At 45.1% G+C, this 143,407-nt stretch overlaps 3 protein-coding genes and 1 long non-coding RNA gene across 6 annotated transcripts; 2 read left to right on the top strand and 2 right to left on the bottom strand.

The window, feature by feature from the left end:
* Positions 1 to 30,821: 30,821 nt before the first annotated feature.
* On the top strand, positions 30,822 to 36,420 carry LOC122944125 (IgGFc-binding protein-like). The gene is made up of 5 exons (XM_044302355.1): positions 30,822 to 31,995; positions 32,483 to 32,706; positions 34,618 to 34,985; positions 35,336 to 35,592; positions 36,148 to 36,420. The coding sequence occupies exons 1-5, from the start codon at positions 30,822 to 30,824 to the stop codon at positions 36,294 to 36,296; spliced, it is 2,172 nt and encodes a 723-aa protein (XP_044158290.1). The 3' UTR covers positions 36,297 to 36,420.
* An 8,375-nt stretch (positions 36,421 to 44,795) lies between these two features.
* Positions 44,796 to 50,934, bottom strand: LOC122943542. Its single transcript, XR_006390876.1, has 3 exons — positions 50,879 to 50,934; positions 50,629 to 50,680; positions 44,796 to 44,909 (listed from the first exon to the last, which is right to left on the bottom strand). It is a non-coding gene; the product is annotated as an uncharacterized LOC122943542 (long non-coding RNA).
* Positions 50,935 to 81,216: 30,282 nt separating this feature from the next.
* Positions 81,217 to 143,101, top strand: PRRT3 (proline rich transmembrane protein 3). 3 transcript variants are annotated; one of them, XM_044301683.1, is made up of 5 exons: positions 81,217 to 81,352; positions 99,500 to 99,703; positions 118,533 to 119,962; positions 120,689 to 120,835; positions 138,919 to 143,101. In XM_044301683.1, the coding sequence occupies exons 3-5, from the start codon at positions 118,621 to 118,623 to the stop codon at positions 140,970 to 140,972; spliced, it is 3,543 nt and encodes a 1,180-aa protein (XP_044157618.1). In that variant the 5' UTR covers positions 81,217 to 81,352; positions 99,500 to 99,703; positions 118,533 to 118,620; the 3' UTR covers positions 140,973 to 143,101. The 3 variants fall into 3 exon arrangements, with proteins under 3 accessions (XP_044157618.1, XP_044157617.1, XP_044157619.1); XM_044301682.1 differs by lacking the exon at positions 99,500 to 99,703; XM_044301684.1 differs by lacking the exons at positions 81,217 to 81,352; positions 99,500 to 99,703 and adding an exon at positions 94,556 to 94,659.
* On the bottom strand, positions 89,383 to 90,918 carry LOC122944124 (spidroin-1-like). Its single transcript, XM_044302354.1, has one exon. It carries the CDS (start codon positions 90,916 to 90,918, stop codon positions 89,383 to 89,385), a length of 1,536 nt encoding a protein of 511 aa, XP_044158289.1.
* Positions 143,102 to 143,407: the final 306 nt, after the last annotated feature.

The raw sequence follows: 143,407 nt of genomic DNA, 5'->3' as shown, positions 1-143,407 counted from the left end.
TAATACAGGATGTAACTGAGTATCAGTACAGGAAAGGTAATGTATGCACACAGTGACTGCACCAGCAGAATAGCGAGTGCAGCTCTGGAGTATAATACAGGATGTAACTCAGGATCAGTGCAGGATAAATAATGTAATGTAGGTACACAGTGACTGCACCAGCAGAATAGTGAGTGCAGCTCTGGAGTATAATACAGGATGTAACTCAGGATCAGTACAGGATAAGTAATGTATGTACACAGTGACTGCACCAGCAGAATAGCGAGTGCAGCTCTGGAGTATAATACAGGATGTAACTCAGGATCAGTACAGGATAAGTAATGTAATGTACACAGTGATCCCACCAACAGAACAGTGAGTGCAGCTCTGGAGTATAAAACAGGAGGTAACTCAGGATCAGTACAGGATAAGTAATGTAATGTGTGTACACAGTGATCCCACCAACAGAACAGTGAGTGCAGCTCTGGAGTATAAAACAGGATGTAACTCAGGATCAATACATGATAAGTAAAGTTATTACTAATTGACATTAGTTTCCAGTCTTGACTTCAGTGTCAGATTACTGTATATTAGATAAGTGTTGCAGACCACATAGCTGACTTTATACCGTTATCTATACAGATCTGCTGACTCTCATGGGATATATTTACAGTGGGTAGATGCCGGTAGTTACATATTCCGAATGTTAATACATTTCTGATAGATTTGCAGCATTGTCTTCAACCATATTCCTGTTAAAGGGCTCTGGCAGCAGCAGACATTTTTCGACATGTCGACCAGTCATTAACTGCTGGGGACGGTGCCTAAACACGCTCCAGTCTGGATGTTTCAGTGCAGCTGTCAAACCTCCTCGTCACCATGTAATACACAAGGCAGGAATCTGCGCAGGGCTTTTATGGAACCCGCATAGTTATTGGCATTTTTCTTTCACACATATTTTTTAAGTAAAAGCTTCATCTTCTAAGGCAAAATTCAAAGAATGTGCCAACGTTTTCTTAAAGGAGCCTCAACACTTGTGGAATGTCGGAGAACTAAACCCACATATTCAGTGAAAGTGACTCAGGAGCTCGGAGAACAGTAATTGCTGAAATAATCATATAATTATACTCGTGGGATTACTGACGGATTAGGAGGAGAAGAGACAATACTATTTGTGTAGGTTCTGTTAACAGGATATACTGGCCATGTATCAAGTGTCACAATGTATACCGCCATATATATGAATACAGATTCTCTGCTGATTCTTTTCCTAATAGATCTTTATAAGAATGGGAGCTCCGCTTTTCTTCCACAGAGCTCCAAATTCTTAAAATGATCACATTTTCTACCACCACTAGAGGGAGCTTCCTGTACACAGATATATTATTGAATCCAATGGGATCCGTATACATGAGCTCCCTCTGGTGGTGGCTACAGATAGATACAATTTTACCATTTATTCCTCTGTGTCAAGAGAGGCAGGAGATTCAATGAGTAACGGCATTTACTACCTAAACGTGATGTCTGGTTTCATATTGAAGGCTTCCAGGTGACAAGATGTGAGCAGTGCCAGGCTGCGGCCTTCATTCTAGATTTTATTATCATCAGCCACATATCCAAGAGATTGGTACATTAAATGCCTCTGGCTGAGGCCTATAATGTTCTGCATAAGTCATATGGAGGGAGGTGACCATGGTGGGTTCACCCTTTTATATCTGCCGCCCTGCTGCAATGCATTGTGGTCCTATGTCCATGAAGAATGGTCCTTAAAGGGTTTCTCCATCTGTCTCTCACTTTCATCTTGTTTACTTAACCACACGTCACTTATTCATGAAGTCCTAGATCTACATAGATAATGAAATCCTCCTCAAGGACTCCTCCTGGTAATGCTGGGGAGGTAACAGCATAGAGATTAGATGTTTAATATCTAGAATAATTATACAGAGCCAGTAATTATAATAATTAGCAGTCGTCAGTCTTCTTCTCCACAACTTCTTACATTTTTATCAATATTATCTACTGTTCACAGAGAAAGTGACACAAGAAACGGTATCAATGTAATGTATATCTATCGCCTATCTATCTATCTATTATCTGTCTGTCTATTAATCTCATATCTACCTATATACACTCACCTAAAGAATTATTAGGAACACCTGTTCTATTTCTCATTAATGCGATTATCTAGTCAACCAATCACATGGCAGTTGCTTCGCTGCATGTAGGGTTGTGGTCCTGGTCAAGACAATCTCCTGAACTCCAAACTGAATGTCAGAATGGGAAAGAAAGGTGGGCTACAACAGCAGAAGACCCCACCGGGTACCACTCATCTCCACTACAAATAGGAAAAAGAGGCTACAATTTGCACAAGCTCACCAAAATTGGACTGTTGAAGACTGGAAAAATGTTGCCTGGTCTGATGAGTCTCGATTTCTGTTGAGACATTCAAATGGTAGAGTCCGAATTTGGCGTAAACAGAATGAGAACATGTATCCATCATGCCTTGTTACCACTGTGCAGGCTGGTGGTGGTGGTGTAATGGTGTGGGGGATGTTTTCTGGGCACACTTTAGGCCCCTTAGTACCAATTGGCCATCGTTTAAATGCCACGGGCTACCTGAGCATTGTTTCTGACCATGTCCATCCCTTCATGACCACCATGTACCCATCCTCTGATGGCTACTTCCAGCAGGATAATGCACCATGTCACAAAGCTCCAATCATTTCAAATTGGTTTCTTGAACATGACAATGAGTTCACTGCACTAAAATGGCCCCACAGTCACCAGATCTCAACCCAATAGAGCATCTTTGGGATGTGGTGGAACAGGAGCTTCGTGCCCTGGATGTGCATCCCTCAAATCTCCATCAACTGCAAGATGCTATCCTATCAATATGGGCCAACATTTCTAAAGAATGCTATCAGCACCTTGCGGAATCAATGCCACATATAATTAAGGCAGTTCTGAAGGCAAAAGGGGGTCAAACACCGTATTAGTATGGTGGTCCTAATAATTCTTTAGGTGAATGTATCTGCATCTATCTATCTATCTATCTATCTATCTATCTATCTATCTATCCATCTATCTATTGATCTCCTATCTATCTATCTATCTCATATCTAACTATATATCTATCTCATATCTATCTATCTATCTATCTATCTATCTATCTCTCTCATTCATTTCTGGCCCTGGTGGTCTTCCCCTTCTGCTTCCAATTACTCGGTGCTGTAGTCAGTGATGTCTCGCTCACATCCCGCTTACAATACGATTATCTACAGACAAAACTATCACTTAACCCCAATTGTCTCGGTTTCTGTGTTTGATGTGGTCATCTCCGTGCTGACAGATGCGCTCAGTTGTCAGACCACTGCCGTAAGGTGTCAGTAACATTCTCTGTACCTTCCATTCCCACCTACCTGGATGTCAAACACTTCCCTGAGAGCCGACATGAGAAGCCTCGCCCCTAGATGAGATGTTGGGGATTGTGGGAAAGATTAATCCTATTATAATTAATATTTAAGGGTTCATCTGTTTTCCCCACAATGAAGAGATACGCTAAGGCTGTGTCTTAAAGGGGAAATACATTGAGAGCTAATATAAGGGTACCCCGTCTTAAAAAAAAAAAATCTTCAATTTTGATGCAATAAATTAATCTTTATGGCTCTTTTGAAATAAATTTACTACCTGTGGACGTGCATGGTCCCATACCAAACTTTTGAATGGCAATAAAGCTAACATACAAACTGCAAACAAAATATGGCAGCACAATGTTATACATGCAAACAATAGAACCAGGGATTAGGGATTATTCTGGATTACAGGGGTACTATACCTACTATGCATGGAAAATTTAAGCTCTAATGGAGGTACTATTAATTCTGGGGGGCGCTAATGGGGGCATTACTATTACTGGGGGGGCACAAATGGGGGAATTATTAATTCTGGGGGTCACTAATTGGGCATGAATATTACTGAGGGGCACTAATAGAGACATTATTCTTTCTGGGGGCACTAATGGAGGCATTAATATTACTGGGGGACACTAATAGGGGCATTATTAATTTGGGGGGGCACAAATGGGGCATTGTTAATTCTGGGGGTCACAAGTTTGGCATTAATATTACTGAGGGGCACTAATAGAGATATTATTCTTTCTGGGGGGCACTAATGGAGGCATTAATATTACTGGGGGGACACTAATGGGGGCATTATTAATTCTGGGGGGGGCACAAATGGGGCATTGTTAATTCTGGGGGGCAGAAATTGGGGATTAATATTACTGAGGGGCACTAATAGAGATATTATTCATTCTGGGGGGCAGCAATGGAGGCATTAATATTACTAGGGGGCACTAAAGTGGGCACTATTAATACTAGGAGCCACATTATAGCTATTTAACACCCTGTGTTAAGCCACGCCCCCAAACCACACCTCTTTTAGGGTGTTGCTTAACTTGGCCAGTATTTTTTGTTGGGAAAGGTGGCAACATTATGCAGAAGCCACCTTGACATTGGTAGATAGACCCGACACACGTGTGATCAAACATGTGCGCAAAAAGCTTCCATTTTCCATGCATAGTAGGTATAGTACCCCTGTAATCTAGAATAATCCCTAATCCCTGGTTCTATAGTTTGTATATATAACAGTGTGCTGCCATATTTTGTTTTGCTGGTTGTTTCTGTTTAGGCTGTGTTTCTCCACTTCACCCCTCCTACTAGAAGGTTCGAGTTCAGATACAAACAAGGAGAGTGCAACAGAGGCGCGGTGTGCATTGGGGTCCCTTTAAGATGAGATAAGTGTTTTATGACGCCAGTTGCAATGAAGCAACAACGGGACAGATTTCTTTTAAGGAATGGTGTTGGTACCCAGGTGTAGGAATGGCCGAGTGGTATAGGGTGGCCTATAATGTTCCTTAATGTTTTGTGCACATGTCACGGTGCTCCTACCTGGATACGCTGGAACCCCAGGCATTGGCTCTGAAGCAGACAAAGAGGGTAGTTGAATTGTGGGATGAAAAAATAAATTGAGTCCAGACCTTGTATATAGTTGAACAGCACCTTTACTTGAATAAACGTTCGTCAGAAACAGTGTTCAAACTTTGTCTTGGTTCCAGCAGGCTTTAGCTTTAAAACTGGCAGGCAAATTCATCTCTGCTACATTTGTTGCTCTCTCGCTCTGCTGTACTGACAGGCTGGCTATATAACTCAGCTTTTGCTGTATGCTGCACTTTTCTTCTGTAGTCTGTCTCTTAAGTTATAACAGGGAACTTTCTTCCTGGCTTCTGAGGCTTCAAGCTTCTGCCTCCATGTCCAGATGAGCTGAAGGCGCTCCAGCTGGCCCGGGCAACGCACGCCCAACCGGGACGTGCAACTGCTTCCTTCTCCTAGCAGGGGGTAAGCTAGACCTTCTCCTAGCAGGGGGTAAGCTAGACCTTCTCCTAGCAGGGGGTAAGCTAGACCTTCTCCTAGCAGGGGGTAAGCTAGACCTTCTCCTAGCAGGGGGTAAGCTAGACCTTCTCCTAGCAGGGGGTAAGCTAGACTGACTCTCACTAACTAGTCTCCTCCCTTCCCTAGAGAGAGGGTTAGAATGGAAAGAAGGGTTCCATTCTCCCTAAGATAGCTCTGCCATCTTTGCTGCCACCTACTGGTGAACCAGGCATATTACATGTAAATATAACAGTTACCATAAATATATATGCAATAAATACACAGCATGACAGTAGGTTAACTGCATGAATGACCAGAAGAAGACGCTGAGATGGGGTACTCTGCCACAGACCCTGGGCCACCAACCTTTGGCCAGGGTACCAACCTTCTGAGACACAGGGACATGCATGCATGACTGTCATTTAGTCGGGGGACCTCAGAACCCCATTTTTGTGGGGGTCCTAGTGGTCGGGTTAGATAATTATCACTTATTTTTTGGAAGACATCTTCAAATTGCAATAAAATGGAGTCCATGCACATAGTTCTACATATAAGAAACAGTCCCTGTAAATTCAGGACTGTTGGCCTCTATGCATTACATTGGAGTGTGATGGTTTTCTTCACCCAGGCTCTACACTTTTATAAACCATTGTCCTAAAGCTCTCATAGATATGTTTGGGTTATTCTGAAACAATGCGAGGAATGTAATGTTTAGGTTGTGCGCCCGTCTCAGGGGGGAAACTACAGCATTAGGAAACTATTAAGAGTGAGATCAACCTCATCACTTCTCCGATCACAAGAATTGATGTTCAAATGGGAACTAGCGCCACCTGCTGGTATAATGTATGGGATACAATAAGCCTCTTATGTGATTTATAACATTAGCTTCACCAGAGACATTCAAGACCATAAACAGAAGTCCTCGTGCTGTGTATATTTTTACAAGGAGGGGGTACATTATTCCATATAATACAAACCTCAGCTGCTGCATATCTTCTTTTTGAAAAGTAAGAACAACATTAAACAGAAGTTCTGCAGCAGCTGAGGTGTGTATTATGAGGTTGGGCAGCAGCTGATGTGTGTATTATGATGTTCTGCAGCTGCTGAGGTGTGCATTATGAGGTTCTGCAGCTGCTGAGGTGTGCATTATGAGGTTCTGCAGCTGCTGAGGTGTGTATTATGAGGTTCTGAAGCAGCTGAGGTGTGCATTATAAGGTTCTGCAGCAGCTGAGGTGTGTATTATAAGGTTCTGAAGCAGCTGAGGTGTGTATTATGAGGTTCTGCAGCAGCTGAGGTGTGTATTATGAGGTTCTGAAGCAGCTGAGGTGTGTATTATGAGGTTCTGCAGCAGCTGAGGTGTGTATTATGAGGTTCTGAAGCAGCTGAGGTGTGTATTATGAGGTTCTGAAGCAGCTGAGGTGTGTATTTTGATGTTCTGCAGCAGCTGAGGTGTGTGAGGTTCTGCAGCAGCTGAGGTGTGTATTTTGATGTTCTGCAGCAGCTGAGGTGTGTGAGGTTCTGCAGCAGCTGGGGGATATATCTGTAAAATACACAGTAGATAATTAGATCGATCGATAGATAGATAGAAGATAGAGAGATAGATAATATACAGAATATACATATTGTGTATCAAATATATGTATTCCCAGCACAGCACAGTATATACCCTGCTACTAGAGAGTCCAGTCTGTATAGAACTGGATAGGTTTCCCGTTGACCCCCTAGTGGTGGATGTAAGCTCTTGCCATATGTAAGCTTCTTGGATCTCAGCTGCCAAAAACTCTAAATTTGGGATTTCACTTTATGGACCTGACACATTTTTGGCACAATTACGGAAGACCTGAACGTATCAACCAGACCTAATGAATTATCCACAGCAATACCTGATGAATGACCTATTCTAGTGTCACTCGTTAATTATTAGTGCGGTTTAATTATGTACCATCTACAACAGATGTGTCTCATTAAACATTTACATCTATTGCTTTGATCATTTCATTCAATTAGTAAAGGCGCTAAATACAGACAGACGCACACAGAGATTTTCTATGAGTGGGACGGCGCCATTATCATCATCATCGTCATCTCCAGTAGCTCAGATGAATCATTCATCACCTCGTCTTATATAATTTTACAGCATAATCATTCTCAGAGAAGATACATTTAACACATTCAGTTCTCTTAAAGTGATTGTCTATTTCTGTATCTAAATAGAATTCATTTTTTACTCTATCTTCATGGTCGTTAAAGCTTTATTAGGCCTCATTCACACGACGGTATTTTCAGTCCGCCTCTGATCCGCATTCTTTGCGGGTTGCACGCAGGCCTATTTATTTCTGTGGGTCTGCAAATGGATTTTCAGCCATGGTGTAAATTATAGGTGTGTCCTATTCATGTCTATTTTGTGGACAAGAATAGACATTCTGACAATGGGGCCCACAAGAAGTGGCTGTTTGCAGACCACAAAACGGATACAGCCATATGAATATAGCGTTATTCTAGAGCTCCAAATCATAGACATACTGTAATTACATGATACAATTCTCTCTCCTCCTAGTCACCACTAGAGGGAGCTCAGGAGCTGACTGTATACAGTTTATACATTGAACCCTATGATAGCACTGTATGCAGTGAGCTTCCTTTGGTAGAGTCAACATTTTATTATTTACATCAATGCAGGAAATTAGAAAAATAAACCTCTGACCAGTATGAGGATACATACGCATGGAACGATCAAGTTACGGATGATGGTATGTGACTCCTGGAATCCTTATTAAGCAAGAAAACGATCATAAGGGTCCTAGAGGTTAGACCCCACCTTTTACTCTCTGTTGGCCATCAAGATTTATTCCTGGTTTCCAAAAATTTTATATTGATGGTCTATCCTCAGGACAAGCCCTCAATATCAAATAAGCAGGGTCCCACACCACCTACCACCCCCACAATCAGCCATTTCGTTGTATCGGACAGAGCGACTCCCTTGGAAATTACGTTGTCTTTGAATAGAGAAACAGCGCAGAATGCAGCGCTATTCTTCCAGCCATGACGGAAATCAGACAGACCCTTTCTGAGTCATCATAGGATGGATCCAGGTCAGCAGTGTGAATGCAGCTGAAGATGAGTGGAAGGAAAGGTTTATATTACTCAAAAAATAAACTATGCAGGAGCCTGGGGAATCCTCGCTGAATGCCTTTGGTGATGCCTCGAGGTGTTTTTGTTGCAGAACACACAAACATGAGCACAGAGGTTACAAAAACAAAGGCACAATTACTGATTGTCTGAACATCCTCTGAACACAAGGCACCATATGGCGGTATAAACTCCTCAGCCAGTTTTCAGGATCTCTAGACACAACTTTCTCAGGGATCCTAACAAGAAGCGAATAATGGATTCTCTGAGCTACAGGTGAGTTGCAGAGGTTGGAATGTGTCTGAATCAGCGGGGTCAGCCGTTTGGGTCACATAGGCCGGGCCCTAATACAATTACACCTCACAAGTGCCTGCAGCAAGAAGCTCTCCATCACCCTGACCAGGTGGCATGTTAATGGGCCAGACATTCCTCGCTGATCGCTGCTTCATCAAGTGGAATTGTTATTTTGGTATTTCTACTCTACCACTAGAATCTCTGCAAATGACTACAACAACAACAACCCTCATCATCCTCTAACAAGTAGTCAGAAGTAACAGTGGCTCCAGATAACATCTTCAGCCCAACCTCAATTTATGGACCTGATGTCTATCAGACCCTTCTATACTGACTATTGATCTATACCCCCTATCGTAATGTCTTGCCCACATCCACCTCTGACAACCTTCAATGGTGCACCAACTTCCATGTTGACTTGTCTATGACATTTCCTCATCTGGCTTCCCATATGATGGAGCAGGGCTGGAGTCAGTCAAAACCTGGGCAAATTACAGGGCCCACTGGGGTCCATGGTGATCATGTGGGTAAATATTCTCTACACTAAGTCAAAGGTGGGGGACCATGTTTACCATGTTGTCCAAGGGCCACAAACCTTGTGGGGGTCACATGTCTGTGTAAGAAGCAAATTGGAGTAAGGTTATTTTAGAAAGGGGAGACAAGTCAAAATCCATTGAAAGGTTCTCCTGAGGAAGGTCAGATTCTGGAATAAGACTGTAGGAGTGGGGCCAAAATATTGGGATGAGGTTGTCAGGGCAGTGACTGAGAATTTTGGAACCCCTGGAGGTTGTATAGTCCAAGATTGTCCAAAATTTACTATGTACCTCTGTTAGGTCTGCAGTTCGAGCTCACGCCCTTGTGGGCACAGGTGCCGCGCCACTCACCGTGCCATCCGGCGTCCTGGTCGCCACCATCCTCTCCATGTTGTAGCTTCTATCATCTTCTCTAGTGTTCCTTTAAGGCTCGTGTTCCCATCTAGGTTTTTAAAGGACCAGTGCACACGCTCACTAAATCTGTGTTACTGCCGTGTACCCATCCTGTGCGCTCCTGTCTTCACAGTTCTAGTCTGTGGTTTAGTTCTCCCAGTCTCTCTGCCCTGTCTGTGATACAGTCTTGGTTCATGCCTGCCGTGTTCCTGCATCCACCATTAGGCTCCATGCAAGCTCTCCTAGTTTCTCCTGTTCTGTCCAGACTGCCTCTGCAATTATGGTGTGGTTTCCTTGCATTTCAGCCTACAGTCAAGTCAACTACATGATCAGTATAAGTAACTGTTCACACTGTATCTGTGGTTTGGGTGTATTTTCTATGCATAGAGCCACTGGTGCTTGCACCAGTGTCCCTGACCCCAGTGTGTCAGCTGCCAGCCATATAGAGACTATTACAGGAGGTAGTGGTCTGGTTGCTCCCCTGAAGCGAAGTCTAGAAGGCTACCAGGGGATTGCTGGAATAACGCGCTTAGTGTTCAGCCCAAAGCCAAAACAGTTAGTTGGCACAGGGGTTCCACATTTGCTGATCCATATCAACCCCAGCAAATGAATCACAACCTTATTAACAAGACTGAGTAAGGATCTGATGGAGGATGTCTCATCTGCCCTGCAGGCACTTCTTGGTGGTCTTCACAACACCATATCTGATCGTACTATCTCTGACACCTATGCGGCTTCTGTCAGCTAGGTCAGAACAATATGGAGATTTAATTGATGTGTCTGAAGCAAAGACTGGATCACTCAATTTACATGACCAGCATTTGTCATACATTGGATTGGCTATGAACGTCGAAGAGCAACACTGCCCCCTAGCGTCAGAACTTGTGCTAATTCTCGCTAAATACCAGATGTTTGTCACACAGGGAAGATATTACCGTGAGGGCTGCAGGGAGTCCACCATGGGCCTGTCCAGTTTTGAACTGATAATCTTTTCCCTGACTCTCTGTTACTGCTCTGCCTGGACTGGAGCCATCGGCATTACATAACTTTAGGGAATTTACCAATGTGCTCAGAATTTCTGGAAAAGTTCTGCAAAATTTTGGTTTCCATTTGTACATTTATCAGATGACGATCATACTTTCATTTTCATCTGGTCCATCAGGGCTGGTGGCAGGGGTATTCAATTTCTTCGTGATGGGGCTTAACATAAAGCTTGCCCTTATTACTGTCATTTTTGAGTCTTAAAATTTGGCCAATACGTACATCAGAAACCGGGTTCATATTTCATGCTCTTCACAGTGCATTAATTAACACCCCAAACCAGACCCCTGAATTAATCAAGACCCCTAAATGCAATATCCTAGAACTGGGGTATCTGTAAATTGATTTATAGTTATGTAATGTTATGTATTTTTTGTATTTGGCCATAAAGTACCAGCAGGAAAGGTATGAATGGCAAATGGTTGGCAGGAACAGGGCTAACCTCTTGGTAGAAGTGGGTTGGTCCTGCTTCCTACCAGGAGGGGAAGTTGTTGCATAGACACAGAAGCGAGAGGAAGCACACTTCTGAGCTCCTGCTCATGATAGAGATTCCCCAGAGAGACAAACATGAATGAGCTTTAAGAAAAATACTTGAGAGACAAGACTGCAGAGTGAACAGCTGAGAACTGCATTACCAGCATTGCTGTACTGTGAGGGACCACGGTTCAGACACCCATCACCCAAACTACCACTAGGCCAGATAAAGTCTGAATCTGACAGTGGACACTTATACCTACAAGTGATCATCTGCGGCCACCATAACCTGCCTCCATAACCTTCTTAACTGTGTCCCAGAAACTGCACTTTGAGTCTGCTGCTATCGGATGGACCATAAGTTATATTTGCACTGTTATACACAGGGCCATAGCTATAGGGAAAGTGACTGCTTTGGAGCCCAAACTCAGAAGGGGCCCACCCAGGAGGAGGACTAAAATATTTTATCAGGGATCCCTTAACAGTATTATAAAATGACATTATGTAAAGACACTGTAGGAAACAGACTGAACTGCTGTCTGGCCTGGTCTGAGAGAGTGATCTTGGGGGTTGCAAATAATTTGCTGGGGGGGGGCATTCGAAAATTTCCTGTGGGGCCGAATCATTTCTAGTTACTCCACTGGTTATACGTTCACTTCTGGCCTCATCCTTTTATCCCTTCTCGACATATGACGTAATAGTACGTCACGGCGGCAGGTGCGTTCCCGCATTTTGATGTACTATTACGTCATGGTGATCGGGCAGGCACCGCCCGATCACTGCAGGGGTCCGACAGTCCCTGGTAGCCGGGCCCCTGCTGTATCCGCCGGCATCGCTGTACAAGCTGATGCCGGAGGAATAACCCCTTCTATGCCGCGACCAGCGCTGACCGCGGCATAGAGGGGATTTGCGGCGGGTGAGGGAGCCCATCGAGTCCCCGCGCTGCTGTGGCAGGGACCGATGGGTGAGAAGGCGGGCTGCGGTGCAGAGGCTGCCCAATGCCTTGCACGGCATTGGGACCTGCCTTCTACGGGTGCCCAGGAGATCCAGCCTCAGGCCCGGTCTCCTAGGCAACCTGTTAGTGTATGACTCAGATGTATTGTAATGCATTGCAGAGGGGATCAGACCCCCAAAAGTAAAGTCCCAGAGTGGGACAGAAATAAAGTTAAAACATAAGTAAAAACAAGAGTTTTTAATAAAAAAAGTTTCAAGTAAAAAAAAAAAACACCCCTTTCCAGTGATTTTAAAAAAAAATTGAAAAAAAAGAAAACACACACATATTAGGTATCGCCGCATCCATAACGACTGGCTCTATAAATATATCACATGATCCTTCCCGTCCGATAAACACCGTAAAATAAATAAAATAAAAACTGTTTAAAAAAAGCTATTTTTGTCACCTTACATCACAAAAAGTGCAACACCAAGCGATAAAAAAGGCATATGCCCCCCAAAATGGTACCAATAAAACCGTCACCTCATCCCGCAAAAACAAAAACCCTATATAAGACAATTACCCAAAAAAATAAAAAAACTATAGCTCTCAGAACAATTCGTTTAATAACGAATGATCAAAAAATCATATGTACCCAAAAATGGTACCAATAAAAACGTCAACTCTTCCTGCAAAAAATTTGGCCCTACACAAGACGATCGGCAGACAAATAAAAAAAATATGGCGTTTAGAAAATAGAGACACAAAAACATATTTTTTTTTCAAAAATGATTTATTATGTAAAACTGAAACAAATAAACAAAGAAAGTAGACATATTTGATATCATTGCGTCCGTAACAACCTGCTCTATAAAAATAGTGCATGATCTAAGCTGTCAGATGAACGTTGTAAAAAATAAAAACAGTGCCAAAACAGCCATTTTTTGGTTACCTTGACTCACAAAAAACTTAATATAGAGCAATTAAATATCATATGTACCCCAAAATAGTACCAATAAAACTATCTCCTAGTTTCCAAAATGGGGTCACTTTTGGGAGTTTCTACTGTAGGGGTGCCTCGGGGGGCTTCAAATGGGACATGGTGTCTAAAAACCAGTCCAGCAAAATCTGCCTTCCAAAAACCATGCGGCAGTCCCTTCATTCTGAGCCCTGCCGTGCGCCCTTACATCAGTTTACGACCACATGTGGGGTGTTTCTGTAAACCTCAGAATCAGGGTAATAAATGTTGAGTTTTGTTTGGTTGTTAACCCTCGATGTGTTAAAGAAAAAAATGGATTAAAATGGAAAATCTGCCCAAAAAATTTTCATTTAGAAATTGAATCTCCATTTTCTTTTAATTCTTGTGGAACAAGGGTTAACAAAGTTTGTAAAATCAGTTTTAAGTAACTTGAGGGGTGCAGTTTCTACAATGGGGTCATTTATGGGGGGTTTCTACTATGTAAGCCCCCCAAAGTGACTTCAGACCTGAACTGGTCCTTAAAAAGTGGGTTTTAGAAATTTTCTTAAAAATGTTTAGAATTGTTTCTAAAATTCTAAGCTTTCTAACGTCCTCAAAAAAAAAATGACATTTACAAAATGATGCCAACATAAAGTAGATTTATGGGGAATGTTAAGTAATAAATATTTTATGAGGTATCACTTTCTGTTTTAAAAGCTGAGAAATAGAAATTTTGAAAATTGAGAATTTTTTTATTTTTTGGGTCAATTTGGGATTTTTTTTATAAATACAGGTGAAATATATAGACTCAAATTTATGACTGTCATGAAGTACAATGTGTCACGAGAAAACAATCTCAGAATGGCCTGGATAAGTAAAAGCGTTCCAAAGCTATTACCACATAAAGTGACACATGTCAGATTTGCAAAAAATAGCCTGGGCAGGAAGGTGAAAACTGTCCCGGGGTAGAGGGGTTAAACTACATTTCCAATGCACCGATTCCCGGGGAACTATAGGCTAAGGGAGTACACCATGAAACAAGATTTTATCAGGGCCACTACCACTCCCGTTCTCTGCTCCGGCTCCTCAGGGGCTTGCTGCCCAAACAAGACGCTAAAGTTACTTCAGACCTCAAAGTAAATGCAGACTTCAGAATAAGTACAGACCACAGACTAGACCCCATCTAAACAAATACAGACCCAAGAACAGAACCCTAACCAGGCTCTAAATAGATACATTCCCAGGCCCTTATGCACAGTGGCTCACACTCCCCTCCTCTGTGGAGTATTCTCTGTCCTCTGGTTTCAGGACCTGCATACATGTGACCATATCTGTGCAGGTCCTCCATACATGTGACCATATCTGTGCAGGTCCTGCATACATGTGACCATATCTGTGCAGGTCCTGCATACATGTGACCATATCTGTGCAGGTCCTGCATACATGTGACCATATCTGTGCAGGTCCTCCATACATGTGACCATATCTGTGCAGGTCCTTCATACATGTGACCATATCTGTGCAGGTCCTGCATACATGTGACCATATCTGTGCAGGTCCTCCATACATGTGACCATATCTGTGCAGGTCCTCCATACATGTGACCATATCTGTGCAGGTCCTGCATACATGTGACCATATCTGTGCAGGTCCTGCATACATTTGTGCCTTCAGGGATCACTGCAGATTGCAGCCTTGTCAGGCGAGCACCAACCACATCAGAGAGCTAACTATGTATTTATGTAATTGCCATTCGGAATAACTCACTATAATGTCTTGTTGGCATTGAAGGGCTGGTAAGCCATGGCTGAGGTTCTATTACCAGTAGACTAATATTCACTCTGATCTGAATTCTCTAAACTTGAGAGACTAAAACGGACTGCCAGCTCACTGAAGCATCAGATTACAGGTGACCATAGAAGTCTATGGAGAGGGGGTGAGTTGCAGTGAAAGAGAGCAAGGAGAGCAATATTGTAATGACTGTGGTTGGGGGACCATGTGTGGTCCGCCCTCTGCTGGAAACTGGAGACAAGGAGCCCCCGTGCTCATGATTAGAGGGGGTCCTAGCAGCTGGATTCTTGCCAGTAAAACATTACTCTAAAGCTGGACAATGGGAAAGCATGTTTAATAGTGAGAATGATGTCCACATAAGAATTGGGTCAAAAACATTTACCTTTCTTCCTACACAGACAGTACATATTTCTATATACATGCTCTGTGCAAAATAGAGAATTGTATGTTCTTTAACATTATGTTAATCTAACAATTCACACAACTTTGCATAAATCAGATGAATATAAGAAACTTTGTAATATATCTTATCAGAGATTAAAAATACCTCTTTCTTCAGATATCAGCTCTCTACCTCCTTGCCCGTCTTCGTAAACTAACATTTACTCTGATTTCTCTGCTGAATCCATCTTGAGAGACCAAGACTGACTGTCAGCTCACTGAAGGACCAGATTACACCAGCTCATTGATCGGAGTCCGACACCCCGCACCCCACTTATCAGCTGTTTGGGGAAGTTATCAATGCCAGAGGTAAGACTGTAGTTCGAGGGGCCACAATATTGGGCTGAAGTTTTCTGGGCGGTTACAGAGAATTTTGCAACCACTGGAGGCTATATAATTCAAGAGTGTCTAAAATGTACTATGTACCCCTGCATAAGTCGCAAACTGAGCAACAAGACTGAATAATGATCTGATGGAGGATGTCTCATCTGCCCTGCAGGCACTTCTTGGTGGTCTTCAAAACACCATATCTGGTCATACTACTGCTGACACCTATGCGGCTTCTGTTGTCTAGGTTAGGACAAAATGGAGATGACTTGATGTGTCAGGACTTGATGTGTCTGGAGCAAAGACCGCATCATGCGAGTTACAAGACCAACTTTTGTACGAATGTCGAAGAGCAACACTGCTCCCTAGTGTCAGAACTTGTGCTGACAGTTGTAAGTCAGGCTGAATAGCAGTGGTTTCTCACACAGGGGAAATATTACTGTGAGGGCTGCATGGAGTCCACCCATGGGCCTTCAGAGATCTGGGGTTGTGCTCAATTTTGAATTGATAATCTTTTTCCCTGACTCTCTGTTACTGCTCTGTCTGGAGCCATCGGCATTGCATAACTTTAGAGAATTTACCAATGTGCTCAGAAGTTCTAGTAAAGTTCTGCAGAATTCTGGTTTTAATTTGTACATATCAGATGACAATCAGACTTTTCTTCTCATCTGGTCCATCAGGGCTGGTGGCAGGAGGTATTCAACAACTTTGTGATAGGGCTTAACAAAAAAAACTTACCCTTATTACTGGCATCTTTGAGTTTTGAAATTTGGCCAATATCATCTGTAGCTGGCCAGCTAAGACCTGTCCTAGGTTGCTAACATAGCTTATATGTTTATACAGCTAGACCTGCCAATAACCTTAATACAGTTCCTATGTTTGCGTGTTAAAGACAAGGGCAGCGTTATTTACAGTGACTTCATGTTTGGATGTCATATAACTGTTATTATATATTGTGTTCACAGAAGCAGAAAATATAGTATGCCTTTAAGATTCATTATATGGATGTGAGGTAAGCTCAATGACACAGCAAAAACAACAGAAATCATAGAGTTATACTGTTGTTGCTGGGCAGGAATCTAGACCAATCCTAGCTAGCCTCCTCACACACCCAAGGAGTTTTGACCAATTACAGGCAGCCTCACACACAGCTTGTGTGGGAAAGTCCCCTAGCAGGAGCTGCTAAAAATTATTATTCCCCAGAGAGAGAAGCTGAACAGACATTCACTCCACTAAGAGCTGTGTTTTATGGAAGCAGAGAGGCCAAAATAGGTATTTAAAAGTTATATAATGTTCCTACTGTTAATATAGTGATTAGAACTGTATACTGAACCAGTTATATGTGTGTTTACTTATAGTTCCAGCAAATTCAATTGAAAACTACAAAGTTCACAATCCAAATTCAAATTCCATATTGCAATCCAAAATGCATACAACCATACCAGATCATACTCAACCAATCTGCAAATAGTTACTGCTATAGTGGATAGGTGTAAAAGGTGGTTATATTAACCATAAGAGATAGTGGATAGGTGTAAAAGGTGGTAATGCACCTCTGGGGTGTTACAAAACCAGACCCCTAAAATAAGGGTCCTTTTACATGGACCAATGATCTGACAGTTCATCAGTAGAGATGAGCAAAGTTTTGAAAAATTCGATTTGGCCGATTTGCTGAAGTTCCCCAAGAAATTTCATTAGTTCTGAATTAATTTGTCACAAATCGCTATAAATCAGATATACCGAGGCCACTCTGCCTAATCATATTTTTCCCACTTGGTTGCCCAATCTCAGTGTGAAGGTTAGGAAGTTGACCCTTTCCCAACCACCGACAGTAAATTTACGTCGACAGCCCGGCATTTAAAAATGGTGCCTGCTGGCATGTGCAGCGGGCGGCATAGCCACCGGGTGTGTGCTGTTTTAAAGAGCAGACACCCAGCACTAGTGTCTACGATCATTGGTAATGCCGGTCATGGACTTTTAACCGTTCAGATGCTGTGATCATCCGGGTGTGCTCTGGCTCCACCTTACAGGGATCAGTGGAGCCAGAACAAGTATGCTGCAGCCCCTGTCCTCTTGTATGATGGTACCAGAGATGGTGCACAGCATTGAGGCGGGAAAACCTTTCTCAAAGCAATAAAATGGAGGGATCCACAACAGGGATGACCATAATCCTATGTGAATCACTCCATAAGGCCCGGGATCCTTCCCTGCTATAAACCTAGTGGTATTTTGCTTTTAAAATTATTAGGGTTAAGACCAGATAGCTGAACATGGTGGATGTGTAAAACATGGCCGCTGGATTATTGCAGCAACACTGTCCCTAGAGCATGAGCCCTTGTCACGTCCCTCCCTATGCTCTGCTCACAGTGAAATGGCGGAGACCGCATGGGATGAGGCTTTTATAGGACTGTGACATCACAGGGGGTGGCTACCTGCGGATTGGCTGGCTGCTCGGCATTATGGATCATATCATGTTCCTGGGCTTCTTACTTTCACTTTGTAACATGTGCAGCTGCCATTTTAGGAAAAACTGATACCATGAAGTGCAAGGAAATTTGGATTCATGTTAAATCAAATTTTTCCTAAACTTCGGACCGAATTCACTTTGGATGCTTCAATTCACATAACACTATTTATTAGGAAGGAAGCAGACGCTCCCGATCACATTTACCTGCTGCAATCACCTCCACTGTATGTGGACAAGCAAACAACCCAGCGATCACTTGTCCCCATAGGGAACCACTGTTCCAGGGCAGCAGATTGTTATTTATACACCATGATCTGCTGCACAGGAATGATGATTTTCTATGCTGGCAGAGCGACACAATCACCCGATGAACAAGCTCGTTCCTTGGTTCATTGCCGGCATTTTTCAAACTGGTGGATTATCGGGAATGGGCGTCTATACAAACATTCATCCCTGATAATTTGCCTGATAATCAGTCCATCTTGAAGGGCCTTTACTTAAACCCTATCAATACCCTAGATAAATTTAGACCCTAGACTCCTAAATTAATCAAGACCCCAAACCAGACCCTAAAGTTACTGCAGACCTAAGAGCAGAATAAATGCAGATGTAGAAGTGAATACAGACCCCAGACTAGACCCTCTAAACAAATACAGACCCCAGAACAGACCCGCTAAATAAATACCGACCCCCAAATAGGACCCCCTAAATAAATACAGAACAGTATAACCATAAGCCCAATTGGAGGTGCAGCCACATGCCCCTGCACTTACCTTGGGCCGGTGAAGCAACTATTCTACAGTCCTTCAGCCCACCTTCCTAAACTAAGATTCACTCTAATCTGAATTATCTGCTTTTGAGACACTAAGACAGACTGCCAGCTCACTGAAGGATCAGATTACAGGATTACAGGTGACCATAGAAATCTATGGAGAGGGTGTGAGTTGCAGTGAGAGAGAGAGCAATGGGATCAATACTGTAATGACTGTGGTTGGGGGACTATGTGTAGTCAGCACTCTGCTATAAACTGGGGACAAGGAGCCCCTGTGCTCAAGATCAGTAGGGGTCCCAGCAGCCACACTCCCGCCAATAAAACATTACTATATATCTGTACAATGGGAAAACACGTTTAATAATGAGAATGATGTCCACATAAGAATCAGGTCAAAAAAATTTACCTTCTACCTTTCTTCCTTCCTACATAGACAGTACATATCTCTGTATACATGCTCTGTACAAAATAGAGAATCGTATGTTCTTTAAACGGTCACTAACGTTTCACACAACGTTGTATACATCAGGTGACTATAAGAAACTTTACAATATATTTTATCAGAGGAAAAATGCTTTTCTCCAGATATCAGCTCTCTTCCAACTTGCCCACCTTTCTAAACTAACATTCACTGTGCGTTCTTTGCTAAATTCCTCTTGAGAGACGTACTGATCTCTCAAGACGGATTAAGCAGAGAGTGGGGGTGGGGATCCGACACCCCGCATCCCCATCAGTCTATCTGATATAGGTCATCAGTATCTCTAATGAATACAAAGCCAAACATTCTCCTTCCAGACCTCTAGCCCTTCAATTCAGTTACATTCTTCCAAATTTAACAGGAACGTGTCATCAGAAAATTACCTACTGTTTAAATCATGTTTTTATGTTAAACATTTTATTTTTTTAGAATTTTGGGTGTTTTTTATTTTAATTTTACATGTCACTATGTTTATAAAAAAATATGTATAATTTTGTAATTTTCACACTGGCCACTAGGCCTAATAATAGGTCATGATTCCCTGTTCTGTAGAGGTAATTTTTCAGTAGTCATTATCATTATCATCAGAGGCAGAATTACAATGACAAGTAATACCTCTGTATAGATAACACAGGATCCACCATTCACAATGGCTGATCTCACAGCTTTACATGCATCCATCCATGTGGTAGCAAACAAAGCCACAAGGCCGGTCACTATATCACCCCCAACTGAGTATTAGTCTGCTGTTATATTTAGAAATATTTTTTTCTTTAGTTTACCAGTTTGACCAAACATTTCCTTTTCCAATTTCCGTCCAAGAATTTTTTTACCCCAAATTTTGGGAAATGTTCAAAACTTTAAAGGGGTTTTCCAAGTCTTTAAAACTGATGAACTAGCCTCAGGGTAGGTCGCCGATGGGCTCCGACTCCTGTCAGCCCCACCGATCAGCTGTAGAGCTGTGTCTCGGGGAATGTGATGTCACTGGCCTATTTTTCTCTGGTAAATGCTATGGTGTCTGTTTAGCTAGCCCCCTGGGATTCCTGTCTGCCCAGTTCTCCCAGTTACCAGTGCAGCTTTTTTTATGAGCCTTGTAAAAAGTTCGGCAAATGGAAAACAACCTACAAGCAGAAGGTCTACATTTATCGATGATTTTGGTGAGTGAGAACCTGCAGGTGGTGGGTTCCCTTCCAGGTCTAATATATAATGGTGCCAGTTCCTCCCTGGCTCCTGCAACGTGTAAATGACCTTCTTATTCAGAAAGCGGTGAGAGTATCGGAACACTGACCACAGCTGCTGAGCTCACACGTGTCTACCTACGCTGTGTACCGGAAACATTAAAAAATAATATAACACTTATGTAATATGTGGATGCTAAAAACATGCATCAAATATCAATGAGATGTAGAGATGATGAGAGTAAAGGTCATGGACGGCCACAAATCATCAAAGAGCAAAATTCTACTTATTAGAATTAATGATTCTGGAAGGATCAACTAAAATGGATCTGGGCCAGGTAACACAGGTCATGGGTACTCTTCCCTTTAAGCTGCACAAGAATACCTAGGATGCAAGCACTGAACTCTCTCTGCCCTAGACCACCACCAGAGATGAACCATTTCTATTTCTATACAATGAGGAATGCAGATATCAACCTGCATCTCTGCCCCAGACCACCAGGGATGCAGGTATTAAGCACTTTCCTTGCCCTAGACCAGGCATGCTCAACCTGCGGCCCTCCAGCTGTTGCAAAACTACAACTCCCAGCATTCTTGTACAGCCTACAGCTATCAGCCTACAGCAGGGCATTGTGGGAGTTGTAGTTTTACAACAGCTGGAGGGCCGCAGGTTGAGGATGCCTGCCCTAGACCACAAGGATTAACCTCTTCTCTGCCCTAGACCACAAGGATTAACCTCTTCTCTGCTCTAGACCACAAGGTTTAATTTAATCTCTGTAATATACCACCAGGAATGCAGATTTTAAGCACCTTCCCTGCCCTAGACCACCAAGGATAAACCTCTTCTGTGCCCTATACCACAAAGGATGCAGATATTAAACACCTTCTCTGCCCAGACTACTAAGGATTAAAGGGGTTGTCTCATTATAGACAATGGGGGCATATCGCTAGGATATGCCCCCATTGTCTGATAGGTGCGGGTCCCACTGCTGGGACCCGCACCTATATAGAGAACGGAGCCCTGGTGGCTGGAGGACTCCGGTCCGGCCACCACCAAGCCGGCTCCCTATAGAAGTGAATGGGAGCGTACTGCGCATGTGCGGCCCTCGCTCCCATTCATTTCTATGGGGCCAACGGAAATAGTCGAGCCAGCACTCGGCTATTTTTGCTGGCCCCATAGAAAATCAATGGAGGGCAGCTGCGCATGCGCAGTATGCCCTCCTTCACTTGCAGGGCTCCGTTCTCGATATAGGTGCGGGTCCCAGCGGTGGGATCCGCACCTATAAGACAATGGGGGCATATCCTAGCGATATGCCCCCATTGTCTATGATGAGACAACCCCTTTAAGGTCTTCTCTGCCCCATACCACAGGAGATGCAGACATTAACCTCTTCTCTACCCTAGACCACCAGAGATTAACCTCCTCCCTGCACTTGATCACCAGGAACTAACTTCTTCTCTGCTCTATACCACCAGGGATGCAAACATTAACCCTCTGCTCTGCCCTAGAACTCAGTGTCGTTGGCATTGACCCATTTAATAGCCTACACTGGCAGGGACCTTGGCAAACTATTTACCCATACAACATGTAGCACTATGTATCTGGGTTTTGTATTGCTAATTTTTCGGGCACTATATAGCATAAGTCACTTGGCTTAGATGGGACAGTGCCATGTGCAACGAGCCCACTTACCTGGGGGATCCCTTACCCCTCCAAGAGGTATCTACGATTATATGTCCCTCTGTTAGAGTAAGTAGTCGTGACGCCAGCTGCAGTGAAGCAGCGGAAGCACCAGGCTCCCTTTGTAGTGATGGTATAGGTGGTACCCAGTGTAGGAAGGCTAGAATAGGGGGTTAAATAGGCCACAATATCCCTGGAAATGTTGTGTAGCACTTTGTCACGGTACTCCTACCTGAATACTGGTGGATCCCAGATGTAGTGTGGTCCGAAGCAGTGCAAAAGGGGTTAATAACTTGGATGGTGTAGAACAAAGTTGGGTCCAGACTTGGTAAATGGTTGAACAGTTGCTTTACTTGTAATAAACGGTAATCTATACAGTTTTCAGACTTTATCTTGGTTTCCAATAGGTTTCAGCAGGCGAATACTCTTTCTGCAAACAAACTCCTCTCTGCTGTATCCTTAGGGTAGCTCTCTCAGCTCAGCTATGTTAGCAATAGTAGTCTGTCTCTTACTGTAGGCAATCCTAGTAACTTCTTGTCCTGGCTTTGAGTACCTCAAGCTCTAACGTTAGCTTGGAATTGGGCAATGCAAGCCCAGGAGGGGACAAGCAACCCCCAGCAGAGCGGGCAGAGCTCCGCTGGCCACCACACAACCTCTCCCTTAGGAGGATAGACTAGACCTCACTCGCTAACACTAAACTCCTCCTCTCTCTGAGAGAGGGTTAAAGACTGGAAGCAAAGGTTCCAGACTCTGCTAATGCTCTGCCAAGTGTTTGCTTCCACCTGCTGGTGGACAAGGCACATTACAGGAACTATAACAGTTACATAGGAAAGAATATGCACATTATTCCGAGATAACATGAAATACATTTTGATGATGATAGTCAGCATATAGAAGATGGTAGCAAGTTGAAAAAGAGTGGTAATGGCACTCCCGACATTACACATGCACCTGTCACGGCTGAGGATGGGGGAAACCCTCAGCCGTGCGATGCCAGGTGGTGTAGTGGCTACTCGGCCATGAGAACAGGATAGGGAGCAGGTCACCTCCTCACGCATCCCTAACCTGACCCTAACTCCTAACCTGCATGGGCCGACCTTGATGGTAGGAGGACCCATGCGCAGGAACCTCGGAGCCCTGACTTACCCTCCGCAGGTCCCTGAGCTAGGAGCTGGGTAAGACGACCTACTCCTCCTTGGCACGGAGGAGCAGGAGTCTCAATGGCCAAGCTGTTGGGAAAAGGGGGACATAAACAGCCTCACGGGAATGGCAGGCGAACACCAAGTTCCACCAACCTGCCACAGCCTTGCTGACTGGATCCCTGAGCAGACAGGAATCCAGAACCGTGAGCTGCACCAAACATAAGAAGGTCCCAACAGAACAACATACAACATCACACACATAAAGACATCAACAACACGACAATACTTTATGACCACAGGGGTGGCTCTCACTAGCAAGGAAGATGGAGGTCACAGGAGGCTGCTCCAGCAAGCATGGCTGAAGCAACCCACTGAGCCATGCTAACACTCAGGCTATATAGGCCAAGAAGCCACACCCCACAGTCGGACACACCCAGTGACATCACACACACACTGGGAAGGGAGTTAACCCTTCCAGCACCACAGGAAAGGGAAACACACCTTAAAGGGAAAGTGTCCAAACTAATCACACTGTGGCTGTTGCCGCAGGCAACGACATGGGTGGCAGCCGTCCTTGGAGACAGCCCGAAGGCCGGGACACTGCCACCACATGTACAACATACCAAACGTTGCCACGGGCAGCCACAGTGAAAGGAAGATGTCCGTGCGCACCAAACAACACCAAGTGCACACCAGACATACAAACACAGTGCATCCACACACGCACACAACTCGAAGGGAACCGCACACATAGCTGTTGTCCGCGGCAACCGCACTTGAGGCAGACAACAACATGCCTCAAGCTGCGGTTGAAACAACTACCCAAACCGCGGGCAACTGTATGCCGCGAGTCACCACCATAACCGTGGTCGTGACAGCACCCTAAATTTCCTGCATGCTCACCTCAAAGGCTTATGATTATGGGCTTTTTAAAAGACCCCCTATGGCTATGGGCACTGCCCTAATCCCAGAATGGTCAACAGCCTCACCTCCCCCCAGTAAACCCATGGGGAGACATAGGCAATGAAGGCATTTTCTTTCCAGTGAGTTCAGTATTTTTTTTATTTTCCAGTTACTTATTCTTTGGCTCATGTCTGCACCCGCAATCCTCACATGTGATTTGTTATTGGCAAAAATGAGTCTATTTCCTGGTAACAATATTAGAAGGTTAATATGTATTAGTGAAGGGAAAGCTACAGCCAACTCTGCAAGACCAAAACATTTAACAAAGTGTAACACAACAATCCATATCTGCATGATTGGATGCTAGAAGTAACACACTAAAGACCGTGGATATTACCAAATTCAATTTTTTTGGTCTAGTGTGTCTAAAATAGAAAAATGAAATAATTTTAAAAATAGTCTACTATTCTGTGTATACAGTTCCTATGCTAACCTATGTGTCTCCATGGTTACAGACTACAAACAAACCTTATGTAGTCAGATTATATGTTTTATGTGTTACTCCACTTTCCCTTCTACTACTAGCTATGTTCATGTTCTTAGATATTGGGTACTGTACATTACAGAAGTAAGATTTACTTACAAGTTCCATTTAAGATATTTCAATAACAGATTACCATTTTTAGGCTGGGGCTACACAACGGCTTTGGCATCGACAAGTGTTGCATGGCCAAAGACTGCTGTGCAGTGGTGCAGCTACTGAACTGAATGGGGTCGCAACGCTACTTTGCAAGCTGCCGCAAACCCAAGGTTATGAGAGTTCCAGGGATTCTTGGGTCATGGTTACAGCAACTTGTGATTCGAGCTGTGACCCCATCCAGTTCAATGGCTTTGGTGGCGCTGCAGGAGAATTGAACACTTTCCTCCAGGTTCTCCAACAGATCACAGCTCACCAAACCCCCATTCTTCCAACAGTGGGGCCTTCACCTATCTCTCATTTATGCCCAATCTGGTGGATAAGTGGTAATATCCATTTAGTTCCGGCTGACACTTTGAGATCTAGAAATTTCCAAACAATAACAAGAAGGAATTTCATTCTTCATATTTGCTCAATCGTAACTCCGCCAATACACGTAGTCAGTCAAGGTTGAGCCACGTTTTGGCATTGACAAATTATTTTCCATATCAGTACCAAAGCCTAATTACCCATGAATGCTTAGAGTTATTACTCTACCAAGCCAATGAGATTCAGGATATAAGCGATAAGAGATACTATAAAAGTGTGGTAACTTCTGGGATATTAAGAATCTGGAAACGGGACCAGGGTAATGGAGCGGCCTGAAGGAACAGCGCTGGGAAGGTTTTCATTTTTCTTTATCCTTATGGGAATATGTGCGACTGGTAAAGCCTATTTTATTTTTAATATTGTTAGCTTAGGCCAGTGGTCTCAACACATGGCTATCCAGTTGTAGCAAAACTACAACTCCCATCATGTAGTGACAGCTGCAGGCTGTCTGGGCATCCTGGGAGTTGTGGTTTTGCAACAGCTGGAGACAGGGGCGGACTGGGAACTAAATGTGGCCCTGGAAAAAAAACTTAAAAGTGGCCCCATGTTGCAGGCAGGTCCAAATTGAAAGAAGGTAACAAAATTAGGCAGGGACAACAGAAGTAGGAGGTCCAGCGATACCATAGGGCAGAGCAATATACCTCCCAAGCTGAACCAAATACCACAGTGCAGCACAAAATACTGCCACCTGTGCCACAGTATTCAAATGTATAGCTGTCCAGTGGACGTCAATACAGTTGAATTCAGCAGGGCTGCTGGCCAGGTGAGTAGGAGAGAATCAGATTATGTACCCAGTTTGTGGCTGTGAGGAGGGCTTGGGTGGCCCTCCTAGGTACTGGCCCACTGGGAAATTTCCCTGTAGGGTCTATGGCCAATCCGCCCCTGGCTTGGAGACCATTGGCGTAGACAGTCTAGCTAGAACAACATTGATTGCTTGCATGTAGGTCTTTCAATAGACTTGTGGTCTACCCATGTGAATGTAGCCTGCCATTTTTTGAAAAATATCTGACTTCTTCCTGTTTTGGCCCCAACTTGGATCTAACATGGTTGGCATATGGAGACTACCCTTCTCCATATACCTTCCTGGGGTATATGGGTATCATACAGTGGAATAGAAACTTTGGACATCTCATAGAGAGCAAAAAGTCTCCCGCTATGCTGGATTCAGTCCATCAATGCATTACATTTTTGACTATTCATTTGAATAATGCCCTTGTAATGTCACATTTCCCCAACAGAGGCCGCTGCAGGATTAGGGTTTCCCCAAGGGTTAAAAAGGCCAGACCTACTGTCTTCTACTGTCTGGCAACCCCCATGACAGTGTGAAATTTCCTAAATAAGTCATACTCATCTTACAATCCCTGGCTAATAACCGGCTTCCCTCCAGTCTTTACTTCCCGATTCCACTTGACACACAGGAAATGACTGCTCAGCCAATCACTGGCTGAGTCAAGTCACAACTGCAGCCAGTGATTGGCTGGACATCATTTCCTGTGTGTCAAGTGGGCGGGGAGGGGGGGGGGGCTACTGAGAAGCATCACAACAGAACTGTCAGGGTATTGGTGATTATAAATATTTTTATTATTTTTCACCATTCTGTGCCCTTTTCTCAAAAAAATTTATCCACTGGCCATAAAGGTATAAAAGTTCTAAAAGTGGTAGAACATAGAGATGGCCTTGCGGTTCGCCTGGCGGTCGTTTCGCTGCAAACTTTGCTTGTTCGCGATTCACCGAACATGCCAACATATGGAGAAATTCGCGCCCGCCATATTCTTTTACATTGTGAAGAACTTTGACCCATGACACATCCATCAGGTGGTACAGGACAGCCAACTGAGACGTTTCAGCACATGGACATACCCCCTACCTTATAAATAAACCTGATCTGGCCGCCATTTTACATTCAGTGTTTTGCCAGTGTAGGGAGAGGTTGCTGTGTGGAGCAGGGACAGGCTGTTAGGGACACCAAACGCTAGCTAATAGGGCCACAAAAGTCCTTTTAAGGACTGGTATAGGTGTGCTATCGATAGGTGTGATACACAGAGGGGTGTGATATACTTATAATATACTTTTATAATGAGTCAAAAACACATAGATCTATATAGTGATCACCTGGAAGTCAGGGGCCTAGGGGCTTACTAGGCAAATTTTTATATAGGGTAAGGTTCAGGACGGGGTCACTCTTATCAGGGCGGGTGGTCTGTGGTTAGGCTATCAGGGCCAGAATAGCACCCCCTGTAGGGCAATATCAGGGACAGTTCTTTGCCCACCCTGTCCTTCATTACCACATCATCATCTGGCCCAGGGATGGATGTTTTTTGCTTTCCCTCCGGGATTCATGGATGTGCACTGGAACCCCCGGATTGTGGTAGGACATATGGGTTCTGATTTAGTGCCGCCGAGCACTTGTTATTGCCGACCACATCTATGCTTTTTGCTTAACTTTAATAATTTTATTTATTTTCATTTTGAAGGATATCTTTTCCATTCACACATCAAAATGGGTCCGCATCCGTTCCGCAATTTTGTGGAATGCGTGCAGACCCGTTCATTTTCAATTGGGTCGGAATGTGCTGTCCGCATCTGCATTTGCGGATCCGCACTTCCGCATCCGTGCTTCGGTTACCGCAAAAAAAAATTAAACATGTCCTATTCTTAGAACAAAAAGTGGTAGGGCACACCAATATTCGGAACTACACAGATGGTTATACCAATATTTTATTTATTTGTGATATACACTGTTGAATAAACTTACATAAAATATAACACTCTTAAAATTAATAAAATACTAAAATCATTGAATACATTAAACCCAATATGATGGTAATCGAATAATATTTAGATATTTCAATAATTTAACTGTATGGTGAATGATGTCCTTCCAGATGGGTGCTTTCACCCAATCAATACCCCAAAGGTGGAATTGGGGCTACACCTACTTCTAAAGTCTTTTAGGATGAGGGCTTTTTTAGATAGTCACTGCAGCTGTTGCGACTCAATAGTCGTTATATATATTATCGGTACACTCTTGCTGCTTGATAGTACAAAAGAGCCGAGGCAGTTATACTCACAGTTATAGTGTAGTATTGTCGGCTTTGGTCAATCACAGGTGGCGTCCCACGTGTGGTAAACGATAATTGCACAAGTTGCAGCAGAATAGGAGTGGTGCAGTTTTGGGATCCTTGATGTTGTTCATATAGCCGTACTGTGTTTGGGGATCAGTCGGTGATATGTTCCTTCTGTCTTTGGATAAATGCTCCGCAGAAGTGGACTCTGCCATGAGGCCGACTCTCCAAACAAACAGATATCCGGCTTGTCTTGAATTTTTCCAGCTGAGAAATCAGCGATCCCTTTTTTTTCCTTTATATTTCCTTTTTCTTTTTCTTTTAGCGCTTTAGGTCCTCCGGTATAGTACTTTATTCCATGGGGTAGTTACCAAACATGTTTCGGAGTTAACTACGACTCCTTCATGAGCCACTGATGAAGGAGTCGTAGTTAACTCCGAAACATGTTTGGTAACTACCCCATGGAATAAAGTACTATACCGGAGGACCTAAAGCGCTAAAAGAAAAAGAAAAAGGAAATATAAAGGAAAAAAAAGGGATCGCTGATTTCTCAGCTGGAAAAATTCAAGACAAGCCGGATATCTGTTTGTTTGGAGAGTCGGCCTCATGGCAGAGTCCACTTCTGCGGAGCATTTATCCAAAGACAGAAGGAACATATCACCGACTGATCCCCAAACACAGTACGGCTATATGAACAACATCAAGGATCCCAAAACTGCACCACTCCTATTCTGCTGCAACTTGTGCAATTATCGTTTACCACACGTGGGACGCCACCTGTGATTGACCAAAGCCGACAATACTACACTATAACTGTGAGTATAACTGCCTCGGCTCTTTTGTACTATCAAGCAGCAAGAGTGTACCGATAATATATATAACGACTATTGAGTCGCAACAGCTGCAGTGACTATCTAAAAAAGCCCTCATCCTAAAAGACTTTAGAAGTAGGTGTAGCCCCAATTCCACCTTTGGGGTATTGATTGGGTGAAAGCACCCATCTGGAAGGACATCATTCACCATACAGTTAAATTATTGAAATATCTAAATATTATTCGATTACCATCATATTGGGTTTAATGTATTCAATGATTTTAGTATTTTATTAATTTTAAGAGTGTTATATTTTATGTAAGTTTATTCAACAGTGTATATCACAAATAAATAAAATATTGGTATAACCATCTGTGTAGTTCCGAATATTGGTGTGCCCTACCACTTTTTGTTCTAATTTTATTACTGTTTTTTGAGGATTGGGTGAATCCTCTTGGTAGGTGCACCCATTTCCATTCTTGAGCTTATAGGTGAGCCCTCTCTAATTACTTGTATATTAATTATGTCCTATTCTTGTCCGCAATTGCAGACAAGATTAGGCATTTTCTATTATAGCGCCTGCGATGTGCGGTCCACAAATTGCAGAATTCACATTGCCGGTGTCCGTGTTTAGCGGATCCGCAAAACACTTACGGACGTGTGAATGGACCCTCATAGTAACATTAATAAAGGTTACGTTTTATCTTTATGTATATTCTAATGGATTGCCTTCCGTGTACAATGTTATAATATACTTTCTATGTTAGACGGTATATTATAGTGCATTTGTATTGTGCGGCAGTTGTGTGCGGTTCTGCTGCGATACCGCAGGTATATAGAGGGACAAGCGTTATTGAAACAAATAATTTCCCCCAAAAAAACTGATTGAAGCGGGGTGTTATATACCAATATACTTTCTTTATTTATAGTGCATTTGGGTACTGTATAGTGCATTTGCGCATGCGCGTAAATTACATTGCCGATATTTCGCATTGAAAAAAATAAAGAACGAAGATCGCAAATTCGAATAATACATCTGGTGTCACTGTCCATGTTATGAGACTATTTGTGCACTTCTAGTAATCTTTTTTTGGCTGCAAATATGATCTGAAGGTTTTTCAGGTTCGCCTGCCATTAAAATTAATGGGACCCGCCGCGAACATTTGATCGCATTTGCGCGATCGCGTTCGGCAGATGTTCTGCCATCACTAGTAGCCCATCACATTCTGAAATATGGGCTGAAAGTTGAGTGCTAACAATGCTAACATCCTAGAGTTTATTGGTGAAGAAATAGGACAACACCATTAAGATAGGCTGGGGATAGGAGATACAATTTCATTGTGCTGTGCTGCCTCGGGGTTTTGTCTCCAAACATAGATTTTCACATAACATCCTTTGAAAAAAAAAATATATATATATGGCTACGGAAAATGTATTTTCTAAACTAGATGCCTTTTTATTGTTTGATACCACTGGTTTTGAATTTTTTGTTATTTGACAGGACATGCTCAGAGAAGTTTCGTAACCGTCTTTATGGAAAACCAGTCTGAATCTCCTCCTACAACCTTGCAGCTGTATCTGGTCACCTACGATAAAGCAGCTACCGTCACAGTCACGGTGGCCAAGCCCAGGTTCAATCAGACGGTGTACATAGACAGGGACAGCAGTCGCCTGGTGACTCTAAACTACACGTATATGATTACCGAAAAAAAGGTCACCAGCAAGGCTGTGCTGGTAAAATCAAGTGTCGACATATCTGTCTTTGCTTTTTCATCGGCACCTTCCACCGCTGATGCCATGAGCTGTCTACCTTTCGAAGACCTGGGTACTAAATATTACATATCAACCCCCACTTGGGGTTCAAACAAACAATTTGCGGTGGCCAATGGTTTAGAAGAAACGGTTGAGGTGAATATTACGACAACAGGATACATTACCTTCAATGGATTTGAATACAGAAAAGGACAGTCCTTCTCTTTCTTTCTTGAGTACCAACAAGTCATACAGTTTCAAAGTTCTGAAGATCTGACAGCCACCAATATCTCATCATCTGCCCCGGTGGCCGTCTTCAGTGGCCAAAAATGCTTCTCCTGGGCGAACACCTGTGATACCTTGGTTGAGCAATTGCATCCTATGCAAAACTGGGGGAATCTCTTTGCCGTCTTTCCATTGCTGAATCACACCCAAGATTCAATTAGTATAATAGCAGCAAATCCAGATACAGTCATAAGTATCGAAGGTGAATTGGAATCCAAGCGGTACAGCCTTCAAGAAGCCTCCTATACCCGATTTCCTTTAAGTGAAATGGTCATTATCAATTCTTCCCAACCCATTATGGTTACATATCTTCTCCAAGAAGATAAACCAAACCTCGTGACAAATTATGACCCTTTCTTTGTCACGGTTCCCCCTTCGTTGGCAACTAGAAAGTTCTACAAATTTGTAACGCAGAACACATACTACAACTTTCTGCTGATTGTATCCCAAGCTGCTTCACCCGAGTTCTACCTGGACCAACATCTGTTAGACTTTGATAATGTCTCTATGAAAGAGCTGAATGGATTCTATTCTTGGGAAGTCTCTTTGGGTAAAACTGATGGGCAACATGAAATTTACCATCGGTCAGAGCCATTTACCATCTATGTCTATGGAATTGAGAATTATGTTTCCTATGGATACTCAATGGGGCAGGAAACAATCTATCCAGGTAAAGAAATATTGCTTACAAATGTCATATCCTGTTCTAAAGTCAGGTTTACTCTTTGAATTCCTATCCCTGTGAAAAACAAGCTCTAAATTCCCATCATGCCAAAATTATAGCTACATGCGACCACCACTAGAGGGAGCTAAGAATCTTACTGTCATTGAATTCAATAGATAAACAATATGCAGTTAACGGCTAGGCTCCCCCTAGTGGTGGCTGTAGGCAGACAGGATTTTATCATGTAACTGCAGATCTGGAGCTCTCTATCATAACAATTCACAGGAGCAACTGGCAGTTGTTTGTCGTCATTCTTGAGTAATTTCCTCACATCTTTGTTTGCTAAGGTTAGGGGACAGGTTGTTACCACCCGTTAAAATAAGGAGTGTAGTCAACCTATGCTGGACCCCCTCTCTTCAGGGGCCCCATGGCAGTCACATGAGCTGCCTCCATGGCACGCACTCTCTTTAATATATATTTTCATGGTTGTCAGATGCTCCCTCCACCCTGGATCCACCAACAGAAAACTCTACATCACAAGGCATTCTGCATTGTCTTTCGCATGGAGCTGAATACCAGCTTCCGATCCACTTGTTGTCAGAAGCAAACCTAGAAGTGCTGGACGTCCACCTGGAAGATCCTGAGTGCCGAGCAGAGCTGGATGGAGATTTTGCTCTTATTAAAATACCTTTTACGGGATGTGGATCTGATGTTCTGGTGAGATCTTGTGATGTTTGCATTTAAAGGGAACCTGTCACCGGGATTTTGGGTATAGAGCTGAGGACATGGGTTGCTAGATGGCCGCTAGCACATCCGCAATGCCCAGTCCCCATAGCTCTGTGTGCTTTTATTGTGTAAAAAAAAGATTTGATACATATGCAAATTAACCTGAGATGAGTCCTGTCCCTGACTCCTCTCACGTACAGGACTCATCTCAGGGTAATTTGCATATGTATCAAATCGTTTTTTTTTTTACATCTAGGAACCCATGTCCTCAGCTCTATACACAAAATCCCGGTGACAGGTTCCCTTTAAGTAGCTTTTCCCATCCTTCTCTTGCAATGCATGGTCCCCAATCATTCATTTCCTTGATTCGAACCAATTTTTTTAATTGTCGATGCATAGTATCTCAAATAAAACAACACCATGTAGATGCTTCGATTGGTCACTCTCCAGCTATACAAATTGGACTTTAAAAGGAGTTAGTTTAGAGGTGCAACATTCTTGTGCAATGTGTGTATAATGTGTTTCTAGTATTGATGTGAGTGTAACGTGTCTGTATGAAAGCATTATTGCTTGAAAAAAAGTCCCAGTAAGACTGAAATGTGTCATAGATGAATAAAGGACACATTTTTTTCACCGTACGGAGGTGCCCTGAAAGTCTTCTTCTATCTATTTGGTAATTTGGTCGGATCCACAACCGCTGGCACTATATGGGCCAGATTTATCATTACACTTACATCTTACTCCACTTTTACATATGTCCAAAGTCACTTTTGGCTAAGTCAGGTTTATTAATGGTCCTTTAATACTGTAATAAATGTGGTTTGACAGTAGCAGTTTATCCTTCAGTAAGCGGATTTGCAAAAGTCGCACTTCTTTACGAAAAAGTCGCACGTTCTATTAAAAAGTTGCATAAGATAAACATGGTCCTCGCTGGAGTGAAATTGTGCAATTTTTTGCGACTTTTAAAATTGTTGCAATAGTAAATCTGTCTAGAGATTCATTTACATAAGAAAACACGCCCACTTTCAGAAAACGTCAGCATAGTGCAGAACCAATAAAAGGCAAAAAAATTTGCGCAGTTTTAGCGATTGCGCATTTTTTGTTTACTTTTTCACTCCATTATTTTGACTTGGGCTAATGATAAATCTGGCCCTATATCTTTTTCACAGTGCTGCTCACATTTTCTCCATGTATGTATATATATATATACGGTATATGTGTAATATTTGTCTAATGTGGCTGTAACATTTCTGTGCAATGTGTGCACAATGAGCGTTACATTTTTGTGCAGTGTGTGTACATTGTGTGTGTAACGTGTCTGTATGCATGCATTATGTATATACAAGTATAGTGTATGTGTAACGTGTGTCTAATGTGTGCAATATGAGCATAACATTGTTGTGTAGTATGTGTGTACAATGTGTGTGTATTGTGTAGGCCTACATAATCTGTCTGTATTTATGCACAGTGTACGGTATATGTATGTGTAATGTGAGTCTAATGTGTATGAGCGGAACATGCTTGTGTAGTGTGTGTATGCAATGTGTGTAATGTTTCTGTATGTATGCTTTGTGTATATACTGTATGTTTGTGTCATGTGCATGTGTGTCTAATGTGTATAATATGTGTAACATTTATGTGAGTGTAATGTGTGTATTGGGGATGTATGTTGTTAAGTTATATTTTACGGGGGTGCCACACTGAATACTTCCTGTGGCTCTGGGATTAAGCAGGGTCTTGTGACTATGACAACATATTTAGTCCCATTCTATTAGACCATGGATGCATTGCACAAGACTTATCCATGGACCATGCCAATGATGTGTTGGGGGTGGCGGTGGGGATTTAGTCCACCTTCATTTTGATCACTATACACAGGTGTTATATTGTAAATTTCCACAGAATGAAGGTGAGAAAACCTATTATATAAACACGATCTATGGGACCCTCCCGGGGACCAGTATCCATCGCATTGAGATCCCAGTGACATGTGAAATGGAGACCAAAGAGACTCTTGACTTCAGTTTCCAGCCTAAAGTCACCGATGTCGTCTCTCTTGGACATTATAACGTATCACTGAAACTCTATCAAACGGGAAACTTCAACGACCTGGTGACTACATATCCCCATGAGGTCGACCTTCATGGCAGTCTCCATATGGAATTTAAAGTGGAGTCAGACGATGCACATCTCCAGATACTTGTAGAGAAATGCAAAGCTTCTCCATCACTAGGGGAATCAGAGCAGATATATTATCTCATCCAGCAAGGGTAAGTCGCATGCCATCATGCCTCCATAAACAGCACCAGCATAGTCCACTCAGGCAGCCCTAGAAGAAAATTTCACAATTTTTGCAACCTGCAGCCACCACCAGGGGGAGCTCACTGCATACAAACACACATATATATATATATTCGATATCTATGCAGCAAGCTCACTCTAGGGGCAACTGGCAGTAACTCTGTGGGTGACTTGCCTGTTTTGTCAAAAGTGAAGAAGACCTGACCAATTTTGTGAGACGCCTGGACAGCCCAGATAAGTGTGATATAACGTAGACATCTAAACCTCGTAATAAAGTAGTTCTGACTCCTTAGCACCATGCTGTCCTCCATCTTTTCAGGTGCTCCAAGGATTCGACCCTCCAGACTCATCTGGTTCCGGATCAGAGGCTGCAACGCTTCAGTTTTCATGTATTCAAGTTTGACAACTTCCCGGAAGTATATCTGTCCTGTAATGTGATCATCTGCCATAACGGGACCGCTCCAAACCGCTGCACTCAAGGCTGCTTCACCTCAAGACACCGACGTGACGCCCGCAGCTCAAAGGTGCAACTAGCATCTGCGAGATTATCTCAGGGACCCATCACAATTATGTCCGGTAAGAGGATTGCACCAATGCACCATTGTCACCTACCTTTAGGGAGACTTAAGACGTAGTATCTTCATTAACATCGCAATCAAAGTGACCCCATTAACAATTCCAACAGACTTCTCCCCCAAACGTTATACTGCCAGGAGTTCCCCACGTAAACGATGCCACCAAAGTGCCCCCTCTATAAAGTGTGCTAAGATAGTCTTCTCCTTCATACCACCAAGGAATAAAACTCTAAAATTCTGCTGCCTGCAGCTGCCACAAGGGGGAGCTCACGAAATATATACATTTTCATCCAGCACTAGGGGAGCTTGAGGCATCTGTATTTCTACAGCTCCCAAACAGTACAAACACATTCCCAGCAAGACCCCTATAGCAATGGACGAAACCTTACAAGCTCTGCAAAGAGTGTGAAAGTAATCCTTTATTTCTGGAGATTTTCTTGCCCTCAGATCCTCAAATGCAAAGAGGAAATTCCAGTCGTACTCTTGTGTGTGGTGCACAATACTCTAAAGCTCCATCTAATGGTAGAATTTACCCTCTTATGTCGTCTTCCTACAGATCAGCCCCAGAATACCGGTACAGTCCCTTTCTCGGCACTTATGGTGGTGGTTGGTGTCATGGGTTCCCTGACAGTGCTCGGACTGTTTCTACAGAAGCATCACTACAGGAGACGGGACTACGCTCTGCTGCAAGACACGAGCGACTGAGAATTGTAGGGATTTTTTTTTGTTCTTGTTTTATTTTGGATTAATATATCCTTTCAGATATGAACTATATACATTTTAAAATATTTTTTTTCTATCAGATGTAACGACGTGGGGGAGGGGCAGTTTGTTTCTCCTCCCACAATATGGATAAAAGTAATTAGACCAGACCGGCGCCTTTGCTTCAATGTATCTAAAATAAAAGCTGTAGGAACATCGCATGTGGCTTTGATGAACAATCTATCATTTTGTGTGTGCAGCTCTATGTGTCTCCATGGTTACAGACTACAAGCAAACCCTGTGTAGTCTGATCTGGCAGTCACAGACCTTACTTCAGAACGTGGGTCATCAAGAAGAACAGGGCATGTGGCTGCATGGTCAGTCTGCACAGGATTTGCTTCTATTTCCATTTTTGCAGATATTGATGGTTGCCCGATCCTTCACCAATCAGGGTTTTGGTTTATTACTGGTCTTAAAGGCATGTTCCATAGTGTTCTGGCTGTTTCCTTTACTCCCATTGACTTTAATTGGGACAGTAGTGAGCATGCTCAGCCATCTATGAAGCCCATCTATGACCACTGATCATGTCAATGATGTGTATTCCCCTTTAAATCAAAAGTCCAATCAGGACAAGGCAGCGATCATCTTGCTGGATCCTCTGGTGATACCTGGGCGCAGTCATACCAGGTCCTCCAGACGGAAAGAAGGAGGCTCCTTCCAGCAGCTCTCCACTACGGCTAAGGCCCCCTGCACGCGAACGTGTGCTGCCCGTTGCCGTATTGCGGAGCGCATTTGCGGATCCGCAAGACACGGGCGCCGTTCCGTGGGCATTCCGCATCACAGATGAGGACCTATTCCCTTCAATGGGTCTGCAAATCCGAAGATGCGGAATGGTGCAGAACGGAAGCACGAAACGGAAACCCACGGAAGCACTACGGAGTGCTTCCATCGGGTTTCGTCCTGTTCTTCCATTCCGCAAAAAGATAGAACATGTCCTATCTTTTTGAAGAACGGGCGGATCACGGACCTATTGAAGTGAATGGGTCCGCGATCTGCTGCGGCTGCCCCATAGTCAGTGTTCGTGCATTGCAGCCCGTGCATGTGCAGAAGGCCTAACGCCCACATCTGCCTATAGGGGACTCCCCCTTTAAGTGTCTTACTTTCAAAGTCAGGAGTCCATGTTGGACAATATACTTTAATAAATGTGTATTACAAATCATATAAATCTAATCCAATAAACATGAAACGTGCGACCTGTAACGTCGTGAGGAAGACATACACTGGAGTAAGACTGCACCTTTTTAGCAATGTTTTCCAAAAATTGCAGTTAATAAATCTGCTGTGAACCTAATTAACATAACACAGCCGTGGCATTACATGAGAAGAGTCGCAAACATTTGTGCAAAAATGTCGTGCGCCAAAATTTTTGTCTTTTTCCTGCCAGAATTCTAGTGCAAAAGATTAATTTCCCCTTGATGTCTGGCAATAGATGAGATGATAAATAGATATGAGATAGACAGATACATCTTCTATATATTCGGCATACAGGTGATTCTTTCAGGAACGGTCATTTCCACTTTGAAGGAAAGCCGCCATCTTTTTTCGGTAATATTCTTTCTGAATGACCAGAGCCAGTCCTGCCAGAAGTACCATCATACCCAATCCAGTGGACAGCGCTGGTGCCAGAACGCCATTTTGCCTGTCTGTGAGAAGATGAAGAACGTCATGGAATTTAACCCATTACCGTATGACACATGAATATATGGCGTCTACTTACCAGATCTGAACACAATGGGCCCTGAAATACCCAGGCAGTGTCCTGTTCTACCCCCAAGGCGCGGACGGAACGTCTCGATCTTGGGGAGATACAACCTTGAGTGCAGCGATTTGGGGGGGTTGAGTTGTGACAGATGATAACATTACAGGAAAGATAAACCTCACGGAAATTATTGACGCGCTACAGATGTCCGTCCGTCACTGGGTGAACCTGTAATGTAGAGTCTCAATGGCACCTGAGAACAGAGCAAAGACATTTCTATAATATTTACTATCTATATATTTGTCTCTTATCTATCAATCTTCTATCTATCTGTCTTTCTGTCTGTATCTATCCACCAATCTAAAATCTAAATATATCTATCCATCCATCCATCTAATCTACTGTGCCTATATCCATCCATCTAATATCTATCTATCTAACCAACCCCTAGAAACAGTTATGGGCCCATACTCATGACCGCTGTAAGGCTATATGTATACAATGTTGAATACATGGGTTTCCAGCCCCTGGTTTCTCCCCCGTGGTGGATGACCGTGTACTTGTTATTCGTTCCCTCTAATGAAGGGGAAGCACTGAGGGTTTCTATGAATATCTGCAGCTCCTCATCTTCTGACTCAACCTCCAGCTCCACATGTAGATTGCTGTGGAGGTCGACCTCGTGAGGATACAGTGTGACCGCCCGGCTCCGTGAAGACGTCACTCTGAACATTGTAATAACCTTTACAGATTTTGCTCTTCACGTTAGGGTTAAGGACCAATTCCAGGGACTTATTACTCTCCATTTCACATCTCACTGGGATCTCGATGCGATGAACGTCGGTGTCAGGGATGGTCCGTAGATGGTGTTAGCATAGAAGGGTCTCCCATCCTCATACTGCAGAAAGAAGACATGAAATAGTTTACTATATAAAAGATTTATCTCTCTCTCTCTCTCTCTCTATCTCTCTCTATCTCTCTCTATCCCTCTCTCTCTCTCAATCTCTCTCCCTCTCTATCTCTCTCTATCTCTCTCTCTCTATCTCTCTCTCTATCTCTCTCTCTCTATCTCTCTCTATCTCTCTCTCTCTCCTTGTGTGTTATACAACATTCCTCCAGCCTCTCTGACAACTCGCATGCTGCCAGTTAACTGACTCACTGCTCAGACCTGACTCTTCTAACAGCAGCCTCTCACACCATGTGGCTTCAGCCACACATACTACAGGCTGCTCCCTGCTACAAGTCTTTATATAACATGCAACAGTGACACCTAGTGTCACGAGACAGCACTACAAGACCCATTGAATTACATGAACAGGATGGGGCGCAGTATGCACAACGTATTTCAATATAATACAGTGAACCCACGATGAACACACAGAACACAGTACTGACAGTCATCACTAGTATCTTTCTCTTAAAGGGACAGTGTTCTGAAAATAAAAAAAACATCAACATGCACAAAACACAGTTCGACAAGAACCAGCAACATCTCAAGTGCGACATGGGTGATGCCCTGAACATATCCCCCATGCTTTCTATTTCTCTTGACTTGTGTTCTCTCTTGATGTCATTACCTCCCTCTCCATTTCTCTGTATCCCTTTCACTCTCTTTCTCTCATGGTCTGTCTATACTGTCCTTAGAGAGGTCCACAGCCCAGAAAACAGTATGCTATATGCCAGTACACTTGTCATTGCAGCAAATTTCAGTCACCACTAGGAGGAGCTCACTGCATACTGATAATTACAGAGTCCATTGAGTTCATCATTAGCCATATAAACAAAAGTGCAGTTAGCTCCACCTTGTGGCGGCTGTAGGACACTGGAATTATAGCATTTTGAGCTCTAGAAAAATTATATGACATTATGGGGGCATTAACTTAAATTTTAAAAATAATATACATTTGGCAGAGCTTTCACCAAGTTTTCCTACGCTTTGGGGCCCTAAAATTTCTGATTACATTCCTGGAGGCAGCAGATATTTGCAGGTAGGGGGTGAAATGTAATCTAATTGCTAAGCTCAATGTCTTCTACTGTATGTTTTTACATATAGTAACGATTTTTACCAGAACTCTAGACCCACATCCACTGAATAGTATCTTAATAACAATGTTTTCATCATCCATCTCCACCCGGCATAGAGGGTCTTGCAGGTGGATATCTAGAACATCTAAGGAGGCTTCAGACACCAAGCTAGAAGGTAATGTATACTCACCATGTGAGAGACAACGTAGAATGTATCCCACATCTTCTGTCGGTTGTAGCATTAGAAGACCCGAAACAGAAAAAGTGAATGATGGTTCAGATGGTAAATTGAGACATTGATGGTATGTCCCCGTATTTTACCACATCTTCCAAGAATGAAAGCCAATGGAAGAGACATAACCAGGACATGGGACTGTGCTACAAACACAGACCTGTGGCCGCTCCTGTGCATCCACCGGAGAGCTGCATAGGACTAAACATGGTGTCAGTCATGTGAGCCGTCATGTGACCCTCACAAGTATCATGTGACCTGGCTTTCAGTTAACTGCCCAGGTAACAAGTGAATTTTAGTCTATTGAGGAGCAGAACATGTACAGTATATACAGTATTATTACCCGCAGCACCTCAACATCATGTCTGGCAGGGTCTCTCTGCGTGTTGTTGTCTTTTACACTAAAGTTTATTAACAACATGACAACTTCACCTAGAGACAGGCAGCCATTTTACAACATCTAGAGACAGGCAGCCATTTTACAACATCTAGAGACAGGTCGCCATGTAAATGCACACAGTCATGTAAGTTACTGTACTAACCACAATAAAAAGCATTATTTCACCACTAGTCCTTATCACATGGATGTGTCCTGTGTGTTCCCCCAGCACATGTATGTTAATGTAACACTGTCAGGGATTATATGATGTGAAGGGTGTCACATTACTGATGCCGTGCTTCAGTTAAGCCATGGACACATTACACAGAACTGATACACGGTCTATACCATTTTACAGCGTATAGGGGTCAACTGCCTGATAATAGAAAGGTATGTATGCAGAATTTTAATGTATATTAGAGAATGGTATGATTTCCTACTATATAAACAAATAAGTAAAAAAAAAAACTGTAATATCCCTTTAGAAATTGTTCTGCGGAAAAAATCGCATTACCTCAAAGAATACAGTTTTTTAAATGATACAAGTGACACAAAATATATCTGTTTATCTCGAGTCCACTAGAGGGCGTCATAACACAGGGAATATTTCCAGATGCAAAGAGAGCAGAGGAATGAAACTTGGGTTTTTGATGTCTTTGCAGAGATATTTTTATTTTATTTATTTTATGCACTGACATATTCCGCAGCGCTTTAGGCTACTTTCACACGAGCGTTCTGCTGTCCGCTCGTGAGCTCCGTTTGAAGGAGCTCACGAGCGGACCCGAACGCTTCCGTCCAGCCCTGATGCAGTCTGAATGGATGCGGATCCGCTCAGACTGCATCAGTCTGGCGGCGTTCAGCCTCTGCTCCGCTCGCCTCCGCACGGCCAGGCGGACAGCTGAACGCTGTCCGTGCGGAGGCGTGCGGATCCGTCCAGACTTACAATGTAAGTCAATGGGAACGGATCCGCTTGAAGATGACACCATATGGCTCAATTTTAAAGCGGATCCGTCCCCCATTGACTTTACATTGAAAGTCTGAACGGATCCGCTCAGGCTACTTTCGCACTTAGAAATTTTTCTAAGTTATTAATGCAGACGGATCCGTACTGAACGGAGCCACCGTCTGCATTAATATGATCGGATCTGTTCAGAACGGATCCGATCAAGCGCTAGTGTGAAAGTAGCCTTACAGACATTAGCATCGCTCTGTCCCCAGGAGCTCACAATCTAAGTTCCCTATCAGTAATGTCTTTGGAGTTTAGGAGGAAACCCACGCAAACACGGGGGGAACATACAAACTCCATGCAGATGTTGTCCTTGGTTGGGCTCGAAACCAGTGCTAAACACTAAGCCACCGTGCTGCCCATAGATAGGTAATAGACAGATTTCTGAGTGGCCTTCTATTGTGGGCAGTCGAAGGCACACCTGTGCAATATTCATGCTGTCTAATCAGCACCTTGATATGCCAAACCTGTGAGGTGGGAAGAATTATCTCAGCAAAGGAGAAGCGCTCACTAACACAGATTTAGACGAATTTGTGAACAATATTTGAGAGTAATGGGCCTTTTGTGTCTGCAGAAAATGTTTCAGATCTTTGAGTTCAACTCATGCAAAATGGGAGCAAAACCGAAAGTGTTGTGTTTATATTTTTGTTCAGTGTAGATATTAGATAGATAAATAGATAGCATATAGATAATAGATAGATAGATAGATAATAGATAGATAGATAGATAGATAGATAGATAGATCAGCTCTTATCTTGTAACATATTATTTTCCTCGCCAGGACAGTTTATGGCATTCACTCAGATCTTGCTGCCTTGACTCTGAATGACTTAAGCCTTTTCTAATTTCCTTCGCACTCGGACCCCCGGTAACCTACATGGAAGAAGTGTTACATGAAGTCAGCGGAAATCCACCCCAATGACAATGCAGCAGAACGAGGTCAGATCCACAGAAAAACGTAACGCCAGAGAACATGGAGGAAACGAGAGGGCAGAAGACGGGGGAGATCTCTGAGGATATGTCCAGGAAAGCATGGTCCTAGAGCAGAATGTGAGAGATCGGAAAAGATAGTGAAAGCTTATAAATACCTGAAGGCGAAAGTTTCCGGGCGTCACTGGGACATTATGGACGCTCCTTTTACAGTTTTTTATTTCTCTGGGTATAAAATGCAAACTACAGTCAAAGGAGTCTTCCAGGATTAGAAAAACATGGCGGCTTACTTACAAAACAGCGCCACAGATGTCCACAGGTTGTGTGGGGTATTACATCTCAGCCCTCTTCACCTCAATGGAGAGGAGCTGCAAAACCAGATGCAACCTATGAACAGGTGAGATGTAGTTTTAGAAGAAAGCAGCCATGTTTTTGTAATCCTGTACTGTCCCTTTAAGGTTAGTAAGGATAAGCTTTACGTAACTATAAGGTTAAGATCTGTAACTTTCTAACGTACTTTGCGTCTTCAGCTTCTGTGTATGAGCAAACGTGTTTCCATTCAACAGCAGCAAACTGAGATCTTAAAAATGGAGAAAGGAAAAAAGAAATGAATAAGCTTTATTCATATGAAATGTAATAATTCCTTAAAAAAATTTCTAATATATACTTAGGGCCAGCGGTTTATGCTCATTCATTTCCGAAATTCTGACACAGAGCTCTAAATCCCCTGCCTATATATGAAGTAAATATGGTAAAATTCTATCTTCCTGCAGCCAACACTATAAGGAGCTCAGGAGCTGACTGCAGACTGTGTTATTATGTTATTATGAAGTTCTATGTATGACCAGTATGCAGCAAGCTCCTGAGCTCCCTCTAGTGGTGGCTGCAGGCAGAATGAATTTTACTATGTATATCTATGCAAGGGTTTAGGGGCTCTGTGTTAATCCTTCAGGGAGTTGTTCATAGGATATGTGGGCAGCTTTAATCACATGTTGCCTTCTTACACATCTGTAGTGCCCTGGAGCAAGAGTAATTTAGATTTTGGACATTTGGCCTTATATCCCTACTATATTGCACATTGAAGGGATATCTTGCACTATGATTTGTGCTGTTGTTTGCAGTTATATCTACACTGCATTGTTAAAAGTGTTAATACACAGCCATCTAATACTGGGAGACTTTATGACTTTCTACCTATGCAAATTTTGGATGTAAAAATCAGGCGCACTGACCTTCTGTCTGTCTGTTTTGGCTTTGTTGTTAATGTCTGAAGACTTGTTTACGTCTGAAAAAACTGCTTTTTCATTCCAATAGACTTGCATTGAAGCTTATACAAATCTATGACAGACAGAAATTGTAACATTGTCTCTGTTTAGGCTGTGTTCTCCACCCCCACTAGAAGGTTCTAGCTCAGCTTCATAAGGAGAGCAGTCAGACCCCCTAGTTGTCTGCAGATAGGGACCATTGTTTAGTAGGAGAGACTCTGACAGACTGTATGAGCGAACAGAAGAAGAAGCTGAGACAGGGATTCTCTGACATCAACTATGGTTCACCAGACCTGTGACTAGGGAACCAGCCAGACAACTGAGCCACAGACCCTGGGCCACCAGTCTTTAGCCTTCTAAGAGAGAGAGAGGAACAGCTAGCTCAAGCCTTTCCTCAGCACGAAATCTGCTTCTGCCCGGGAGGAGACTGGAGAAGTCAGCTCAGTGCACTGCCTGTATTCTTTTGCACTTGAGTTCCTCCAGTAAAGAAGCACACTGGTTTACTGCAGACCCTGACTCTTTGCACTTATTTCCCATTGAGGTGCACCACGCCTTACCATCCCTTCCGGAGAGCAGCAATATGTCGTGACACCTCGCCGGTGTCCGGCGGACCCAGCGTAGCGTTGGGACCACCCCAAATATAGCCACTGCACATACATATAATATATAGGAACCATCACTCTCCAGACGGCTGTAAATCACTTTCCTGGATGAGGGAGAAATAAATTCCATTTTTTTTACTCTTAACAAAAGTGGTAAAATAATAACCAGGGGAAATAGTAATTTATTGGTCTCTGTTCTCGGCTCATATGGAATTATTTAGAAAGAGAAGTGAGTCTTTGTAACTAGAGATTACTGGAACGTTGGCCACCTTGATGCGAGGCGCGCAGGCTGGGCCGGGGGTTTAGCGCCATACTTTGCGGTGTGCAGTTGGATTAGCAGCCACTCTCTGAAGATCAAACATTTGTAACGGGAGAAGTCTTATTCTAATAAATCCCATCCATTCACCTCTTCCTGCTGAATCTACCGGAGAGAAGTCAAAGCTGAAACATTATGTGACAGATGAGAGAAGTCAGACTCAAACAATTCACTACCAGCAATGCAGTCATCAGGTGGCGCCAAGCTACGTTATTGCAGCGCCACCTGCTGGGCTATATAGATATGGGCAGGTAAAGTAGCACTTTGACACAATTTATAGAGTCCTACACTAAGCAACCAGTCCAGTCCCAAGAACATGATTATTGTGACACAGCTGGTGCCCAAGCAACACTCATATTGTTGAAGGCATCTGCTTAGTGTAAGGAACCTTCCTCACAATCTTTATGTTGTTTTTTATAGTGTTTGGAACAGAGGTGCACCTAGACTGAGGCAAAAACTGAAACAGGGCACCACCTTCCTTTCCCAATGACAATTTCTTAACCTAACTCCTTCCCTTCAGCCCATGGCCGTTCGGCTGCCGCCTCTCTTGCCCCTACCTGGTGCTGCCTGAGGTGATCGCCTCACCTGGCCTCATTGGTGGTGCACTCCTGGTCTGGAATGCCAGGTGGTGCAGAAGCTGTTTCGCCTCATTACTGCCCCCTTGCTGGCGCCAGTTAGAATGGTTACTGCAGAGTGTTTACGGTTCCCCAGCTTGATGTGAACTACCTGCTGACTTTTTGGATTCTACTTGGGTCGGTCTGACCGTGCTTTCTTGTGTGAACCCTTGCTTTGTGTTTATGATTTGGAAAAACTGGGCACTTACCAGATCCCACTGTCAGATTGAGGTACTTTGGGACCACTAGAGGAAATTAGGGTCTAACATCAAGAATGGTCCATGGTGGTTCCAAATCTGCATCACATGGGGTTGTCTTCTGTAGGACTGTTGGGGCCCATTCACTGTCCCAGCTCCCTGGCGGCGGCGGCCCCGGCGCTGCACTATCCTCCTGAGCTCACACAGCGTCAGGATGTAGAGCGTCAGGTGACAGTGCAGCGCCGGCGGGAAGACGGGAGCGCGAGGCAGAGGAGCTGCAGCGTTCTAGGTAATTGAAGTATTTGAGGTGTTAGAAAAATTGGAATATTAGTCTTTAATATCTCTCCTCTCTCATAGTGTTTTTCATTTTTTTTTGTTATTTATTTTACCATTCTATACTGTTTTAATATTTTTATTTCTATTGTAATTTTTATATTATGTTTGGAAATCTTGTTGGCACTTGATATATGTGCAATGCTGCTATTTTATGTTTTGCATATGAGAAAATGTTTACAATTAAAATGTTTTAGTTAAATGTTCTATTTTTACTATTTTTATTATTTGGTCTAAAGGCTGATTGGGGGGAGGGGGGATTGTAACGGGACTGCTGTAGAATATCTAAAATTAGCTGGTCAAGTAAAATGTTGCATGAAACAATCATTAAATAGGTGGCTGACAAAAAAGGGGTGGGTCAAAGGGCGTGGTCAGTGGGCGGAGTCAAGGGGCGGCAAACTTAGCTTTTGCCTAGGGTGGCAAAAATCCTTGCACCAGCCCTGGGCCCATTGCTGTGCCAGAAGGGTCCTCTGGTACTGTCATTTTCAATAAAGCCTTTCTAAATTTTAATCCTAGAAATTAAACCGCCATCACTGCTCCTGACGCATACTCCTATTGACCATAATGTAACATGTGACCAGTGCTGTAAAATATCACAGCAGCCCTGAAAGTAAGAATGACTGGCTGGGACTTTTTGTCCTTCCTTGTTCCGCAGTCTCAGTGTTTGGTATCACTTTTGTGGCACTGTGCAATGATAGAGTATCTGCTCTCCGCTCGCCTCTCTGTCTAGTTTTTGTTTTCCTTTTGAATACATCTTAATCATTATTTCATCAGCTGTAAGTCACTGTATGTGTCTGGAAAATGATTATGAAATGCTGCGTCCATGACTAATAATAATTATAATAATTAGCAACAGGGCAAACAAGGAAATAAAGATATAAGAATAGTAACAGGACCAGAAATGTAATATTAGCAGCCGAGACCACAAGCTGCCAGATGTTGAACAGACAAACAGAAAATGTGACCGTACTGAGCCACTGGCGGAGATATAGGGGTTGCAGCGGTCGCAATTGTGACCAGACCCTTAAGCCAGGGGGTCCACAGGCCCGCCCTGCCAGTGGCACACTGTCAATTACTGTATATTTTGCTTTATAAGACGCAGTTGCGTCTTATAAAGTGAATACTAGTGAGCTCTTCCATGATGTATGCAGGAGGTTCGGGGAGTGCTGCCTGTACTCACCCCTTCTCCCTGGTCATCTCTGGGCCGCGCTGCACTGTCCTGACTGCGTACAGTGGCAGGATGTAGTGTGCGCATTATGAACTGATGCTGCACGCAGACAGGTGAGAAGACCCAGAGAAGACCAGGGAGCGTGACTGCAGAAGTGGGCACTAGACGTGGAGGTCTGATATGGGGGTCTAACGCGGGCTCCGCTTTAAGAGGAAGTCTGACATGGGGGTCTGCTTTAACTTCTTCCCAACATCCGCCGTAAATAAGAACCACGGCCTCTGAAAAGGCTAAAACCCAAAAGTGCATGCTTCCGGGGTAACGAATGCCTCCCCCGTGCGAAGATTGGGGAAAGCGTTCGTACATAGTAATGAGCCTGAGCCTGTACAAGGCTTCCAGGCTCATTACTTGTATATTACAGCTCAGGCCAGCAGGTGGCAGCACTGAACTGTAACAAAGTGATTTCTGCATAGACTAATGGAGCAAATTACATTACATCATGGGCATCGCTGAGTGCAAAAATGCCCATACTATTAAAATATTTTTAAAAAATGATATGGGGGTCTCATCTGAGGGTCTAATATAGCGGTCTGATCTCAGGTATGATATGGGGGTCTGATCTGGTAGGGGGGTCTGATTCGAGGATCTGATATGGGGGTCTGATCTGAGGTGCGATATGGGGTTCTGATCTAGTATGGGGGTCTGATTCGAGGATCTGATATGGGGGTCTGATCTGAGGTGCGATATGGGGTTCTGATCTGGTATGGGGGTCTGATTTAAAGTCTGAGATGGGGTTCTGATTTGAGGTCTGATCTGGGGATCTGATATGGGGGTGTGATCTGAAAGGTAAAGGGGGATGTAAAATGGTATTGTTTGTACTGGCGCACATTATTTCTGTGTGGAGCCTCCTGGCACAGTATAAGCTTAGCACAATAATTTTTGGTTCGACATCATCTGAGCATCTGATATGGGGGGGTTTGATCTGAGAATATGATATGGGGGTCTGATTTGAGGATTTCAGATGGGATCTCATCTGAGGTGTGAATGTAAAATATGGGTCAGGTCTGATATAGGGGTTTTAAAAATAGTCCGATATGGAGGTCTGATTTGAGGTCCGATATATGGGTCTGCTTCTCTGCACACTGCTTCTCTGCACACTGCTTCTCTGCACACTGCTTCTCTGCACTCTGCTTCTCTGCACACTGCTTCTCTGCACACTGCTTCTCTGCACACTGCTTCTCTGCACTCTGCTTCTCTGCACACTGATTTTCTGCACACTGCTTCTCTGCACACTGCTTCTCTGCACACTGATTTTCTGCACACTGCTTCTCTGCACACTGCTTTTCTGCACACTGCTTCTCTGCACACTGCTTCTCTGCACACTGATTTTCTGCACACTGCTTCTCTGCACACTGCTTCTCTGCACACTGATTTTCTGCACACTGCTTCTCTGCACACTGCTTCTCTGCACACTACATCTCTGCACACTGCTTCTCTGCACACTGCTTCTCTGCACACTGATTCTCTGCACACTGCTTCTCTGCACACTGCTTCTCTGCACACTGCTTCTCTGCACACTGCTTCTCTGCACACTGATTTTCTGCACACTGCTTCTCTGCACACTGCTTCTCTGCACACTGATTTTCTGCACACTGCTTCTCTGCACACTGCTTCTCTGCACACTACTTCTCTGCACACTGCTTCTCTGCACACTGCTTCTCTGCACACTGATTCTCTGCACACTGATTTTCTGCACACTGCTTCTCTGCACACTGCTTCTCTGCACACTGATTTTCTGCACACTGCTTCTCTGCACACTGATTCTCTGCACACTGATTTTCTGCACACTACTTCTCTGCACACTGCTTCTCTGCACACTGCTTCTCTGCACACTGATTCTCTGCACACTGATTTTCTGCACACTGCTTCTCTGCACACTACTTCTCTGCACACTGCTTCTCTGCACACTGATTCTCTGCACACTGATTTTCTGCACACTGCTTCTCTGCACACTGCTTCTCTGCACACTGCTTCTCTGCACACTGCTTCTCTGCACACTGATTTTCTGCACACTGCTTCTCTGCACACTACTTCTCTGCACACTACTTCTCTGCACACTGCTTCTCTGCACACTGCTTCTCTGCACACTGATTCTCTGCACACTGCTTCTCTGCACACTGCTTCTCTGCACACTGATTTTCTGCACACTGCTTCTCTGCACACTGCTTCTCTGCACACTGATTTTCTGCACACTGCTTCTCTGCACACTGCTTCTCTGCACACTGCTTCTCTGCACACTGATTTTCTGCACACTGCTTCTCTGCACACTGCTTCTCTGCACACTGATTTTCTGCACACTGCTTCTCTGCACACTACTTCTCTGCACACTACTTCTCTGCACACTGCTTCTCTGCACACTGATTTTCTGCACACTGCTTCTCTGCACACTGATTTTCTGCACACTGCTTCTCTGCACACTGCTTCTCTGCACACTACTTCTCTGCACACTGCTTCTCTGCACACTGCTTCTCTGCACACTGCTTCTCTGCACACTGATTTTCTGCACACTGCTTCTCTGCACACTACTTCTCTGCACACTACTTCTCTGCACACTACTTCTCTGCACACTGCTTCTCTGCACACTGCTTCTCTGCACACTGATTTTCTGCACACTGCTTCTCTGCACACTGCTTCTCTGCACACTGCTTCTCTGCACACTGATTTTCTGCACACTGCTTCTCTGCACACTGATTTTCTGCACACTGCTTCTCTGCACACTGCTTCTCTGCACACTGCTTCTCTGCACACTACTTCTCTGCACACTACTTCTCTGCACACTGCTTCTCTGCACACTGATTTTCTGTACCCTGCTTCTCTGCACACTGCTTCTCTGCACACTGATTTTCTGCACACTGCTTCTCTGCACACTGATTTTCTGCACACTGCTGATGATAAGATATAAGGAACTGCTATTTAAAAGGAACACTCCCAAAAATACTAATACATCTTGGGGGGCCTGAGGAGGCCGTGCATAACTTTTATCTTCGATGTTTTTTGAATATGCGTCATGCTCTGTCCCTTCAGACCATGCATCAGGCATTATACAATTGAACAGCTTTTTCGGGAGTGCTCCTTTAAGCAATGCACACATATATTGCTGTAGCAGCTACAAGGTGGTGCTTCACTTTAAGTTTCTGGTTACAAGCTGTCAGAGTCACTCACAGCAAATGCTCTGCTTGCAGAAGAGATAGTCATTTGCCATGTGTCTGAATAATCTGCATCCTTGTGCGGGGCGGTCTAGCAGCTGTATACCGCCTGGTGTTTTCAAGGTGATGTCCCATTACTGCACACTTCTATAGTGTGACTTGTACCAGATCGGGGAGATGCTGAGGCCGTGAGAAGAGGAATGCTTATTGATGTTGGCAGCCGCCGGTCTGTATTGCTGTGTTTCTGGGGCCCGCAGTGGGTTATTCTGGAATAACAATAAACACTTGCACGCCCATACGGATAATTACCAGAAGTTGTTGGTTTGGCCCGAGCTCCCGCTGTCAATGGGAACAAAGTGTCCTGCAATTGGAAAGTCTATTGTTACTCCAGAGGGAGACTTAGTAGTTGGGAAGACTCTGCATAGTTGGGAAGGCGACAGATAATAAATATAGCAGAAGGGATATTCATTGAGCCATATGGAAAGAAGGTGGAAAACGAGACCCTACCATGAGCCCTCTCCTCCCTCTGTCTCTCACCATTTTTCTCTTGCTCTCTTACCTTCTATCATTTCATCCATTCCCGTTTCTGCTCTCTCACTCTATCTCTCTTCTGCACCCTCCCTTCCTCTGTGCTTTACACTTCTTCTCCGCTCTCCTTCCCTCTCGTTTGCTCCTCCTTCTTTCTGTCCCTCTTCTTCCATCCCTTCCACTATCTTCCACTCCTCCCTCTTTGTCCCTCTTCCTCCACCTTTGTCCCTCTTCCTCCACTCCTCCCTCTTTGTCCCTCTTCCTCCACCTTTGTCCCTCTTCCTCCACTCCTCCCTCTTTGTCCCTCTTCCTCCACTCCTCCCTCTTCTTACTCCCCTTTCTCAGTCTCCTGTCTGCCCTCTCACTCTTCTTCCTACCTCTCCCTTTGTCCCTCCCTTTTTTATGTCCCTTCCTCTTTGTCTCTCTTGCCCTTGTCTCCCGCCCTCCTTTTCTTTTTTCCTCCCTTCACCTTCCCTCCCTACTTCTTGCTTTGTCCCCCCTCTCTGTCCCTCTCCCTCACACCCTCCTCTTTGTCCCTTGCTCCCTCCTCTTCTTCCTCTCTCCCTCTTTCTTCTTCATCCCTCCTTCTCACTGTTTCATTCCTCCCACTCTCCCCTACTGCCTCTCGCTCTTTCCCTTCCTCTATCACCCTTCTTCTCTTGCTTCTTTTCTCCCCTTCCATTCTTCCTTCATGCTTTCTCCTGCACTCTCTCTCTACCTCCATCCATCCAGCATTGCCTTGTTGTCCATAAGAACCTATTGAAAATCCTCTCATTTGCTCAAGCACTTCATTCCCCCGTCACCCTCCCTCAGAATGCACTGGAGACATCTTCAAATCTTCTTATCCCTATGCACTGCACACTGCATCTCCATCTCCATCATCTTTTGCTCACTGCCTGTGACTTACATGCTGCTGCGCAAGTGCAGCCTGTCGCCTCTCGTGTGCCTTCACATATTTTATCTTACTATGGACATTATTGTCACTTTTTATGAACATTTTTGGTGCCAGGTACATCCGGGTGATCGCTATTATCTCGATTTCCATCTTCACCCAACAGCATTACAAACACATGCACATTTTCAGAATTTGTTGAACCATGATACATTATGGAAAACACATCTGTACCATTTCTGGGCCTAGAAGGCCAATCTCTCTTCTTCATCCTCTCTTATGTACTAAGGGTCAGACATTTTATATTTTTAACCCGTGAAACTGCACAGGGCCCTTCTAATTGGGGGCTACTCCACTGTAAAATAAATTATCTGTGATGTCTGATGGACTGCACTAATGGTTCCCATGAATCTCAAGCACAGGAGGACGGGCACACCAATAAAGGATTGCATAAAAGGGGCGCTCCCTCACTCTCTTATTGTGACACCCCCTTTTCAGTGCCCTATTAGGGTGTTTTGAACACTATGCAGGACCCTATGTTCCCCCCAGTAACAATCGTCCATCAGGTTTTCGGTTTTGAATTCTTTGTCGCTCTCACTGGCAGTAAGTGAGGTGACCGTTCTCCGTTTTAATCAATCCCCAAGGATCGATCATCTCTGCTGGACCGCTCTCATAGCAGGCAGAGGATTTGCTGTAATTCACACGGTTGTTGCTTTCCAGTCAGGCAGCAAGGGAGATGTAGGTCACTGGCTGCCCTTAGGGTGGTCACGTCCGAGCTGACTGTATGTGCTAACATGACCCCATTAGTCTCCCTGTGGCCAGAGACGGTGGCACAAAGCAGCTCTGATCTAAATGTATAAAATATATAATTCTAAACAATTTTTTCTCAAAAACTGTACAAATCTGAAGTTTTGGTGATTCGAGTTGGACAAAAAAAGTGCCCATTTACAAACCGGATTCCCAAAAAGTTGGGACACTATACAAATTGTGAATAAAAAACTGAATGCAATGATGTGGAGATGGCAAATGTCAATATTGTATTTGTAATAGAACGTAGATGACAGATCAAACGTTTAATCCGAGTAAATGTATCATTTTAAAGGAAAAATACGTTAATTCAAATTTTTAACAAATCCCCAAAAAGTTGGGACAAGTAGCAATAAAAGGCTGGAAAAAGTAAATTTGAGCATAACGAAGAGCTGGAAGACCAATTAACACTAATTAGGTCCATTGGCAACATGATTGGGTATAAAAAGAGCTTCGCAGAGCGGCCGTGTCTCTCAGAAGCCAAGATGGGTAGAGGATCACCAATTCCCACAATGTTGCGCAGAAAGATAGTGGAGCAATATCAGAAAGGTGTTACCCAGCGAAAAATTGCAAAGACTTTGCATCTATCATCATTCACTGTGCATAACATCATCCGAAGATCCAGAGAATCTGGAACAATCTCTGTGCGTGAGGGTCACGGCCGTAAAACCATACTGGATGCCCGTGATCTCCGGGCCCTTAAACGACACCGCACCACAAACAGGAATGCTACTGTAAAGGAAATCCCAGAATGGGCTCAGGAATACTTCCAGAAACCATTGTCAGTGAACACAATCCACCGTGCCATCCGCCGCTGCCAGCTGAAACTCTACAGTGCAAAGAAGAAGCCATTTCTAAGCAAGATCCACAAGCTCAGGCGTTTTCACTGGGCCAGGGATCATTTACAATGGAGTGTGGCAAAATGGAAGACTGTTCTGTGGTCAGATGAGTCACGATTCAAAGGTCTTTTTGGAAATCTGGGACGTCATGTCATCCGGACCAAAGAGGACAAGGACAACCCAAGTTGTTATCAACGCTCAGTTCAGAAGCCTGCATCTCTGATGGTATGGGGTGGCATGAGTGCGTGTGGCATGGGCAGCTTGCATGTCTGGAAAGGCACCATCAATGCAGAAACATATATTCAGGTTCTAGAACAACATCTGCTCCCATCCAGACGTCATCTCTTTCAGGGAAGACCCTGCATTTTTCAACAAGATAATGCCAGACCACATTCTGCATCAATCACAACATCATGGCTGCGTAGGAGAAGGATCCGGGTACTGAAATGGCCGGTCTGCAGTCCAGATCTTTCACCTATAGAGAACATTTGGCGCATCATAAAGAGGAAGGTGCAACAAAGAAGACCCAAGACGATTGAACAGTTAGAGGCCTGTATTAGACAAGAATGGGAGAGCATTCCTATTTCTAAACTTGAGAAACTGGTCTCCTCGGTCCCCAGACGTCTGTTGAGTGTTGTAAGAAGAAGGGGAGATGCCACACAGCGGTGAAAATGGCCTTGTCCCAACTTTTTTGGGATTTGTTGACACCATGAAATTCTGATTCAACATATTTTTCCCTTAAAATGGTAAATTTTCTCAGTTTATACTTTTGTTCCGTGATTTATGTTCTATTCTGAATAAAATATTAGAAGTTGGCACCTCCACATCATTGCATTCAGCATTTATTCACGATTTGTATAGTGTCCCAACTTTTTTGGAATCCGGTTTGTACATAGGGAATCCAGTATACTGGTAAGGGAAACGGGGCAGGAAGGATGGAGGTGGAGGGTCGTATGACCATAGGCGGGGCCCTGGCCGGCAGTCAGCCTCACAGCCAATCACAAGGGAAGATATCGGCAGGATATTGGAAATGTAAGGTCCCAAGTAGAGATTAGCGAATTTCTCAAAAATTTGATTCGGCCGGTTCGCCAATTTTTACAAAAACATTTGGTTCAATCCGAATTTATTCGCGGCAAAAAAAACCCCAGCTATTTCCTGCCTGTAGAGAGCCCTTATAGTGGTGTAGAACACTGTGCCTTGCAGTAACACGCATAGGGAGTCTGCTGTGGTAGTGAAACAATACTGTGAGTCAGTATAACATGCAGATGACAGGCGTCGCTCTTAGAATCACTGCACACTTCACTTATTTGGGCAGTCATGGGGCCAAAACTGACCAAATAACTCAAGTATGAACTCAGCCTTACAGGTCGATGTTAGCGCCAAGAAGAGGCGCACTCCTGATTTCACATAAATGTCTACAGAACCAGTTCTATTACACTCTTATACAAGTAGAGCCCCCCGACAGAGTGGAGAGGGGGTCAGCAGTAAGTTTGTTTTGACGTCACTGATTATTTTGCCCTTCCTCTGATCTGTCAGAACAATAAACCCCCCAACAAAGGATCCTGTCTGTGGAGCATCCGCCTTCATTCGCTCAGCATTTGGTCAGTGATCCATCAGTATTGCTAATATAAAAAAAAACAAGAGTGGATCCAAAACAAATATGACACGTGAATGGAATATTTGCATGTCTTCTGTGTTTTGTACCCACTCCTGCTTTTGTCTACCAAATCACAAGCCAATTCTGATGGGACCAAACAGGCCTTACAGCTGTTACACAGGCAGGATCGTTGTGCGTCTCATTTTTCATTCCTTCTGACAGATCAGAAGAAGGGTCAAATAAATGGTGATGTCAGCCAGGCCGAAAGGCAAAATAGTGGCCCAGTCATGAAGTGGGGAGGGTGGTAACAGCATGAGAAGTCCACAGAGTGGCCCTATGACATAGTGGTGAGGTGGAAGCAGCATGAGGAGACCAGAGAGTGGCCCAATGACAGAGTCTGGAGGTTGTGGCAGCATCAGGAGGAGTCCACAGAGTGGCACAATGACAGAGTGCGGAGGTGGCAGCAGCATCAGGAGTCCACAGAGTGGCACAATGACAGACTGTGGAGGTGGCAGCAGCAGCATCAGGAGACCACAGAGTGGCAAGGTGACATTGTATGGATGTGACAGCAGCATCAGGAGACCACAAAGTGGCAAGGTGACATAGTGTGGAGGTGGCAGCAGCATCAGGAGACCACAGAGTGACCCAGTGGAGAGATGGCAGCAGCATCAGGAGACCACAAAGTGGCATGGTGACATAGTGTGGAGGTGACAGCAGAATCAGGAGACCACAGAGTGACCCAGTGACCTAGTGGAAAGGTGGCAGCAGCATCAGGAGACCACAGAGTGGCAAGGTGACATAGTGTGGAGGTGGCAGCAGCATCAGGAGACCACAGAGTGATCTAGTGGAGATGTGGCAGCAGCATCAGTAGACCACAGAGTGGCAAGGTGACATAGTGTGTTGGTGACAGCAGAATCAGGAGACCACAGAGTGGCAAGGTGACATAGTGTGGAGGTGATAGCCGCATCAGGAGACCACAGAGTGGCAAGGTGACATAGTGTAGAGGTGGCAGCAGCATCAGGAGACCACAGAGTGACCCGGTGACAGAGTGGGGAGGTGGCATCAGCATCAGGAGACCACAGAGAGGCAAGGTGACAAAGTGAAGAGGTGGCAGCAGCATCAGAAGACCTCAGAGTGACCCGGAAACACATTGGGGAGGTGGGTGGCAATACGAGTACCAGCTGAAGATGGTGGATAAAAGAAGTAGCATTTGGTTTGGCATCAGGTGGGTGGCAGCATCAGAAGAGTAGCTGAGGCAGGTAGCTAGAAGAAACCAGTTTCTTTTGTCAAAGTGTTGGTGTGGCACCATGGATGATCTAGTCTGATGCATCAGGCATTGGTGGGTGGAAATCCTGGCTGAACCACGCCTGATTGATCTTGACAAAGGTCTACATTTTGGGTGAACAGGAGAGTTATTATTAGGGTAACTATGGCCCCGCTGCACTAAACACCCACTCTGATGCCACACTACTGGCCGGGCAGGACAGCTTTTCCAGGGCAAACTCTAATTGCGGCCACAATTCCAGTTTGGCTGCCCAGTAGTCCAGCGGATCTTCCAATGTTGGGTGGCAGGGTACTGTCCAAGTATGCCACCACCTGTGGGTTCAGGTACTCCTCCAGGTCTAGCTGCTGCTGCAGGTGAGTAGTTTCTTCACTAGGCGGGTGAAGAAAGCTGCTCATCGGCGACTCTAGACTTAAGTTGCTGCTGATAGAGCTGGAACTGCTCCTACCCCCAACCTGCCACACCAGCCATGGCAGAGGAACGTGAGCGCAGAGGGCCCCCCCAGTCAGACCTGCGAAAGGATGGACGATGGCGCAGATAGGAAGCGGCCAACTGACAACATAGGATGTCTCTATAGTAGTTCAGTTTGTCCTCGCTCTCAGCGGGCGTAAAAAAGGCCCCCATTTGCCGAATGGTGACAATTCGGCTGTCACTACGCAAGCAAGTGAGCATGCATCGGGCCATTTGTGCAAGTGACTCGGAGGGACTCCATGCCTCCATCTCCACTGTATACTGCCACAGTGTGTCTGGGTCCTCTGCCTCGTCTTCCTCATCGCTCTGTAGCTCCTCTGGCTGCTCCTGCTCCTCCTCTCCTGTCACCTGTGCAGAAAAACACATTGTTTGTGCTCCAATGTCCTCCTACAGGGCTCATGTGGCCGTGAGATCTAGGCGCCAAGTCTCCAGTCTCCTGACCAGATTTACCAGCATCTGTTCCAGGACATGAAGCAGTGGAATGACGTTGTTTATTCTGTAGTCCTGGTGACTGACAAATAATGTGGCCTCCTCAAAGGGCCTGAGCAAATGGCAGGTGTCACGCATGAGCTGCCACTGGCTGACATCGAAGTTACACAGGGGAGTACTCCTGTCCGCTTGGATCATCAAGAAATCGTTTATGGCCTTTTTCCGTTCGTATAGTCGGTCCAACATATGGAGGGTGGAATTCCAACGGGTGAAAACATCACATATCAGCCTATGTTGGGGATGCCGTTTTGCCGCTCCAGCTCAAGATGGGTGTACTTTGCAGTGTACGAGTGGCTGAAGTGCATGCAAAGTTTCCTGCCATTTTTAGGATGTCTTGCAGATGGGTGAAAGACTTCAGGAACTGCTTTACAACTAGATTGAACACATGTGCCATGCAGGGCGCATTGGCTCAGCCCTCCTTGACGCAGCACCAAAACCATGTTCTTCCCGTTGACGGTCACCATGGTTCCGATTTTGAGTTGTCGCGGAGACAGCCAGGATTCGATTTCTTGATGAAGGACAAGGAGCAGTTCCTCCCCTTTGTGACTCAGTTCGACCAGGAAAACGAGGTGCAGAACAGTGTGACACCGCCATGTCCTGCACATGTGGTATGCTGGAGGGGCACTGTGAATTGTCCCTGCAGTGGAGGCTGAGGACACAGTGGAGGATGAGGAGGCAGAGGCGGACATTGTCGCAGGACCAAGGGCGTGACAACGTGGAGGCGGAAGCAGCGTCATCTGGCCAAGTTGCTGGTGTGGCTGTGTAAGCCGTGTACCAGGGTGGGCTCCCCAGGATATAGCGAAGTCATGAACAAGGAAAACAACTCTGACACAAACTCTTGAGAACAAACTTTGTTTTACTGTTACGGGATATCAAGCACACTTCCAAATGCAGTGAACATAAATCAGATTACATACACTCAGCCTGGACGCTGAGACCCCTGTGTCGCACAGTACAGCGCCCTACGATGGTAGCCAGAAAACACTTGCGCAATTTACCTACTGCGAGCAGAGTTAACTCTGCCTCGCCATACACTCGTGACATTACCCTTAAGAACAGGAACAATCGTGTGGGTGTGAGATACAGGCTAGCCCGTGGTGCGACACAGCAGCTTACAATCTTACCGGCCTATACAGTGATTTCCCCCTCCCTTTTCCCGAAAACTGGTAATGTGGCACATGCCTAATATGTATCACTCCCAATAAACACACTGGGGTAACTGGAGATTATAGTGAAGTCCTCTCTGTTCTCCGGAGCGAACCAAAACGTTAACTGATAAGTCTTTGTGATAAACAAACAGCAATACTTGGTAGCCTGCCACTCAGCAACACTAACTACCAACAGGTTTGATCTCAGTCTCTAATATTTAGGCGCCAATCATATATTGAGGTGCGTGCACGCTCTGTCTTACTGACCTGGGTCTGCTCTGCCTCAGATGGTGACTGCGAACTGAACAAAGGCTAATCCAACACACGTGCGGTACCGCAGGGTCCATTGCTTTTCTCTTCAGCTCTTATCAGCAATCCTGGCAGCTGTACTCCTCCTCCTGGACGGGATCTGGGTCCTTGACACGATCATCTACACTTGGCTGCAGTCCTGGACGCAAAAAGGTGATTCCACGCTAGGATGTTAATGGATTTCTTCTCTCACACACTTTTCCAGTCTGCAACTAAGATAGACGCCAGCTTCCTCCCTCTGGACACACAGCTCCACCTCCTATGAATATTTAAATCTGAGCACTCTGTTTAGCTGTGTGGGAAAACAGCGGCCTCCTGTGGCAAAACAGTAAAATATCAGTGTTCATGTAATAAGAGCTGTTTCACAATCTCACATGCCACCCCACTAGAGGTTGTGAACTCTGAAACCCTCCCCACTTAAACTCATCCTGTGCATAGCGCTGTGGGGGCACCCCAGCGTTGTCCCTGGTTGACCTTCGCAGAGTGAAAGGCTCAGAAGCACTGGGGACATCAGGCACATCTGCCGGGGAAGGAGATACTAATTGTTCACCATTTTCTCTGGGTAACAAACTTGCCACGGGTATTTGTGCAGGGACAACCCACCATTCCTCCTCTTCCTCCTCTAAGGGGATTTCCTCTGTACCCTGAGCATCAGGAGGGATCTCACTTGATCCCCCGGGGCATACCCATCCCTCTGCACTGATCTTAGGTTAGGGTGAACCACTTGTCTCAGGCGCTCCCCCACAACCTTGTGGACTGTTCTCAGCTGGCGGCGGTGCTCTTGCACCCATGCGGTGGTGGTTAAATCGGGTCGGGCATGTGGAGATCTTCCTTCTCCCGTCCGGCTCTCCCAAACATGACCCTGTGTGGGGAGTATCCGGTAGTACTGTGTACCCTGTTGTTATAGGCCCATATCAGTTAAGGTAGGTATTTTGGCCACCAAAACTTTTGGCTATCCTCCAGAGTCCGCAGCATCTGGAGCAAAGTGCGGTTGAAGCGTTCGCACACCCCGTTTCCTTGGGGGTGATACGGGGTGGTGCAGGAGTGTTCGATCCCATACAGCTGGTACAGTTCATTCATTAGAGTACCCTGGAAACATGCCCCCTGGTCTGAATGTATTCTTCGTGGACACGCAAACACCTGTATAAAGTGTTTGCAGACCGCTTCAGCGGCCGACTCTGCTGTCTGGTCTCTGGTGGGTACAGCCACTGCATACTTTGTGAAATGGTCTGTCATAACCAGAAAGTACGAGTGTTCCGAGGTAGAGTATCCAATCTGCACATAATCGATCATAAGAAGCTCTAGTGCCGCTGAAGTCTGGGTGGCCTGGACATGAGCCCGCTGTTCAGTATTCTTGCCCAGCCCGCAGGGCCGACACTTAAGAAAGGCCTCGGCCACCATGTCTGCCAGATCTGGACAGTATACCAGCCGTTGGAGCCACTTGAACGTCTTGTTGCTCCCGAAATAGGCGCCCCTCTCATGGGCTTCTCGGGCAGCCTCCGTTCCCAATGACATGGGGATGACAATGGGCCACGCTTCACCTTCTACCTACAGATTCTACATATGGTCATGTTCACCTCCTCCAGTGGCTTAACAAAAAACTGCCACACCGCCGAGTAGGTGATTTTACCCCCAACACTACGCACTGACTGACTGCTACCGCCCCTGCTTCTGTGAACCCGTGCATTACTACTTTCCGGGCAGGTAAGCTACTGCGAAGCGGGTGGTCTACCCCAGGCACATTTGGCTCCCGACCTCCCACTGCTGCCACCCTGCTGACTCCCTGCCATGCTAGCGACTTGCTGGCTCCGCTGCTGCCTCGCGGGCAAGATGCCACCCTCTTCTCCTGATGATGATGAAGCCCCTAATTCACCCGGCTCCCAAGTGCGATCAGCTACATCATCATTATCATCATCATGTACTGTCTGCACATCACTGATGTCCTCCTCAACAGTCTCTGGGTCAGGAACCTCTTTGCACGCAACACCAGCTCTCACGCCACTCTCCTCATCACTACTTGCCCGCCTACCAGAGGAAGCGGTGGATGTCTCCTCCACATCTTGGTTGGCCAGTAGCTGCTGACTGTCCTCTAGTAGCTCGTCCTCGCTGTATAGTGGAGCTGAGCCCACAGCATATAATACTTCTCTGGCTGAGGTAACGGAAAAGGACAGAGGCAGGTTGAGAACAGGTGAGGGCACAGGGCCTGCTCCCGGGCCATGCCAACTAAGGGTTGTGTCTGACGAACCCACCGACTCTTAGCTGGGGGTGTCTGATGTCACTTAGGACAAAGTGGATGACCGAGTTAACCATTCAAGAACAGCTGGATTGCTGGTCAATACACGACCGCTAGATGACACCGGAAGCTCAGGCCTCTCGCTGTGACTCCTGCTACCACGGCCCCTTACTCTGCTGCAACCTGTGCCTGCACCAGAAACATTTAGGCCTCTGCCACTCCCCTGTGCAGGGCCTGGCACTTCTCTGCCTGACATACTGTTAGACCAAATAAATAAATAAAAAGGAAATTAAAATACTCCAAAAAGTCTGCAATTTTCTCACTTCACCCCACAACGGCTAATAAGCCCTTTTTTCCCCCACTAATACACGCCAAAAAGGGCTTTAGAACATATAACTGCACCGCTGAACGGCAAATAAACCTTTTTTTGTGCCACTAATACATGCCAAAAAGGGCTGTCATTTTCTCACTTCACCACACAACGGTTAATAAGCCCTATTTTTCCCGCTAATACAAGCCCAAAAATGTTTTAGAACATATTACTGCACTGCACAAGGGCAAATAAGACGTAGAAATATTTCCTTGTAATAAACCCTGTTAATGGCGGTATCACACTGCACTTGCACCCCAATAACAAGAACGGTTTGCTGGAATTACGGAGCTGTATAATGGCAATTTGGATCCCCAGTCAGTGCAGCAAGGTGTAATAGGATTGTTCCTATTAGCCAGGCTGTAACCTCCCCTACTGAACCCTGTTCTACATAAATGCTGTGGAATGATTCCTCCCTATCCTTTCCCTACACCTTGAATAATTTTTCCCTGCACTTAAATAGTTTTTTTTAGCACAATGAAGTCTTTCCTAGCACTGTCCCTAGAGCTGCTGACGACTCTCCCTGCACTAAGTGCACTGGAAAATGGCAGAATCCAAGATGGCTGAGGCTATTTATAGGGCTGTGACATCACAGGGGCTGGCTGCTGATTGGCTGCATGCATGGCATTATGGGTGATCCCTCGTTCCCAGAGTTCCTTGCTCCATGTCCTCACACGTGCAGCAGCCATTTTAGGAAAAAATGCGATTCATTACCCAGAAGCGTGAGAAAAATCGGATTCGGTGCAAATCAAATTTTTCCTGAAATTCGGATCAAATTCCACTTCGTCATCTTCGATTTGCTCATCTCTAGTCCCAAGCAGAGACGCCATTAGACACAGAACAAGACGGGGACAGGATTGTGAAGAAGAAATAGTTAGAAAGATTCAATTATTTCAGGTTTTAGCACCAGGGACAGGATAGAGTTACCGTGTCTAACATTTTCTATATCTAACTATTTATCTATCTAAGGCCTCTTTCACACGGCCGAGATATTCGCGCGGGTGCAATGCGAGAGGTGAACGCATTGCACCCGCACTGAATCCGGACCCATTAATTTCTATGGGGCTGTGCACATGAGCGGTGATTTTCATGCATCACTTGTGCATTTTTCATGCAACACATGCCCCATAGAAGTGAATGGGGCTGCGTGAAAATCGCAAGCCAGTGCGGATGCGGTGCGATTTACACGCATGGTTGCTAGGAGATGATCGGGATGGAGACCCGATCATTATTATTTTCCCTTATAACATGGTTATAAGGGAAAATAATAGCATTCTGAATACAGAATGCATAGTACAATAGCGCTGGAGGGGTTAAAAAAATAAATAAATAATAATTTAACTCACCTTAATCCACTTGTTCGCGTAGCCGGCATCTCTTCTGTCTTCTTCTTTGATGATCAGGAGGAAAAGGACCTGTGGTGACGTCACTGCGCTCATCACATGGTCCGTCACATGATCCATCACCATGATGATGGATCATGTGATGGACCATGTGATGAGCACATCGATGTCATCAAAGGTCCTTTACCCAGGTCCTGAAGAAAGAAGAGAAGCCGGGCTGCGCGAACAAGTGGATTAAGGTGAGTTAAATTATTTTTAATCTTTTAACCCCTTCAGCCCCATTGTTCTATGCATTCTGTATTAAGAATGCTATTATTTTCCCTTATAACCATGTTATAAGGGAAAATAATACAATCTACACAACACCTAACCCAAATCCGAACTTCTGTGAAGAAGTTCGGGTTTGGGTACCAAACATGCCGATTTTTCTCACGCGCGTGCAAAACGCATTAAAATGTTTTGCACTCGCGCAGAAAAATTTTGCATTTTCCCGCGACGCACCCGCATCTTATCCAGCCCAAATCCATGACGCCCGTGTGAAAGAGGCCTAATATCTATCTATATAGTTATCTATCTATGTATTGAATATGTATCTAAAAACAATGGGGGACATTTATTATTGGATATACACCAGTTTTTGACGTATACCTGTCACAGATTCGGTTGCAAAGGGGATTTGCTGGCGCCTCTACATAGAAGACGTATGAAGGAGATCTCTTTCCCCTTGGACCTGATCCCCCAGTAACCAGACCAGTGAAGGTGCTGCACATGAAGTGCTTGACGGGCAAATACTGGAGAATTGCTGATGGTGCCGTAGTCTGCCATGGGCTCCAGTGTCAGTTTCCTTCTGCTCGTCTGAAGAATTCTTCCATCGTCACACAAGGCTGAGCTCCGACCGCTGCAGATGGCGAATTAAAAATCTAAAAACGAGATTAAAACTTAAATCCAAGTTGAATGTAAATCATCTAAGTAACAGAAGAGATTTAGGAACAAAGCGTCTGCGGGCGGCCGCCATGGAATTTCTAAACCAATAAAAAAGGGATTTTTTATATTTTTTGTTCTACCTGCAACAACATAGAGGAATGTAATAATCCAGATCAGGGCTGGAGCATCTGTAGTCCACCAGTACCTGCCGCTATTGGGGACATTAACCCCTTCAAGACAAATAGCGGAGAATCAATTTACAGTAGAATATCTTCCGGAGGGATTGTTTAGTGTTAATACAGTAAAAAAAGTTCTCCTCAGATTTAAACATTACAAGTCCAATAACCACAGGATAAGGAAGAACTTTACATGACATTCAGTGTTGTTATTGCTGGCGCCCTCTAGTGAAATAGGAATGTATCACTTACTTATAAACCCATATTCTTACTCCATATACAAGGGTTGTCCAGTATTGTAAAGGCATTGCAAAAAAAAACAGCACCCCCACCTGTCCCCAGGTTGTGTGTGGTATTGCAGCTCAGCCCCACTTCAAAGGAGCTGAACTGCAATATCAGTTACAGTCTGGATAATTTACTCCAGAGCTGCATTCACTATTCTGCTGATGGAGTCACTGTGTACATACATTACAATACTTATCCTGTACTGATCCTGAGTTACATCCTGTATTATACTCCAGAGCTGCACTCCCTGTTCTGCTGGTGGAGTCACTGTGTACATACATTACATTACTTATCCTGTAGTAATCCTGAGTTACATCCTGTATTATACTCCAGAGCTGCACTCGCTATTCTGCTGGTGCAGTCACTGTGTACATACATTACTTATCCTGTACTGATTCTGAGTTACATCCTGTATTATACTCCAGAGCTGCACTCACTATTCTGCTGGTGCAGTCACTGTGTACATACATTACAGGGAGTGCAGAATTATTAGGCAAATGAGTATTTTGACCACATCATCCTCTTTATGCATGTTGTCTTACTCCAAGCTGTACAGGCTCGAAAGCCTACTACCAATTAAGCATATTAGGTGATGTGCATCTCTGTAATGAGAAGGGGTGTGGTCTAATGACATCAACACCCTATATCAGGTGTGCATAATTATTAGGCAACTTCCTTTCCTTTGGCAAAATGGGTCAAAAGAAGGACTTGACAGGCTCAGAAAAGTCAAAAATAGTGAGATATCTTGCAGAGGGATGCAGCACTCTTAAAATTGCAAAGCTTCTGAAGCGTGATCATCGAACAATCAAGCGTTTCATTCAAAATAGTCGACAGGGTCGCAAGAAGCGTGTGGAAAAACCAAGGCGCAAAATAACTGCCCATGAACTGAGAAAAGTCAAGCGTGCAGCTGCCAAGATGCCACTTGCCACCAGTTTGGCCATATTTCAGAGCTGCAACATCACTGGAGTGCCCAAAAGCACAAGGTGTGCAATACTCAGAGACATGGCCAAGGTAAGAAAGGCTGAAAGACGACCACCACTGAACAAGACACACAAGCTGAAACGTCAAGACTGGGCCAAGAAATATCTCAAGACTGATTTTTCTAAGGTTTTATGGACTGATGAAATGAGAGTGAGTCTTGATGGGCCAGATGGATGGGCCCGTGGCTGGATTGGTAAAGGGCAGAGAGCTCCAGTCCGACTCAGACGCCAGCAAGGTGGAGGTGGAGTACTGGTTTGGGCTGGTATCATCAAAGATGAGCTTGTGGGGCCTTTTTGGGTTGAGGATGGAGTCAAGCTCAACTCCCAGTCCTACTGCCAGTTTCTGGAAGACACCTTCTTCAAGCAGTGGTACAGGAAGAAGTCTGCATCCTTCAAGAAAAACATGGTTTTCATGCAGGACAATGCTCCATCACACGCGTCCAAGTACTCCACAGCGTGGCTGGCAAGAAAGGGTATAAAAGAAGAAAATCTAATGACATGGCCTCCTTGTTCACCTGATCTGAACCCCATTGAGAACCTGTGGTCCATCATCAAATGTGAGATTTACAAGGAGGGAAAACAGTACACCTCTCTGAACAGTGTCTGGGAGGCTGTGGTTGCTGCTGCACGCAATGTTGATGGTGAACAGATCAAAACACTGACAGAATCCATGGATGGCAGGCTTTTGAGTGTCCTTGCAAAGAAAGGTGGCTATATTGGTCACTGATTTGTTTTTGTTTTGTTTTTTAATGTCAGAAATGTATATTTGTGAATGTTGAGATGTTATATTGGTTTCACTGGTAAAAATAAATAATTGAAATGGGTATATATTTGTTTTTTGTTAAGTTGCCTAATAATTATGTACAGTAATAGTCACCTGCACACACAGATATCCCCCTAAAATAGCTAAAACTAAAAACAAACTAAAAACTACTTCCAAAAATATTCAGCTTTGATATTAATGAGTTTTTTGGGTTCATTGAGAACATGGTTGTTGTTCAATAATAAAATTAATCCTCAAAAATACAACTTGCCTAATAATTCTGCACTCCCTGTACATCTCTAATTCCTATAGAATTGGTTGTATGCCCCAACTACTTGTACGTAAAATATAATTTATTCTGCTGTTTCTTTTGCGATCCCCGCGGAGCAGAGGTGGCGGTGCATGCGGTGAATAGATTGCTGAAGGAGCAGATGGAGGAGGAAGAGGAGGACATGTATGTAAGTGTACATTTCTTGGGTGTGGTAGGAAATCGGACCATTTCCTTTAACCAAATTCCTCAGCTTCCAAAGTAATGGGTAAAATGTGTGTCTGGGGCTATCAGGTTCTCTGCGGCCGAGCTGTGGGAATTCAGGGAATACAGAAATATTCCAGGAGGATCCTCAGACCTGACTCTTGAGCAATAACACATTTTTTAATTTACCTATTTATTAACCCCCATGGGGCTCATGCACATGAACATACTTTTTCTGTCCGTGTCCGTTCCATTTTTTTGCGGCCTGTATGTGAAGCCATTTACTTCAATGGGGCTGCAAAAAAAACGGAAGTTACTCTGTGTGCATTCTATGATTGTATGTCCTATCCGCATTACGGACAAGGATTGGACTGTTCTATTAGGGGCCGGCCGTTCCGCAAAATGCGGAATGCACACAGCCGGTAATCATGTTTTTGCGGACACAAAACAACAATGGTTGTGTGCATGAGCCCTTAAAGGGATTTTCCTGGACTTTAATAGCAGGGCACGCCGGCCCCGATGCAGCCCCATCATTGCCCAACGCTCACTGCACCGTGGACAGTAAACATAAATGCACATTAAAAGCATTCAAAAGTCAATGCATGGCAATACACAAAAAAACATTCTAAATGAGCAGCGCTGCAGTGTAGAGCATGGAGACTCTAGCAGACAATGCAGTTTAGCTAGAGTCACTGATCATAACTGTGCCCTAAAAGAGCAGAGCTAAACAGCAGCCGGTACTGAAGACACTCGATACCAGGTAAATATCACCGATCCATGCACCTTGGAGGCAACATATGGAATCGCCGCCATCCCCCCTCCCCATTTACATATTACGGATGTGCTGGCTGCAGAGTGGGGCCGCGGGTCCGGGGTGTTCCCACAAGTGTTTAACAGATTATAGGCCTTTGTGATAATCTCCCAGATGCAGAGCTGTAATCTGAGCTTCGCTTTATCAGAGCAGGCGGCGGCATCCATCACATCCGGCACCTGCTTACAGCACCTGCTCCGGCAACACAAAAGCCAGGTCAGCGGTGACACCACCGCTGTACACAGCACTGTCTGCGCAGTGATTTAAAGGGATTGTCCAGTTTTACGGCTCATGCACACTTGCCGTTTTTGCGCTCCGTAAATTGCTGATCCGCAAAACACGGATACCGGCAGAACGGAACGTCCGGCCCCTAATTGAACAGTTTATGCTAGTCCATACTTCGGACAAGAATAGGACATGTTCTATATTTTTGCAGATGCCACAGAACGGATATACGGATGCGGACAGTGAATGGGTCCACATCTGACCCCCCCAAAAAAGGCAAAAAATACATTTGTGTGCATGATCCCTTATCAAACTAATGCTTAGGCCTCCTGCACATGCGGGCCGCAATGCACGAACACCGTCCGTGGGGCAGCCGCAGTGGATTCACTTTAATGGGTCCACGATCTGGCCGTTCCGCAAAAAGATAGGACATGTTCTATCTTTTAGTGGAACGGAAGTACGGGACGAAACCCCACGGAAGCACTCCGTAGTGCTTCCGTAGGGTTCCGTTCCGTGTTTCCGTTCCGCACCATTCCGCATCTCCGGATTTGCAGACCCATTCAAGTGAATGGGTCCGCATCCGTGATACGGAATGCACAAGGAACGGCACCCGTGTATTGCGGATCCGCAAATGTGGTCCGCAATACGGCAACGGGGCGCACGCGGGAGGCCTTAAGGTCATTTTTCAGGACCAACATATGAATCTATAGGATCGGTGATCGATATTAGATCAGTGGGGTCCAGCGTCCCCACAATCAATTCTCAGGGTACGGCCACACGGTCAGGTTTCGGATGCAATTTTGGAAGCCAAAGCAAGCAGTGAAGTCAGAAAGGAGCGGACGTTGTATCTGTCCTTCAGGGCTCATGCACACAAACGTATTTTCTTTCCGTGTCCGCTCAGGTTTTTTTCCAGACCATATGCGGAACAATTCATTTCAATTAATCCAGTAAAAAAAAACGGAAGTTACTCTGTGTGCATTCCGCTTCCGTATGTCCATTCCACAAAAGAATAGAACATGTCCTGTTATTGTCCGCATTACAGACAAGGATCGGACTGTTCTGATAGGGGCCGGCTGTTCCGTTCCGCCAAATACGGAATGCACACGGTCGTCATCGGTATTTTTTGCGGATCTGTGTTTTGCAGACCGCAAAATACATACGGTCGTGAGCATGAGGCCTTATACTTTCATCCTTTTTTATGATCTACATCTGATTTTGGCTCCCAAAACTTCATGCAGAAATCCTGACTGTGTGACCGTACCCATAGCAGCAGCCACAGTTCCAGAAGAACGCAGTATACGAAGCAGGAGCGCCGGCTGGGTGGAAAGTGACAAATGGTCCCACCAGAAGTAACTGACACTGCGACCTAGCCAAACATCCGAAAAAAATAAAAAAATTAAAAGCTACAAAATTTATTCTGTGATACAAAATCCAAAAAAAAATAATATTATTCAGTGTCACAAAATCCTATTGTGTATTATAAAATTGTATTCTGGGGCGCAAATTTTTTATTATGCGTCACAAAAATATATTTTATATTACAAAATAGTTTTCTGTATTAGAAAATTGCATTCTGTGTCACAACATTGCATTCTGTCAGAGAAAAAAAAATTGTATTCTGTGCCACAAATCGGCATTCCAGAATTGATCATGCTGATAACTGGGTTCATCTGTTTTGTGCTTACACAATTCATTTTGTACTTTTTTTTTTTTACCTTTTTTACAATTGGGACCACCCTGCATTCCCCGCCACCTGTGTGCTCTGCACTGATGGGACTTTCTCTCATCTTTTTTCTTTCTTTTTTTTCGTCCTCTTGTTTTGTGTTTTTCTCATGTTTTGTAGTCGTGACACATGAACGGGAGAATAATTATCCCACACAATTCCTTCAGTTTCCCGACCGGCATTAGATAAGAATATCAACCCAGACGTACAGTAAATTAAAGAAACACAATTCCGCCCGTTCCGTCTCTCTCTCCTTCTGTTGTCAGCTTCTCGCAGAGAGTGGGTGGATGATCGCGAACTACGTGTCTCTGACCATACGAGAGAACGAGGGGTTAACATGTGGCAGTAAACTGCCTTCAATCTTGCTCTGGTATCTGTCTAGAGTTTCTAAAAAAATAATAATAATAAAAAAATAAAAAAAAAGCCCAAAATGCTATAAAATAAAAATAAAAACTACTTACCTCTTCAACCCCACACCGACGGGGGTGTAGACCTAGCAATCCCCACCAAACCCCAGAGACTGAGGAGGCCTAAAGACCCATCTGCCACGTGAGAAGACAACAGCATTACAGAAACCACTTGGAAGGTGCGGGGCCCTATTACAGATTTTACACTGGGGCCCAGGGTCTTGAGGTTACGCTCACCGATCCAGCAATGAAGCTCCAGCTGTTCCCCTAAAGCCGCCAGCAGGCAGCCAATCAGCGGCCTCAGTGGTCATGTGGTGTACTATTGGTGTTGCCGCTTAGTGTTGGAAGCCATGATGCCAGTAGTATGACACATGGCTGCTGAGGCCACTGATTGGCTGCAGCGGTCATGTGCTAGCCGCTTGTAAACAAATACTGGCGGGATCAAAGGAGCTTCATCGCGATGGGAGATAGAAGAGTTATTAAAGGGGTTGTCCCATGAAAAATATTCTACAGTTTTTAAACCAGCACCTGGATCTGAATACTTTTGTAATTGCATGTCATAATTTTTTTTATTATAACTGCTGAGCTATTCACTGAAATCTATCTGCATAGCGCCACCTGCTATTTGCTCTTTTTCTAATTTCTCTGTCCTGCTCACTAAGATGGAAGCGCATGCTCAGTTCCAGCGTTCAAATATCACCAGCTGCAGTAGAAAGGGCACACCCCCTGAGAAAGGGCACACCCCCTGAGAAAGTGCACGCCCCTGAGCTGCCAGCTTGAAATAAATCTAGCCGAGCAATGATTGAGGAGATCTCTGGATCCATGTGAGGTCCAGGGCTGGTTCTAGCTTTGTTAGAAATACAATGTCATGTCCTATATGATGTCTGATTTTCATTTTTTACATTAACCATTTTAAGTGGGGTTTTAGAAATAAATTATATCTTTTTTTAGGACTTCTTTTACAAACGGAATAACCCCTTTACTTTGCGCTGTTAACTGTTACTTTACTGATCAATAATGCAGAACGTTTGATAATTCAGAATGTGGGTTAAAGGGCCTTTCCTCCCATGGACAATCCTGATTTGTTAGGAGGGTCCACAGGGTGTCTTGTTGCTGGGACCCCCAGCGATCTGGCAACAAGTGTTCAGTTTCCCTGCAGCGCCACCAAAAGGGGAAATTAAGCATGACAGGGTGCCCACTTAAATCAATGGACTGTTTGTATGATGCTGCTGGGTTCTCTTTGTATCTACTCACCGTTTGGCTAATTTAAGGTGGTAATGCCCTAACAGAGTATTAGAAAATTACTATTCTAAGCCCCTTTAACAAACTCAGCTCTGCTACATCAGCAGCTGCACATTTATAGGGCGCCCACGTTAGGTTTTACGACCTCTAACATCGCATAGTGCCGCAGGTTGCTGGGTTTCCAGATGACTGGAGCACTATCCATGGTAACCAGCCTGAGGGCAGCAGCCCCTCTTCTAATCTATTTGCACCCGGAGGCGTTATAACATGGCTAAAAAACTGGCTCAGAATAAGGCCTCATGCACACAAACGTATTTTCTTTCCGTGTCCGTTCCGTTTTTTTTTGCAGGCCGTATGCGGAACCATTCACTTCAAAGGGTCCGATAAAAAAACTGAAGTTACTCCGTGTGCATTCCGTATGTCCATATTTCCGTTTCGGTAAAAAAATAGAACATGTCTAATTTTTGTCTGTATTACGGGCCGGCTGTTCCGTTCTGCAAAATACGGAATGCACACGGATGTCATCCGTATTTTTTTTTGTGGATCCATTTTTTGCAGACTGCAAAACACATACGGTTGTGTGCATGAGCCCTAAAGCAGTTTCAGAAAATTATAATGCACGATGTAGCAGAGCTGAACCTTACATTCAACGCTATGGCACTCTATGGTGGGTATTAACTATAATAATGACATGGAAAACTGTTTTTATTTATTTTGTTTTGTTTTTTTCATCGGAGTTCCCCATTATGATTGTTTCGTAGATTGAACTTCTAATATAATGAACAATTGTTCCAAATGACCAATTCAGCTCTGCTACATATATATATATATAGGAATATACTAGTTATAATGCAACTAATAATACAGCTGACAGGGCTTGCTGGAACTTGTAGTCCTACGGCGCTTAACCCACAGAGAATGTAAATTAAAGGGGTATTCCATCCATAGACGTTTATTCGTGGGCACATCTCCCATGGTATCACCATTTGCTGGACACCCACAAATGCCCACTTTAGGAATATCCCCCCCCCCCCCCCTTGGGGTCAGGGATGGTTGGGCGCAATAGGTTGTATCAATAATTTTAAACATTTCAACCTACCAGGCAATTGGGGGTCCCGTGAGCCCTGTGTGTCAATCGAAACGGGGTGATGCGGGCAGGGCCGGTCTTATCTTATAAATAATGGGACCCTGGGCAACACATAAAATAACCCAACCCCCCCAAAGCCCAGGCCCATAGGGGAAGCTTAGAGGGGCAGCTTGACCCAAGAAGAAGGGCATGGTGGGAAAGGACATGAAAGAGTCTCCATGAGTAATAATATAATGGAGGTGAATGAGCGGAGGGCGAAGCTGCCATTGCGTTTCGAGGAAGAGATAATGAGGGTGATTTACATTAAGTGGCTCCTTCTTCAAAGCAAGGTCGGTGGAGGGGATATGGCGGTGCGCGTGTTATGTCGATCTCAAGCACTTTGATGTCAGAGATGCTGGTGAAACAATCACAATAGGGGAATAAGCGAAACCGACAAACAGATCTCTAAACAATGGAGTAATCCCGTTCCGTCAAACGGGGAAATGTTCTGTCTGTTTCCGAGAAAGCTGGGTGACAGCAGATATGGCAGAAGACACGCGGGAAGAGGGGAAGGCTGGGCGACAGCAAATATGGCAGAAGACACATGGGAAGAGGGGAAAGCTGGGTGACAGCAGATATGGCAGAAGACACACGGGAAGAGGGGAAGGCTGGGCGACAGCAAATATGGCAGAAGACACACGGGAAGAGGGGAAAGCTGGGCGACAGCAGATATGGCAGAAGACACGCGGGAAGAGGGGAAGGCTGGGCGACAGCAGATATGGCAGAAGACACACGGGAAGAGGGGAAGGCTGGGTGACAGCAGATATGGCAGAAGACACGCGGGAAGAGGGGAAGGCTGGGCGACAGCAGATATGGCAGAAGACACACGGGAAGAGGGGAAGGCTGGGTGACAGCAGATATGGCAGAAGACACGCGGGAAGAGGGGAAGGCTGGGTGACAGCAGATATGGCAGAAGACACACGGGAAGAGGGGAAGGCTGGGCGACAGCAAATATGGCAGAAGACACACGGGAAGAGGGGAAAGCTGGGTGACAGCAGATATGGCAGAAGACACACGGGAAGAGGGGAAAGCTAGGCGACAGCAGATATGGCAGAAGACACACGGGAAGAGGGGAAGGCTGGGCGACAGCAGATATGGCAGAAGACACACGGGAAGAGGGGAAGGCTGGGCGACAGCAGATATGGCAGAAGACACACGGGAAGAGGGGAAGGCTGGGTGACAGCAGATATGGCAGAAGACACACGGGAAGAGGGGAAGGCTGGGCGACAGCAGATATGGCAGAAGACACACGGGAAGAGGGGAAAGCTGGGTGACAGCAGATATGGCAGAAGACACACGGGAAGAGGGGAAAGCTGGGTGACAGCAGATATGGCAGAAGACACGCGGGAAGAGGGGAAGGCTGGGCGACAGCAGATATGGCAGAAGACACACGGGAAGAGGGGAAAGCTGGGCGACAGCAGATATGGCAGAAGACACACGGGAAGAGGGGAAAGCTGGGTGACAGCAGATATGGCAGAAGACACACGGGAAGAGGGGAAAGCTGGGTGACAGCAGATATGGCAGAAGACACACGGGAAGAGGGGAAAGCTGGGCGACAGCAGATATGGCAGAAGACACACGGGAAGAGGGGAAAGCTGGGTGACAGCAGATATGGCAGAAGACACACGGGAAGAGGGGAAAGCTGGGCGACAGCAGATATGGCAGAAGACACACGGGAAGAGGGGAAGGCTGGGCGACAGCAGATATGGCAGAAGACACACGGGAAGAGGGGAAAGCTGGGTGACAGCAGATATGGCAGAAGACACACGGGAAGAGGGGAAGGCTGGGTGACAGCAGATATGGCAGAAGACACACGGGAAGAGGGGAAGGCTGGGCGACAGACGTTATGGGAGCGGAAACGTTGGCCAAATACTGCAGGTCTTCCCTAAAATTATGGGTTCGGCGTTTGTTTGCATGTATTTTGTGACTGTAATAATCACAGAATGTAATTTTGTCTTTACAGAAATCATTTTGTCGCACAGAATGCTATTTTGTGACTGAATTGTACCGGTGCTTAAAGGGGCCACATTAGAGGTTGGCAGTATTATAAATGGCACATTGTATCCCAGTTCCTAAATGCATTCATGTGCATGAGGCCTCAGGCCACTTTCACATTAGCGTTTTTGCTGGATCCGGCAGGGTTCAGCAAAAACGCTTCCGTTACTGATAATACAACCGTCTGCATCCGTTATAAACTCTATTGAAAGTCAATGGGGGACGGATCAGTTTTCTATTGTGGCAGAGAAAACGGATCCGTCCCCATTGACTTGCATTGGGGGTCATGCCGGATCCGTCTTGCTCCGCATCTAAGGACGGAAAGCAAACTACAACATGTTGCGGTTCGCTCTCCGGTATGAGAACGCAACTAAACAGAACAGAATGCATTCTGGTGCTCTCCGTTCTGTTCAGTTTTGTCCCCATTGACAATGAATTGTGACAAAACTGAAGCGTTTTCTTTTACGGTATTGAGCCCCTAAGACGGATCTCAATACCGGAAAACTAAAACGCTAGTGTGAAAGTAGCCTTAGGGGGAAATTCATTACATTTTTTATCTTTTATTTTATGTTCATTTTATTTTGTATATTTGTTATAGAAAAAAATATCATGTAATAATGAATGTAAAAAAATCTAAATCCGTTCTGTGCGATGGTTGTGACTTTCTCATCCGTCCACTGCATCATGAATGACATGACCCATTAATAAATTATATGGAAAATGAATAGATTTTAAAAAAAATCCTCAATTATTCCTCCACCATTGGTTTTACGGCAGGAAACACATGTCCAAACAAAGCAGAAGCCCTGTCCTGAGGCCACGGCAGGAGACCTGCGGTTATCCCTGGCCACGTACTGGATGAACCCTGTCAATCCCACGTGGCCTCCTCCATAATCCCAGCATGGAGGCCAGAGGCTGACTTCATTCGATGCCTCATTATCGGACACACAGCAAACCTTGGCGCTGCTGACGGGACACAGCTCTCCGCCGGATGCCAGCGCTTCCAGGGGGTGTAATCCCAGAGAGGTCCAGGACATTTGATGGAAAACCAACATACACTCACTGCCATGGGAGAGCGGCCGCTTTTCTCTATGTAGAAATCGACTGATATTTTATACATGTCCGGTGTCTAGACTGGATACATTGTAGCAACTTAGAGCCATGAGCTATATTAGATTTGTCAGAATTTTTTTTAATGTTTCCATTCATTGACAGCAAACAGAGATCCTGAAATTTTAAGACATTTAAAGGGGACCTGACAGCACTCCTGGCAATGTCAGTTTTAGAAAAAACTTGCATTCCCCAGACAATAACCATTCTGGAGCAGCTTTACTGGGAACTCTGCGTTGTGCGGTTCCTCTGTTATACCTCCATGAAATGTAAGAATAAACTGACAACAGAACATTACCATTCTCCTCATCAACGGAGACGTGTCCCTACACAGTGCGGCGCTGTAGAGGCAGTACCGACCATTATCAGACTGGGGGGGGACAAGGAATATTTCAGAAAATGCAGCATGCCCCTTTATATATGAAGCACAGGAGTGCGACATTTTCCAGCACATCTCACGTCTCTTAGCGTCTGGGTTAGGGCTCATGCACATGACCGCAAATTGGAGTCCGCAATGCACGAGCACCGACCGTAGGGCCGCCACATGCGGATCACGGACCCATTCACTTGAATGGGTTCCGCAATCCGCATCCAACAGTGCATGCGCTACTTTTTTGCGGTTCAGAGGCACGGACAGAAACCCCATGGAAGCACTCCGTAGTTCTTCCGCGGGGATCCGTGCCTCCGTTCTGCACCGACCTTCCTGATTCTGGACCCAGTCAAGTGCGGGGTGCACGCGACCGGTGCCAGTGTATTGCGGACCTGCTGTTTGCGGGCCGTAATACACGTTCGTGTGCATGAGCCCTTATCGCAGAGTAATATCTTATCACTGATTGGAATGGACCTGACTGCTAGGACCCCCATAGATTATAAAAATGGGTTTCCCGTGTCTCCCATTTAATTATTGTCACCAATGCGCGATACCGCTCCATTCAGGCTCTATGGGGGCGCTGTGCTCAGCTACCTTCGGTCCTATAGATTTTGAATAGAGTGACAGTGTGTGCACGCTTGACTAACGGTACATGGGGCCCAGCAGTCAGACCCCCACTAATTATACACTCCTGAAGATGTCATTCTGGGACATCCCCTTTAAGGTCAAATCTAAAAGAAAGTGTCCTAAAGTGGACTGAACAATTGTCAGTGATTTCTCCCCTGCCCCTTCCATGAGTAATGTCACAATTGCTGCTATTACTGCCGCAGCACGCCGCTGAGTAATGCTGTGTCACCGACGTCGGCCTCTGCAGCTGTGCCCATAGAGACCATGAGACCACAGCCTGCGCTCAGCCATCTTCTCCCACCGGCCATAGATTCCAGAGCTCTGCATACAATAGAGCGACTGATGAAAGGGGGTCATTTACTAAGATGAGACCAAAGTGCGGAGGGGCTATACGGCCCAGACTCAAAACACCATACACCACATGCCCCCGGTAGTGCCCCCCATGCAGTATGATGCCCCTTAGTGCCCCCTATGTAGTATGATGCCATGGGTCATTTTGGGGGGTTTGCCATTTAGCATTCTGGGAAATCTGGGTCACAGTCCTGTCAGAGCTGCAGTGATGGTATAGGACACAGGGGGGCGCTGTGCTGTAGATGGCGAATAAGTAGTGGGCATATCACATGGTCTCATTTACACTAGGCATCCTTAACCTGCGGCCCTCCAGCTGTTGTAAAACTACAACTGCCACAATGCCCTGCTGTAGGCTGATAGCTGTAGGCTGTTCGGGCATGCTGGGAGCTGTGGTTTTGCAACAGCTGGAGGGCCACAGTTTGACGATGCATGCACTAGGCTACAGTGAATCGAATTTCAGATCATAGATCCAAAGTCAATTCGTTCAAATACTTCGATGTTAATGCTATTTTCCTGCTGTATTCATATCTGCGGATTGAAAAACGATCTAAAATAACAGTCTGAGCTGGGCTTTGGTACTACTGGCTGGTACCTCAGTGACATCACTGTGTGCAGTCTCCTAGTACTATGACATGACTGTGTGCATTCTCCTGGTACTATGACATCACTGTGTGCATTCTCCTAGTACTATCCTATGACATCACTGTGTGCAGTCTCCTAGTACTATGACATCACTGTGTGCATTCTCCTAGTACTATGACATCACTGTGTGCAGTCTCCTAGTACTATGACATGACTGTGTGCATTCTCCTGGTAATGACATCACTGTGTGCATTATCCTAGTACTATGACATCACTGTGTGCAGTCTCCTAGTACTATGACATCACTGTGTGCATTATCCTAGTACTATGACATCACTGTGTGCAGTCTCCTAGTACTATGACATCACTGTGTGCATTCTCCTAGTACTATGACATCACTGTGTGCATTCTCCTAGTACAATGACATCACTGTGTGCATTCTCCTGGTACTATGACATCACTGTGTGCATTCTCCTAGTACTATGACATCACTGTGTGCATTCTCCTAGTACTATGACATCACTGTGTGCATCATGCTTATTATATCGCAGGCTGGCGAGCAATATAATCATAACCTTTTCATGTTCTGAACTTGCTGAAAGTGGCAGATATTGGGCTCCATCCCAAATTTTGTGATGAGGTCCTAAAATTATTTTTACCTTATATAGAGCCACACGTGCCCTAGTGGAGCCCCTTTAACTAAGTGCCCTCCTTGCCCCCAGATTTCGAGGTCACGGTTCTCTTCTCTGTGCTTCTCCTGTCCCTTAGATGCCCTCTCTAAGCCCCCCGGTTGTCAGTGCCCCTCCCCCACCAACTAGAAACCTCATTCTTTTCCTTCTGTGTGCTCGGCCTTTGTAACAGGTGTTGTGTAAAACCGCTGTGAGTCCTGGGAGATGAGCCGATAGGTCTGCAACAGCTGCCGCAGAGTGGGTCGCCCATTCATCAGCATGTTACACGCAGGACGCACCCACTTACTGGATTTGGGGATTTGACAGAGGAACAACGTTTCTCATGAATTGCTCATGGTAGAAATGATGCCAACAGCAGTGGGGAAAAAAAAATCACAAAAAGTCACACATTTTTGCACATAAATAGTGTGCGTCACAACTTGCAACTTTTTTTTTTGCCTGAATTTTAGTGCAAATGACTCAGGGGGACTTTCTAACACCAGTCTCCATCTAGTTTGCGGTGGCATAAGATGCACGCGTCATGTGTCGTCCGCACAGGCCCAGGGCTGGTGCAAGGATTTTTGCCACCCTAGGCAAGAGGTAATTTTGCTGCCCCTTGACTCCGCCCATTGACCCCGCCCTCTTTTTCGGCCACCTATCGCCACCACATACAGTGCCATTATGTAATTTGCCCCCACTAATACTGCCCCCACATACAGTGCCCTCCATTATGTAATTTGCCCCCACATACAGTAATATTGCCCCCACATACAGTAATATTGCCCCCACATACAGTGCCCTCCATTATGTAATTTGCCCCCCCCAGTGCCCCCACATACAGTAATATTGCCCCCACATACAGTAATATTGCCCCCACATACAGTAATACTGCAACTGCCCCCACATACAGTAATACTGTCCCCCACACACAGTAATACTGTCCCCCACATACAGTAATACTGTCCCCCACACACAGTAATACTGTCCCCCACACACAGTAATACTGTCCCCCACACACAGTAATACTGTCCCCCACACACAGTAATACTGTCCCCCACACACAGTAATACTGCCCCCACATACAGTAATACTGTCCCCACATACAGTAATACTGTCCCCCAGTGCCCCCACATACAGTAATATTGCCCCCAATACTAAACTGCCCCCACAGACAGTGCACAGAGTCAGACTCCATTATGTAATTTGAAATTGCCGCCCAAAAAAAAAAACACCCCCACCCCCGTACATACTTGTGTCGCTCGATGTATGCCGGCGGCGGCAAAGGAACAGCCGAACAGGAGGAGGAGTCAAGAAGCCGGGCGGCGCAGGTCATTATTGCAGAGCAGGCGCAGCAGTCAGATGATGTCAGACATGGATCACAGGTAGGGGGCGTGGCGCGGGCGGCGGCTAGTAGGAAATTAGATGGATCTCACAAGTAGGGGGCGTGGCGCGGGCGGCGGCTAGTAGGAAATTAGATGGATCTCACAAGTAGGGGGCGTGGCATGGCGGCGGCGGCGGCTAATAGAACTCGGGATTCGGACTCCAGAGCGGCGCCCCCAGGCAGTGTGCGCTCTACGCGGTGGCCTACTCTGCTTATGGGTGGCGCCGGCCCTGCACAGGCCTCATCCCCCAACAATTCCTGCATTTTTTTCATTTTAATTTTTTACAAAAGTGGGGGGGGGGGCATTAAGGAGCAAAAAGTTGAACATTTTTTGTGCTTGTTTAAAAATGTAAGACTTTTTGGTGGCCTCTTCTAAGACAAGCGGCTTGATAAATGCCCCCCAACGTGCACAGGTTCAGGTTGTCATTGCAAATAATGGACAGATATAGATGAGCTCCTGAAATACAGGCGGGTGGGGGGGGGGGCAGATACTTTTACTCTACAATTACTATACAGCAGGCATGGCCAACCTGCGGCCCTCCAGCTGTTAAACTACAGTTCCCACCATGCCCTGCTGTAGACTGATAGCTGTAGGCCAGGCATGCTCAACCTGCGGCCCTCCAGCTGTTGCAAAACTACAACTCCCAGCAAGCCTGAACAGCCTACAGTTATCAGCCTACAGCAGGGCATTGTGGGAGTTGTAGTTTTACAACAGCTGGTGGGCTGCAGGTTGAGCGTGCCTGCTGTAGGCTATCTGGGCTTGCTGGGAGTTGTAGTTTTGCAACAGCTGGAGAGCTGCAGCTTGGCTATCCCTGCCATACAGTGTCTGATATAAAGACTAGATTTCCCAGAATGAATTATAACTAGAACAAGTTGCATGCAGACACTGAACAAGCAGGGGACGTTAGGAGATTTCAGTTCTAAAATCTGCAGAATTGTGAATGCTACTTGTAGCTGCTTTTGCGGTCCACAAAACACGGATACCGGCTGTGTGCATTCCGCATTTTGCGGAACGTAATGTGCGGCCTATAATAGAACCTATCCTTGTCCATAATGCGATGTTCTATATTTTTGCCGGGTGCTACGGAAAGAACATATGGATGCGGACAGCACACGGTGTGTTGTCCGCATCTTTTGCCGCCTCGTTGAAAAAAAATGCGGATCGGATGTTTACAAAAAGTAAGTTAGTGTGCACGAGCCCTTAGGACCAGTAATGCAACATTGTCACAAAGTTGGTTAAATTGTAACACTGTAACCATGATGAAAAGTTCTACCGCTTTCTAATCTAATCTGGGTGTATTTCTTCATTTTTCTTTTTTTTCCCCCGTTTTTTGCGTTCCATATGCGGTCCGTATACGGAACCATTCATTTCAATGGTCCCGCAAAAAAAACAGAACACATACGGAAATGCATCCGTATGTCTTCCGCATCTATTGAAAATGTTATGCCCAGCCCAATTGTTTCTATGTAATTACTGCATACTGTATATGCCATACGGAAAAACGAAACAGAAACGGAAACACAACGGAAAAAACAAACAAACGGAACAACGGATCAGTGAAAAACAGACCCCAAAACACTGAAAAAGCCATACAGTCGTGTGAAAGAGCCCTTACAATGTATCGGTGCAGTTACAAAGTATCAGCCTGGAGTCTGTTGAGCTCACAGATCATTGTCTAGACTGGATTATTTGCAGCAAACCCTCAGCTGTGAGAAGTTTAAGCTTACGTAGTTACATAGAACAAGTGAAAATAGACCTAAGTCCGTCAAGGTCAACCAGGTAAGTACAGGTTTTCAGCCTCTGAAAAGAAACTAGAATGTTCACAGCAAGCAGAGATCTTGCAGACAGCGAAGAATTGAAACACAAAGTTTATTAGAAAGTGTCAGGACTTTCAGTGCGCGTTTTATTCCTGAGGCCTCACAACCTCTCCGGACCAGGACCTGGCGCAGAGGGAGTCGCATTCTTTTCTTGGAGTCACCTCCAAGTTTCTGTCTCTTACAAAAGGAACAAAATCCTTCATCGATGATGTGAAATGATATCTGCACGGGAAGTAGGGGTTGTCTTTCTTTAATCACAACATGCTCTATGAATTTGGCGTATTTTTCATAGAATTTGTTTATTTTTTTCCCCCCAATAGAACAACAAAGGAAAAACCCAAAAAAGAGCCCGGCGGCGGTCTCCTGCTTGCTGCCAGTTTCCAGGAGTCTCTGCTCCCTGGCATGCACATAGCAGAGGTTGAATAGTGGCTGAGCAGGAACGAGGCAGTCCTCTAGCACAGAGTTTTTTTCTGGCTCAGTCAGATTTGGAGGTGTAACCCTGAGCTTTATTACGCTCTGTGCAGATTATTGAAGCCACTTGGAGGGAGGCAGAGAAACAGTCAGGCACAGGATCCAAGGACTGTACAGCGGGGGCGACGAGCCTCATTCATCCGCTGTCATTTGGGGATTTATCATTTTTCGGCCAAAAGCATCAGGATTCTTCGCAGCAGGAGGGAGTATATACGAAGGTAAGACTGATTATATAGCGGAAAGTGATGTAGCAGAGCTGAATTTGCCATTTGACTCTTTGGGGGCTGCATCATGAGTGCTCCCTGAGATCATGCCGCAGGTTTCACTTGAAATCTTATGCTGTGCCAAGTGACAAGCTCAGCTCTGCTGGTGTGCGCTCTGCGGACATCGTCAGGTCCCCAAGGGCTGATCTCAGGGAACATGGCTACACAAGGCTCATTCATACAGGTGATAAGCAGCTGCAGTCCCCGAGTTCAGTCCTTGCACACAATGTGAAGCTGACAAGTGTCCTGATATGGGACATTTCTATATTCTCCTACACGGGGGATATCATGTCACACGCCCAAGGTGCACCCCCAGTTTTTGTTTTGCAAAATTTGATCATAGGAATAGACATTTCGAAGTCCCAAAGCAATGCGATGACAGCGTAGTATAACATGGAAGGGCCACGTATATATATTCTCTATGTTTTGGCTCCCACACGAACAGGTACATTGACACCTATAGTCATTAAAAAACTGTAGGCTGATTCTTGGGGTGCAAGAAAATCTGGGGTTCTAGAAATGTTGTCATTTGAGGCTGTAGAGAATCCGCACACTGAAGTCTAATAAAGCAGGATGCTGACAGATGGGGTTCCAGAAAGGTAACACAGTGACATGTGCGATACATTGGCACACACAGTTCTAGAACAGCGATACTGCCATTGAGCATGATGTTTCAGAAAAACAGGACTATAACACTTCTAGATCTACCAGAGCGGCCCGCCACGGGTACGGCCACACGGTCAGGTGTCTGCATGCAGTTTTGGAAGCCAAAGCCAGGAGGGAATTCAGACAAGAGCAGAAGTTGCATCTTTTCATTTATAATCAACTCCTGATTTTGGCTTCCAAAACTGCATACAGAAACCTGACCGTGTGGCCGTACCCTAACCTTGAGGTTCTAGAACAGCAGCACTTCAACACCGAATGCTATACAACAGCAGCAGCACTCCATCAAATGAAGTTCTAGAACACTTGAGGCTCTAAAACGGTAATAGTATCACACTTGGGGTTCTAGAACAGCAGCACTCTACCACCTAATGTTACAGAACAGGAGCGCGCTTATACTTGCCATTCCACAACAGCAGCCCTCCATCAAATGAAGTTCAAGAACAGCTACACTCTAACATTTGAACTTCTAGAACAGCAGCAGTCTAACTGATGAGGTCCTTGCACAGCAGCCACCGAACATTTGAAGTTCTAGAACAGCATCAATCTATCCAATGAAGTTCTAGAATAGCAGCACACTAACATTTCAGGTCCTTGCACAGCAGCCACCCAACACTTGAACTTCTAGAAAAGAAGCAACGGAGGTTCTAGACCAGCATCATTCTGACACTTGAGGTTCTAGAACAACAGCAGTCTAATACTTAAGGTTCCTGAGCAGCAGCAAATTTGTGTTTCTAGCACAACTAAAACTTAAACCTAGCACTTTATGTTTTAGAGTAGCAGCACTCTAACACATGAGGTTGTACAACAGCAGCACTCTAACACTTGAGGTTCTGTGACAGTAGCACTCTTACATGAGGTTCTAGAACAGCAGCACTCTAACACTTGAAGTTCTAAAGCAACAACACTAACACTTGAGGTTCTGTGACAGTAGCACTCTTACATGAGGTTCTAGAACAGCAGCACTCTAACACTTGAAGTTCTAGAACAGCAGCACTCTTAGGCTGGGTTCACACCTGAGCGTTTTAGAGCGCGTTCCTACGCGCTGTAAAACGCTCAACAGGCAAAAACCAATGATTCCCTATGGGCATGGTTCTCACCTGAGCGTTTTACAGCGCGTACGATCGTGCTGTAAAACGCCCAACGCCCCAAGAAGTACAGGAGCTTCTTTGGGGCGTATTGTCGTGGGTAACACCTCTGTTTTTCTTTGTGGTCAATTGCAAGAACGCGCGTACGACGCGCGTTTCCAAAATACAAAAACGCCCCAAAATACACCTAAAAAACGCCCAATAAAAACGTCTGTAAACCGCGCTTATCCAATACGCTCAGGTGTGAACCCAGCCCAACACTTGAAGTTCTAGAACAGCAGCACTCAGCACAAGGTTCTGAACAAACAGCCCTTAAGGTTCTTCAAAATACAAGGTGATCTACAAACACAGCTCACCCTAGAAAGACAGCGCTCTTTCACCCCTGAGGTTCTAGAATAGCACGTGGCGCTAGGCGGCCCAGGTATCGCATGGTGGAGCGGCACTATTCTAGCATCTGCCAGGGATTAGCTTGCTGACATATATCAGTGACCTTTGATGTGTTGTCTCAGACGCCGCTCTGTGTCATTAAACCTGTTGATCAGGTACCTGGAGATAAGTAACGCCGCTCTGCAGAGGATATTTATTTTGCACTGTATATCCTGGTAATGTGACATCCTGCACGGAGACGGGAAGGTTGCCCCATTTGACCGCGTTCACTGAGACACTTAAAGCTCATTCTGAAAGCTGCTTATCCTGACAGATCATTGCTGATGTGTTACCGGATGTACAGCGGACCGCCATATCCAGCCCTAAGCATATCTGCCCATACAATAAAGCTTAAGCTACTTTCACATTAGCGTTTTAGTTTTCAGGTATTGAGTTCCGTCATGGGGGCTCAATACCGGAAAAAAAAAAAATGCTTCCGTTTTGCCCCCATTCATTGTCAATGGGGAAAAAACTGAACAGAACAGAGAGCACCGGAATGCATTGCGTTCCGTGTAGTTGCGTTCCCAGACCGCAACATGTTGTAGTTTGCTTACCGTCCTGGGATGTGGAGCAAGCAATGCAAGTCAATGGGAAAGGATTCGTTTTCTCTGCCACAATATAAAACTGATCCATCCCCCATTGACTTTCAATGGAGTTCATGATGGATCCGTCTTGGCTACGTTAAAGGTAACCGGATCCGTTTATAATGGATGCGGACGGTTGTATTATCAGTAACGGAAGCGTTTTTGCTGAACCCCGCCGCATCCAGCGGAAAAAAACGCTAGTGTGAAAGTAGCCTTAAAGGGGTGGTCGCATAATGATAACCCCTCTCAGCCTGGATTCGGCCTGGCCCAGCTAATGGCTGCAGGTCCAGCTTCAGAATCCCTGGCAATCAGCCAACCATACGTCTACAGGCTGGCCATTCAAATCAACACCCGAACAAGCGGTTCTCCACTGGATAAAAGAGGGGGGGGTCTTCATTGGGGGAGCCCCTCCTTAATGTCCATATGGTCTAACAGGACATTGATAAATAAGTGTTGATCCAGAGAAAGGCAAGAACCATCTCATCTGAGATGCAAATCCCTAAACATGTGTCCACCCCTTGGGTCTGTAGTCAGCAAATGGAAAGTCCATCATCCTTATACAATTATACTTTTTATTGTTTTTTGTATTATTATTTTTTTGCAGCACGGTCCAAAAAATCTCATGTTAATACCCTGAAAACGTCAGCAAGCAGGCTCACTTCTGATGCTGGATCTTTTTATGGTTTAGTTTTACAGTAATTTTGCTCAGGGCGCTTGGCTCATCACAACTTTGGGCAAGTATTAAAGGGTCGTCCTGATGGGCCTATGGCCATCCTAGAGGAAGAGCCCCCCCCACTCAAGACCCCTTATTAGCCAGAGAGCTGCTGCCACTCTGGAGGACTTGGCATGACCACGTAACACTTGAATGTGCCGCCCCAAGCAGCTTATCATGGGGGTTTTAGCGACACAACTGGATGATCAGGGCCTTTGATGGAAACAAAAATTTACCAGGCCAATCAGAATCAGAATATCAGAATTCGAAATGAAGACATGTCAGGTCCGTCAACAGAAGCTGGATGGTAGTTTTCAGTTTACAAATATAAATTTGTAAAAAAAAATAAAAAATGAGCACAAACATTCAAAAAGACGGGTTACAAAGAGGACAGGAGTGGGGGAGCTTTACTTCCGCTAAGATTTCACGTATCCCCTGATTTGAAGCAGATCAGCTGGGGGCTCCTGTAGGATATCACTCGTAGCTTTCGCCATCCGATCCAATTATCGTCACTGTGCGAGGGGGAAATGGCTCCAGCTTCGTTCAGCAGAGGCTCGTCTGTAGTCCTTATGTGAAGGCAGCAGAGCTGTTGCAGTTTAGTGTCACCTCGGCCTCGGGAAACGTGGAATAAACATTACACAAAGCCTCAAACCGCAGCTCTCCGGAGGCGGGAGGTAACAGTAGGGGCCCCTTTATGTGCTGACTTTTTTGTTAAGTGGATCGGGCTTTTTCTTCTCCGAGGGGAACTAAAAAAAAATATAAATGAATCGCACTCGACTATTAATAGATCATAAATTTACCGCGCTATTGTAGTCCGCACATCAGGGAGTCATTTTGTGGGGAATAATGCATCACTCAGAACCGTCAACTTACTATTTTTCTCCCTCTTAGGCCTCACGCACACGACCGTTGTGTGTTTTGTGGTCCGCAAATCGCGGATCCGCAAAACACGTATGGCGTCCGTGTGCGTTCCACAATTTGCAGAACGGCACGGACAGCCATTAATATAACTGCCTATTCTTGTCCGCAAAACGCGGACAAGTATAGGATAGGTCATATTTTTTTGCGCTGTCCGCATCTTTTGCGGCCCCATTGAATTGAATGGGTCCACATCCGAGCCGCCAAAACTGCGGCTTGGATGCGGACTAAAACAACGGCCGTGTGCATGATGCCTTAGTCTGCCCAGTATTTTACTAGACAGAGCAGCAGTTTGTGCTCCAGAGCTGCTCTTCCTAAGGTAACTGGAGACAGGAAGTTGCAACCTTAGTCAGCCATTTTACAACTACTGGATCCAATCTTCAGGTCACCCAGTCGCCCGAATTCACAAGCTCTTCCCTATTGTCTTCTCTGCCTTAGGCCTCATGCACACGAACGTATATTCCTTCTGTGTCCGTTACGTTTTGTTTTTTTGCGGAGCCATTCATTTCAATGGGTCCGCAAAAGAAACGGAAGTAACTCTTTGTGCATTCCGTTTCCGTATGTCCGTATTTCCGTTCCGCCAAAAAATAGAACATGTCCTATTATTGTCCGCATTACAGACAAGGATAGTGCTGTTCTATTAGGGTCCGGCTGTTCCGTTCCGCAAAATACGAAATGCACACAGTCGTCATCCGTATTTTTTGCGGATCCGTTTTTTGTGGACCACAAAATACATACGGTCGTGTGTTTGAGGCCTCAGGCTACATTCACACGACAGTGAAATTAATGGTCATTCTGCGTCCATTTTTTGTCCATTTTTCGTGGCTGTTAAAAAACGGCAATGAAAAAACAGATGAATTTTATAGTTTTTCTTTTTTTAGCATCCTAACTCGTGCAGTGCCATCAGTACACCCCCACAGTGCCCCTGGTATCTATTATGGCCCCCCTGTAGTGGCCCCAGTGTCTATAATGCCCCCCATAGTAGCCCCAGTATATATAAGGCAATTTGGCGAGAGAGAAAAGAGAGGGGAGAGGCGCTCATAGGGTGGAGGGTAGCGGTTGTGTTGTTTTGCGTAATGGTCGAAGTGTGCTCACCTTTTGGTGTTGTGCTGGTTGGAGCTCAACGTCCGTGAAGGTAGGTACACGTGGAGAAATAAGGGGGCGTTGGTTTTTTTGGAAGGGTCGGTGCTGCCAATACCCGTTCGGTCCCTTAGGGTGGAGTTGCCAAGGACTCCTAGGGGCTGTGAAGGAAGAAGTTGCTGGTTTGTGTGCGAATGCACACAGTAGGGTATTTGTTTGGCGCACAAAAGGTCGTCCTTTTGTGCGCCAAACAAATACCCTACTGTGTGCATTCGCACACAAACCAACAACTTCTTCCAGTATATATATAAGGCCCCCCACAGTGTTCTGCCTCCAACAGTACCCACTCTATGTAAAATCCCCCCAACAGTGCCCTCCTGTATATAAAATCCCCCCACAGTACCCCTGTATATAAAATACCCTCCAATTGTGCTGCCCCGATAGTGTCCCCTGTATATAAAATGCCACCCAATAGTCCCCCTAGTAAAAATAGTGGTTTAGTGGCACCAATTGGTAAGAAGAAAAAAAAGAATCACCTCATCGACATGAACGCGCTCTGCACTGGAGGGAACCGGAAGGACCTGACTGCGCGCTGCCCTCCCAATGCCTGATATTTTAAGTTTCTGTTCACACCATTTCACACAACCATAGACTTTAATAGACAAATGTACACCTCTTAACATTTTCAACCCCCGTTCATTAGATACTTTAAGTCCTGGCCTACCGGGAACACCCATTGTACAGGGCAGGTGTGATTACTTGGGGCTGACGATCAGTGAGACCCCCTCAGGAGTCTTGTGGGTGAATGAAGAGGTGGTACGCATGTGTTCACATCTATGGGGCTGATGGAGATATCGTAGAGCAATATCCCAGCTTTTTTTCACCAAGAAACAGCGCCACCCTGGTCCATAGACTGCGTCTGGTATTGCAGTTCGTTTATTTGGATTGGGCAACATTGCAATAGCAGAATCCATCCATAATGAGCGCTGTTAATTTTTTTTAACTTTTTTGGACAACCCCTTTAATATCAGCTTTTCATGAGAATAAAAATTAGGAAGAATTTTTGAACTCACTGATAAACTATTTCATGGCTGCCACTTCAAACACTCTCGAAGATCAAGTCCAGACAAGAATGGGCACTAGAGCTAATGGAATGTGTCGCCAGGTGAATGCGGTGCGGGGCCTGCTCAAACCCACATGCTGGCAGTTTCTCACACACAATAAACACTACGTGGAGGAGCAGCGGTAATAATAGTAATAATGCTTCTCATGTGTCAGGTGCAGGCTCCAGGTGTTCTGGGCATGAAACTCCCATCATCCTCAGTCCACAGGAAATCCCATAAAGTAGTCCAGGGCCATAGTTACAAGTGATCGGGTCCCATAGTAAAGTCACAAACAACTTCTGTTACAAGCCTCACCTTAAAATTACAATTTCATTTTTTAAAACAGAGAGTACAATTTCACCAATCCATGGCGATCAGCTCTGGCTGCCTTGTTTTCAGCTATGCATTTTCACAGCAGCGGCCACTAGAGGTGAAATGTAGTATTGCATTCAATTCCTTCAGAGCTGAAGCTGCTTTTACACAATGGTTTTCTATTATGACATTTAAAGGAGGGTTTTAGAAATCGATGACCTATCCTCGGGGGGTGTGGTCCGACCACGGCCATTCCTCTAATCAGCTCCGCACACAGCGCCACACATTTTATAGTGGCTATTTTTGGAATTGCAACTCAGTCCTATTCACTTGAATGGGACTGAGCAGCATTAAGGCCATGTGTTCTTCAAACAGCTGATCAGTGGGGGTGCCGGGAGTCAGACCCCCACCTATCAGATCCAAGAAGGCCCCTTTTATCTTTTGGCAGGTGCAAAATATGAACTAATGCGTGCGGTGTCTCAATTCAGACTGCATAGGGGTTGACTAATGCTGATCTAGACAGGGCGGGGGCAGGGCATGATCCCGCACTCCCTGCCCATACTCTTCCAGTCTATTAAACTTCACACCCATTGCATGCATTATCCTTACATCACGATGTAATTGTTTTGTGGTAAGGTGTGTATTGCTATTTGTGTATATGCAAAGGAGAATTTTTTTCCCAGGCTGGACAAAGGATCTAATCAGAACAAACCCATTAATATGGGGAATGTCTGCTGTCAGCAGGTCACACGGATAACGAAATCTGCTGGGGGAATATTTAATGCTCGGCTCCACCACAATGCATGTGCTTGTACACCCAGTATGGTGATATCACAGGCAATCTATTTAGTGGTTCCCGTGTTGTAATCCCAGATTAAGCACAGGGCAGTCAGCTGCTCAAGGACTGGAGATGACTGGATCTTGGCACCAAGCTGGGAAATCATTTTAAGAGGTTGTCAAAAGTCATACTTCCTTTACTCCCATGCCGCCTTTTTCTGGGATCCCCGCTGATCCCATGCCATCTCTTCCATAGTTCCCTGCTGCTCCCATTTTGCCTTTTCCTGGGCCCCCTGCCAATCACATGCACCTCTTTCCAGGTTCACTGTCGGTCCCATGCTACCTCTTCCTCGACACACCTTCCCAATCCCATGCTGCCTCTTCCCATGTTCCCTGCCGCTCCCATGCCATCTCTTCCCAGGTTCTCTGACGTTCCTATGCTGCCTCTTCCCATGTTCCCTGCCGCTCCCATGCCATCTCTTCCCAGGTTCTCTGACATTCCTATGCTGCCTCTTCCCAGGTTCTCTGACGCTCCTATGCCGCCTCTTCCCAGGTTCCGTGCCGCTCCCATGCCATCTCTTCCCAGGTTCTCTGACGTTCCTATGCTGCCTCTTCCCAGGTTCTCTGACGTTCCTATGCTGCCTCTTCCCAGGTTCTCTGACGTTCCTATGCTGCCTCTTCCTAGGTTCTCTGACGTTCCTATGCTGCCTCTTCCCAGGTTCTCTGACGTTCCTATGCTGCCTCTTCCCAGGTTCTCTGACGTTCCTATGCTGCCTCTTCCCAGGTTCTCTGACGTTCCTATGCTGCCTTTTCCCAAGTTCTTTGACGTTCCTATGCTGCCTCTTCCCAGGTTCTCTGACGTTCCTATGCTGCCTCTTCCCAGGTTCTCTGACGTTCCTATGCTGCCTCTTCCCAGGTTCTCTGACGTTCCTATGCTGTCTCTTCCCAGGTTCCGTGCCGCTCCTATGCCACCTCTTTCCAGGTTCTCTGCTGCTCCTATGCCACCTCTTCCCAGGTTCTCTGCTGCTCCTATGCAACCTCTTCCCAGGTTCTCTGGTGCTCCTATGCCGCCTATTCCCAGGTTCTTTGCTGCTTCCATGCCGCTTCTTCCGAGGTTCCTTGCTACATCCTTGAAGACTCTTCCCAGGTTCCTTGCCACTCCCATGCCGCCTCTTCCCAGGTTCCCTGCCGCTCCCATGACGCCTCTTCCCAGGTTCCCTGCCGCTCCCATGCCGCTTCTTCCCAGGTTCCCTGCCGCTCTCATGCCGCCTCTTCCCAGGTTCCCTGCCGCTCCTATGCCGCCTCTTCCCAGGTTCCCTGCCGCTCCCATGCCGCCTCTTCCCAGGTTCCGTGCCGCTCCTATGCCGCCTCTTCCCAGGTTCTCTGCTGCTCCTATGACGCCTTTTCCCAGGTTCTTTGCTGCTTTCATACCGCTTCTTCCGAGGTTCCTTGCTACATCCTTGAATACTCTTCCCAGGTTCCCTGCTGCTCCCATGTCGCCTCTTCCCAGGTTCCCTGCCGCTCCCATGCCGCCTCTTCCCAGGTTCCCTGCCGCTCCCATGCCGCCTTTTCCCAGGTTCCCTGCCGCTCCCATGCTGCCTCTTCCCAGGTTCCCTGCCGTTCCCATGCCGCCTCTTCCCAGGTTCCCTGCCGCTCCCATGCCGCCTCTTCCCAGGTTCCCTGCCGCTCCCATGCTGCCTCTTCCCAGGTTCCCTGCCGCTCCCATGCCGCCTCTTCCCAGGTTCCCTGCCGTTCCCATGCCGCCTCTTCCCAGGTTCCCTGCCGCTCCCATGCCGCCTTTTCCCAGGTTCCCTGCCGCTCCCATGCTGCCTCTTCCCAGGTTCCCTGCCGCTCCCATGCTGCCTCTTCCCGGTCCACACCCCAGTCTCTGTATCCTGGCCTCCAATGATGACTTTTGGACACAGATATGAGAATCAGGGGTCACCACATTGCTTCCCAATCATTTTTCAGATTAAACTGCTGAACAGAACATTTGACGACGTGAAGGACGACTCAATGACTATTTTGTATGGGATTTTTTTCAGACGTGCATGACTCCCATGCTGGTGGTGCTTCTTGTTTATTTTGCGCTGTCTGTAGAAAGTCCCAGCACATTGCACGGCCCTCATATAAAAACTGAACGACATGTCTCGTGTTACACTGTGCTGTAAAACGTCACGGTGAGGCGGAATAAAAGGCACTAAACTTCTCTGCTGTCCCCCCCCCCGCCCCGCTATAATGTAAAAGACTGCATAGAGCGGTCAATATTATTATTATTAAAGCGCCATTCATTCCATAGCGCTGTCCATATGATAAGCGGTGCACATACATAATACAGACAATTGCTCTAAGTATGAACAAGACATAACTGCAGGATCCTTCCACAAACTTTTGTAGGGTTGTATGTTATATGGACCTTTGGAACTTTTACCTAAAGAGTTGGGTGTGTAAAACAATGGAGGGCTTAAGGGGTCTCATCTGCTAGAGAAGATAGATGGATAGATAGATAGACTAATAATAACTAACTTCATATTCTTCATGCTGCTTTTCAATGTGATCACAGTCTGTGATAGACTTTATGGCCACATAAATCTCTGCCGGTGATTATACGGCTCGTCCTTATTGTATCGCCCCAGTTCTAGTTACTACATTTGTGTTGATGAATCAGGTCTGAGAAATCTGCAGTGTGTGACACGTAATTAGGTGGCGGCATTGTACAGCAGCCGCTATTCTCCACCAAAATTCTCAGCATTGCTAGGTCATCAGACTTCTCACTTTTCTTATTACAGGATTACTCTATGCAACACGTCTCCTTAAAGGGATTAGAAAACTTAGAAAGGCCCCTTGACCATAAACTGGCCACAGGTCACACAGACACGTCTGTCCAGTTCAGCCTGTTAGAGTGGATCCAGAGGTTGTCCCACTGATTGGATCCACAGTGATCGTCTGTAATTGTAGGTGACACTGGCTGCAAGTATTCAAATCCTCTGCAGCGCCACCACAGGAGAAATAAAGTATTGCACATTTCTCATTGGAATCAAAAATTCATGGAATGAGCTGGGTCCTCCAGAGCGGAACTCTTTGCTCTTGACTCCATTAACTCATTATAAGTTATCTGAAAGTTGTTTTTCTAAACAAGATAGCCCTTTAAAGAAGATTTTCACCTAAACTTAAAGGAGTGTTTCTATCACCATAAAATAATAATAATAACAATAATGCAATAATACCAGAAGTTATTATTGTTATTATAATTTTATAGTCATAGAAAAACCCCTTTAAGTTTAATGCCTACTTCCTTGGCAATAATCAGATCACAAAATGTCCCTCTGCTGTAAACCCCAGCAATCAGCTGCGATTTATAGTGAAATTTGATAGTCAGTCTTCAGTTTCCCTGCAGCGCCACCACAGGAGAAAATGATGCCTTACATGTCTCTAATCCAATGAATAGTTTGTCTAAAATGGACAAGCCCTTTAAATAAGTGAAGGATAACCCTGCTCATTTTCTGTACAGTATGGGTGTTGTGCGGAGTCAAGGAGGTGCACCTTAGGCCATAAATGCATGAATTGTTTGCACACATGTCCCACTGCTCATGTCAGCAAAATAAACAGCCTGGGCCGACGGAGACGAGTGTATTATTCTTTCAGAGGACAGATAGGTTTCCTTACTGGGGTTTAAAGAAAAGGGTGAAGCCTGAATTTGAAGGGTCCGGTCAAACATCATGAATCATCTCAGGACGACATGTGGCAAAGAGACCTTAGGGCGCGGGTGCAGCTGCTGCCTCAGCACCCCCTATGGCTGCACTGCTAAGCGTGCATATAATAGCAGCAACACCCTGACCCTCTGCGGTTCTCTGTCACCTAGGTTCAGTTCAGCAGAGCCGTGGGAGTCTGAGTTTGGTGCAGGGGAAGACTGGGAACTTAAAAGGATTGTCCCATGAAAAATATTTGACAGTTTTAATACCAGCACCTGGATCTGAATCTTTTTTGTAATTGCATGCAATTCAAAATTTAGTATAACCCCTGAGTTATTTAATAAAATGTATCTGTATGGCGCCACCTGCTGCTTGTTTTTTTCTTATTTCTTTATCCTTCAACTGCCTCCTGAGCTGTGATAGGGAGAGAGCTGCAGCAAAAAAGACACGCCCCCTAAGCTGCAGCAGAAAAGACACGCCCCCTAAGCTGCAGCAGAAAAGACAGGCCCCCTGAGCTGCAGCAGAAAAGACAGGCCCCCTGAGCTGCAGCAGAAAAGACACGCCCCCTGAGCTGCAGCAGAAAAGACACGCCCACCTGAGCTGCAGCAGAAAAGACACACCCCCCTGAGCTGCAGCAGAAAAGACACGCCCCCTGAGCTGCAGCAGAAAAGACAGGCCCCCTGAACTGCAGCAGAAAAGACACGCCCCCTGAGCTGCAGCAGAAAAGACACGCCCCCTGAGCTGCCAGCTTGATATAAATCTAGGAGAGTAATGAATGGGGAGATCTCTGGATCCATGGGAGGTCCAGGGCTGGTTCTAGCTTTGTTAGAAATAGATTGTCATGTAGTATATGATTTCAGATTTATTTTTGTGATGGGATAACCCCTTTTAAGTGGCCCTGGAAGAAAACCTACAAGTGGCCCCATGTCGTAGGTGAGTCCAAATTTACAGATGTCGGGGCAACACAAGCCAAATCTAGGCAGGGACAACAGAAGTAGGCGGGGCCTGCAATAACGTAGTGCAGCACAAAATACCGCCCCAGGTAACCCAAATACCGCAATGCAGTATAAAATACTGAGGACGGTGATACAGTTGAATTCAATAGCTGATGGTCCTACCATTAAATAATGCTGAGCGCATCAGATCGTTATGTACCTGGCCAGTGGCAGTAAGAAGGGCTCGGCCCACTGGGAAATTTTCCTGTAGGATCTACGGCCAGTCCGCCCCTTGTTTGGAGGATGGACAACAAATTCCTCATTAGCACTGTCACGATCTGGTCCAGATTCTGCATGGGGTTTACCTGTGTTAACAGGAGAACATTCATGTTCACAACAGGCTGTAAAGCGAGATGGTTTCCTGTGAAGCGCCTCCTGCTGCAGTGACATCTAGTGTTCAGTTGCAAAATTACAGCATACCCTTATTCATTTTAGGAGGCTAGTGACAATAATACTGAGAGTGACTGTCATTTTCTTCTCTACGCAGCAGCCTTTGGAACTGTCACACAAAGTGTCACGGTCCTTCATTGTGAAATTGTCCAAAAAAAAGAATAATTTTTAAGGTAGATTTTTGCTTTTGCTTATATACTTTTGCATGGATTCATATTCATCCCTGCATTTTTTAAAGTAAAACTTCTCCACCGTGTGACATAGAGAGTGACTACTACTCCTATGATCCTTTGCTACGCAGTCAGGAAAGACTGCATGCAGATCTTTGAAGCTGGGCTCTGCTAGCTAGGTCTGAGCAGCTGTATGCAGGCGGTAGGATGATGTGCTGAATGAACTGCGGGGACATTGCCAAGGTGAGCTCAGCATCAGCAGCATGGGGGGAGGCCATGCAGCACAGGACATGTGCCCACCACAGAGGATGACTGCATCCTAAACCCTGCCTGAAGCCGCCTGTGCTGCCATGTAAGTGACTATAGAAAGATTGCAACCTGCTGACTGTTACCATGTCTCTGCAAGGGGTAATAATTTTATAGCATTTTGCCATATTCTGTTTTTATAAAAAAATTATTATATGATGTAATGTATGTATCGCCATAGAGACTGAATATTTGATCCATGCAAAATGCAGAATTCCTGTAACCATAGTAAATGAAGATTGTAATTAACCCATGCAGTGCCAGGAGCTGCATTGCTTTCTGCAGTCACTCAGCATAGGATGAGTCTTATTGCGGGGAAGCAGGCAGGGTAATGCGGTGTAATCTGATGACAGGAGCCTGGTATTTAGGGAAAGCACGCGAAGGAGCAGGATGTCGTTACAGCAAATGCTAGGTGGATGATAAGGCAGGTTTAAGGGGACCTGACACTGAGCACCCTGCTGGCACCCTAATCCTACGTGACAGTCTAAGCCTGTAAATAAGATTCTGTGTCAGATCAGTGCTGCACGGAGATCTGTAGTTTATGCATGTACCTTCTCATTAAGCCAGACACGCAGGAGAAGAATTACCATTTCATTATTTATCCTGTACTGATCGTCGGTTACATCCTGTATTATACTCCAGAGCTGCACTCACTATTCTGCTGGTGGAGTCACTGTGTACATACATTACTTATCCTGTACTGATCGTCGGTTACATCCTGTATTATACTCCACAGCTGCACTCACTATTCTGCTGGTGGAGTCACTGTGTACATACATTACATTACTTATCCTGTACTGATCCTGAGTTACATCCTGTATTATACTCCAGAGCTGCACTCACTATTCTGCTGGTGCAGTCACTGTGTACATACATTACTTATCCTGTACTGATCCTGAGTTACATCCTGTATTATACTCCAGAGCTGCACTCACTATTCTGCTGGTGCAGTCACTGTGTACATACATTACTTATCCTGTACTGATCCTGAGTTACATCCTGTATTATACTCCAGAGCTGCACTCACTATTCTGCTGGTGCAGTCACTGTGTACATACATTACTTATCCTGTACTGATCCTGAGTTACATCCTGTATTATACTCCAGAGCTGCACTCACTATTCTGCTGGTGCAGTCACTGTGTACATACATTACATTACTTATCCTGTACTGATCCTGAGTTACATCCTGTATTATACTCCAGAGCTGCACTCACTATTCTGCTGGTGCAGTCACTGTGTACATACATTACATTACTTATCCTGTACTGATCCTGAGTTACATCCTGTATTATACTCCAGAGCTGCACTCACTATTCTGCTGGTGCAGTCACTGTGTACATACATTACATTACTTATCCTGTACTGATCCTGAGTTACATCCTGTATTATACTCCAGAGCTGCACTCACTATTCTGCTGGTGGAGTCACTGTGTACATACATTACTTATCCTGTACTGATCCTGAGTTACATCCTGTATTATACTCCAGAGCTGCACTCACTATTCTGCTGGTGCAGTCACTGTGTACATACATTACTTATCCTGTACTGATCCTGAGTTACATCCTGTATTATACTCCAGAGCTGCACTCACTATTCTGCTGGTGCAGTCACTGTGTACATACATTACATTACTTATCCTGTACTGATCCTGAGTTACATCCTGTATTATACTCCAGAGCTGCACTCACTATTCTGCTGGTGCAGTCACTGTGTACATACATTACATTACTTATCCTGTACTGATCCTGAGTTACATCCTGTATTATACTCCAGAGCTGCACTCACTATTCTGCTGGTGCAGTCACTGTGTACATACATTACATTACTTATCCTGTACTGATCCTGAGTTACATCCTGTATTATACTCCAGAGCTGCACTCACTATTCTGCTGGTGCAGTCACTGTGTACATACATTACTTATCCTGTACTGATCCTGAGTTACATCCTGTATTATACTCCAGAGCTGCACTCACTATTCTGCTGGTGCAGTCACTGTGTACATACATTACATTACTTATTCTGTACTGATCCTGAGTTACATCCTGTATTATACTCCAGAGCTGCACTCACTATTCTGCTGGTGCAGTCACTGTGTACATACATTACATTACTTATCCTGTACTGATCCTGAGTTACATCCTGTATTATACTCCAGAGCTGCACTCACTATTCTGCTGGTGCAGTCACTGTGTACATACATTACATTACTTATCCTGTACTGATCCTGAGTTACATCCTGTATTATACTCCAGAGCTGCACTCACTATTCTGCTGGTGGAGTCACTGTGTACATACTATTACTTATCCTGTACTGATCCTGAGTTACATCCTGTATTATACTCCAGAGCTGCACTCACTATTCTGCTGGTGCAGTCACTGTGTACATTACATTACTTATCCTGTACTGATCCTGAGTTACATCCTGTATTATACTCCAGAGCTGCACTCACTATTCTGCTGGTGCAGTCACTGTGTACATACATTACATTACTTATCCTGTACTGATCCTGAGTTACATCCTGTATTATACTCCAGAGCTGCACTCACTATTCTGCTGGTGCAGTCACTGTGTACATACATTACATTACTTATCCTGTACTGATCCTGAGTTACATCCTGTATTATACTCCAGAGCTGCACTCACTATTCTGCTGGTGCAGTCACTGTGTACATACATTACATTACTTATCCTGTACTGATCCTGAGTTACATCCTGTATTATACTCCAGAGCTGCACTCACTATTCTGCTGGTGCAGTCACTGTGTACATACATTACTTATCCTGTACTGATCCTGAGTTACATCCTGTATTATACTCCAGAGCTGCACTCACTATTCTGCTGGTGCAGTCACTGTGTACATACATTACATTACTTATCCTGTACTGATCCTGAGTTACATCCTGTATTATACTCCAGAGCTGCACTCACTATTCTGCTGGTGCAGTCACTGTGTACATACATTACATTACTTATCCTGTACTGATCCTGAGTTACATCCTGTATTATACTCCAGAGCTGCACTCACTATTCTGCTGGTGCAGTCACTGTGTACATACATTACATTACTGATCCTGTACTGATCCTGAGTTACATCCTGTATTATACTCCAGAGCTGCACTCACTATTCTGCTGGTGGAGTCAATGTGTACATATATTACTTACCCTGTACTGATCCTGAGTTACATCCTGTATTATACTCCAGAGCTGCACTCACTATTCTACTGGTGCAGTCACTGTGTACATACATTACATTACTTATCCTGTACTGATCCTGTATTACACTCCAGAGCTGGACTCGCTGTGCACATACATTATTTATTTTGTACTGGTCCTGAATTACCGAGCCTCTATTATACTTCAGAGCTAAATGAACAATTCTGTTGTCATTGGAAACAGTCATCACGCTTGCTGTAAGACACTCTCCTAACAGCTGAGCAGAGCTCCTACAATGCAGGGGGAGCTATTTTTTACATCATACTACTATACAGTACCTGATCTTTCCAGATGTTCATACAGCAGGCAGCTTAGGGCATATTGGAAGATTTCAGCTCTGAAGCCTGCTGAATTGTGAATGCATTAAATGATTGAATGTGTCAAAAATGCAAACTTGCCATTGCATTATCAGGCAGAATTAACCTAGTTCATTCCAGTATCAGCCTTTATTAGATATAACTCTTCTATACACCCATGACACACTCTTTAGCTGGGCCCTAGGCAGCTGCCCCCTGAGACTCTATTACAGCCCCTCTAGTGTCAGAATAAGGTATTGTACTTTATTTGATCCCACCAGCCCCTGGGTTTTCTGCATTGAACCCTGTGGGCCGGTACCTGGACCATCAGTGGCCTTCCTCACTACAACTTGTGATGCAGGTGTATCCCATGAGTCGTATATATATAATATATATATATATATTTTGCCCTTTGACATGTTTTGGAGATGGGTTGCGTTAATTCATGAAAACATTGCAAATGAGGCGTGCAGTGGGAATGTCACGCTTTACATGTGACACATGGGAACGGTAGAGCGCCATTCATCCCGAGCATGCAGATTTCAGAGGAGATAAGTAACAGAACAATCCCTGGGGAGAGAGACCGGATGAAAAATCCAGGATGATGGATAGGCTGTAAATCTCTGTGCACTCACAGGTGATTAGCTTGGAATGCCTTCTAATCCAACAGGAGCGTCTCATCTGTATAACTTTCAGCCTTGGAATTCTCTAAAATGGTCTGAAAGTTGAGAATATGACAAGATTGAGGAAGTGTCGTCCAGAGCTAAAAAAAAAAAAAAAAAAGCATCCACCGCTCTGGAGGACCCATCCCTGGTTATTATGGACAGTATTGATTTCAGTGTGAACGGTGTAATGCTTCATTCCCCCTGTGGTGGCGCTGCAGGAAAATGAAACACCTGCTTTCAGGATCTACAGATTATCAATGATTGCTGGAGGTCCCGATACCCCTCAGCTTAATTTCAGCTGGTACAGACAGACACAAGGACACATGAAGCAGATTGTGAGAGAATCACCACTTCATATGGAATTAGTCTAATACGGGGTTTAGACAGCCAGATCTTTATTTTTAGGATCGGAGTCAAGGTAAAGGCCATGTACACCTTTAGGGGCAATTTATTTTTATTATTGCATTGTACTCATTATAAGCTAAAAATATTTTTTTTTCAATTGGTCTTTATTAAAAATATGGAGTCATTTTCTCTGTACGGAGCTGAGATGCTCTAGTAGAAGAGTTAAAATTTTCCCATTGGGAATAATAGCCATTTAGCCACAATAGGCTAAGTATAAGCAGGATTGTCTAAGATACCGGACTAACTTTAAAATCCGGATACAAGCATACAAGGTGAACGAACATCCCCCCTTTATCAGCAGGATCTCCTCTGTCTATATCTTAATTGAAAAGCCCGCTCCCGACCACGTGGGATGCCAAGTGGAACGCCGAGCTGGTACGTTTGGGGGAGAGTACACCGCTAGCAAGGTCACCACGTTGAACGCCGGGACGCTGAGGAGAAATGACATTACCAGCATCGCCGCACGGACCCACATCGCGGACCTCTGCTGCTACAACACTACAGGGTAAGGGTAAGGTTCCGGACGGGGTCACTCTTAGGGCCCTTTCACACTTGCGTTGTCCGGATCCGGCGTGTACTCCACTTGCCGGAATTACACGCCGGATCTGGAAAAACGCAAGTGTACTGAAAGCATTTGAAGACGGATCCGTCTTCAAAATGCTTTCAGTGTTCCTATGGCAGCCAGGACGCTATTAAAGTCCTGGTTGCCATAGTAGTAGTGGGGAGCGGGGGAGCGGTATACTTACAGTCCATGCAGCTCCCAGAACGCCCCAGGCGCATGGATGACGTGTACATGCGATCACGTCATCCATGCGCCTGGGGCGCCCTGACGTCACTCTGGAGCGCCCCGGGAGCCGCACGGACTGTAAGTATGCCGCTCCCCGCTACACTTTACCATGGCTGCCAGGACTTTAGCGTCCCGGCAGCCACGGTAACCATTGAGAAAAAGCTAAACGTCGTATCCGGCAATGCGCCGAAACGACGTTTAGCTTAAGGCCGGATCCGGATCAATGCCTTTCAATGGGCATTAATTCTGGATCTTGCGGCAAGTGTTCAGGATTTTTGGCCGGAGCAAAAAGTACAGCATGCTGCGGTATTTTCTCCGGCCAAAAAACGTTTCGTTCCGGAACTGAAGACATCCTGATGCATCCTGAACGGATTTTTCTCCATTCAGAATGCATGGGGATAATCCTGATCAGGATTCTTCCGGCATAGAGCCCCGACGACGGAACTCTATGCCGGATCCGGACAATGCAAGTGTGAAAGGGGCCTTATCAGGGCGGGTGGTCTGTGGTTAGGCCATCAGGGCCAGAATAGCACCCCCTGTAGGGCAATATCAGGGACAGTTCTTTGCCCACCCTGTCCTTCAATACCACATCATCATCTAGCCCAGGGATAGATGGTGTTTGCTTTCCCTCCTGGATTCATAGATGTGCACTGGAACACCCCGGATTGTGGTAGGACATATGGTTCTGATTTGGTGCCGCCGAGCACTTGTTATTGCCGACCACATCTATGCTTTTTGCTTAACTTTAATAATTTAATTTATTTTCATTTTAAGGGATATCTTTTCCATTCACACGTCCGCAAAATGGGTCCGCATCTGGGTGCAGACCCATTCATTTTGAATGTGGCCAGAATGTGCTGTCCGCATCCGCATTTGCGGATCCGCACTTCCACATCTGTGCTTCAGTTTTCCGCAAAAAAATAGAACATGTCCTATTCTTGTCCACAATTGCAGACAAGATTAGGCATTTTCTATTATAGCGCTTGCGATGTGCGGTCCGCAAAATGCGGAATGCACATTGCCGGTGTCCGTGTTTTGCGGATCCGCAAAACACTTACGGACGTGTGAATGGACCCTCATAGTAACATTATTAAAGGTTACGTTTTATCTTTATGTATATTCTAATGGATTGCCTTCCGTGTACAATGTCATAATATACTTTCTATGTTAGACAGTATATTATAGTGCATTTGTGCGGCAGTTGTGTGCGGTTCTGCTGCGATACCGCAGGTATATAGAGGGGCAAGCGTTATTGGAACAAATAATTTCTACTGGTGTGATATACCAGTCACCCCCCCAAAAAAACTGATTAAAGCGGGGTGTTATATACCACCATACTTTCTTTATAGTGCATTTGGGTACTGTATAGTGCATTTGCGCTTGCGCGTACGCGAAAATTATATTGCTGATATTTTGCATTGAAATGTTTTTTTTTATGGAGATTGCAAATTTGAATAATACATCTGGTGTCACTGTCCATGTTGTGGGACTATTTGTGCACTTCTAGTAATTATTTCTTGGCTGCAAATATGAGCTGAAGGTTTTTAAGGTTCGCCTGCCATTAAAATGAATGGGACCCGCCGCAAACTTGCGGTTGGCGAACATTTGATCGCGTTCACGAACCGTCCCAGCAGATGTTCGTCCATCACTAATTACGATAATATTTTTTACTATTACCCGTACTGCCATCAAGAGACATATATTCTCAAAAAGCTGCTTGGGATTCCAGCCATTTATGATGTCATCTATTTATTGCTACTAAAAGCTAACATTGATTGACTGCGGTCCTTCTAAGCTGGTTTTTATTAAGTTTTTTATTACCTTTTTATCACTACTTTATCACTTTCTTATATTTTTTATTACCTTTGTATACTATTTATTTAAATTGATGTGATTTAATCTGCATATATATATATATATATATATATATATATATACAGACGTGGACAAAATTGTTGGTACCCTTTGGTCAATGAAAGAAAAAGTCACAATGGTCACAGAAATAACTTTAATCTGACAAAAGTAATAATAAATTAAAATTCTATAAATGTTAACCAATGAAAGTCAGACATTGTTTTTCAACCATGCTTCAACAGAATTATGTAAAAAAATAAACTCATGAAACAGGCATGGACAAAAATGATGGTACCCCTAGAAAACACAGAACATAATGTGACCAAAGGGACATGTTAATTCAAGGTGTGTCCACTAATTAGCATCACAGGTGTCTACAACCTTGTAATCAGCCATTGGGCCTATATATATGGCTCCAGGTAATCACTGTGTTGTTTGGTGATATGGTGTGTACCACACTCGACATGGACCAGAGGAAGCAAAGGAAAGAGCTGTCTCAAGAGATCAGAAAGAAAATTATAGACAAGCATGTTAAAGGTAAAGGCTATAAGACCATCTCCAAGCAACTAGATGTTCCTGTGAGTACAGTTGCACATATTATTCATAAGTTTAAGATCCATGGGACTGTAGCCAACCTCCCTGGACGTGGCCGCAGGAGGAAAATTGATGACAAATCTAAGAGACGGATAATCCGAATGGTAACAAAAGAGCCTAGAAAGACTTCTAAAGAGATTCAAGGTGAACTTCATGCTCAAGGAACATCAGTGTCAGATCGCACCATCCGTCGTTGTTTGAGCCAAAGTGGACTACATGGGAGACGACCAAGGAGGACACCATTGTTGAAAACGAATCATAAAAAAGCAAGACTGGAATATGCCAAACTACATGTTGACAAGCCACAAAGCTTCTGGGAGAATGTCCTGTGGACAGATGAGACAAAAATCGAAGTTTTTGCCAAGGCACATCAGCTGTATGTTCACAGACGAAAAAATGAAGCATATCAAGAAAAGAACACTGTCCCTACTGTGAAACATGGAGGAGGCTCTGTTATGTTCTGGGGCTGCTTTGCTGCGTCTGGCACAGGGTGTCTTGAATCTGTGCAGGGTACAATGAAATCTCAAGACTATCAAGGAATTCTAGAGAGAAATGTACTAGCCAGTGTCAGAAAGCTTGGTCTCAGTCGCAGGTCATGGGTCTTGCAACAGGACAATGACCCAAAACACACCGCTAAAAACACCCAAGAATGGCTAAGAGGAAAAAATTGGACTATTCTAAAGTGGCCTTCTATGAGCCCTGACCTCAATCCTATTGAGCATCTTTGGAAGGAGCTGAAACATGCAGTCTGGAAAAGGCACCCTTCAAACCGGACACAACTGGAGCAGTTTGCTCATGAGGAGTGGGCCAAAATACCTGCTGAGAGGTGCAGATGTCTCATTGACAGTTACAGGAAGCGTTTGATTGCAGTGATTGCCTCAAAAGGTTGCGCAACAAAATATTAAGTTAGGGGTACCATCATTTTTGTCCATGCCTGTTTCATGAGTTTATTTTTTTACATAATTCTGTTGAAGCATGGTTGAAAAACAATGTCTGACTTTCATTGGTTAACATTTATAGAATTTTAATTTATTATTACTTTTGTCAGATTAAAGTTATTTCTGTGACCATTGTGACTTTTTCTTTCATTGACCAAAGGGTACCAACAATTTTGTCCACGTCTGTATATACAGTACAGACCAAAAGTTTGGACACACCTTCTCATTCAAAGAGTTTTCTTTATTTTCATGACTATGAAAATTGTAGATTCACACTGAAGGCATCAAAACTATGAATTAACACATGTGGAATTATATACATAACAAAAAAGTGTGAAACAACTGAAAATATGTCATATTCTAGGTTCTTCAAAGTAGCCACCTTTTGCTTTGATTACTGCTTTGCACACTCTTGGCGTTCTCTTGATGAGCTTCAAGAGGTAGTCACCTGAAATGGTCTTCCAACAGTCTTGAAGGAGTTCCCAGAGATGCTTAGCACTTGTTGGCCCTTTTGCCTTCACTCTGCGGTCCAGCTCAGCCCAAACCATCTCGATTGGGTTCAGGTCCGGTGACTGTGGAGGCCAGGTCATCTGGCGCAGCACCCCATCACTCTCCTTCATGGTCAAATAGCCCTTACACAGCCTGGAGGTGTGTTTGGGGTCATTGTCCTGTTGAAAAATAAATGATGGTCCAGCTAAACGCAAACCGGATGGAATAGCATGCCGCTGCAAGATGCTGTGGTAGCCATGCTGGTTCAGTATGCCTTCAATTTTGAAGAAATCCCTAACAGTGTCACCAGCAAAGCACCCCCACACCATCACACCTCCTCCTCCATGCTTCACGGTGGGAACCAGGCATGTAGAGTCCATCCGTTCACCTTTTCTGCGTCGCACAAAGACACGGTGGTTGGAACCAAAGATCTCAAATTTGGACTCATCAGACCAAAGCACAGATTTCCACTGGTCTAATGTCCATTCCTTGTGTTCTTTAGCCCAAACAAGTCTCTTCTGCTTGTTGCCTGTCCTTAGCAGTGGTTTCCTAGCAGATATTCTACCATGAAGGCCTGATTCACACAGTCTCCTCTTAACAGTTGTTCTAGAGATGTGTCTGCTGCTAGAACTCTGGGTGGCATTGACCTGGTCTCTAATCTGAGCTGCTGATAACCTGCGATTTCTGAGGCTGGTGACTCGGATGAACTTATCCTCCGCAGCAGAGCTGACTCTTGGTCTTCCTTTCCCGGGGCGGTCCGCATGTGAGCCAGTTTCTTTGTAGCGCTTGATGGTTTTTGTGACTGCACTTGGGGACACTTTCAAAGTTTTCCCAATTTTTCGGACTGACTGACCTTCATTTCTTAAAGTAATGATGGCCACTCGTTTTTCTTTACTTAGCTGCTTCTTTCTTGCCATAATACAAATTCTAACAGTCTATTCAGTAGGACTATCAGCTGTGTATCCACCTGACTTCTCCACAACGCAACTGATGGTCCCAACCCCATTTATAAGGCAAGAAATCCCACTTATTAAACCTGACAGGGCACACCTGTGAAGTGAAGACCATTTCAGGTGACTACCTCTTGAAGCTCATCAAGAGAATGCCAAGAGTGTGCAAAGCAGTAATCAAAGCAAAAGGTGGCTACTTTGAAGAACCTAGAATATGACATATTTTCAGTTGTTTCACACTTTTTTGTTATGTATATAATTCCACATGTGTTAATTCATAGTTTTGATGCCTTCAGTGTGAATCTACAATTTTCATAGTCATGAAAATAAAGAAAACTCTTTGAATGAGAAGGTGTGTCCAAACTTTTGGTCTGTACTGTATATATATATATATATATATATATATATATATACAATACTATTCCTCCCCTTCCTCTCTTCTTTTTCCCCTTTAGGAACTATTGTTTGTTTTTAATTACTAATAAATTAACATTGTATTCATGCTTCACAAATGTTTAGAGTGCCATCCATCCGGTTTCTGAATACATTAATCCAAATAGGTGAGCCGCTGACTCTATTTATTAGCTTTACCTCCTGCCAACCCTTATACAAGTGTATTATCGACTAGACTGAGCATGCATGTGTTCTGAATAGGGACAGGGAAGAAGGTCAATGCTAAAGCTGGCCATATACATTCAATATTTGTTGGCTGATCCTACCGATTTCAGCAGGACCGGCCAACCATCTCTCGTGCTCAGGGGCCTTACGATTCCCCTAATGGCAGTCAGGGTGACAAGGATCAGGCATGTTGGATTTAAACTGCCCAAACGTTTGTTCTCAGGGAGATAAGCTGCTGGCACAGACTCCTCTCCTCCTCCAACTGAAATTGCATGCATGCTCGGCCGAGTTTAGTGTGCATATGTATGAGAGATCGGGAGAAGCAGTTTTCAGGCGAACAAGCCTTCATAATTGTATGGCCGGCCTTACATTGGTGCCTGATCAATGACTAAGGACTATGTTGATTTAATGATAAAATATCCCCGGGATCCGTTGGTTAGTTCACCAGCCCTGACTGGTTGCTTTCTGCATCCAGTCCACAGTTTCTTAGTTTTGATGCACAAGGTCTACTGTGTTCAATGGAGCAGTTGTATTGGTAATATCTTCACTTTGGGTATATTTTTTGTTATCTTTCGCCTTAAAGAGCCCCTAACAGACCCGGTGGGCAGATATTCCAGTGTTATTTTATCCAGAATTCCAGTCCCGTCTGTAAAAACAACATTTCCTACTTGATGCACGCTACACTGAAAACCCCTCGGAAGTACAGACATGAGTCTGTATGTGCTGAAATACACAGGGTATCAGAGGAGTATAGAACATGGGCCCCTGTGCAGGTGCCGTGGCTGGGTTTGAAGTGTCACCTAGTGTTACCGCTCTCTCTGGAGGGGGTGGCAAAGTAATGGTGCACCCTAATGTGACATAAGTCCAGAGAGTCAGGGTCTGCTGTAAACCAGTGTGCTTCTTTACTGGAGGAACTCAAGTGCAAAACTATACAGGCAGTGCACTGAACTAGCTTCTCCAGTCTCCTCCTTGGCAGAAGGAGGTTTCGTGCTGACGAAAGGTCTGAGCTAGCTGTCACTCTCTCTCAGAAGGCTGATACCTTAGCCAAAGGCTGGTGGCCCTGGGTCTGTGGCTTAGTCGTCTGGCTGGCCCTCTGGTCAAAGGGCTGGTGACTTAGGGCCCATAGCAACACATCCCCGTCTCAGCGTCTTCTTCTGGTCACTCATGCAGTCTGGCACAGTCTCTCCTACTAAGCATTGGTCCCTATCTGCAGACAACTAGGGTCTCTGACTGCTCTCCTTATATGCAGTTTCTAACCAAACTAGAACCTTCTAGTGGGAAGGGTGGAGTGGAGAAACACAGCCTAAACAGAAACAATGGTGCAATTTCAGTCTGTCATAATCGTATACAGTTTCTATACAAGTCTATGGGAATGACTAAGCAGTTTTTCCAGACATAAACAAATCTTCGATGCAAACAACATAGTTAACCCAAGTGCACTAAAGTAGTGAATTAATGGCTTCGTGTAGTAGCTATACGGTCATATGTCCACAAATGTCCATAGTCCAAAGTACCCTTGCTCCAGGGCACTACACATAAGCTATTCCTGGGTTTATCACCCACCAGCCAGAAACATTTGGAAGAAATTTAATTAAGGCTGTCCTTTCATATGCCAGCCTAAATCAAAAAAATGTGCACCAAATTTATTAAGGGGTGCAGGCCTCTAAATATAGTTGCTGCATTTTCTGGCAGTCCGTGGGCAAGAAAATCAAATGGCTGATGCAGAACTGATATCCGTTACTGGAGTAAACATTAAGAAATCTGTTGGGCTGTAGGAGGTCACACCCCTTGTGCGAAGCCCAACGCATTTTTCCAAAAGAGGTGAGAGCAGCCTAAATTTGAAAACTGTACGGTATATTTTTGTGCACTTTTGAATGTCAGAAACCCGGTGATCAATTACCAAAAGCGGTCCCGAATTTCCAGGGACCGTCCCTAACTTTCAGAGACAGTCCCTGCAAATTCGGGCTGTCCTGAGCTGAAAATGGGCAGACCTTGTGTAAGCTCCACCCATAAGTGGGCGGCCCTGTGCTGTTCAGGGCGTTCCCAGGGGGACAGTTTATATTAGTCTCCAATTTGCCAACTGCAATGTAGGTATGGGGAGTCACTGGTTTTGGGCCCCAATAGGGGGCCCTTTGCTTCTTCTACCTCTGCACGCTCTAAGGCAGGCATCCTCCAGCTGTTGTAAAACTACAAATCCCACAATGCCCTGCTGTAGGCTGATACCTGTAGGCTGTTCGGGCATGCTGGGAGTTGTAGTTTTGCAACAGCTGGAGGGCCACAGTTTGAGGATCCCTGCTCTAAGGCCAGGCCTGAGTACTTGACATGCAGGCAGTGTGTATAGCGTTATGTTCTTGTATTACATAATATTTTGATATCCCGCTGAATGCCCCTATACCTTGTTTCCATGGTTTCGAGATCCTAGGTGACAACCCAGGCTTTTACAGCCACTCGCCTCAGTAGCAGTATGAATTTAACGGGAAAATCTATGTAAAATCCTTCACTAACACATCATACAGACAAGGGTGCACATATTATAAAGGTAGCCCTGCAGGGAGGGGCCCTTGAAGTGATAGGGTCCGTCCTGGTCGACCCTACCGCCATTGTTATTGTGCAGAACTTACGCCGGGGGGATGCTTTTCAAATCTTTATTTCTGCAGAGCATTCTGTACATTTGCTCTCCCCACTAGGGGGAGCTCAGCAGCTTCCTGATACACTGAACTATAGTACATTATGCAGTAAGCTCCTGAGCTCCCCCTAGTGGTGGCTGCAGGAAGACAGTTTTTATTTTATGTGGCTGTGTATAGTGCACATGGAGCTCTATAGATTAGGAAGTCATAGCAACCTGGGGGCTATGCAACGCTATAGCGAAAGCCATTTATTATATGCGCAATGCAGAGACTTGGTGCCAGCAGTACAAATGATTCATGAGGGTGATGGAGCACACATGGGCACGATATGGCAGTGTTAGCAGATCAGCCATGGCAGCATGCAGCTGAGTCAGAAGCTGTTTGTGTAGCTGAGCTGACTAAGTGCCCTGCCATGGCTTTATGACACAGGATGGTGGGTGAAAGATAAGAGTCGGGATGGACCCCACTACCACCCACTGCCAGGGGCGTCCATCAGCTCCGTTATGAGTCTCTTTACCGAAAGCGGTGCAATGTTTTTCTCATGACTTAACAGCAGCGATTGTGTCTGTGCAGCAGATTAACCCTTTGTTGTATCGGGTCACATGTGATTCACCATACTACCCAGCAGCGAAGCTGACGTAATGATAGCACTCATTATGGTTTTGTACTGTGCCCTGTTCAGAGTAAAATAATGCAGCCTAGTCATCCAGGGCTGGTAGTCACTGACCGCTCCGGGGCTGGTAGTCACTGACCGCTCCCGCTCCTCGCTGCTGACATGTCTCTACTTGCATTCTTAACAATTTATAAGCATCCTTTTATACAAATCTATGGTTGTGCAATTCCTCTATTATTCCTACTGGAAGTTTATGAATGAATTGCTAGCAGTTTGTTGTAAAGGTCCAGGAGGATGTTACCAATCGGGCGGGTGCCTGCACAGTCTGACGCCGGCAGCACTGATTAGATAGTGTCAGACTTTGCAGGGACACACCCCCAACTGGTAAGACTCCTCTGGAACTTCAATGAAAACTGCTAGCAATTCATTCATAGCTTCTAGCAGGAATAATAAAGGAATGGGCAAAACACAGAGTCATAAGAATGGATGCTTCAAAATTGTTATTACAAGGAGAAATCAAGTGGTTACTAAGACAGGCATGTCAGGAGAGGGGACTGGTCCTCTTCCATAGGAGCACCCTCCTGGCACTGTCAATATGCTATATCTTCCTAACGTCTCATCATCACAGATAGACAATTAGTCTTCTGCGGAGCTTCACTCCATATAATTAGCATCAAGGCTGCAGAAAGCGCTTTGGTCACAACCTCAATTTGCAAAAGTTCCCCTTGGGCCAGATTATCAGCGGCGAACATTGTAAGCACTATATACGGTATAATAAATGACAAAAGACTAGGCGGGCCTAAGGGATCTGTAATGCCGTCCACTAGTCCTAGGGCCCATGTCATATGAAGTCGTAATACAGCGCCTATACGGAACAGGGAAGGAAAAAATATACGCCAATATACCGTACATACTGTATGATACTCAGATATGGCGGAGAATATGGGGCAGTATGGAGCCATCAAGTGGCACCATATAGCGCCATAGGCGCTCTGCGTGCTGCTATACGGGCACCATTAAAGGGGTTGCCCCACAACAAAATATTTGACATTTTTCAAACCGCCACCTGGATCTGAATACATTTTAAATTGGATGTAATTAAAAATTTTAAAGAAAAATTTGAGGGTTAGTCAGCACATCCAGTGCGCAGGTGGCTGAAAGCACAAAAGCAAAAAAAAAATAATACAATGCAACAGCACTAAATAAAAATTTAGTATAGCCTCTGAGCTATTCACTAAAATCAGTAGAGCGCCACCTGCTGTTTGATCTTTTTCAAAATTCTCTGTCCTGCTGACTGAGGTGGACGCACATGCTCAGTGCCATCCTTCAACTGCTACCAACTGCAGCAGAAAGGACACACCCCCTGAGAAAGGACACGTCCCCTGAGCTGCCAGCTTTAACTAAATCTAGCAGAGCAATTGAAGCAATGAATGGGGAGATCTCTGGATCCATGTGAGGTGCAGGGCTGGTTCTAACTGTTCGAATGAGATTGTCATGTGCTATATGATGTCTGATATTCATTTTTTTACCCCTTTAAGGATGACGGGGAAAAATAGAGCTGCTGTCAGTATTAGGAGGTAGAAGGGGTTAAACTATGGACGGTTGTCAGATTATTGACTTCGGGAGTGGGCGCAGGGAAGGCCTACAGGCTGCCGCGGTTGCTCATATCCCACAATGAGCCCTTTTATCTCCTCCGGCGGGTTCTCTCTCTGTAACAGCAGAAATCAGAGTTCTTCCGGCGGTATGGGAGCTGCAGAGCCACTTAACCGTAAGTTCAATGAAATCCATATTGCTGCCGGCTGGTGGGGGTCATCTGCTGTGCGCGGCAGCCATGTATCGGGATAACTGACTACCTCTCCAGATCTCTAACTAAATATCTGTAATGTGCGGTTAATCTCGAGGGAGGAGCACAAAGACCGTGTCAAGGTCAAGTGCGAGTATCGTCCGGGGTGAGGCCGCTCTCTAGATCCTACGGCCGTTCGAGCGAGCACGCTGTGATTTCACATCTGTCTACCGTGTTATGTTGCAGAGGCAGCATTGTTTGCTAATGATGGCCATTGCTCCGCTTTATCTTATTCAGGAATAGAATTCTAGAACGACAGTGAAGACTGACACATTTACTGGTAGAGCAAGAAAGATGTATATACAATTATATACCATGAAGGTCTTATGGGGAGATGGGTGACAACCACCTTGCTGAACGAAATCCTAAACAGCTCTCAGTATAGATTTCATTGGCCAGGAGCTCCAGCAAAATCACAGCAATACCGCCACTCACATGTGACCACCATGGCTATGCTCACCGGACAAGTCTGATTTAGTTAATACTTGTATTCCCTGCATTGTGCTGTTCCTCTGTTATTCCTGCTGGAAATGTATGAACCTATTGACAACTGGGTATTAACATTCCCCCAATCTGGGTGGAGATTTTGGATTATATTTATACTAGGGGAATCTGTCGCTGGAAAGTGCGAGGCCTTGGGGATAAGATTAAAAGACAGGCGGTCCAGAGACATCTACCAGCGATCGTTTGCTTGGTCGAGACCCGTGCTACTGAAGAGTCGGTTCCTTACTAGTTACTCCAGAGGGGTCCGCGATACGCTGCGGCTGCCCCACGGACAGTGTTCGTGCATTGCGGCCCGCAGCACGGCCACGGGGCGCACACGTTCGTGAGCAGGAGGCCTTACATGTACTCAATTGTTTATTAACCTTTGACGGTTAGTGGCCTGAATGTCCCTCGCTCGTTATGGGGGACTTTAACTGTGTTATGAACCAAGAAATAGATAGGATTTCTTTGTGGGGGGGGGGAGATACTTATACTTCAGCCCAAGGGTCCCCTCTGGCACGGTTTTGTCTGGAAGCAGGTTATGTGGATGGATGGGAAAAGGGAAAAGAGCTTATTCCTGTATAAGTAAATGTGGAAACTCCATGTCTAGGATAGACCTGGCCTTGATAAATAAAAACCATCTCAGAATTTTTAAATCGGTGAAATACGAGGCTAGGTCGCTATCGGACCATGTGCCCCTATCTCTTGAAATAACCAGAGGGGGCAACGACTATAAAGTAAGACCTCTATTTAGACTGAACCCCCACTGGATTTTTATAATGGATAGGCTACATGCACACGACCGTTCAGTTTTTTGCGGTCCACAAAAAACGGAAGCCGCCCGTGTGCCTTCTGCAATTTGCGGAACGGGCGGCCCATTGTAGAAATGCCTATTCTTGTCCGTAAAACGGACAAGAATAGGACATGCTATATTTTTTTTGCGGGGCCACGGAACGGAGCAACGGATGCGGACAGCACACGGAGTGCTGTCCGCATCTTTTGCGGCCCCATTGAAGTGAATGGGTCCGCACCCGAGCCGCAAAAACTGACGGTCGTGTGCATAAAGCCATAGGGTTACTCATGAATTGGTCAAACAGGAGATGGAGCATTTTTGGGATAGTAATGAGAACACAGCTGGAGTCCATCTGGCAAAAAATTGTGAACTAAGTGTCATGATCTGTACAGCGGCGCCCAGGGATCTCACTGCACTTACTATTATCCCTGGGCGCCGCTCAGTTCTCCCGCTATGCCCCCCGGTATGTTCGGTCACTGGGTTATAGTAGGCGGAGACTGCCCTTGTTCTCCTGGGCGTCTCCTTCTCCCAGGCTGTGAGCTCTGCTCTGTGATTGGCCAGTGCTACAGCCTAGGGAGAAGGAGACGCCCAGGAGAACAAGGACAGTCTCCGCCTACTATAACCCAGTGACCGAACATACCGGAGGGCATAACGGAAGAACGGAGCGGCGCCCAGGGATAATAGTAAGTGCAGTGAGATCCCTGGGTGCCGCTCTACAGATCATGACACTTAGTTCACAATTTTTTGCCAGATGAAAGGTCCTCTTTAAGGTTCTTTATTTCAAATCTAAGAAAGGGATACGGCAAGAAAGAGGAGGAAGATAGGAGAAGCGGCGTTAGCTGCTATCAATGAGTTCACCAGGAATAAGACATCAGGAAATAGGGAAACTATGCAGAATGCAAGTCAGGAAAGAGCCGACTTTCTCTTGGAAAAGGCCCAGCAGACGCTCTTTTTAAGGGACAAAAATCTTTCTCTGAAGCGGGGAGACCCGGGAAACTCTTGGCGAGGGTGATCTCTAATCAAGAACAAAAAAAGAAGAGATAGTTAGTATTCGGTCTGAGGGTATAATTATTGAAGAACGAGAGGGTATTAAGGGAACCTTTTTGAAGCATTTTGCTGAATTATATAACTGAGATAAGGTTATATCAGATGAAGAGATGAATTCACACTTGGACTCTATTTCTCTTCCGGTTCTTACCGATACTCAGAGGGAGTTTCTGGATTCGGATCTCTCTCTAGAGGAGCTAGGGGCTGCACTGAAGGCATGTTCGGGGAATTCTTTCCCCGGGTCAGATGGACTCCCATATGAATTTTATCATAAATATGGGGAGATCATCCTCCCTCTTTTATTGAGGGTTGTTTTAGGATCATTTGAGGAGGATAGCCCTCCAGAGTCAATGACAGAGGCTGTAATAATACTAACATTGAAATAGGGGAAGGACCTCCTAGATATGGGGTCATATAGGCGGATTTCTTTATTGAATACAGATATGAAGCTTCTCTTAAGAATTCTGGCTACAAGGCTATCCAAGGTAATTACATCAATTATACACCCAGATCAAAACGGGTTTATTCCTAATAAGGGTACTCATTATAATTTGCATCGTCTGTTTGCGAACATACAGTCCTCCGGGGGGGCTCTCGCTCAATTCTTTCCTTAGCCGCCTCTAAGGCGTTTGACAGGGTGGAGTGGGGATTCCTTTGTAAGGTCTATAGATTTATAGATATGATTAAGCTATTGTATAAGTCCCCTATTGAAAGATTGAATATCAATGGGAGGTTGACGGAGAGCTTCTCTTTGAGTAGAGGTACCCGTCAGGGTTGTCCACTCTCTCCATTATTATTTGATATTTATATTGAGCCCCTCGCTGCTAGAATTAGGCAGGATTCTGGGATTGAGGGGTTTGGGGTACTAGGAATAGAGGACCGCATCTCTCTATACGCGGATGATGTGTTGTTTTTTATAAATCATACTAATACCTCACTTCCCGAACTTATTCAAATAGTGAATAACGCCTTTGGTGCAGTCTCGGGCTTTGATATTAACTGGTCAAAGACAACGCTTATGCCTGTGGAGAGACCTGAATAACCTATTGAAGGGCCCTTGAGTTTACTTAGGATTTCTGATTCATTTGAATATTTGGGCATGACTAGATCCCCTAAAGTTGAAGATTTTTTGCATCTAAATCTGATTCCGTTGATAGGAAAGTTGAGGTCTAAAGTGACGGTATGGCTTCGACTTCCTTTATCTAGAGCTGACAGAATGTCCCTGGTTAAGATGGTAATATTACCCCAACTCCTCTATATCCTAAGAATTCTCCATTGTGGGTTGAGGATAAACTCTTTAAGTTAATTAAGAGAATTATTAATGATCTGGGGAAGAAAGCGGATGAGGCTCAGACTGGAATATCTTTATAAGACGATGGAGCGGGGAGAGTTGAACCTTCGTTATTTTAAGCTATGGCTTTATAATCACTGGGAGGAAAGTCTACACTGTTGAGTAGATCTACAGATGATAATATGTTTACATTATTAGAGTCCGGGTTATTATCCAGAGTTCAACTGGATTATAAGGAATCTAGAAAGTTATTTACTAAGACGTGGAGCACTATTCGAGATTGGTTGGGAATAAGGGGATCTCTCCATTGTACGCCCCTTTGGTATAATTATTATTTACAGGAGCTGAGATAAGTACTGGCAAAAAAAACGATATTCTGTATGCACAAGTGGTGAGTAATGGAGCTATACTTCTTTTTTTGGAGAGAGCATATAATTAACCTATCGTGGTTTAGATATTTACAGCTACGTTCGGCACTTTGTAGTGTAAAGGGGACATTTTTGTTACAGATAGACACTTCTACACCGTTGAATGATTTGATGGGAAATTTGGGGCAGAAGTTAAAAATTTCTCAACTTTAGAAAATTGTTTCTTGATGCACTGTTTAATGGTTTACGTTCCCCTCGGACAAATGGTTTGGGAATCTGTACTTTTAAGGATCCAGCCAGATGACTGGGGGGGAAATAATGACTAACTTAAGAGCAGTGTCACACGATTATAATCATGTTTCGGTTCAATTCAATATCACACATAGATGACATGTCACACCAGGGTTGAGAGGTGCGTCTGATTGTCCACGATGTGACTCACTTGGGGCAGATTTTTTGCACATGTTTTGGTCTTGTATACAACTAACAGAATATTGGGAGGCAATAGACAAACTTATTACCCAAAAATTGAAAATAGTGATTCCATTTACGGTGGAATGTTGGATTCTGGGTGATTTTTCCCAAATTAATTGTGATAAGTATAAAAGGACTCTTCTGATTAAAATACTTTTTCTGGCAAGACCTTTAACCACGCGAGGTTGGTTTTCACAGTGTGTGTATATGGTTAAGGGTACTTTCACACTAGCGGCAGGACGGATACCACAGGCTGTTCACCCTGTCGGATCCGTCCTGCCGCTATTTCACCGTGCCGCCGGACCGCCGCTCCGTCCCCATTGACTATAAAGTCGGACATGCAGTACTTTTAGTCCGGCGGCCTTTCGCCGTGCACTGCCGTGCTGCGCCAGAGCTCCGCCCCATCCCTATCATAGTCAATGGGGACGGAGCGGCGGTCCGGCGCCATGGCGAAATAGCGGTATCCGTCCTGCCGCTAGTGTGAAAGTAGCCTAAGGCCTGTTTCACACGGGCGAAATTTCCGCGCAGGTGCAATGCGTGAGGTGAGCGCATTGCACCCGCACTGAATCTGGACCCATTCATTTCTATGGGGCTGTGAACATGAACGGTGATTTTCACGCATCACTTGTGCGTTGCGTGAAAATCGCAGCAAGCTCTATATTGTGCATTTTTCATGCAACGCAGGCCCCATAGAAGTGAATGGGTCTGCGTGAAAATCGCAAGCAAGTGCAGATGTGGTGCGATTTTCACACACGGTTGCTAGGAGACGATCGGGATGGGGATCATTATTATTTTCCCTTATAACATGGTTATAAGGGAAAATAATTGCATTCTTAATACAGAATGCATAGTACAATAGGGCTGGAGGGGTTAAAAAAATAAATCAAATAATTTAACTCACCTTAATCCACTTGTTCGCGCAGCCGGCATCTCTTCTGTCTTCTTCTTTGCTGTGCAGGAGGAAAAGGACCTATGGTGACATCACTGCGCTCATCACATGGTCCGTCACATGATCCGTCACTGTGGTGTTCCTCCTGCACAGCAAAGAAGAAGACAGAAGAGAAGCCGGGCTGCGCGAACAAGTGGATTAAGGTGAGTTAAATTATATATTTATTTTTTTAACCCCTCCAGCCCTATTGTACTAAGTATTCTGTATTAAAAATGCTACTATTTTCCCTTATAACCATGTTATAAGGAAAAATAATACAATCTACACAACACTGAACCTAAGCCAAGACGGATCCGCCATGAACTCCATTGAAAGTCAGTGGGAGACTGATCCGTTTTCTATTGTTCCAGATTGTGTAAGTTTCGTCAAGTGGACAGCAAAACGCTGCAGGCAGCCTCTAGAGCAGAATGGAGACTGATCGGAGGCAAACTGATGCATTCTGAGCGGATCCTTTTTAATTCAGAATGCATTAGGGTAAAACTGAGAGCCCTGAACAGATCTCACAAACGGAAAGCCAAAACGCCGGTGTGAAAGTAGCCTAAAATGTTCAGAAAATAATTTTGTAATTTTCTCTGTCAATAAATAAAATAAAAAAATAAAAAAACATTCCGCCAATCAAAAGTGTAGGAAGTTGTCAATGTATTCTTACATTTCCAGGAGGGATAACAGAGGGGCAGCACAATGAAAAATTGTTATTTCAAGGGGGTGTTGATGAAACAGTTAACAGGGTGTTTACAGTCGGGGAGGGGGGGGGGATAGACAGACGGATAGGTTGATATGAAATAGATAAAAGATAGATAAAAAAGTCCAAAGCTTTGAGCAGCACAGCAGAAACTGGTTGAAAGCGGGTGCCAGCGGCCGTTGGAGCGATCCAATCCCCAAAAATTATAAATCTAAATTGTCCACGGAACTTCCGTAAGTAAAATCAATGCAGATTTATTCACCAACGCAACGTTTCGGTCCAAACACAGGAAACTTTCTCAAGCAGTGATACAGTGTGTGGACCGAAACGTTGCGTTGGTGAATAAATCTACATTGATTTTACTTACAGAAGTGCCATAGATAGTAGCAGTCCACACTGGTACGATATCATTTAGGTTCGGCAGGTCGCAGTGACTTGGTTTCAGGTTTTTCCTGGGCTGTGGAATATTCTTTCCTCCAGAACGTATGTTTTTCTAGCAGCACAATTCCCAGAAATAGGAAAGGTCTTAACCAAAACACAGCTTAAGAGAGGAAATGTCGGAGGATTTCAAAGGGGCCTCCGATTAATACGAGGTTACGTCTCCGGGTTGTCAGAAATATTATCTGCTGAGAATTTTCTCATCCCAGGATAAATATTCAGACTCGGTGTGAAAGGTTCTAACGCCCGGCGTCTGTGCTGCTGGAATCTCTCCTGTCATTGGACTGGGTTCTGAAGTGCGCTTCGGAAAATCCCTTTCTGTTAGAAGTCTCCTCCAACGATAAGCAGATCACAGGGATCCTGCTAGTGAGACCCCCAGCAATCAGCTGTAATCTGTGGGGGGGGGGGGACTGACAGCAGGCGCTCAATGTCTCTGCAGCGCCTCCGCAGGGGAAACAAAGTATTACACAGTTCTCAGTAAAATCAAGGAGCTGCAGTGTAATGCATGGATGATGATCTGTGCTCTCTGTAAAATATTAAGGTCATTATTGGGGGCTCTCTAAAGTTAACCCTTTGATTCCAATTTTTTCTTTTTTTTTGTAATATGAGAAAGTTGTCTGTTTGTTCCAGTTTTTTCCCATACAGAGAATGCTCCAACATCACTGTAGGATGGTCCATTAATTGGGGAACCCATTGAATCTCCACACCCTGCACAGTCTGGAACCCTTTAGCACTACCCATATATTTCTGTATCTTGTACTTCTGACACAGAGCTTCTTCAGGAGACCTATTTTATCAATGGAGCATGTCTAAAGGGGACCCCTGAAGTGGCACCTGCATAGACAATCTGAGTCTCGTTATATCTGATCTGAAGAGAGAGGAAGAACACAGGGACGTGCCCATCGTGCAGGAGAGATAAATTAAGGGAATGCTCCCCTAGGATAGTTGTGCTAATTCAGACACAACGCCGAGTGAAGAACTTAGGCAAAAGCAAAGTAGCTGCAGCCATCTCCAGGTCTGGTTGGCGACAGCCACCACCGTCATGTATCTTGAGACGGGAAGCTTTTTGGAGGAATCTTGAGGAGAATGCTTGCTGTAGAAAAAGGTCCATGCAATTTCGGTATGGGTAGTAATAATTGACTTTATTGGTACTACCTGGGTCCAAGTGTAAAAGCTAAACCAGGTCCCACCACCTAACTGCCATTGGCTTGCCAGTGCATGAGATGGTATGGATCAAAGGTCTACAGGTTCTGTTATGCATCATTGGTCTGTAACCAATGGTTCTCCAGGGTTCTTCTGACAGGGCATGCTGGGAGTTGTAGTTTCACCACAGCTGGAAAGCACTAACATACACAATAACAATGAAGTATTCATTTGCAAAGGGCGGAAGCGCCATCTGGCACACTTACATGAACATTCAAGAGCTTGGCTCTCTGCTTCGTGTTGATGTTAGCTCTGCTATAAATAGTAACCTTTGCATTTCTTTTGTGTGACAGGTCTCCTGGGTGTATCAGCATACGTGGAACCAGCCATGGTTGGACAGTAGACAAATGAGATAAAAACTACCCAGCCTGGAACATAAAGATGGCAGGTTGTGCACAGCTCACCGTGTTGATATGTTTGGCCAACTTGGCAGTCATCGAGCCTTCAACTTCCATATTTGGCGTAGAGGTCACTAAAGAGCAACCTAGCTATGAACTTACTAAGGACAATTCAATGAGGAATTTCTCTGAGGAAACATCAAGATGGGCTTTAGAAGCACCAAAGGTTGAGACCTCTAACATCCGCACCTGGACTCCAACAAATCGTGAAGAAATTATTCTCACTAAACCTCCTGGATCGTTGATTGCAACAGCCGCAGAGGAGAATAAACTAGAAAACGCCAAGAAGATCTCAAATGAATTTACATCTAAAAAAGCAGATGACTTGCAAACTGTTGTGACATCGTCAGAAGAACTTGGGCAAACACATTTCAAACTCCATCCAACTATCTCCAGAATCTCAGCAGATAATATAGAAAATAAGAGTGGAAACAAAGTTCTGCATGAGGAAGACATGAGCCACGTGAGACCTTTTTCTGAAATCGTAGAAGATGGCTTGCAACTAAAGAATGATGTGGAAACAGAGCACGACATCAAAACATTAACCACCGTCCGTCCGACTCTTTCCACCATAACTCTGACATCTACAGCCATATCGAATTCACATGTGGGAAATGATGGGCCTTTTACTCCAATACAAAAACTTCAAATAGAGAGCGGAGATAAACAGGTGACCAAAGAACTGCTACAAAATAGCCTAGAATCTCATGAAGGCCCTGGAACTCCACAAGGTCCAAAAGTCACTATAGAAGACAACTTTCTTGATGATAATACAATTCCTAAGGTCCATGGGGCGCTGCCTACAGAGAGATATCGAGCCGCGTTACGGACCACAGATGGATACTCAACTCTGCAAGACACCATACCGGAAAGTAATGAAGTTATATCCGCTGACATTGAGTTTCCTCATGAAGATGGTGCACATTATCAGAAGGATGGAAACGCAATCTTTGAGGAGGCCTTCAACCCAGGGAACGATACAGAAGGTCAATATCTGTCTCCTTATGCACAGTCCAAGGAAACAGTCGATGCAGTTGTACAAGTAATTGATGTAGAACCTTCTACAGACCCTTCTCACCAATCTCAACCTTCAACACCACTGTCCACTTTACTGCCTCATATTATGGAAAGTGACCTTTTCCAGGCCACTATGGATATCGGAGATCACATAACAATGGAGGCAAAAGCGAGAACGGAAACTGAGAGGATATTATCCATTGGGGAAGCTCAGGTCTCTTCTCGAAAGACCAACCTACAAGATGTGATGTTGACATCTTCCCAATCTCATGAAACACCAACACCAGGAATGCAAGTTCTTGGGAAAAGTGAGTACATAACTAAAAAATTATCATTGTGCTCCCATAAGTGAATTAATTACAAGTGATCCTTCTTAAGACAATACTTCATTGTCTTCTGGGTTACTCATAGAATATTTGTATCCCATGAATCATGGTGGCACCATTTATTGCATGCTGCATTATTTCCTTATTACCAACCCCTAAGGGTAAGTTTTACACAGCGTGTCCTAAAACTTGAACCACTAGAGATCATCTGTAATCTGGTAGAGAAGGAACAGCAGCAAGTGTTTGATATACCTGCAGCACCACCACAGGGGAAAAATAGTATTACACAATTTCCATTAAATTCAATGGGCTGTTCATGTAATATGGATGTGCCAAGTCCTCCAGATTAGGAGACGCTCTTTCTAGCCTCTCCTCCTCTGAGCGGGCATTTAAAAATGTGTTTTCGAAACCAGACGACACATTCAAGTGACAGCATCTATTAGAAAACACATTGGGGAACAAATATTGTGCTATTTACTACAGGTGTAATGGTAACACCCCCGTTGCTCCTAGAGGCTCATTTGCATATATTAAAACATCATTTTTCTCAGCAATGCGGGCATATAGGTACATGGGACCAACACAGATGCCTTCAGCTGCCAAGCGCACATGTAACAGGTCAGCCAGTGTCATAGGTACAAAACTGCTGACAGATGCCCTTTCACACATATATAACTTACCAACCAAAACCTTTCTGTTCCCCCCTAGATCCTGATAAAGCTCAGGAAGCAGAAAGACCCTCCACACATCCCGGAAAAGTGACCTCGCTAACCCAAAGAAACCCTGTTATTGGAAGTGCCCCTCCTGGACTGGTCATGTCTACAACATGGAGGATGCTAGTGACAAAGCAGCAAGGTAAGAGGTTAACCCTTTATGTGAAGCCACACTCCCCATTCAGACCCGTCTCTGAGAGACCATAATATTATACTGGGCCGAGGATCTGGAGAACTTCCTGAGAGCGCTGCGCAGTCTGCTCTATTGTCTCACTGGAAAATCTGCTTTTAATTAAGAGTCTGACGGCGAATAGATCAAAATATACAGCAATCGAAAAGTACAGAGCAGGAAAATAAATAGTGAAGTAACAATGGAGTGAAGCAACATCACATAACCTGAGGACGTATATACTGTATGTGTGTATAGAACGTGGGCCGTCTAGCCATTATATATACTACACTGCTGTCAGGGAGGTCACTGCTGCAGTCTCTCTACAGTCTAGATCAGTGTTTCCCAACCAGTGTGCCTCCAGCTGGTGCAAAACTACAACTCCCAGCATGCCCGCACAGCCAAAGGCTGTCCGGGCATGCTGGGAGTTGTAGTTTTGCAACAGCTGGAGGCACACTGGTTGGGAAACACTGGTCTAGATAACCCCACTAGACAACTGGCTTCAGGGGGTCATGGTGGAAGTCAGAGCAACACTACTGGACCGGCGGGGAATCGAACACGGAACATGGCTTCTTTTGATATCTTATAACGCTCCCTGTCTTTACCTACAGTTCTGAGGGTCTTGGAAGACCCTTTTAACTGCATAATGAGCCCAGGATGGCAGCACATCACCATATAATTAGGGGCATAGATAGAGGGGATGTTTGGGGGTGACTAGTGCCTGTATGAATGAATGGATGGGTGGAGCGATAGATATGGGACAGATGGATAGATAGAAAGATAGATATGAGATAGATAGATAGATAGATAGATAGAAGATATACCGGTAGATATGAGATAGATAGATGGATAGATATTTGATAGACAGATAGATAGAAGATATAGATATCTGATAGATAAATAGATAGATAGATAGATAGAGTATTCAGACGGGTGTCTTGTACATGAACCTGATGTCCACTCCTCATGAATTTAGTCACTAATTCACACTGATGCATGAAGGTTTCGGGATCTGTAAGACAAAGAACATGACTTCAGCAGAGCCTCCTGAGGACTGGTTTTGGTTCCCTCCATGATGAGGGCTCGGTACAGAACGAGAACTGAAATGAGTAACAAGAAACAGATGGAGGGGGTCGGGATTGGAGCTGAAGTGGGGGCTGGGATATCCCTGTAATTTTTTCCTTCTGGGGGACTGACAGCTCCACTCCCTGCACTTCTCTCATATTAGTAATGGTTACACATACTAAACAATCAGCAGGGAGTGGGTCACGTAGGAATGCGGAGCGGACATCCCAGTGGGGGTCCTCGTCTCAGGGCCCCCTCTTTAAGCCACAGTGGAGAGCCAGTAACCAGCTCTCACTATGGTATACTCAGGCCTGCCATGTATTACAGTACTTATACAGTCAACAGTCTTTCTTTCAATATACGCATGTAATACTAAATTTGCCCTGTAGTGGCCACTGCAGGGAAAATAAGCAGCTGACTGCAACTGTTGGAGATCTTGGGAGCTGGCGATCAGTTGATCACCATAGCAGTTTTCTATGGGGCGCCATTTGTTGACAGTGCATTTTGTAGAATTCTATGTCACCACAATTTCTGGTCCTCACTGCAGAATGCCCTCCTCTTCTGCACTGGTCACATGACAGTGACATCATCACAGGTCCTTCACCACCCCTTCTACTGTACACTATTAGGCCCCGCCCCCTCATGACATCATTGCAGGTTTTTGCTCTGGAGCGGGAAGTACGTGCCCTCATTTGTCTTTATTAAAAATATGGAGCCCTTTTTTCTGTACAGAGCTGAACTGCTCTAATGAGCATCCTTTGGATTTTATTTATTTTCGGTCAGTTGGGGAGCTGATGGACTCCTTATCTCTGCTCTCTGACATTACAAACACTCATTATAGCTCAGTTCTTATCTTACTGATAATAATGTGGCTTAAATAAGTGTTTATGACCGCTTAGTAGTTTAGAGATAAGGTTTATTAGATGACCGGCACAAAGTGAAAGTGAAAGTAACAGTCATACAACTAGAAAAACAGTGAACTATTTGTGACAGAACGGCTCAATGTTTTTAATAACGACCAACGGAAAAAATGATTTTTAGCCCAAAATGAGTAAAATGCAATCATAAACAAAAATTGCCTCAGAAGGTGTACATAGCCTTTAAATGTCTCTCTTTGATCTGAGGTCTAGAATTACATTATTACATGTGCAATATTGATCCACAAAGTGTTTTTCTGGGTCCTATCTGTATATTAGAGCCTCTCTTGTATATTATTTCATTATTTGATGCAATTTGGATTTTTTTCTATATTCATATACTTTTTGCGTTATTGTGCGCTAAGAAAACTATTAAAATGTATAAATATGCAGGGAAAATGGACCTTTCACACAACGAGCCATAGGTGTCCCTCTTTGACCGTCCAAAAAGTTGAAAGGTATGGGGGTGTGAGATGATGTCAAATTTTGTCAAATTTTGATAGGAGGTGAGCCTCTCCTATATAAGTCAGTGAACTTCACTGAGGCATCAGCTGCCACGCTCCTGAGAAAGGTCCCTCACAATGTCACCTTTCAAGCACGCGATGAGGATTGTGGTAGTTCTGGGACGAGCCGACCTATCCTTTAAGATGTCAGACATTATTATAAAAAAAAATCTAACTCCATTTCCTGAGCTCCGTCCCAGATACGCCGTCTCCAGAGTGGAAACTTAAAACAGACAATTGAAAGAACACAGAACGGCTGTGCGGCTGCGGCGCTCGCACAGGTGTCAGGTTGTTGAAGTTCCAGAGTTTCTTATGTAGGAAATGACTCAGAGTCTGGACGATGGATGGGGCTAAGCCCCCCAGGAGAGAGTGCGGAGGCCCCAGCTGCAGCAAAAACGGGGGGTGAAGCACATGCTCAGTTCTCCATAGCTGCTTCTCCATATGTTCTTCTCGTGAAGACTTATCGATTGAGCCCACGAGGTCACCAAGACCCCCTTACAGGACACATCAAAGAAGGATGGCACTAGGAAAGGTGGCAAGATGGCAACTTCAGACACATAGAAAGTCATGTCTGAAATGTTAAGGGAACATCAGGCAAAATGGATACCCTAGGCCTCATTTATGAAAAAAAAAACTGTCGAAAAACAGCCCTTGTTACGATATCAAAAAAATCACAGCGCAGCTTTTATAGTTGCCAACAGTCCCGAATTTGCAGGGTCTGCCCCTAATTTTCAAAATTTGGGCGGTTCCCGGATGAAAATAGGTGGGACTTAGGTAAGACCTGTCTATAGGTAGGTGTGTTTGGGGTGTTCCCAGGATGGGGCCCAAAGGAACATAAGGCAAAATTGATACTGTAGGCCTAATTTATAAAAGCTGTTAAAAAAACAGCCTTGTTACCATAGCAACCAATCACAGCACAGCTTTTATAGTTGTCAACAGTCCCAAATTTGCAGGGTCTGCCTTCAAATTTCAAATTGTGGGCCGTTCCTGTCTGAAAATAGGTTGGACTTATGTAAGACCTGTCTATAAGTGGGCATTCCCGGCGTGTTTAGGGCGCTCCCAGGACGAGGCCTACATGCTCCAACTTGATCAGCTACAATATTGATAAGTATAAGGTTTCATTTCTTAAAGGGGTATTTTGTGATTTTGAAATTGATGTCCTGTCTTCAGGATAGGTCATCAGTATCTGATCAGAGGGGGTGCAAGTCCTGCCACTCTCTCCAATCAGCTGTTTGAAGAGGCCGCGGTGCTCCAGTGAGTGCTGCGGCCTCCTCTCAGCTTGCCAAGCACAGCGCCAAACATTGTATAGTGGCTGAGCTTGGTATTGCAGGTCAGCCAAATTTACTTGAATGGGACTGATATGCGTCTAGGCCACATGAGCGATGAACGTGACGTCACTGGCCTAGGAAGGGGTCTAGGCGCTCACATAGCGCTGAGGTCTCTTTGAACAGCTGATTGGGGGAGATGCCGGTACTCGGACACCAGCCGATCTCATATTGATGACCTATCCTGACGATAGGCCATCAATATCAAAATCCTGGATATCTTCTTTAAACTGCTGTGGTAAAGTGAAAGCTGCACACTGATTGGTTGCTATGGGCAAGATGGACCCAGCACCGTGGATTTTTATGAAGCTATCTCAAAGAAACTGTCTTTCTTGCCCATATCAACCAATCACGTCACAGCTTTCACAGTTGAAGGGCACACTAGGAATTGAAAGCTGCGTTGTCATTGGTTGCTATGGACAAGAAAGACAGAGCATTAGGAAGATTTACAAAACTGTCTAAAAGAAAAAGCCAATCACAGCGCAGCTTCTATTTCCTACCGTGCTCTTGAAATATGAAAGCTGTGCTGTGATTGGTTGCTATGAGCAAGGAAGGCAGTTTTTCTTTTAGTCAGTTCTATAAATCTCTCCAGTGCTGGGATTTTGCTTGCCCATAGCAACCAATCAGAGCACAGCTTTAACTTTACCAGAACAGTTTAAGAAATGAAAGCTGCGCTGTGATTGGTTTCTATTGGCAAACAATTACAGTGTTCCTGAGAAGTAGTCTAAAAGATAATATATATTCTTCATATTTATAATTATATTATGGCAGCTATTACTGACTCCACAGGGGTTGTCACCCAGTTTTCCCAGTGATATATAATAGCATAGTTACAGGGGATAGTCACTTGCTGTAAACTCCTCTACTACATAGGAATCCCCCAGTATTATAAATGGTACATGGTAGGTGGGGGCCCTGTTATGTATTTTGCATCAGGGCCCATCTCTGCTGGTATAGTTATGGTGAGATATAGGTGACGGTAATACATTTACACATTGCAATGCAGTTTTGCCATTCAGGACCACAGAGGAGCTGATTAACCCCTGTGAGAGTCGTAACGGCGGCCATATTGGTTGCTCGTCTGTTTGGATAACTCCCTCAGAAGGGCAGCCGCCTCCTGGATAAGTCAGCGAACCCCACCTGTGGATGTGCCATAAACGTCTGATAGGAAATTCCCTTTAATAAGAGCTTGGTACTCTGTGACCATTTACACGACTCGCAGCGGGGAGAGCAGGACGATCCTCCGCCTCTGTCTAAACAGCAGGACAATGGAGGGTATCTGCTGCTGTATCTGAACCAGGAGGAGGACCCTCCCCCCTCCCCAGCTAATCTAGCAGTTATCCCTCATCTATTGGATAAGGCATCATTTATTCTAACTAGAATACCCCTTTAAATGATCAAATTCTTTCTGCCTGTAACCACCACTAGGGGGAGCAATTTACTTAGAGCAGGGATGTCAAACTCGTGGCCCTCCAGCTGTTGCAAAACTACAACTCCCATCATGCCTGTGCATACTACAGCTATCAGAGAATGATGGGAGTTGTATTTTTGCAACATCTGGAGGGCCATGAGTTTGACATCCATGACTTAGAGGTTTTAAACCAGTGTTTAGTTCAGTAGCGTCCAACCTGTGTCTCTCTAGCTGTTGCAAAACTACAGCTCCCAGCATGGCTGTGGTTGTCCAGGCATACTGGGAGTTGTAGTCTATCAGCAGTAGGTTGGAGAACAGGTTGAATTAGTTCAATGGGTGCTGTATGTAGTGAGCTCCCCCTGGTGGTGGGGGCAGGAAGCCAGCATTATAACAGGCTCTATAACAGGTGCTCCAAGTCCTATAAAGATCTGTTATAAACCCACCCTAAACCGTTAACCCCTTTACCATCCAAGATATTGGGCATTAACCCTAGACCACTGCCCTTTGCCCCTCAGTTGGGCACCCTGTACTAATACATGTGATAATGATTGCTGGCACAGGGCCGGTGATTAGGCATTCAATAAGGACAGTAGATCTCTGCATGAATCCGCACAGTGATAATACCGCCATATACGTGAACCCTCATACTCAGCTGAGTTTCCGGGTGTTATAAACAATGTCTGCTTTCTCTGTAAATCACTCCCATTCCTCGCCGTCTCCATATGTTTATATGAATAATCTTTTGAGTGATCGCCATCACAGGAACCCGATTACGTCACCGTTAAATGGAAAACAGATTCATGAGCTCCGGCTGAGAAAAACAGAGTCACATTTGTGTTATGAATTATAGGACCAAATGAGTCCCAATCAAATCTTAATACGGATTCGCCGGAGGAATTAATGGACCAGGTTTACCATTTAAGGGGCCCGGTCTGTGCCTATTAGGACCTTGATTACAGGGCAATGTGCGGTGCAGTTCACTGCAGATGTCAGGAAACATCAACGGAAACAGTCTAATACTCAGAAATAACGCTTAAAGGGAGATTCTGGGGATAAAAATTATTGATCCTGCACACTGGCTCCCATTCCTGCATCTTCCAGTGCCTGGGCCGTTTTCTCCCTGCCAGGGAATGGACATGGCCCTGTGTGTTGCTGCAGTCAATGAATGCCTTCAACTATGATGTGTGCATAGGTTAAAGATCACATTAATGCCTGGAAACAGTGATGGCCAGTTCGCCGTGTTCGCCCGCGAACACATGCGGGCTGCCATCTTAACTCACAAGTCCGGCGATGCACAGGTAAGTCCTTACCAGTGCCTGTGCGCGAGCCGGTCTAAAACAAATGCGGTCACCGGGAGCAGGCAGTTCCGGAACTGCCTGCTCCCGGTGACCGCATTTGTTTCAGACCGGCTCGCGCACAGGCACAGGTAAGGACTTACCTGTGCATCGCCGGACTTGTGAGTTAAGATGGCAGCCCGCATGTTTTCGCTGGCGAACACTGCGAACTGGCCATCACCTGCCTGGAAACAATCAGCATGGTGGTGAAATTTGCAACCATGATGCTTCGCCGTGAGGATAGTCTTTAAAGGAATATTTTCACTTGGCTCATAATACTCAATATATTATTATATTAATATATAAATCGCTAGGATTTTCCTTCACTTTATTATTTTTGGCTGCATTGGAAGAAGATGAGATCATCCTGGAGTTTTCAGGTCTCACATTCTGCTTCTATTCCTTTCTTAATATATCTTTATAACATTTGAAGCTTTGTTTTTCGGATACAGAGCTATGAATCTTAAAGTTAAAGGTAATATTCTGTCTGCCTGCATCCACCACCAGGGGGAGCTCACTGCATACTATTCTATTATTGAGTGCAATGTATGAGAAGTTTGCAACAAGCTCCCTCTACTGGTGACTGGAAGTGACAACAGCCTTTAAATGTTAGTTACTAAAATTCTACCTTAAAGGGGTTGTCTGGGTTCAGAGCTGAACCTGGACATATCCCCATTTTCACCCAGGCAGCCCCCCTGACTTGATCATCGGAGCAGTTTATGCTCCAATGGTCTCCCTTGCCCTGCGCAGGACAAGGGCTCTTTTATCAAAATGGCTAGGGCAGCGCTAAAGCCCGCCCATCAGAGCCGGTGACATCACCGAACACACTGCTGGGCGGAAGCCATCGCCAGGCAGTGTGTTATACTAAATAAAAGAGCCCTTGTCCTGCGCAGAGCAAGGGAGAGCATTGGAGCATGAACTGCTCTGATGCTCAAGTCAGGGGGGCTTCCTTGGTGAAATTATGGGTATGTCTGGGTTGTGCTAACATGGGGGGTTTTCGGAAAACCCCCCTCTTCGGCAGACCTGCGAGGCGAAGCATACTCGCCTGCTTCCCAGCGCTCCTTCTCTTCCCGGCCTCGGCTTCTCCACTCAGCTTGCAGGATGTGAACTTGCGTTTTGTTGCCGCTAAAGCCAATCTCTGGCTGCAGCTGCGTCATGTGAATATTTGACATGCCGCAAGGGAAGCAAGTCACCACTGCGGCCAGTGATTGGCTGCAGCAGCATCAAAACGTAAGTTTTCCACCTAGAAGCTAAGCAGAGAAGCCAAGACCGGGAAGGGAAGGAGTTGGTAAGTATGCTTCCCTTCGCAGGTCTGCCAAAGAAGAAGGGGAAGGTTGCCGATTCCCCCAAAGGTGCACAAAAAGAGCACGTGTCAGTAGGATCAATCCGATTAAACCAGGCATACTGCCTGGTAGGGTTGACCCTGCTGATTACAATGACACCTTTCTTGTGAAAAATCTATTGCAGCATTTCTGTTAATTTTTTCAATTTGTTAAACCACAATAGGCGATTGTCAGAGCTTATCTATTCTATCCTTGTACAGTGACCTCTGCACAGGTCACAGAGGATGCCCACAAAACTCTCCCATAGAAGTCAATAGGGTCCCCTCCTGACCATGTTGTGTCTATGGACCATGGGGCGTCCGTAAAGCCATTTTTTAATGCTTTGTAAATTCTGTTTCAGGCAAGATGGCCGCCCCCATAATCATGTTCAGGTACTAGAAAATAAAATCAGATTAGAGTAAAAGGATATGTGCTGCTATCTGTTTTTAAAAGGCAGATAAAACATTGGGTGACACATTTCCTTTAATTCATTTTTGGCCTCCATGATGATGACCAGAGGTGAACAGTGAGGGACGTCCTGGAGGAACCAGACAAGGTGCAGGGGACCACAGGACCAGGTCTTTGTCGGGTTCTCTCGAAGCAGATCGCCTTAATCTTGTAAGTGCCTCTTGAAGGTTACGTAACGCTGACCCGAGCCTTCGGGCCAAACATCTTCTCATTGATTGCTCTTAATGGAATTAAAAGAGCCGTCACTGATGTGCTCCTGGTATTATCTGAGGAGACGTTGGAGAGTACGTGGTAGCATTCAGCGGCATGTGTACTCGGGCAATCATTCATTCATCCCTCCTTGTTTCTTCTTATTACAAACTGTTTGTTCCAACTTGCCGCAGGCCCCCGTAGCGGCATACATGCCGTACAATCAAAACAAGGAGCATGAATTCACAATCAGCTGCCGAAGGCTTGGAATGTAGAAGGCAGTGGGCAGCCCTGTGGGATGTTGGTTAGAAGGCAACTCAGGCTGCTGAATATGAAAATGCATCCTAAACGGGCATGCACCAGGCCCGTCTGACCCTAACTGCTCTGCCTGCAAACCAATGGGAACAAGTGTTTATACAGTAGATGGTAAGAAGGGCAAATACTCCTTAAAGGGGTTATGCAGTTATAGATGACATCATGTCGTACATGACAATATATTTCTAACAAAGCTAGAACCAGCCCTGTACCTCACATGGATCCAGAGATCTGCCCATTCAATGCACCAGTTGCTCTGGTAGATTCTTTTCAGGCTGGTAGCACAGGGGATATGCTGCTGCTGCTGCTGCTCTCTCCCTGTCACAGCTCCGGGAGTGCATCCTTTCTGTTGCAGCTCTTTTCCTGTAATTACCACAAAGATATGGCTGGTGACAGTCGAACATTTAAACTGAGCGCGTGCGACCACCTCAGTGAGGTGGACAAGAAATAAGGAAAAGAACAAACAGCAGGTGGCGCTATACAGACATATTTTATAGAATAACCCAGGGGCTATAGTAAATTTAGAATTACATACAATGAGAAAAGCATTCAGTTGGTTTGAAAAAATGTAGAATATTTTTTCGTGGCACAACCCCTTTAAAGGGAATCTGTCACCACGATCGTGGACTACTACCTGCTGTAATACAGGAGTAGTACTGCAGATAAGGAATCCAGATCAACTATTTTTTATTTTCCTACTGCCCTATGTTTCCCCACTGTAGGCGTTCAGAGCTGCGCTGAAATACATTATCAGGACTGCTGTGCATGCGCCCAGGAGTCCTCTCCATTATGTTAGCGTGACGCAGGAGTCCTGACAGTGTACTTCAGAGCAGCTTTGCGCGCTGACAGTAGAGGGGAATCGGGGCATTAAAGGGGTTTTCTCAACACGATATTTGATACTTACCTGCTCCCGGCGCGCCGTCCACTTCCTGGTTTCGGCACTCAGCAGGGGGCGGGCTCCATCTTCATTGATGTCTTCTCCCGGCCGGGCCGCGCGCTGTACTGAACGCGCACGCCGAGTCCGCGCATGCGCCCTGGTGACTTCTTCCTGGCCAGTATAGTATACTTGCCAGGAAGAAGTCACCAGGGTGCATGGCGTGCGCGTTCAGTACAGCGCGCGGCAGGCCGGGAGAAGAAAAGAAGACGTCTGCGCACGCGCGGCCACCGCGATTCCTGAGAAGAGTGGTGGCCGTAACCAGGGGAGACGGAAGACAACAGTCAGGTAAGTATAGGTTTATTTTTTTCTAAGGGGTGGGGATTTGTTAATGAAATATATTTAGAAAAATTATCACTGTTAAATCATTAACAGATTCAACAGTGATCATTAAGATGATAATACCCCTTTAAGACAAAAAAAATGCAATTTGGACTTCTTCTCTGTGGTACTACTCATTAATCCTGCAGATAATACTCCAAGATCCCGATGACCAATTCCCTTTAAAGTGAAGGCTTCATCAGAAAATGACCCATGTTCAACAATTTCTGCTATTTTATTTTTCATTGTCCATGTCACTATCTTTATTTAAAACTCTCCTGAAATCTTGCAGTTTTCACTCTGAGCCTCCTAATAGTCTGACACTTCCTGTTCTGTAGAGTTCACTTCTCAGCAGTCATCTCATTATCATCCTAGGCAGGATTACAATCACAGGTAACGCATGTATAGCTAACACAGGATCCACCGTTCACGATAAATGATGGACACAGCTTATCTACTCCCCCTCCCTGCAGCATAGGTCACAGAGCGTACCCACAACACTCTCCCAGTCAATGAGTCACCCCCAGACTACAGAGAAAAAAAATACAGCAATATTTATGCCTGTTACAAAGTTTCCTCAGACTTACTTCTGAAACTATATAAAGATCAGTGCCAACTTAAGAAAGTAGACAATTTTTAGGGAATTTTAGGGTCATAGAGGGCATCAATGCATTCAAAGCCACCCGCAATAGTGACTAAAAGCTAGATCTATAAAGCAGTGGTTTCCCTTTTGGAGACTACAACTCCCAACAGCTGGGAGTTGTAGTATCCTAGCAGCTGTATTGCATCAAGGTTCATATCATGCAATGGCTTCCATGCGTCAGTCTACCATGTGCTTTAGTAACAACAATTGCATAACCGGCTGGCGGGTATCTCCAGCCAAGGTATTTTGTCGCCCGTCCAGCTCAGCCGAGACTCCCAGCAAGCCGATGAGAAAATCACCAGCTGCAAATGTGTCGCAACCCCCACACCGGCCTGGAATATTGATTAGTGTCACATTTTGTTAGGATTTTGGTATTAAGAAAACAGACTGATTGGAAACAGTGGATGGAGTCTGGATTTTAGCTTTATCGGAAACATTAGACCATATTTTCCTGCTCAAAGTATTTTTTCCTAAATGATTTACTGCATATCCAGAGTCAGCCATAGACAATTACTCAGTAGCTCTGTCCATGAAGAAAGTAAGGAGGATAGATTCAGTGGGAACCTTTGCCCAAAGCTTGAAGAACTGGCTTTTTAGGACAGATATGGGTTTCTTTCACCCAAAACATAAAACCCATGAATTGATGGGGTCTTCCATTGGAAAAAAGGATGGTTACTAGGATCGAACTCTCTCTGGAGGACTCATAGGTCCATGCGTTCCATGGAAGCCAGTTGATTTCAGTGTGATGCTTCTTTTCCCCTGGAGTGGCGCTGTAGGAGATGTGAACACTTGGTGATGGGTTCCCCCAATCACTAGGGGTACCAGGTGACGTACAACTTATGATCATCCTAGCCGGCTACACACATGATAACTGTTGGCTGCCAGCTCTTGCTCCTGGTTGCCCCATTGCACATACAGGTCAGCCAAGATTGTATATGTTGTGAATGAGCGAGGGAACCAATCTGCTACCAGACACCACCGATGGGCAGCAAAAGGATTGGACATGTCGAAGTCCAACATGACCAACCCTTCTCTTCCTTGGGATCTACCAACAAAGGAGAATTGGGAAGCCCTCCATATATATCAGATGGTCGGCTGATCCCACGAAAAATTAGCAGATTCAGCCAACATACATCTAATGTGTATAGCCAGGAGATGGTCATACACATTAGATACGGTAGTTGTTTGCCAAACACTAGAGTGGAAGACAGCTACCACTCCTGACCCCTCTGTGGTTGGCCAGACTCACCAGGTGAGGTGAGGTTCAGCTGACATTAGTAGTTTAATGTTTGTGGCCAGCTTTAGGTACGTTGATAACTTAATTGGGTTGTAAAAAATGGATAAGGCCTTTAAATTTAAAGGATTTCAGATCCCTTGTGTTCTATACATGAAGTAGAAATTTCCACTAGTCTTTACATTTGGATGAGACATATTTTTCCACTCGTCACCAACGATCTTAATTTCTGCCCCACTTCCATGTTTGCTTATCTTAGAAGAGGTGACAAGCGGAGTGTTTTAATAACATGAACGGCCTTGTGACCACAGTAAAGATTTGGAACGTTCCCTTCACTCCTTACCCTATGGTGCATGAAGTGGGCGGTGGAGCTCGGGGATCGAGGGGCATTGAGTGATTTGGCCACGGGCTGTGAAGCACATCACTCACTTATTCCATAACACACAACTCTCTTGGTCTCTGGCGTACATTGCCTCTGTAGGCGCCTCAAGTCATTGTGTCAGGCCCAGCCGACTACAGTTTGACTTGAAGCATCTGCAAGGACGTTTCCATCACCTCATCAATGAACATCGACTTTTCTGTAGTATAACTTTGGTCTTTCCTTTCTGTGCATTGTGAAAGGTTTAGTCTACTGCAGCCCACCCAAGTCAAAAACGAAGTAAAAAACAATCAAACACCCCTCTGCTCTGAAATGTCTCAGTCCAGAGACTCGGGGGGGGGGGGGATATGCTGGATCAGAAGGAATTGTATAAGGTTACTTCACAGTTTATTTGAGCTGTACAAACACAAGGCACAAATTTGCAAATTTACCCTTTAACTTGTGAAGTAAAATGAGGCAAAACTAGGCTTTCATGGTTGCTCCTGTCATAGGCAGAGGTGTCTTGGGTCCACTGAAAAATGTGAAAACATGACCCCCCCATCTACCATGTGCCATTTATAATATTAGGGTCTTCTTAGTTGGCCTATGGGCTCCCCCAGGTACCTATGGGCTCCCTCAAGTACCTACGGTTTCCCTCAGGAACCTATGGGCTCCCTCAAACACCTATGGGCTCCCCCAGGTAACTATGGGCTCCATCAAACACCTATGGGCTCCATCAAATACCTATGGGCTCCCCCAGGTACCTATAGGCTCCCTCAAGTACCTACGCGGTTTCCCTCAGGCACCTATGGGCTCCCTCAAGTACCTACAGTTTACCTCAGGCACCTATGGGCTCCCTCAAATACCTACGCGGTTTCCCTCAGGCATCTATGGGCTCCCTCAAGTACCTACACGGTGTCCCTCAGGCACCTATGGGCTCCCTCAAGTACCTACAGTTTCCCTTAGGCACCTATGGGCTCCCCCAGCTACCTATGGGTTCCCTCAAGTACCTACGCGGTTTCCCTCAGGCACCTATGGGCTCCCTCAGGTGCCTATAGACTTCCTCAGTTACCTATGGGCTTCCTCAGGCACCTATGGGCTCCTTCAAACACCTATGGCCTTCCTCAGCCACCTACATGCTCCCTCAATCACTAGCTCCAGGTCCAACTGCTACCTCTGCACTTCCTCTAGCTATATCCCTGGTCGTAGGAATAAATCTATATGGTGGAGGACAGTAGGAAGGGGTTAATTATTTCCTAATGATAATATTATAAAATGTGCAATATAGGGGGTTTTAGGATCCCAAAAAATCTTTGTCAAGGCCAAGAATTACAAAACATAAAAATATATGAAGGCATACTCACCGGCTTCATCCCCCACTTTCCCAGCGATATTGCTCCAGTGGTCCCAGCAGTCTTTGTTTTTTCATACTGGAGCGATGATGTCACAGACTATTCCAAGTGGTCGCTGTTGCCAGTCACTGGCCTCAGCAGTCACACAAGGTATTCACATGACCATCATTCACTTTAATTAATTGCTTTAGCAGGACCAGTGCTGCAGCAGTGATATGCCCAACTACCTCAGGTTGAATATAAGGGAACTCTCCATACAAAACTGATGTAACTGTGTTACGCCTGGCGGAGGGCCTCCAGGGGTGCAGAGCATCACACCGTGACCTCATGGCCATGCCTTTCTCTCAGCCCATTTCAAAACTCTCCAGGTAGACAAGTTTTGATTTAATTTGCTTAGTAAATTCCCACCATTGTGTATTTGTACATTTTGAAGCCTGCAGCATTGTTGTCACCTCTAATGGTGACCAGTGCTGGACTGAGGTACGATCACCGGGGGAAATGATTCTGAGGTCCCTCCTAATGGTTAATGTCAGGTTTACAAATCCCATGTAGATATACGGAGATCCCTGTTGATGACCCTCATCTCGTCCCTCACTCTGGAGCTGGAGGACCTGATACATCTGTTCACTGCACAGGCAGTCCATTGAGAACTGTGTAATTCTTCATTTCTCCTGTGGTGGCGCTGCTGGAAAATTGAACACCAATTACAGCTGATCACTGAAGGTCCCAGCAGCAGAACAAAAAGGGATTGTCCAAAGCAAGATAAATGCTTTTATCGGTGCACACGCCAGTCATCTTATATTTACACCCCAAAATTGTGATAGACCATAGCAGCAGTGATCTAGAAGTTAAGTTGTGTATGTTGAGTCTCCAGACCCCTGTTGATAGGGGGAAGAGTGACCAAGTCTCTGGATACCATGATATTGCACTGGGGTACGTTCATGGGTGATGATGTCCACATGCCCGCAATGACCTGAAAGGGTCATCTAAATAATGCTTGCAAATTTGAAAAATGGAAACTTCTTCAGAAATAGAAGCTGCACGCTGAGCGCCCCACGATAACGTCACTGATCTGATTGTATACCACCCGGCCCGACCTAATCCCCTTCAAATCCTGTTTTCTTTTACTGAGTCCTGGAGATTGGATTGAATGCCCTTGAATACACCGATGAGCTCACCGCTGATGTGCTGTGCCCGGCCTCTTATGTAAGCTGCTCCCATCCATGAGAAGCGGTTACCTCCTGCCACACAGTATCTGACATGACGTCCATGGGTTGTCAATGTGGAGCCTCCAGCCTTTTCCTGGGTGAAGGTCCATGACGAGGAGCCAGGCAGGGTCTCATCTGGATTTGGTTGCACAACGAGGAATTGTTTTATTAGGACATATTATAGTTATTCCCTTCCACTTCTGCACTGGTGGCCTTAAAGGGGCAACTTTTTAGTCCCTTTGTTTCCTTACATGTTGATAGCAACCATTATTAAAGGGGTGATCCAATGAAAAACATGTATCACCAAGCCAAAGCATGCTCAATGCCATCACATGACCAATAGTCACATGATGATTGAGCAAGTGACCATTTGCATGGTCATCATGTGATCAATTTGCATAATGATCATGTGACCATTTAGGATGGTATATGTATTCGTGTATACACACACATTTGTGTGCTTGAGAAAGACAGAGAGGTCGAAACGTCGCAATTTTTGGTAAATAAACCTGCATGAATTGAAGGCCGGCGAGTGCTGCAGTTTTATTTTTTATTTATTCAGGCATTCGCCCATCCGCTCAAGTCAGTGTCTATGAGATATCTTCTGCAATCCACACACCTTGTAGGATGACCACCACTTTATCCAATCTACTCTAGAACGAGGTGCTCATGACCAGTGATGGCCAGTTCGCAGTGTTCGCCAGCGAACACATGAGGGCTGCCATCTTGACTCACCCGTCCGGCGATGCACAGGTAAGCCCTTACCTGTGCCGGGAGCCGGTCTGAAATCAAATGCAGTCACCGGTAGCAGGCACTTCCGAGAACAGCCGCCGGGGGCCTTCATCGGGCTGTTCTCGGAACTGCCTGCTCCCGGAGACCCCATTTGATTTCAGACCGGCTCCCGACACAGGCACAGGTAAGGGCTTACCTGTGCATCGCTGGACGGGTGAGTCAAGATGGCAGCCCGCATGTGTTCGCTGGCGAACACTGAGAACTGACCATCACTGCTCAGGACCCCGTGCTAGTCATTGATGGGGACCCATCGCTGGTAGAGAATAAATGGTTTTCATGACAGAGCCCCTTTAATGATGCTTATTTAATGGGAAGACTATACTTATAGAAGGGTAGGAAGCTCAATCGGGCCCTCTCCTGATGCTAATGCAAAGTAATGGAAGGATAGGAAGCAAAAAGGGCCCTCTTATGATGCTAGGGCATAGTAATAGAAGGGTAGGAAGCAAAAAGGGTCAGTCTCCTGATGCTAGTGCATAGTAATGGAAGGGTGGGAAGCAAAAAGGGGCCCTCTCCTAATGCTAGTGCATAGTAATGGAAGGGTGGGAAGCAAAAAGGGGCCCTCTCCTGATTCTAGTCCACAGTAATGGAAGGGTGGGATGCAAAAAGGGTCCCTCTCCTGATTCTAGTGCAGAGTAATGTAAGGGTAGGAAGGAAAAATGGTCCCTCTCCTGATCCTAGTATATAGTAAGAGAAGGGCAGGATGCAAAAAAGGGGCCCTCTCCTGATGCTAGTGCATAGTAACTTCAGGGGCCCCAGTGCAAAATCTTTAACAAGCCCTCCACCTACCATTTATAATACTGTCTTCTTATGTGGCAAAGTAGCCCCATGGGTGACTTGACCCTACACCATACACATGCATGCTCGGCTGACTGTATTTCAGTGGGAATAGGGGAATAAGCCACTGTCGGACACCTCATTCCCAATCCTTCTTTCTCCCGATGTCTACCATTGAAGGACATTCAAGAGGCGGCCATACATATCAGATTGTCAGCCAATCCAGCTGAAATCAAGTCTGGACAACTTTTGTCTAACGTTTATGGACTACTTTCCCCTTCCAATCCTAAATGGAGAGCCATGCAGGTTAACGCCAAGAAGGAACATGAGCAGAAGCCCCTCATGTGCAGCTCCGGACTCAGGAGTCATATTTCTATATGGTATATAGGGGTGTATTCATTCAAATGTGGGTGCAGAGGTAGCAGCTGCACCTGAGCCCTGGTGCCAGAAGGCACCCATAGGCCGTCTGCTACATAGGAAGACACCAGTATTATAAAGTGACAGATTTTGCACCGGAGCCCAGGAGCTGATGTATCCAGTATGTCGGTTATATAGATGTATAGAGATGACAGAATCATTACAATGACTGCCTCGGGCAATGGAAATACGAGCATTATCCCGGGAAAAGCTCATTGCACGCCTGTGTCCATCAAGCTGTCAAGAACCATTTCTGACGCTCATATTGTCTATAGATTTTCGGATTAGCGTATTTTGTGTTGCGATCCGTCCCATGGTGACAGCCTATACTATAGCATGAGGATGAATCAGCTCCATAGCATAACACAGGGTGAAGGAATATGTCACAGAAGATACAGGACGGCGGCCATGAATGCAGAGCATTGTACTCGGCGCGCGCCTATGACTATAGGACTCAGGAATGCAGACGGTTCCCTCGTACATTAGGACCGTCCTGTCTGAGCACTACGGCTTTGATTGATTATAGCTTGCAGGAATATGCAATTTCTCATCAGTTATCACAGACATCAAAAAAACTATTTTTCCAGGAGAGATTAAAGGACTGGATCCATGAGGCTGTATGTAGTAAAGTATGTGTAATGTAAGAGCATAAGAGCATACCAGCAAATACTGGGACGTCTCATTGGGATGTGAAATGTGGAATCACACGGTGAAGTCCTTAGAAGGTGTCTATGAGACCAGAAAAGATTCCTGATTTTTTTTCTAGAAACAGCGCCACCTTTGCCTATAGGCTGTGTCTGGTATTACAGCTCAGCTATACTGATGTTATTGTGACTGAGCTGCATCAGGCAAATATGAGATGGACAGAAAGATAGATAGATAGATCGATAGATAGATAGATATGAAATAGATTATTAGATAGATAGACTATATCGATAACAGATATAAGATAGATATGAAATAGATTAATTAGATTAGAATATATTGATAATAGGTATAAGATAGATACAACACAATCACAATGTTTCCAGTTGCTCATGACTGGGAAATGCCTTTACTATCTACTGAGACATTTCCAAGGATAAAACTCTCCAAAAACAAATGTATAGACATCCTAAAACATGTCATTTCCTTCTGTACTCTCGCATTGACCTTCTTAATGACTTTCTTTCAGACCCAGTGCCTGGCACGTCACGATCAGAAGAGACTTCTTCATCTAAAGTGTCTCCGAATGGAACCAGAAAGAATGGGCGAAGAGGAGAAATACGAGTCACCACTCAGAGAGCTCTACATCGTCCTCAGCTCTTCGATGTCCCAACCAACTACCCTTCCAAAAAGCCAACCTTGGACACTCCGATGTGCTCCAAGAACAGCGGCACATGTGAATTTGTTGGAGCCAATCAAACACTACTAAAGTGGGATGACCTCCAACACACCCTAAGCTTTGCCTGGGATATGCACGTTTATGGGACTGCTGCCCTCTTTTTGTTGCTGTCAGTGATTGCGCTCATCAACCTTATTGGATCTCCCATTCTACGAGTCTCCTATCTTCCTTACGTCATTCTGGCCAATGCCCTCTTGTTTGTAATAGGAGTCCTACGAGGGGTGTTTTTTCTTCTTGATCCCTATGGGACAAAGATGAAGATTTCACAGCCTATTGCCCTTGTGTTGTACAACGTCACATTCCCACTTATGCTAACGGCATTTGCTACATTGGTTCTGTTGGTCCTGAAGATCGCCCGTCTACAAGTGCTACCCTCAAAGTTCCAGAGCCTTGCCTTGCTTGCCATCATAGCAGTCATTCACTTCATCATCCTCCTAAGTGCAGATCTCCTTACCCACCTTTTGAATCCTTCCGTAAACATGGTCTTACAGATCCTCTCCATTTCGTGGGGTATTTTTTTAATGGTTGGCAATTTTGTAGCTTATTTCCAGCTACGGAAGAGTAGTAAAGAGATTGTAAATGAGACACAACGAGTCTCGCCGATTGGTGAGGACATTGTGGTGGTTCAAACCCAAGGAAGGAGCATCAAGTGCATGTTTACATCCTCCAGAGTGTTACTAGTAGGCAGTATTTTTGGACTTCTGTGCTGTTCTTTGCAGGTATATGCCATATTGTGGTTGTACGGATTACTCGGCAGGAACAATGAATTTTCCTGGTCCTGGTGGTTTCTGCAGTTCTGGTTTCGACTCTCCGAACTGGCTCTATGCTTCTCTATGGTCTTTGTAGCTTCCCACAGCTTCTGTCTACAGTGCAGTAATAACGACCATACTTGCTGGTCCAAAATCATCAGCTACTTCTGCACCTACAAGAAAAGTGATGTTCCAGAGTATCCAAACAACTGCTATGACTGGACAAACAGTGTTCAAGACCGGATGGTCAACAACAACATCAGCAAAAGCATCATCCGCAACCAAGCTGAGAATGTTCCACTGAGAATCCTCAAGGAAAACAATGAGACAAAGATTAGCTACATTGGTAACAATAGTCAGTCATCCTCTCCCCTCTTCAAATCTAAGCCTGAATTTGTTTTTGGGCCAAAATCTCAAAATGTGACCATGGGACGCTCATACACTAGTATTTGTTTTGAGAAAGAGTCAATGCTGTCACTGACAGATCTGGAGTTTCGGCCACCATCTCCTATCAATCTGAGCAGAAGCATTGACGAGGCCTTGTTCCGAGAACATCTGGTGAGAGACAGCATATTTCTAGATTCCAGTCTCCAGTATCCAAGCTACCTGACCAGACAGGATTCTTGTTCGTCCTTGAAGGAATGTTCTGCTTTGAACCAGACAGTTGACCCACTCATTTCAGCGGACTTGAAAATGAGAAGATGCAGCAATCCCGACTACATGTACAGCCTGGCCAAGGATAACGTCAACGACCAAGCGTCATCGACCGAGGTTGACTCTCCAAGTGAAAGCCTTCAGCAAAGCAAAGAGCTTCCTCGTGATCTAACCACCGACGCTGTGATGTCTGTCAGCTCCATGGACAGCGTTTCCAAAGGCTCGATCAAAATTAGTTGGAACCCTTGGCGACACGGACTATCTTCTGTGGAAAGCCTTCCCCTCGAAGATGCACCAACCACCCAACTTCTAAAGCAAGGGTCCCAACCTAGCATCATGTCCAAGACCAGTGAGCCTGAGAAAAGTTTTGGGAGGAGACTGATGGAGAGAAGTCAAACCACAGATTCCCACAGCATTGCCAGCGAAACCATTGAACTGTGAACCTAAAATGGTGTATTATCTAGGAACTTGACGGAAAGGGAAAGGTGCCTGGTTTTTATAAATGTAATATCAACAAGGAGACACCATGACCTCTAGTTGGATATTATATATACGTGTAATAAGCACACCGAGCGTCTGTGTTTTAGGCCATATTACTTCGTTTTGTTACAGAACTGTTTTCTATGTATTTATTTTGAATTGCAACGTGTGACTTTTTTCACTGGACTGCACAAGATGGACACCTGCGACTTTGGTCCGTTATGTTGTCTTCTGAAAGCACTTAAAGGCAGAAGTCGTGCATTTCTGTCGGACTTAACCCTACGAAATAGTATTGTATTGTTTGAAACGCCACCTGAAGGACGTATGTAAAAAGTGGTACTGTATGTGATGAGGTACGAGTTCAACCGGATGTTTCAATGAGGCCTACACCATCCTCCTGCAATGCAGAGAGTTTGCAGTTTGTGGACTGCGGTTTATGACAATCAGACGAAAGGAAATCTCAAAGCCTAGAAAAACACTACGAGGAACTGGAGGCAGCCACCACATTAGTCTATACCGCATATGTATACTGCAAATACACGCCATTCATAATGCTACAAACCATAAGGCTCCGATGGGAATTTTTACATCATATCATACAAACTTTGGGAAGTTCTCGTTACAATATACATCTATCTGTATTAAGGTTTGGCGGTTAATTCAGTGTATTCTGGTCCATCCGCAATAACTGGGAAGTCTGCTGTTTCAGTAATTCCTTCCTATTAACGTGCTGTTCACGTAAAAAAAGATGTATTAAAGGGGTTCAATATTGATGATTGATCCGTAGACTAGGTCATCAGTATCTAAATTGATAGGGTTCTGACTCCCGACACTGGTCTGGTGGGCGCAACAACCTCCTCACAGCGCCGTACATTGTATAGTGGCTGTGCGTGGTATTGCAGACCCCGCACATTTCTCTTGAATGGGACTGATTGGTGCCTTGGCCATGTGACTGATGAACGTGACCGTCATTGGCCTAGGAAGATGCTGCAGCGCAATCTCTTCAAACAGGTGATTAGTGGGAGTGCTGGGAGTCGGACCCCCACCAATCAGATATCGTTGACCTATCTTGAGGATAGAAGTCAGAAAGAGACACTTCTTCTTTGCAAATTTTCCCAATTTTATTGCAGTATCAATACATATGACGCACATGCACAAGCACCGGCTGTGTGAATCCGGAATTGCGGTGCGGACCCATCAATTTGAATGTATCCGCGATCTGCAAAAGATAGGATGTGTCCTATCTATTGTGGTGTGGAGGCACAGACCCGAAAGCCCGTTGAGGTGCTGTTGAGTGTTCCCGTGGGCGTTCGATCCGGGCCTCCGCACCGCAAAAGATTGCCGTATCTTGCGGATCGCGGACCCATTCAAGTCAATGGGACCGCATCCGCAGCACGGAGCGCACACGGCCAGTGCCTGTGTATTTGCGGTGCGCAACACGGGCAAAACGGGTCGTGTGATTAAGCCCTTACATGCAGATTTTGTAGCGGGTTCGCTGTGGATTTGCAGTACATTTCACCATATGGAATTTAAAAAAATGGAAACTCGCAGCATTTAAAATCCGCATCGCAAAAATTCTGCGCAGATATTTTACGCGGTGTGTGGATGAGGTCGTGCTGCTTCTGTAAACGGCAGCGGATCTTTAACCACTAATTCTGCAGTGCAGACTCCTTGTGTGAATATATAGCGTAATTTAACTCCATCCTACCGACTTTCTTCTACTTCAAGGTGAAGGACAGTCTCTTACTTTCCAGGAGAGTTGTATCCAGAAGAACGTTCCCTTCTTTGGCCTCGTGTCCACACTGAGGACCACGCAGGTAAAAAGAATCACTGCCAGCATTTCCCAAATCAAGTCACGCCCCCTCTGAGTCAGAACTCCGCCCAAACACGCTTTGACTCCTCCCAGGGACATCCTAACTCCACCCTCGTTTAGCTGACCCCTTTGCCGAAGACCTAAATATCCCAATGTAGACTGGTTGCTGCTTGACAAATCACATAGAAGACTGTAGCTGTTCCCAAGCAACCAGACATGTGTCCCATGTGGAGATAAGTAGGAATTACCATAGCAACTGGCATTATTAATCAGATTTTTCAAAAAAAATCTGATTAATAATGCCAGTTGCTCTGGTGGAGACCCCCTTATACATTCACCTATAGTGATGCCAACTCTACCGACGGTTACACCTTGTAAGTACAGTTACCCTGTAGTGTGAGGCGGCTGTATCTGTATATAGGTCTTACCTGTGGCTGTATATATATATGCACGCCCTGTGTTTTTGTTGAACCAGCAATTTTTGAATCTGAAGACTTCATGGTCATTGCTGAATATACAAGACCCCCCCGGAGTCGGAGAGTTATCCAAAGCAGATGAGGCCGAATCCTGGGACATCCGGAAT

Source organism: Bufo gargarizans, chromosome 7 (genome assembly GCF_014858855.1).
Source record: "Bufo gargarizans isolate SCDJY-AF-19 chromosome 7, ASM1485885v1, whole genome shotgun sequence".
In the NCBI taxonomy this organism is placed as follows: Eukaryota; Metazoa; Chordata; class Amphibia; order Anura; family Bufonidae; genus Bufo; species Bufo gargarizans.
The sequence above is the reverse complement of the archived record's forward strand: the minus strand, read 5'-3'. Positions and strand labels throughout refer to the sequence as shown.

Coding starts and splice junctions, on each gene's coding strand:
- LOC122944125 (XM_044302355.1), top strand. CDS start 30,822: ATGGAAAACCAGTCTGAATCTCCTCCTACAACCTTGCAGCTGTATCTG. Junction 34,986..35,335: donor TATTATCTCATCCAGCAAGG/GTAAGTCGCATG, acceptor CCATCTTTTCAG/GTGCTCCAAGGATTCGACCC. Junction 35,593..36,147: donor ACCCATCACAATTATGTCCG/GTAAGAGGATTG, acceptor GTCTTCCTACAG/ATCAGCCCCAGAATACCGGT.
- LOC122944124 (XM_044302354.1), bottom strand. CDS start 90,918: ATGGGAGCGGCAGGGAACCTGGGAAGAGGCAGCATGGGAGCGGCAGGG.
- PRRT3 (XM_044301682.1), top strand. CDS start 118,621: ATGGCAGGTTGTGCACAGCTCACCGTGTTGATATGTTTGGCCAACTTG. Junction 119,963..120,688: donor AATGCAAGTTCTTGGGAAAA/GTGAGTACATAA, acceptor GTTCCCCCCTAG/ATCCTGATAAAGCTCAGGAA. Junction 120,836..138,918: donor GCTAGTGACAAAGCAGCAAG/GTAAGAGGTTAA, acceptor ACTTTCTTTCAG/ACCCAGTGCCTGGCACGTCA.